We start from the raw sequence: 144,179 nt of genomic DNA, 5'->3' as shown, positions 1-144,179 counted from the left end.
CCAGCCGTGGCCTCTTTTCCTCTTTTTTCTCCACAAAAAGAGTGAAATTTTGTTTACCAGCTTGGGGGCCATAAGTGTCTACGTCGGGGGGGTGTCACTCCCAAGAAGAAGACACCACGGACACCACACCCCGCCCGGAGGGTGGGGGGGGCATTCCGAGTGGAAATATGGCACATGGTCTTACCGAGTCTTATCGGTAGTATGTCATGTGGAGAAGTCCCATGGTAGGTCCTACCCAAGGGGGAGGAGCTCTACAAACATGGTGACCAGGGGCAGAGGAACCTCTGCCCAAGGAAGACGCAGTTTACTGACAGGGAAATGATTTAGCAGAAGATATATCACATGGGGTCACCTATGGGGAACCAGCGCATGTGGAGCACCTACCCCAGTACAGGGCTTAGTTAGCACATGTAATGGGCTGGCAGCAAGATTCTCCACAAACTCATCTGCCACAGGGCTAAGGAGGAAAGTCATCCAGGGATCACAACTTGTGAACACGACTGGGAGTCAAAAGCACACGTCTTAACCCCAGGGGAGGGGAAAAGCGCTATGTGCAAGCGGTACACCCGGCCAGCTGTCCCAGAACTCACCTGCTCGTACCTGAGAGTATATGGGACGAGACCGGCTCAACCCAGAAATTGTAGAACCTCGCAAAAGTGTTGGGTGTTGCCCAGCCCGCTGCTCTGCAGATGTCTGCCAAAGAGGCGCCATTGGTCAGGGCCCAGGAGGCTGCCACACTCCTGGTAGAGTGGGCTCATAGCCCCACGGGGGGTGGCATGTCCTGAGCGTGATATGCCATCACGATGGCATCAATGACCCAGTGGGCGATCCCAAAGCAGACAAAGAGCTGCTCGAAACTTCTAAAGCTCTGCGTGCGATCCAGATAGATGCGTAAAGCCATAAAGTACACAGACAGGCTGGTTTGAATATTTCTGTAACTGCTGATCTCCTGGGATTTTCACATACAACAGTCTCTAGAATTTACTGCAAATGGTGCCAAAAACAAAAAACATCCAGTAAGCGGCAGTTATGTGGACAGAAATGCCTTGTTGATGAGAAAGGTCAACAGAGAATGTCCAGATTGGTTCGAACTGACAAAGTCTACGGTAACTCAGATAACCGCTCTGTACAATTGTGGTGAGAAGAATATCATGTCTGAATGCTATTCTGAGATGCGGGTTAGCGCTGTTTTGGCGGCACAAGGGGGACCTACACAATATTAGGCAGGTGGTTTTAATGTTGGGCTGATCAGTGTATGTTAGAAGAAAGCCAATACATACCTTCAAACATATCTGTTTAGTTGTTATTGTGAATCTATAATGGAATACCTGCCATCTTATGGATGTCACATGGTATGATGATTGCCCTTCATGCATGTATAATGGCCAATGAATATGGGGCTGTTTTACATCACCTGATGCACACTATACTGCAAACATGATGTGTGATTCTCTATTCTCCAGAGTGTTTTCAAGAACCAGGATTATGTCAAACACCTTCCACAATCTCCCCATTTACTAAACATCAGCAAAACTTTGAGAATATGTGATGCATACTGTAGGCTGAACAATACCTCCACCTCCTTCACTTCTCAAGAAACTGGTGGCTTTCCAGGGAAGCGTCATCTAATGGGCCGACATGTTTATGTTGGCCTCACATGGGTTACACTTGGGCTACAGGGGTACCGAGTGGGCATGGGCCCAAAATGGGCATCTTATCTGGGGCCCACTTGGGTCAACTAAGTAGGTCCCACATGGGCGAGCACAGGTGGGCTTCCTATGTGGTTCTTAGTTGGGTCAATAATGGGAAATGAGTGCATGGGATCAAAATGGGCAACACAATGGGGCCCATTTTGGTTTACCAAATGGATTAGACAGGTGCACACAATCAATCCCATATAGGCTGATTACATAGATCCAAGATAGTACACAAATTTGCACCATTGAAATCTTTTTTTTTATTGTTGTTGTTGTTTTGACACTTGGACTAATGTGCAATAGCTGGTATAACTACTTCAATCTAAACAAAATCTAAAAATGCCAACACTCATGCAATTGTATCCAATATGCTCTTTAAAAGGATCAAGAGCCCATGGACATGGATCAAAAAAGGTTGAAAAAAATATATATATATTGTGAGAACTTGCATAACTTTTGTGGAATCTCCCGAGATCTCACACAGCAATTGCCCATCCCCAACCCCTGACTCTTAACTGACTTTTTGCCCACCACTGCCATTCCTGTCAGTTGAATTTATTTTAACTAATATTTAAATTAAACTGAAAATATAAAGGAAATTAAATTATTAATTTACACACTTAGATTAGTTCAACCAAAAATGAAGGACACGTTCAGTGGGGTGTCAGGGTCCTTGTGTGGAAAGATGGAGGAACTGTGCATGTGTCCTGTACTTGGGTCTTTAGCAGAAACAAGTGAACATATGCACGATCTAAAACAACATATAGGAAAATATAATACGTGCTGTTGCTGATTTTCCTCATTTTATTCTCAATATTTAGTGATTTAGCCTCAGATTCAGGATATTTTCACTCGCTGTCACAAGCAGGTATTGTTGTACCTTACCACGGCAACAGCTTGCGCGTCCGCATTGAACGTGCTTCTATGTATAAAAAGTACCTGAACACAAGAGGCAGCAAGATCACAAGAAAAGCTTGCCGCATACTGTGTAAGACGCCCTTTAGGTGACTATACATTATTTAAGGCTATTCTATTCGTTATGATATTAATATAGGAACTGTTGTAAAATTTTATACCAGTATTGTCCCTCATAACCGGTATAACCAGTTTTATTGTATACCGTGGCAAGCCTAACATACAGCCTGTTTTTGCTTCAATTAGAACATTAACTGTTTTAAAGTAATAAGCTTTTTTTCTTACAGAGAACAAAGAGAAGGAAAATAGCTGCAAAAGTGGCTGAACATTTTCATCTCATTTCCCAACAGAATGAATTTGAAAAACCACTGGATTTTAATTCGGAATCTGCTTATAATGAACCATTGGAGGATTCTGTCTATCATGATTGTGTCGAGAATGTAGCACACAATGTAGTGAATGAATATCCCACAGACATTTTTTATGATGCTTTGGACAATGACATATTTTATGATGATTTTGAAAATGGGATGCCTGATGATACCAATGACTTTGACCTGGATCTTGGATGTTCAGATTCAGATGCAGCTTCAGAAACACTAGATGATACAAATGGGCTTACAGAGTGGGCTGCAGAATACAATATCTCACAAAATGCATTGTCTGCTCTTCTGAAAATTCTCAGACAAAAAGGCCTTAATGTGCCATTGGATGCTAGAACCCTAATGTCCCCAGACCGCAAATGTGATGTGAAAAATGTAGCAGGGGGGTCGTACTATCATTTTGGAATTAAGAATTCGGTCGTAGCAGAATTGGCATCTTTAGATTTAGATCTGAGAGATCTGACAGGCACTCTTACACTTAGAGTTAATATCGATGGTCTACCTTTATCCCGCAGCACCAATGTGAGTTTGTGGCCTATTTTAGGCAGGATTAAGGAGATTCCAAATCCAAATGTCTTTGTGATTGGCTTGTACTTGGGTGTGACCAAACCATCTAGAGTATTTGAATGAATTTATTCAGGATATTAAAGTTGTTGTACAGGAGGGTATTCAGTATAATGGAGTGGATTTCAGAGTTGCTGCTCCTGATGTATTCATTTGTGATGCTCCAGCACGCGCTTTCCTCAAATGTGTGAAGAGTCACACTGGCTATTATGCATGTGAGCGCTGCACTCAAAAGGGTGTATATGTAAACAGAAGAATGTGTTTTCCTGAGTTGTCTGCTGAGCAAAGGACTGATCAGACATTTAGGGATATGGGTTATGAAGAGCACCAAATAGGAGTTTCACCCCTAAGTGAGTTAGGTTTCAAGTTTTGTGCTTGAATATATGCACCTTGTGTGCTTAGGGGCGATGCGCAAGCTGATTTATCTTTGGTTTAAAGGGCCTCTAAAATGCAGGCAATCCATTCAAATTCTCACTGTGATTTCAGCATTTATGGCTTCTGTCAGGCAGTATTTACCCAGGAATTTTGCAAGGAAACCAAGGTCTCTCCTAGAAATTAGCATGTGGAAAGCAACTGAATTGAGGCAGTTTTTGCTTTACACTGGTCCCGTTGTCCTACTTAATAATATACCCAATAGAATGTATAGAAACTTTATATTTTTGTCTGTATCTGTAAGAATTCTTCTTAGCCCTGATTTGTGAACCGAAAATTGTGACTATGCTGAAGATATTTAGAAAATTTTTGTGAAAGATTTTGGTTTGATTTACGGCCTTGAATTTGTTGGATATAACATACATTCTTTGATACACATTGCCCAAGATGCACGGAACTTTGGTCCTTTGGATAGCATTTGCTGCTTCCCATTCGAAACATTTTTAGGTAAACATAAAAAGATTGTACAGAGGCCCCAAAATCCTGTGCAGCAAATTGTCAGGTGCATCCATGAGAAGCAGAGAGTGGCAAAATAGAAGAAAATATATATTTCCTCTCCCCTTAAACAGCTCCATCTCTCTGGACCAGTGATTGATGAACTTGGAACATGTCAGCAGTACAGGCAGTACAATGATGGAGAGACATTCATTTCTTGATCTAAAGGTGAAAACTGTTTCTCCATAGGGGGAAGAATTCTCATTGTGAGAAATATTTTGCTTTCTTCTTGTGAAGCTGTCAACATACTGTGTCATTTCTTTGAAAAATATGACTCTTTTTCAGCTATCCAATTGACTCAGCATGCCTTGGAATTCACTTTGTTTCAAACTTATCCAAAGACTTGTGTGTTGTGTCGGTTGAGGTATTAAGGAGAAAAATGGTCCTCTTGCCATTAAAGTCTGGATATGTGGCATTGCCACAACTGCACTAGCCTGCTTGTTTTGCATTTTTCCAGCATGCTACCATTTGCAGTTGTGGATTTTATGGATGGTGGAGGTGTAGCTATTGTACCCTGCAAGTGGTTTACAAGACCAGAGGAAGATGCTTGTTACTGGCCACCAGGACGAGTCAACATCAGCAAGGCAGTGAAGGATGGACTTGTTCCAAACACTGACTGGCCACAGTTTAAAGTGCGCATCTTGGGAAAAGCAGGTAATGTGACTGTTTTTGAGTGGTGGTGGTGATAATATTTATGTATCAATTAATTACACACAAACAAGGCATACTTCTGAAATAGTAGTTACTATTTTTTATTTGTAAATGTCTATCACCTACAGGAAACTATGCCCATGCCACAGTAAAGCTTTTGAAGTCTCATGTGAACTCTGACTTGCAGACAGAGTCAGATTCCAGAGAAAGGATGGGAAAAGGGAAGCGCAAAAGTAGGTAAGACTGTATTTCTCGGATACATCGATTTTAAAAGCAATGATTGTTCATAAAAAGAATTACTAATTAACTTGTTAATAATGATTGATGAATAGGCTAACAAACAAACAAAAACATAATAAACCTACCAGTTTTTTATGTTTTTATTTTTTTATTAAAACCTACAGTTTTCTCACCTGGCATCTGCTCTTGTTCAAAATAGCTAACACAGGGGTTAAAGACTGTAATTAATCTGTAAATCAAAGATGTTAACAGCTAGGAATATTACACATATACAGCCCTAATTTGAAACGTATATAGAAACTTATAAACTACATAATTATGCTTTACATTTTGTGCATTTCAAGGCCAGTGATTCTGTCAAGCCCAGATGAGGAATCAGATGGTTCTGGGCACGATCATCCACCATCCAATGTGCCTTCACCTCCCGCAGTTCCAGAGAACCTCCAACCAGAGGCTCCCCACTCGCTCAACACCCGTCCATTTATCCAGCCCACTCCACATTCAACACCTTCAGTTGTTACACCAGATAACCCCCATAGACTTCTGCAAGGTGCTAATTCTGCATTTAGAGATGGCATGTTTGTACGCCTCCTAACCCTCCTGGAGGAAATCAAGGAGACGCAGAGGGTTCATGGGAAGATGATACAATCACTCCTCACACAACGTGATGCAACCACTGTTGCAACACTACCCGAGGATGTCGTTTCCCCCCTAAAAACGGTCTTGGATATTGAAGCAATGGAGCGGAAATTGACAGACCCCAACTTCCACAAAGAAGTGGTATGTATGTTCTAATATTACCATTTAGCAGATTCACCAAATGATCATAGAGCACCATACACTTGACTGAGTTCAATAAAAAATGTCAGGCATATCTCTATAAAATACAGGAATCTGTGTGTGTGTGTGTGTGTGTGTGTATGTGTGTGTGTGTGTGTGTGTGTTCTTTGCATATCTCGACAACTGTTCATCCGATCGGCTTCAACTTGGCGGGTGTATTGCTGGGTACCAAAGGAACTGCAATTTCAAGTTTGAAGTCATTTGGGTGAGTGGTTCTCATTTTCTGGCTAAAAGCTGTTTTCTGTTACACTTTCACAACAACCAATTGCCTGCATTTAAGGCATTTATGGGACTGTGGGACATTTATAGCTAATAACCTATAGCAACTCGATGTGAATACAAAACTTGATGTGAACACAAGACAGACATCTCAATGGAAACATTTTCACACTCTAGTTTTTGTGTACATTGCCTTTCTGGATGTGACTCTCCCCGAACGGGCACTGCATTAGTGGATACCAATGTTGCAAGTGCCAGCTTCCTGCTGCTAGCATGCTGCTAGTCAAATTGCTAGCTAGCTTCCAGAATATAAACAACTTCAGCAAAATAGCAATGTCCAGAGTTCTTACTAAAATGTTCTAAAATTAAAATATCTCTAATACAGGACTTATCATGTCAAGTTGGGCTTTCTGAAACATGACACAAGTTAAGAATTTTCCAAAAAGCCTTAAAGTGTTTCTGTGTTGTCTCCCCCTATAATGATAACCTTTTCTTTCCCCTTAGGTTGCCGTGGTGGCAGATATTGGAGGGAGTACCGTGGATGAAACCACTTGGAGAATGATGGCCTTCCTTTTGGACCACCCCTTATCAAGAGAGTACAATTTTGTTGGGCGCCATGGAAAGCGAGAATTCCGGGGACTCAAACTGTTTGAGCTTTTATACAGTATGTTTACTTGCTGTAGGATTATTTGTAACATATTCATGTTCGAACAGAGGTTATTCAGTAGAGTTGAGTTGTTGTTCATAAATCAGCAGAATCAAAACAATTTGATCATATGCAAACAATAGAAAATTGTCCCTACTTGGGCAGAGATCACCCTGAATTGTGATAATATGGGCCAGGTTAATTGCCAATTTCAGTGATTTAATCTAGGCACATCACCTACAGCACTTAATATACATTGATCTCCAAAAAGATACCATAAGAATACCATACATGGAGGCTTATTGAACTTAACTATTGCTCTGTGCCCTTGTTTCTGTGCTTGTTCAGTTAATAAACCCTTGCAACAAAAATGTTGCTATATCCACTTTGGTAAAAAAAAAAAAAAAAAAAAAGACAATGCTTAGAATCGAAAGTTAAGAAAACTGTTTGTAATGACAGAATATTATATCTGATACCATTATTGTTTTCTGTTACTTTAAAATGTAAAATCACCTTGCACATTAAGCTACATATAGTCTGACAATGAAAAAATCTATTTCCTGAAAAAATGTCAAAATGGAGATAACTGCTTCTTTGTTGCAAAGACTCAAATATGGAATATAATCTCACTTTTATGCTCTTTATGTATTTCACAGGCAGCTTGAAAAAAAAATGTCCTTACAAACCATATAAATAGAAAAGATGCTGAAAAGGCAGTGTCGAAGTGGCTAACTGGTGCCAGGGACAGGGGAGGAAACCATACTGCAAGGGCACATGCTGGAGAGCAAGATGGGTGTAAGTCACTATGTTTTAAATGGAACTACAATGCACAAAATGTTGACATAAATATAAATCCAGGGCATCTTTATGTATTTGGTTAATATGCAAATTACTGTAGTTGAACTAGTAGGGCCCTATGAAACATGCAGACTACATATTTAAATTACTTTTTTGGCATTTATTAATCACAGACACTAGTCCATATCGCGATTATAATTTGATTAACAGCCCTACTATTGATTTTTTTTTTTAAATAAAAAGACAAATTCCGTGACATTCCACGTTATACAGTAAATTCCATTTTTATGAATTGATTCCGCGATTCCGTCCACGTTTTCCACATCGTGGAAATCATAGGGCCCTAAACTAGAAAACTTGACTGCCTGTCATAGTGTTTATGTATTTTCTGCTGAAACAGCATTTCCACACATCTGTTTTAACTGTGAAAAAGGGAATAAAAAGAGTGGCAAAATGGTTGATTAATTTATTTTCTCTTTTCAAAGGGCCGTTGGGAGGGTGAGGACGGAGGAGTGAGGAGCTGCACTGCGGTTTTGTTTTATTCAGATTATTTTTTTTTATATATGTTATTTTTCAGAGTTTTTAACAACTTTAGAACATAATTAACTTTTAAGTCATGTTAAGTTATTAAGTCTGTTATGCAAGTTATGTACCAATTATTCCCACAAAAGCCTTGCTTACTAAAGGAAAGCATTAACTACTGGACTCTCTTCATTGAAGCAATACATTTTACATTTTAGTGTACTTAAGTTGGTTAAATGTAATATTTGTATTTTGGGGTTTACTGTAAAATAAGGTAACCCAAGCAGACAAATATGGTAACCCATTTATATACCTGTTGTGGCCCATAAGAGCAATAGATAAGACCTAGCTGGGTCCCATCATCAACCCATGTAGGCAGACTCCTGTAGGCTCCAAATGGGAGAAACCTGGGTAACCCATATGGGCCCTATATGGAGCCCATTAAGGGCCCATCATCAACCCACTTGGGCTAACTCATGTGGGGCCTCCATGGAAACTGAGGACAAAATTGACTGGGCCCCAGTTTGGTAGCCAGGTGGGCCCCAAATATCAGCCCAAGTGCAACCCATTTGGGCCCCACATGGGAGTGCTGGCAAGGGATAAATGGTAAACCTTACTGCTTACTTTTTTTTTTTTTTTTTTTTCTTTTTTTTTTAATAATTAGGGGCGAATTCCAATTGAAAGTGATACTCCTTATGTCTTACTCATTCCGAAGGACAGAGCTATTGATCTGGGCACTCTGAAGGGATAATGGCATTACTGTATGAATGTGCCCTTCCCTAACAGTCTTGTGGAATATATATATATATATATATATATATATATATATATATATTAACTTTAGGTAGGAACGACCCTTCGAGTGGCGTCCCCTTCCCGCAGTGCCGTGCAAGGGTGCAAAAATGCAGTTTGGAAACGCCCTAAGTGTCATATTATTTATTTCACCTCCTGTATGTGCTCGTTACATCCGTTCATGTCAATCTGTAATGTCTATGCGCCCCCTGCTGCCAGCCATGATGAATAACAACACCTGTGTGCTTGTAAAATACTGTCACAACCGTTTTTAACTCATGTTTTACAACTAACCAAAAGTATCAAAAATCTGGAAAGGAAAAAAAAAATATTTTGGAGAACTATACAACGACACGACTATCCCTGTAGTCGTGTGGAAGAACTGTATGATATAAATAAAGTTTCTAATGTAAAACGGATAGCTCAGCTTAGAACAACTTACTATCAACCGACAACCTGAATGTCAATCCAGTACAATACAACCTACTGTACATTCTATATATACTACTATATATACTTTTTTATTTTTTATTTTTATTGAATAATGTGTATCTATATAGTGTGTATTGTATACTGTACAGTGTATGTTATTATTTGTATATTGTTGTGTGTAATTATGTGTATATTAGACTTTAAATTGTGCTGTGTTAATTTGATGTTATTGTAAATTGGTACTGTCTCGTCACTGTCACGACTGCTATGATGATCGGAACTGCACCCAAGAATTTCACACACCATTGCACTTGTTTTTATGGCAGTGTGACAATAAAAGTGATTTGATTTGATTTTGAATAGTGTTTAGACCAAGAGATACTTTTACATTTTATTTACACACACACACACATATATATATATATATATAATATTTTTTTTTTAAACCTCCCTAACCCCCAGCAACAGTGCGGTTTGTCCCTCCACAGCCGCCGTATAAAAAGAACAAAGATGGCAGCCTCCTTGGTGGTGAGTTCAAGTAAACTGTTTATATCATATATCCAGATTGTTAATGGGTCTGTGTCTGTCTTTTATATATATATATATATATATATATATATATATATATATATATATATATATATATATATATATATAACCCATTTATTATATATATATATATATATATATATATATATATATATATATATATATATATATATATAATAAATGGGTTAGACAACAGTTATAATGACTGGCATATTTCATAATCGGACTTAATTTTGTAGTCGCACGAAAGTCCAGTGTGGGGTTTAATCCCTCACTAACAATAGTACCACAAAATACCAAGGTAGTTCTGTTTTTTTGGACGTGTACCATGGTATTACCATGCTTTTGAAAAGGGGGAGGGGGAACGCACGCACATCCAACACTTCTGTAACAGGTGCTGGATTAAGGCAAAAATCATTGAAATAAAACTGAAGTGGATCCGCACACTGTTTAATTAGTACCTTTTATTAATTTAAATTGTATTAATTTTAAATTAATAAAAGAGAATCATTAAACAGTGTGCGGATCCACTTCAGTTTTATTTCATTACCATGTTTTTGGACATGAACTATGGAGTACCTTGAAGTATCGTGTAAAAACCTTGGTTTAACGCCATTCAGAATTGAAAATATGTACCCCATAGGGAACAGTGCTCATACTCGTCTCACACACACTTCTCCACAACAACACAATTTTAGGTTGCCACTGGCCCTGTAAAATTCCTGGACACCTTATCAATAACCGAAAAAATGCTGGCCATAATACAAGCAGTAAAACATATTTAGGACGTTTACTTCTTGTTTGATATGTAAATGACCACAGAAAGGCATATAATTCATTTAAACAATACATCAATCATTTTATTGTGTAAAAGTTTAACATTAGGTCTGTGAATCTTAGGCTAACTAATTAATCACACAGTTTTCTGTGATTGATCGCGATTAATCATGGTACATAAAAACAAATATTAAAATGCAATCTTAATTATATTTATTTTATACTTTGTTTAAAAAAAACTTGCAAAAAATTGGTTAGTCATCATTTATTTTACTTATTTAATTATGTTCATGTAAATGTTTTTTAAATAATATTATTATTATTTAATTTAATTTGATTTTATTTGCAAATAGAGTTAATTAGACATTTTTGCAGGTATAAATCTTGGTAGCATATAAGTGGCATATAAATGATAAGTTTACATGTCATAAAATCTTCTGCCGTTTTCCAGTGTACTTTTTAAATAATAGGATCAAATGGGCAGATCAAATTTATATCAAGCTTTTTTGGCAAGATAAACTGAAGTCTACATTGCCAATGCATTATTAGTAGAGATCGACATATATTGTTTTTTAATGACTGATATGATACTGATTATTATTGTGTTTAAGTGTCCGATAACTGATTTGCATAACCGATTTTTAATTATTGTTTTATTTCTGCTTTTAGGCACATTAACAACTTAACAATTTATCACTAACCTCTGATGAACTGCATTACAAAACTAATATTGCGCACAGTCCACAAAGAATAAATTTTACTAGTTTTAGTTGCATTATACACTTGCTCAAAGCCCCTCACTAAGCCTTATTCATATTTAAAATGTAAAGTCTTTTGTGTCCAACTTTATCACCCGATATTAAAGAACGGATAACGATTAAGTGGAAAACTGTAAATATCTGTTAAAAATATAGTCAATATCGGTCAAACCAATTATCGGTCTATCTCTAACTATTAGACTATACATACAGATATAAAACAAATTGAATGCTAAAGTTTAATTTGCTGAAGTTTAAAATCTAAAAACTATTATTTTCGCTGGCTGCCGTTCAGTCTATGTCGCGCACACATTGAGTCTGTCTTGTGCGGTTTTGCTTTTAACTCTGGTTCAGATTACAGTGAGAGAGCATTTTTAGGTGATGCGAAGAGATACGGCAGCTTGCCCGTATCGCTCCCACACCTGGCTCACCACTTGCGGGTGAAGTCTCCATTCTCATTCAGTACAGTAAATCCGCTCCTGTGTTTATTATGCCCGGGACATGTGTCGCACCTAATGAATAAGCATGCAGTGCTCCGAAACTAGTTTCTATGCTAGGATGTGCTGTTGAGTTGTCCGTGTACCTACTGGAAATGTATTTATGCCAATTTTAGCCACAGGAAGTGGGGAAAAACATTAGTGAAGTTTCAGGAAGAGAAAAAAAGGGATACTTAATTTAATGCATTAATGTTTTTTTTTTATACATTACGCAGTCAACCATTAATCACAGAAATTAACGCATGAAATTTCTCAGCCCTATTTAACATATTTACTTTTTCTGTCAATGAGCAATTTTGAATTTAAGTTACTTTTAAAAAAAGTAGTTGGCAACTCAACAAGATGACAGCAATATGGCCTTACTACATTAAAACATCATTTAAAAAATATACAACCATCAGCATTAAACAGCATTTGAACAAATCAACACCATTACATAGCCTAAATAAATAAATCGAAATCATAGTGGTGAAAAACAGCATTTAACTAAATATTAAGCAAAAAATATTAAGACGTGAAATGTTGTGGAAGAAATCCAGCTTGAAATTAATTGTCCTTTTATATGGTTCCTCTAAATGAATCATCCGAACAAACCAATTGACTCAAATGAATCGGACTTCCCAAAGTTTTAGAGAGGACTGGGTGGGAGAGGACTGTTTAGGAGAGCTTCATGAACATGAACCGTCCAAACGAACCGATTCACTAAAATGAATTAGGGACTTCCTAATAATTCATATGAGAGAGTGGTTTAGGAGAGCGTTTGATCAGTTTCTTCTCCTTGCTCATATGTGTGAACGCGTCGGGAAATTGTTCAAATTCTGGGACACTTTGTGAATGGACAGTCCCAGAAAATCCTGGACGTGGGGCATCTGGCAAGTTACAACACTCTAATCTATTTTCATTCCATCAAATGACTCACCCAATCAAACCAATATCAACTTAAGTGCAATTATATTTCTCAAACTGGTTCAGTTTGAGAGGAAGCTGTATGGTGATTCTTTTTGCCCTCACAGTATCGATTGTTTTTAGTTTATAAGTAAATCATTGTAATAATGGTTACTTTAATAAAATTAGTAAATACTAAATGATATCCAGTATAATATGATTTAAAAGGAGCACATCTGTGGTTTGGTGTTGATGGAGGGGTACTCTTTCCTAAATCCCAGGCCATCAGGAGGTGTTCAGAACGCACCTGTGCTGTTGCTGTCCGGAGGAGTTGGAGTTCAAGTGCTGCTGCTCCATCTGTCTTCAACAGGTTCCTCCTGAAACTCAGTCATTACTTTTATGATGTGGAGAACATTGTGGGCTGGAGCAGCTGGTTGAGGACACGAGTGGTCAGACGCAAGAATAAGTAAGTACCAGTGTTTCATGAAAGGTGTGCTATTACTTTTTTAAGCAATCAGATTTTTTGGCTTGGCAGAGGATAAAACGGGCAAAAAAATGTCATTATCCTGGGATAAACAGTATCTAGGGACCAGAATAATATAGAGAGTTGGGAGTGGGCTCTTTTGACACCTAGCAACCATCTAGAACAACCTAGCAACTGTATTGCAATGCCCTGGCAACCATGCATCCTAGCATCATCTAGTTTTTTACTACTTTGAGACTTGACTTAGATGGGAATAACCATTAACCCATTTGTTTTCGTAATGCAATGAATGCAATATATGAAATAAATACATGTACACTGGCTGGCCCAAAAAAAAAAATAACTCTAATATTTCGTTGGACCGCCTTTAGCTTTGATTACGGCGCACATTCGTCGTGGCATTGTTTCGACAAACTTATGCAATGTCACAACATTTATTTCCGTCCAGAGTTGCATTAATTTTTGGCCAAGATCTTGTATTGATGACAGGAGTGTCGAACCACTCCATAAAGTCTTCTCCAGCAAATCCCAAAGACTTTCAGTGGGGTTAAGGTCAGGACTCTGTGGTGGCCAGTTCATGTGTGAAAATGATTCCTCATGCTCCCTGAACCACTCTTTCACAATTTGAGCCCAATGAATCTTGGCATCGTCATCCTGAAATATGCCTGTACCATCAGGAAAGAAAAAATCCATTGATGGGATAACCAGGTCATTCAGTACATTCAGGTAGTCAGCTGACTTCATTTTATTGCCGCATAATGTTGCTGAGCCAAGACCTGACCAATTGAAGCAACCCCAGATAATAACACTCCCTCTAGAGGCTTGTACAGTGGGCACTATGCATGACGGGTGCATCACTTCATGCTCTTCCCTTTTTACCCTGATGCGCCCATCGCTTTGGAATAGTGTAAATCTGGACTCATCAGACCACATGACCTTTTTCCATTGCTCCACAGTCCAATCTTTATGCTCCCTAGCAAATTGAAGTTGGTTTTTCCTATTAGCCTCACTATCAAGTGGAATTCTTGTGGCCACACAGATGTTTAGTCCCAATTCTGTAAGTTCTCGTCTCATTGTGCATGTGGAAATGTTCTTACTTTCACTATTTAACATAGCCGTGAGTTCTACTGTCAATTTTTTACGATGTGACTTCAAGCGTTTTAGTGATCCCTCATCACGATCATTCAAGATTTTTTCCAACCACATTTCTTCCGCGAAGCTGACGGTTCACCACTATCCAGCAGGTCTTCATAATGCATTGGACAGTTCTTAACCCAATTCCAGTGATTTCAGCAATCTCCTTAGTTGTTTTCTTTGATTCAGGCCAATAATTTACCCTTCTGAAACACAGTAACATCTTTTCCACGACCACAGGATTCCTCTTCCAACATAGTTGTTTAAGAAATGAAAAGCTACACACTGCATCAGTTAGGGTTAAAAGAATTGTTGCCAGCTGAAACATATTAATCACTGCAATAATGATCCAATCATAGGCTCTTAAGTATCTGCTTATTTAAATCCAAACTGTGACTTTTATTTTGGTCAGGTAATGTACATTAATGTCTTTTATATCTCTCATACAGGTTTTTTGGTTACACACAGCAGAGGTTTGGTGATAATATTGCTGCAGCTTATTATATTTTGACTCTAAGAGGGAGCTTCAGGTAACTGTTGCCATTATAAACACATCCAGAATCCTACTAAGGACTATCTCTACTAGTTTAAATTACATAATTGAGTCTCCATCGCCTCTATAGATTTGCAGGGCAGTCTGAATGGTTTCGTCCAGACTCAAAAGGAGATTCAGCTATGAGTTTCTCAGCACACCTGGCATGCATATTGAGGAAGTGGATCTGAATGGTACCCTAATAAACCATGAAGGACTTGATAACCTTGGTAATCAACTGCTGTTTTATATACACACACAAACACACACAAACACACTTGTTGCAGGAAATATCACATTTCTCTCTGTCTTTTGCAATCAACGGAGCAACCTCTTTAGCTGTTATTATATTCACAATAGAGCGCAACAGTTGGGTTCCGAAAGTAAAAATCCCATTAATTTTTTCAATATGGGAATTGATTTTTAACAATAACTTCTAAATATTTATAGACAGATCTACCATGAACTCCGAGATTGTTAATCTATATGCTTCTATTGAAGCCATCAGTCTGCATTATTTAGTCTTTATTTAAAAAAAAAAATCATGTTTAATAACGTAATTCCTGGTGAAGAACTACACTATCCATGATCCTGAAGACAAACGCTCCACCAATCAGATAATTGCGGCAAAAAAATCATGCCAAAAGAGCTCTGCAGTGAACACTCACTCCCATGACGCACTGTGAATGATGCAATTGAATCGCCCTCGATACACTCTTAAACTGCTTATACAGTATATTTGTATATGGTAACACTTTACAGTAAGGTTCTATTCGTTAACATTATTTAATGCATTAGATGTAATGAAATAACAATGAACAATATCTTTTTTACAGCATTTATTCATCTTTGTTAATGCTAGTTAATAAAAAATACAATTGTTCATTGTTAGTTCATGTTAGTTCATAGAGCATTAACTAATGTTAGCATATACAACTTCTGATTTTAAAATGTATTATTATATGTTTAAATTAACATTAACCAAGATTAATAAATGGTGTAAAAGTATTGTTAATTTGTTAGTATATACATTCATATGTATATACAGTAAATACAGTATATATATATAATATAAATACACTGGCGGCCAAAAGTTTGGAATAATGTACAGATTTTGCTGTTTCGGAAGGAAATTGGTACTTTAATTCACTGGCAATCACAAAGTATAGTCAGGACATTACTGATGTAAAAATACAGCACCACCACTATTTGAAAAAAGTCATTTTTGATCAAATCTAGACAGGCCCCATTTCCAGCAGCCATCACTCCTTATCCTTGAGTAATCATGCTAAATTGCTAATTTGGTGCTAGAAAATCACTTGCCATTATATCAAACACAGCTGAAAGCAATTTGGTTTGTTAAATGAAGCTTAACATTGTCTTTGTGTTTGTTTTTGAGTTGCCACAGTATGCAATAGACTGGCAGGTCTTAAGGTCAGAAATAGGTCAAAATGGCAAAAAAAGAAACCGCTTTCTCTAGAAACTCATCAGACAATCATTGTCTTGAGAAATGAAGGCTATACAATGCTTGAAATTGAATTGAATTGGAAAAAAAACTGAAGATTTCAGACAAAGGTGTACATTACAGTCTTCAAAGACAAAGGACAACTGGCTCTAACAAGGACAGAAAGAGATGTGGAAGGCCAGATGTACAACTAAACAAGAGGATAAGTACATCAGAGTCTCTAGTTTGAGAAATAGATGCCTCACATGTCCTCAGCTGACAGCTTCAATTCTACCCGCTCAACACCAATTTCATGTACAACAGAAAAGAGAAGACTCAGGGGTGCAGGCCTTATGGGAAAAATTACAAAGTAAAAGCCACTTTTGAAACAGAAAAAAAAAGAAAAGGTTAGAGTGGGCAAGGAAACACAGACATTGGACAACAGATAATTGGAAAAGAGTGTTCTGGATCTTAACCCCATTGAGCTTTTGTGGGATCAGCTAGACTGTAAGGTGCGTGAGAAGTGCCCGACAAGACAGCCACATCTATGGCAAGTGCTACAGGAAGCGTGGGGTGAAATGTCACCTGAGTATCTGGACAAACTGACAGCTAGAATGGCAAGGATCTGCAAAGCTGTCATTGCTGCACATGGAGGATTTTTGGATGAGAACTCTTTGAAGTAGTTTAAGAAGTTCTGAAAAAAATTTCAAATTGTAATTGTAATTTTTTACATTATTAATGTCCTGACTATACATTGTGATCAGTTGAATGCTACTTTGGTGAATAAAAATACCAATTTGGCCACCAGTGTATGTATATATTACACTGATGACCCAAATCATCATGGCCACCTGCCTGATATGCTGTTGGCCTTCCGCGTGCCTCAGAGGCATGGACTCTACAAGACCCCTGAAGGTGTCCTGTGTTATCTGGCACCAAGACAGCAGATAACTTCTCGCAACTTACAGGACTTGGTGGAACTGCTGTGGATCGGACTTGTTGGTCCAGCACATCCCACAGATGCTCAATCGGATTGAGATCTGGGGAATTTGGAGGCCAGAGCAACACCTTGAACTCTTCATCATGTTCCTCAAACCATTCCAGAACAATGTGTGCAGTGTGGCAGGGCGCATAATCCTACTGAAAGAGGCCACTGCCATCAGGGAATACCATTGCCATGAAGGGGTGTACATGGTCTGCAACGATGTTTAGGTAGGTGGCACGTGTCAAATTAACATCCACATGAATGACCGGACCTAAGGTTTCCCAGCAGAACATTGCCCAGAGCATCACACTCCTTCCACCGGCTTGTCGTCTTCCCATAGTGCATCCTGGTGCCATCACATCCTCAGGCAAACGGCGCACAAGTACATGGCTGTTCATGTGATGTAAAAGAAAATGGGACTCATTGGACCAGGCAACCTTCTTCCACTGCTCCATGGTCCAGTTCCAGCGCTCGCGTGCCCATTGTAGGTGCTTTCGACACTAGACAGGGGTCATCATGGGCACTCTGACCGGTCTGCGGCAACGCAGCCCCATACGCAGCAGGGTGCAATCCACTGTGTGTTGTGACACATTCCTCCTGTAAACATCATTACAATTTTTTGTGACTTGTGCCACAGTAGACCTTCTGTTGGTTTGGACCAGATGGCATAGCCTTCGTTGCCCAACACCCTGTTGCCAGTTTGTCGTTTGTCCCTTCTCAGACCACTGTCGGTAGGTACTGACCACTGCTGAGATTTTCTGACCCAGTCATCTGGCCATAACAATTTGGCCCCTGTCAGATTTGCTCAGGTCTTTACTCCTGCCCATTTCTCCTGCATTCAACACGTTGACTACGAGAACTGATTGTTCGCTTACCATCTAATCTACCCAGACATGTGGCCTTGTTAGGAGATGATCAACATTATTCGCTTCACCTGTGAGTGGTCATAATGTTTTGGCTTATCTATGTATAAGAGGTCATTTTATTATATAAACATACTCTATGTTTCAGAACTCAAAACTTCCACTCCAGTCTGAAAAGAGCATTTATTGTTTCCACTCTGCAAAAATTACTCTTTTTGAAATTGGCAACATTGTGACATCACAGTGCAGTGTATTTGAATAGCCCTACACAACATACGTAATCGTTTTGACTCATCTGTGTATTTGCTTATATATTTGTATATCTGAATATTTGTAATATACTTTTAATATATTAATTCTATACTTAAAATCAACAACTTTGAATCAATTGTTTTATATTTTTCCATAGTCTTTAATTTGATTAGATCATTCGCAATGCTTCATGGGATTGTAGTTCATTCCCTCTTTAAAGACGTTAAGTACGCAGTCTTGTACCTTTTGTGGAATGTTCAGATATTTTTTGCTTCAATTCAAATTTTGGAATGTTGGGATTCACTTCGGAGCTAGTTGGTTTGGTTCATGCCTTAGAACTCTCTTTTTGAAGGATTTTATGAAATCTCTATGGAAAAAATGAATGTGAAAAATACTTAAGGAACCAAGACTGAAAACGTGGGCAGGCACTGCTGCACCGTATTGGTGCAGTGATATTCACAGTACGGTCAGTCCATCTCAAGTGGTCCAAAACAGCTTGCTTGACCATTTTAACCTTTAACTCTGGGTGCTGATTTTTAAACTCCACATATAGTTCATTAAGGTTACTTAAAACTAAACGCTTTTGTTTATGAACTTTTTGAAGAACGCTGTGATAGATTATGCTTCACCATTGCAAATATCAAGAGTAGTAACATATTAGACCTAACTGACAAGCATAAGCTATTGTATGTCAATCATAAACATAATTACTGTAAAATATTGTTCATTTTTGTTACTTGTTATGCTTATATTACTGTAGCAAAGCTCTTTGTTCGGGGCAAAGGAGGAGTCAGGAGACAACGAAGCAGGTTCAAGGTTAGTTCTTTAATTTTATGTTTTTCACACAACACACACACCCGACGGTAACCGTCTTTATAAACATAAAGAGATAATATTCCTCAGAAGCTCTGTCTGCGGTAGCTTTCTGGTCACTCTCTCTCCCTCTCTGATGCTCTGGCATGCCTTTTAAGTCTCCCTCCGCCATCACTTTAATGAGAGAGTGCTGTTGGAGATAATTATGAGCCAGGTGACGAGCCTTACCGCTCTCTCTCTCCCGCAGACCGACACATGACCACGACCCCCATGCCACAATTATATCTGTTCATTTCTCAAAATGCATGAATAAAGTAGGCTTTTCCCCAGAATTCTACTAGCCCTAGCTCTGTAACCAGTGGAATCTCAAAATTTTTACAGCAGAATGCTACTATAGAGGACTTATTCCTGTGACAATTTCAGGTTCCTATCTGGTCCCCCACCAGAGATATTCAACCCGAAATTGAGGGGAATTTAAAACAATTGCACTTTCTCGACCCCCATAAAAAATTAAAAAATAAATACGAGAAGCCTCAATCCTGAAATGTTCTGCATGTACACTATACTTACCTAGGTACCCCTAAAAAAATTAAGACTGAGACTTGAACCCTTTCCATTATAAATTGACCCTAATAGTGGAACTTTGAGCAAACTTGAGCATTACATTAGGACTTATGTTCTAAGTCTAAGGAACAAGAATGTGCAAAATATACATTTATATACATACATGTACCTTATAATGTGTTCTAGAGATCAGTTTTTGTTCCAGTGAGCTAGGACCATCCTGAGCCAAGATATTGAGGTTTCCGTAAACAGTTGTATAACAAAAATTTGTCGTGTGCCATGACACAAAGATGGCCGTCGTGGTTAAAATAAAAATAAAAAACTGGTGATTTTGCAATACCAATACATAGAGGTAATCACTCAAAAAAAGTTACGAAAATTAAAAATGGTCAAGCAACCAACTTTATAATTATTGGATCACATAAGATGGACTGACCCAGTAGCTAGGTGAACAGGTGTTTCACGTCATAGCTTTAACTATATTGTGTATTTTAGCATGGCTGGAACACTGTTTAGACTAATCAGTATCCAGAACTGAACTGTCTGTTTTAGAGCATGCATTATAGTATTGATGAACAATATACACAGAGCACACAGAAAAGAGGACAATCACACCCTAAAACTAACAAAATATGTGGTCCATATGATGAACAAGTTTTAGTCACTGAAACATATTGTCTCTCCTCAGTGAGGCAGAATAAACTTCACACTCTTTCTCTACGAGGATGCCCTGAAGTGGATGACTGGTTCCTTGTCCGTCTGCATGTGTTTGGGGAGTCTGGTGGAGTTAAACATCTCCAATGTCCTCGTATCACAATGGGAGGACTAGCTGCATTACAGAACCTCAGGTATCTCTAATAGACCCAGTCTTTTGTTGTGTCTTATGCTTAAATCAGATATACAATGGACCCAAGTAGTTTTTACACACTTTAAGGAATATCAATTAAGTCCATTACAATTAAGTTAAGCTCAATCGACAGCATTTGTTGGCATAATGTTGATTATTACAAAAATTAATTTTGACTTGGCCATCCTTTTCTTTAAAAAAATAAAAAAGCATGGTGCAGTGGTGGGGGCGTGGTTGTGCGCCGGTTTGTGAATGGAGAGCGAGATCAGGAGATGAGAATGGTATAGACCATCACCTGCCAATGATTTTCTCTAACAGCTGTTTGTCATTGCAGTGAGAGTGGAGACGGGCTTCATGAGCGAGCCAGATGCCTGCTGAAAAGCGTGTTTTGAAGTGTGTTCACTGAAAAGTGTGAATTCTGAGTGTAAAAATAAACAGACTGTTTGAGTTGGATTCGCTGTCTCCTGCTTCCTCCTGTTCCCTAACTGTAAACATTGTTACACATGGATATTGTGAGGCACTTACAATGGAAGTGAATGGGGCCAATTTGTAAACATTGAAATACTCACTGTTTCAAAATTATAGCCAGAAGACATAAACAATATGTGTGTTAACATGATTTTAGTATGATCAAATCACTTGCTAATCTTTTCTTTCTAAAGTTATATCCAGTTTTACAACTTTGTTGCAATGACATTGTAACGCCGTAAAGTTTAGCCTATGTAAAAACGTCGATTTAAACAACTTTACGGCTCAAATAATACACACGTTTTTACAGAAGAATAAATGTAAGTGCTTTTATAAACTAATAAGATACACATTTCTTCCTTTCAACCCTCCAATAATTGGTGTAGGGACGAGTTAATTATTATTATTTTTATTTATGTTTTGGTATTCAACATAATGCCATAAATGCTGTCAATTGAGTTTAACTTGTAATGAATATTCCTTTGAGCCACAATCTCATTACCTGTCAGAATTTAACAAAATCTAGAGCTATGAAACATACCTTTGTTTTTGACAACTTGGTTTGCTGCGTAATTTTAGTTCTTTCCTGTCTTTATCCCCACAAAGTTAGAGCGACTGGACATTTCCGGACTACCTCAGCTGCAGAGCCCAGGTCTGGTGTGGATTCTCGTGGAGGAAATGCTGCCGCATTGCCGAGTCACTGGAGCTGAATACAAGCAGGGCCTGATCCAGCCAGACAGCCAAGAGCCAACAGAGGACTATAGTGAAGCTTCCACACATGCAAACACTGGACGTATATAAACTACAGGACTGCTGATAATGGGGACTTCTTTCTATGCACAAACAGCTGCTGTACATTTCATTATACTTACAAATGACTGTTGTAAAATATATTGTACTGCATTATTGTCTTGACAGAGACACAATTATTTATGTTTAAAATATTTATTAAATATTATTGATTAAATAAGTTTTTCTTTCCATGACGTCAATGGTAAAGGGATGGTTTTAGATGGTATACTATGATCTTTTAATAGCTAAATACCAATGATTACCGTATTAAACATTGTACTCCGAAGTATGTCATAACACCACAATACCATGGTAATACATCCAAAGAAACGGGTGTGATATCTGATTAGTCAGGTGGAGTAATCCTGTAATCCTCACTGTGGAGTTGAGAAGATACTAGATCTGTTTAAATACTGAGACACAGGCGAAGGTGGATGAGGAAATCTGACTAGCAAAGGTAATGTTTTTTTTTATTTTTTATTTTATGTAAATCTTGAAACAATTTACTTAATATCAAACAAGATTAATATCTTTCGAAAGGTTACTCTTCAGGTCAAGGTTTTTCAAACTGGGATCTGGGGACCCCCAGGCATCCTGAGGAAATTTTCAGAGAGAGAGAAATATTTTTTGACTTCATTCTGCTCTCTAAAGACTGTTCGGACATCATGAGACTAATCATTCTTTTATTTAATTGACTAATCATTTTTAATTTTAAAATAAATCTGCACATGGTTTTGTAAAAAAAAATAATCAAATTTATTATAAATGTTTCTATCGCCTTTCAATATACAGGAATAGTTTGTACACTTACTCACTGGAGTATATTGCAAGCCAATATTCTCTGTAAAACTGCTTTGGAACAAAATTCTTGAATTGAAAATGTTTCTCTTCCAGTTTACAGATGAAAGAGTGCTCTAATATTGGTTAGAAGAAAGATCCATTGTCAATGCAAAATAACTATTTGCAGATAATATTTTAGTCTTTTCTTTTGGCTTTAGTACAATGGCACTATAAAAGCCAATACTTAATTTAGCAAACAACATTTTTATAATATCACACTCACGCATTGTATGTTTCTTTATACATGTAAATATATAGCTGCCTTTATATTTTAGGAAGGTGGGCCCTTGCAAGGGGATCATCATCATGTTTGGGAGTCTTTGGCATCAAACTAATTGCAGTCCCCTGCAACTGGTAACCAAAAATATATATGGCCAAAAGTATGTGGCATTAATAAGGAATCAGCCCTCCCTTTGCTGCTATAACAGCTTTCACTTTTTTGGATGGCTTTCCACTAGATGTTGGAACATGGCTGTTGAGATTTGTTCCCATTCAGACAAAAGAGCATCAGTATGGTCAGACACTGATGATGGACAATCGTGTCTGGCTCGCAGTCTGCGTTCCAATTCATCCCAAAGGTGTTCCATGAGGTTCGGGTCGCCAGCCAAGTTCTTCCACACCAGACTCAGTAAACCATTTCTTTATTGAGCTTGCTTTGTGCATAAGGGAATGGTCATGCTGGAACAGAAAAGGGCCCTTTCCAGAGTGTTGCCACAAAGTTGGAAACACACAATTCTCTAATATGTCAGTGTACGATGCAACGTTAAGATTGTTCTTTACTGGAATTAAGGAACCTAACCTAAACCATGAAAAATAGCCCCAGACCATTATTCCTCCACCACCAAACTCTACAGCTGGCAGGTAGCATTCTCCTGGCACCCAGTAAACCGATATTCATCCATCAGTTTGGGAGATGGTGAAGGGCGGTTTACCACTCCAGAAAACATGTTTCCACTGCTCCAGAGTCCAACTGTTGTGTGCTTTACAGCATTTCAACTGACGCTTGGCATTAGCAGTTTGGCCAAAGAAACCCAGTTCCTGAGGCTCGCGACGAACAGTTGTTGTGCTGACGTTGTTTCTAGAAGCAGCCTGAAACTCAGTAGTGAGTGTTGCAGTTGAGGGCAAACAATTTTTACACACAAGACTCTGCAGTGTTCCGCTGTCAGCTTATGTGGTCTGCCGCTTTGTGGTTAGGGTGTTGTTGCTCCTAGATGTTTCCACTTCACAATAACAGAACTTATGTTTGACCGGGAAAGGTCTAGCAGCGCAGAAATTTGACGAACCGATTTGTTGGAAAGGTGGCATCCTATGACAGTGCCACATTGAAAGTCGCTGAGCTCTTTTGCACGCCCAAATTTAGTGCAGATGTTTGTCTATGGCGATTGCATCATGGCTGTTTGCTTGATTTTATGCACCTGTTAGGGATGGGTGCAGCTGAAATAGACAAACTTTACTTAGAAGGGGGTGTCTGCATACTTTTGGCGATCTGGACTGCATCTGAAAGCTTTTGCTGGCTGTATTCAAGAAACCAGTGTCTAGATTCTAGAAGGTAACTGTCCGGCTGCCGAAAGTCTCGCGAATGTCGCATGTGTCGTTTACACACTGTGTTGATTATGTTTTTGTTTTTTTTAAGTCCCAATGAAACCCTCCAGGGCATGCAGGCCAAACCAGTTTATTTTGCTAATGAAAAGCTTCTATCAGATATTGTTATAGTAGGCCTGTAATATTTGTTAACTACATTAATAAAACATCAAGACAAAAAATTGGTCCATAACTGAGAAAGCAAATTGGCATAGTGGGCTAAAGCATTGAACTGGTAAGCAGAAGGTTGCCGGTTTGATTCCCACAGCCACCACCATTGTGTCCTTGAGCAAGGCACTTAACTCCAGGTTGCTCAGGGGGGATTGTCCCTGTAATAAGTGCACTGTAAATCAATTGGAATAAAAGCGTCTGCTAAATGTGAACAATAACAGTGATGTTTATTATGGATGCAATGATTCAAATTCAAATGTTTTCTTCACCAAATTAATGAATAGAACTTTTTTGTTTCTCCGAATTAATGCTTTTTCAGTATGATTTTAGTTATTTACTCTTTCTATTTTGTCAAAATTCCGGATAATTATTATTTGTAGCACAACCTCTGAAAGTATCTAAAAACGCGGCGCTCCTGCACGAGACACTGTAAAAATATTGAGACCTGCGACTACCGTCTAGCATAAGTTTACATAAGAGAACAATTGAAAAACAGCACCATCAGACACAAAACGCATTTGGTGTGAACAGCCCCTAAGACAACTGACAAACTCACAGATTTGGCCTGTGGGCCGCCAGTTGAATGGGCCTGCTCTACACATACCCCTTAAAGGGTTAGTTCACACAAAAATGAAAATTCTCTCATCTCTTACTCACCCTCATGCCATCCCAGTTGTGTATGATTTTCTTTCTTCATCAGAACACATCTGAAGAAAAATAGAAAAATATCTCAGCCCAGTAGGTCCTTAAAATTAAAGTCAATCAAATCAAATCAAATCCCTTTATTGTCACTCAACCATATACAAAGTCCTGGGTGCAGTTCCGAGCAACATAGTAGTCATGACAGTGATGAGACATACCAATATACAATAAACATCAGATTTACACAACACAATTTACATATCTAATATACACATAATTACACACAACAAAATATACAAATAATAATATACAATGTACAGTATGCAATACACACAATATAGAACACACACATACACAATAAAAAAATAGAATAGTATATATACAATAAAAATAGTAAAACTATACAGTAGGTTGTATTGTGCTGTATTGACATTCAGGCTGTCGGTTGATAGTCAGTTGCCAGTGTGTTGTTAAGAGAGAATATAATTTATGATAGTCCAGTGTAAGATTAATAAAGTGCAGTGCTGATGTATACTGATCGTGAGAGATCAAGAGTTCAAAAGTCTGATTGCTTGGGGGAAGAAGCTGTCATGGAGTCGGCTGGTGCGGGTCCTAATGCTGCGATACCGCCTGCCTGATGGTAGCAGTGAGAGCAGCCCATAGCTCGGGTGGCTGGAGTCTCTGATGATCCTCTGAGCTTTTTTCACACACCGCCTGGTATATATGTCCTGGAGGGAGGGAAGCTCACCTCCGATGATGTGTCTGGTAGTTCGCACCACCCTTTGCAGGGCTTTGTGGTTGAGGGCCGTGCTGTTGCCGTACCAGGCAGTAATGCAGCCAGTCAGGATGCTCTCTACAGTGCTGGTGTAGAACCATGTGAGGATGTGGTATTTCATTCCAAACTTCCTCAGCCATCTCAGGAAGAAGAGGCGCTGGTGATCCTTCTTCACAATGGCCTCAGTGTGGATGGACCACGTGAGTTCCTCAGTGATGTGACCGAGGAACTTGAAGTTGCTTACTCTCTCCACTGGTGCTCCATTGATGGTGATGGGGCTGTGTTCTCTGTCTTTTCTCCTGAAGTCCACCACAAGCTCCTTGGTCTTGCTGACGTTGAGGGAGAGGTTGTGCTCCTGACACCATCATGTCAGAGTGTGCACCTCCTCTCTGTAGGCTGTTTCATCATTGAGAGTGATCAGACCTACCACCATCGTATCAGCAAACTTAATGATGGCATTGGAGCTATGTGTTGCCACACAGTCATGTGTGTACAGGGAATACAGGAGTGGGCTGAGAACACTGCCCTGTGGGTCTCCAGTGTTGATGGTCAGTGATGAGGAGATGTTGCTGCCCATTCTAACCACCTGGTGTCTACTTGACAGGAAGTCCAGGATCCAGATGCACAGCGAGCTATTTAAGCCCAGAGCCCAGAGTTTCTCATCAAGCTTGGAGGGCACTATGGTGTTGAATGCTGAGCTGTAGTCTACAAACAGCATTCTCACATATGCGTTCCTTTTTTCCAGGTGGGAGAGAGCAGTGTGTAGTTTAGATGCAATGGCATCATCAGTGGAGCGGTTGTTGTGGTAAGCAAACTGCAGTGGGTCCAGTGAGGTAGGCAGCACAGAGCAGATGTAATCTCTGATTAGTCTCTCAAAGCATTTGCTGATGATAGGGGTCAACAGGACTCCAGTCATTTAAGCAAGTGATTTTGGATTGTTTTGGTACAGGCACAATGGTGGATGTTTTAAAGCATGTGGGGACTACATGCTGTTGGTCTGTAAAAACACCAGCCAGCTAGTTCGTGTACGCTCTGATGAAGTGGCCCGGAATGCCGTCTGGACCCGCGGCTTTACGGATATTCACCCGTCGGAAGGATTGGGTTACATCCGCTACAGAGACGGAGAGTGAACTAACCTCTGTAGTTTCGGCCGTGAGAGCTCTCTCCATGAGGGCGGTGTTATTTCCCTCGAAACGAGCATTAAAAGTATTTAGCTCATCCGGGAGAGAGGCAGCGGTGTTCATGGCAGAGTTTTTATTCCCTTTGAAGTCCGTAATGATATTAATTACCTGCCACATGCTTCTAGAGTCGGTGGTGTTGAACTGTCCTTCAATCTTGTCCCTGTACTAGCATTTGGCTGCTCTGATAGTTTTGCGGAGGGCATAACTGGCTTGTTTGTGCTCCTCCGCATTCCCAGAATTAAAAGCGGAGGTCCGCGCATTAAGTGCCGCACGAACATCGCTATTAATCCATGGTTTCTGTATTGTTTTGGTCGGTACAACATCCTCTATGCACTTCCTGATGAAACATATTACGCTATCAGCGTATACCTCAATGTCATCATCAGAGGCGGACCGGAACATCTCCCAGTCCGTGTGATCAAAACAGTCTTGTATTATAGAGTCTGATTGGTCCGACCAGCTCTGGATCGTTCTGAGGGTGGTGCTTCCTGTTTAAGTTTCTGCTTGTAAGCAGGCAGAAGCAGATTGGAAGAGTGGTCCGATTTGCCAAATGGTGTGTGGGGGAGGGATTTGTAGCCATCCCAGCAGGGAGAGAAGCAATTGTCCAAAACCCGGTCCCCTCGTGTGTTGAAATTGATGTGTTGGTAGTATTTTGGTGCTATTGACTTGAAGTTGGCTTTGTTAAAGTCCCTTGTTAAGGTGCGCGGTTTCCTGCTTGCTTATAGTCCCACACAGTTCCTTGAGTGCCCGGTCTGTGTCGGCTTGTGCGGGATGTACACAGCAGTGATAATGATTGCTGTGAATTCCCTCGGTAGCCAGAATGGTCGACACAGAAGCATGAGAAATTCCAGATCAGGAGAGCAGAAAGACTTGATAGAATGTATGTTCCTCTGATCACACCAGGATTTGTTGATCATAAAACATACACCACCACCTCTGTTTTTACCTGAGAGGTCTTTCGCTCTATCCGCTCAGTGCACGGAGAACCCCGCGGGTTCGATGGCTGTGTCTGGAATCTCCGCAGACATCCAAGTTTCTGATAATGCAGCAGTCCCTCGTCTTTCGTTGGAAAGAGATCCACACTCTCAGCTCGCAGAGCTTGTTGTCCAGAGACTGAACATTTGCCAGTAGAATATTGGGTAGCGGGGGTCGATTTGCGCGACGTCTTAGTCTGATGAGAACGCCTGCTCTCCTTCCCCTTTTCTGGCTGCATTTCCACGGCCGGGCTGCCCAGACAAAGAGCTCCGCTGTCATGTTTGTAAACAGTGGGTCGGCATTGAGGTATTTAAAGTCTGGTTTTCCTATTGCAGAACCAATGTCCAAAAGTGTTTGTCTATCGTAGACATTAAGGCAGACAACATCCAAGACAAAAAAACAATCATTTTTTGGATGGTGGATGGTGAGCCAACCTTTGAAGCTCCAAAGAGAACAGACAGAGAGCATAAACGTTATCTATACGACTCTACTGGATAAATGTATGTCTTCTAAAGCGAAACGATCGCTTTTGCTGTGATAAAGATCAATATTTAAGTACTTTTTAACTGTAAATCATCGCTTCTGGTCAGCAGCAGTATGTGCGTGTGACGTAACCACATTGGCATGTTCACACGAGAACAGACGCACATGTGACACACCAGGAAGAGCAGTGCTGTTTACAACTGAGTAGTAGGAATGCTGTACAGAAGCTTTGTTGATTTTATCTGCTTGTTCACTCACATTGTGGCATTTGTGTGCTCATCCTGGATGTCTCAATCAAGAGAAAAACGTGAGATTTCATCCATAACATGCCAATGCGAATACGTCACAAGAGACTGCGTGAACTCTGCCCTCTCATGGGCATGCGCATATGGCTGCTGACCACAATGATTTATAGTTTAAAAAGTACTTAAATATTTATCTTTTTCGCATCAAAAGTAGTCGTTTCGCTTTAGAAGACACTAATTTGACCAGTGGAGTCATATGGATGATGTTTATGCAGACTGTCTGTTCTTTTCAGAGCTTCAAATGTTGGATCACCATCCACTTGCATTTTAAGGACCTCAACTGAGCCAAGATATTTTTGTATTTTTTCTTCAAATGTGTTCTGATGAAGAAAGAAAATCATACACACCTGGGATGGCATGAGGGTGAGTAAATGATGAGAGAATTATCCTTTTTAGGTGAACTATCCCTTTAACCTAAACCTAACCCGAATACTATAACTAAATTTAACTCTAAACTTAACCTTAACAATAGTATACGAGACTCTCGCGAGACTTTGGCAGCCAGACGGTTACCGTATATTTTCACCAGGAATACTTTTTACTTTTTTTTTTCTTTTTTTCTTTTTTTTTTTTTTGCATTCAACCTTGGTAAAAAAAATATATATATAATAAAAATGCAAATATATATCACCTGATACCTGTTACTTTTCTCAGAGCTGCTCAAGATGATGCAATCACAGTAGTTAAGATTACTGGATACTGAAAATATCCTAATAGTTGAATGCAGCTCACTATTGGGGCTTTCTGAGCCACCAAGCGCCCCCTTGAGGAATAACACTCTTTGTCTAATAATATGCAGTTTCTAGCAACATTTTCCACCCAAGGAAATATTATCGACGCTCACAAGTAATTGTCTCTTTAATAAATACAGTGTTGCCATCTCAAGTTTATGTGTTTTGAGAATTTGAGTGCTTTTAGGAAAGGCGGATAGATGTCTGAAGGAAATGTTTGTAATTAATGTGTATTTGTGTACAGTGTGTTGCTTTCTGGCACAGTTAACCTTCAGCTAAAGAGCAGGCTTAGTGTATTAAGAGTTTTCATTGTTTATCCGCTCAATTTGATATATTATGACATTCATTTGATTGAAATTTATATAAATGTGATGAGCTTTTATTGTGTATTGTAGAAGTTTTTTGAAAGAATAGAAGAGGAGACTGACACACCAGTTCTCCAGGTAAATAAAGACACACCTGTAAGTTGATCTTTATAATGTATTAGAGACACATGTGTATGAAATATATGCATACTATATATGTACACGAGACATTCACTGGTGGCCAAAAGTTTGGAATAATGTACAGATTTAGCTGTTTCGGAAGGAAATTGGTACTTTAATTCACCAAAGTGGCATTCAACTGATTACAATGTATAGTCAGGACATTACTGATGTAAATACAGCACCATCATTACTTGAAAAAAGTCATTTTTGATCAAATCTAGACAGGCCTCATTTCCAGCAGCCATCACACCAACACCTTATCCTTGAGTAATCATGCTAAATTGCTAATTTGGTACTAGAAAATCACTTGCCATTATATCAAACACAGCTGAAAGCAATTTGGTTTGTTAAATGAAGCTTAACATTGTATTTGTTTTTGAGTTGCCACAGTATGCAATAGTGTCTTAAGGTCAATATTAGGTCAAAAATAGCAAAAAAAAAAAAGAAACCGCTTTCTCTAGAAACTCATCAGACAATCATGGTTTTGAGGAATGAAGGCTATACAATGCTTGAAATTGTCAAAAAACTTAAGATTTCATACAAAGGTGTACACTACAGTCTTCAAATACAAAGGACAACTGGCTCTAACAAGGACAGAAAGAGATGTGGAAGGCCAGATGTACAATTAAACAAGAGGATAAGTACATTAGAGTCTCTAGTTTGAGAAATAGATGCCTCACATGTCCTCGGCTGACAGCTTCATTGAATTCTACCCGCTCAACACCAGTTTCATGTACAACAGTAAAGAGAAGACTCAGGGGTGCAGGCCTTACGGGAAGAATTACAAAGAAAAAGCCACTATTGAAACAGAAAAACAAAAAGAAAAGGTTAGAGTGGGCAAAGAAACACAGACATTGGACAACAGATAATTGGAAAAGAGTGTTCTGGATCTTAACCCCATTGAGATTTTGTGGGATCAGCTAGACTGTAAGGTGCGTGAGAAGTGCCCGACAAGACAGCCACATCTATGGTAAGTGCTACAGGAAGTGTGGGGTGAAATGTCACCTGAGTATCTGGACAAACTGACAGCTAGAATGTCAAGGATCTGCAAAGCTGTCATTGCTGCACATGGAGGATTTTTTGATGAGAACTCTTTGAAGTAGTTTAAGAAGTTCTGAAATGTTTTTTTCAAATTGTAACAGTAATTTTTCATGTTATTAATGTCCTGACTATACATTGTGATCAGTTGAATGCCACTTTGCTGAATAAAAGTACCAATTTCTTTCCATAAGAGCAAAATCTGTACATTATTCCAAACTTTTGGCCGCCAGTGTATGTACATGGCATGTGCATGACATCACAAACGAAAAGGTACCACTGGACTTGTACCATCATGGTAAAACCATGATTTTAACTTGTACCGTGTTAATACCATGTTTTTTATAGTATGCTTTATTATATTTGTGCCTTGGTCATTTTTGGACGTATTTTTGCAATACTGTAGTTTTTGGACTTGCTCCTAAGCAATAGAAAGTCTTTTTGTACTTGTACCATGGCAGTACCTTTTTTTTTTTTCTTTGGCTTTTTGCTGGCATGCAAGGCTGTAACCATGTCTTTAAAAATTACAAATATGTGACACTGTCCTTGCCACAACCTAAAAACTCAATTGAAGCCACAAGTCACAGGTCTTACCATGTTCTAGATCTAATCTGAGGGTGAAAACACTGTACTTTGTGTTAAAGACAATATCAAGTGAATTTTCTAAGCTACTTCAGAAGCTTACCAGATAACCACGTTCATTCAATTCCTTTACAATATACACACATTCGCTCTTTGTCTTAAGCCTGATATGCTGAAAACAGCTCCGTTATTGTTTTCACATTCAAAATTATGAATGACATATGAATCAAGTACTGTACGTGACATTTTTTTAATTCAAAATGACAAATTTTGCCAAATGGTGAATAGTTTGCACCATTGGAAATAACTGTTGGTCTGTACAACATTTCATTCACAAAATAGTGGGCAAATATTGCATGTTTAGTTATATACTGAAATCTTGCATGACACTAACACCGATGCGTGCGTGCTGCGTGCCGCTGGAATAATCCACGAGGTTCCCGTTCAGCTTCTTAAATTTGAGTCCCGCCTTTATCGATTTGATTGGCTATCTCAAATGACATGGACGAGCAGTGTTAGACTACTGTGCACACTAAAAATGTAACTTTTTTTAAACCATTATGTTATTCCTGCAACAATTTAATGACAATTAAACAGCGGTGCATAATGAACTGCAGCAGAACAGCAGCAAGGATATCAGTTATTGGGGGGGACAATCTGGCCATATCTGATTATTGGGGGGGACTTGTCGCCCTCAGTGTATATTGTGGTTACGGCCCTGCTGGCATGGTTTCGGCCAAGACCTCAAAATGACCAGATGTTAGGCTTTTAGTCAGCCTTGCACTATACATATAGGTAAACTGTTCAGCTTTGTTATTTTTTACATTTATAGCAAGAAACCTTATTCACACTGTGTATTGAGGGTTTGCCATACTGTATAAATATTTATTGATCTCATCTCTCCAGGGTCAATCTGACGACAGCAGTGACGAGGACGAAGCTTCAGGAAACACTGAGAGTATGCGTCAATGCATCTATGACTCATTAACACTTACAGTAATCATAAAGCTTCACGCCTAAGATCAGATATGATCCTTTTTCAGTGGATTTCCCGCGCAGTCTCTTCTCACGGACTCTTGGCTTGAGTCCAGGGGAGAAAGTGCTGGATGAGTTGACCCTGGATGGGGTCGCCCGCTACATCCTGAGTGGCAAATATGAGTAGGCTTTTCAGACTTTAGATGGTGTACTTTGGATGTTTTTACTCCAGCTAATATTTTGCACAGTTTACAGAAGTGTGCCTTATGTATGTTAGATGAGTTTATCTCTGTCAACAGGCAAGAACATTATCTGTATGGTTGGAGTTGGAATATCAACAAGTATATGTTCTTTCATATTGACATCTGTAACATGAGAATCAAATACAGTTTTCTTCAAGGAGCACCTCAGAGTTACAAACAATTAAAATGTTTGGACATGGCCCATTTTCACTTATCGACCTGTATCTTCTAAAGGCAAAATCCAAGCTTAATTACATTTTGTAAACTTCGACATTAAAACATTTTGAGGACGTACACCATATTTCGTCCACTTCTGCCCACATGGGACACTGTAACTACAGAAAATGTCATAACTCTGCAACTGTCAAGGAAGTTGGAATTTGGCATGCATCTTCTTTGATTCAAGATGCCAGTTGCATTGTGAATGGGCGATCATTATGAAACTTTGCATCCACTAACAGGTTGGCAAAATTAGGTTTTATACCAAATTTTGTAAGAATCGCCACAAGGTGGCACTATACTAAGCTAATTTATTTTTTTTGCTTATAACTTCAGAAGTGTTAAGGCTAGAATGTCCCCATTTCCACAGGAAAATTTTTCTATCATTTCAATTTTTACTTTGAAACACCTACTTTTTCTAATTTTTCCCAGGCTGTTTGTCTGATATGCATGAAATGTGGTATGTGTCATGTAGAGACCCTCCTAACAAAAAGTTATCAAAATAAACTTGATTTATTTTGTCATTCAGATGATGTAAACCAATAGGTTTTTGGGTGTGTCCCATAATGACTAAATGGCCAGTATCTTGTGAGTGCAATATCCAAACATAACAAAATTTTATACACATGGACAACAAAATATTCTAAGTGATGCTATAACTTAAGAAAATCCTAATTTTGCAACTGTGATCAAAGCAGTTGAAATTTGGTACCAAAACAACTGTCCACAGAATCCACAGGACCTATTCTGTCAAATTTGGCTATTTTGATCTTGTTCTCTTTACATGTGCTTGGACCTCGAAAATTGCTTAAGGCTATATTTCTAAAACTTTTAATGATACTTGCCAGTCGTCTTTTAGGCCATACATGGTATTTAATAATTGTCTCAGCATTAACAGTGAATCTCTCCTTCATTTAGCGGCTGGAATCCCAGATTTCCGCTCGCCCGGCACCGGTCTTTATGCCAATTTACAGAAGTACAACCTGCCCTACCCAGAGGCCATCTTTCAGAACGACTATTTTAAAGTGTGCTTGTGCTTCTGGAGAAAAACTGCAGTATTATTGTTTATCAACAAGCCTGATTGTAAAGTATTTTTCATTCCTTCTTTCTCCAGAAACATCCTGAGCCCTTCTTTGCTCTGGCCAGAGAGCTCTACCCAGGACAGTTTAAGGTAGACGGTTATGAAACTTCTCTGATATGCAAGCTGTACTGTGATGCACATATGTTTGGCTGCTGTATATCCATTAAAGGGGTCATGTCATGCATTTGATTATTTTCCTTGAGGTTATAGTTAATAAAACACATAATGTGAGTAAAGGTAATGCAATGCATTATCAGAAAGTTCCATAGCAGAGGAAAGCAGAAAATCACAAATCAGATTTAAAAAAAAAAAAAAAAAAAAGAAGAAAAAACATTTTAGCATTTAATAAAACATTTAAGTTAAGAAAAGCTACAATGTATATAGTATAAATATGATATACAATTTAAATAATAATAGAAAAATAACTATGTGTGGATTGGTTAAGAAAGACTGGTTGTTTAGCAGTCTTATTACCTGCATATAAAGACTGTTTCTAAGTCTGTTTGATCGGAATGGAATACTTCTATACTGTTTGCCTGAAGGTAAGAGATGAAACAACTTGTAACATGGTTGACTGGGATCCGCTAAGATAGACCTGGCCTTCTGGAGGCATCTATCTGAATAAATGTCCTCTAGGTTTGGTAGCTCACAGCCTATGATGAGTTGAGCTGACTTCCACTTTCTGCTGTGTTTTGTGATCATGTGTGGAGCAACTCCCAAACCCGGCCGTGACACAGCCTGTCAAAATACTCTCAATAGTGCATCTGTAAAAGATGATTTGAATATGCTGTGGCATTCCGAAATTCTTTAGCCTTCTGAAAAATAAATGTCACTGACGTGCAGTTTTTGCCACAGTATTGCAGTGAAGACACCAACTTACAGTGGCAAGAAAAGTATGTGAACCCTTTGGAATTACCTGCATTTATGTACAAATTTATCCTAAAATCTGGTTTGATCTTAAAACACAATCTTTTTTAACTAATAACACACAAATTATACTATTGTTCTTGTACATAGTGAATACATCATTCAAACGTTCACAGTGTAGGTTGGAAAAAGTATGTGAACCCCTAGTCTAATGATGTCAACAAAAGCTAATTAGAAAACCTGCCATCCAATTAATGAAACGAGTGTAAGTTAGAGCTACTTTGACTTATAAAAAGCTCTCAATTTTTTTATTTGCTATTCACACAATATTATTATAATAATTCACATTCTACTCACAAAAAAAAAAAAAAAAAAAAAAAAGGGATCTCAAAAGACCAACGATCAAGGATTTTTGCTTTGCATCAAGCTGGAAAAAGTAACAAAGTTATCTCAAAGAGCATAGATATACATTTGTCCACAGTTAGACAAATTTTCTATAAATGGAGACGATTTAGTACTGTGGCTACTATCCCTAAAAGTGGCTGTCCAGCCAAGATGACTCAAAGGGCACACCACAGAATGCTCATTGAGGTAAAAAGTACCCTAGAGTGACAGCTAAAGACTTGAAGGAAACATTGGAGCTGGTTAACATCTCTGTTCATGAGTCTACTATACGGAAAACATTAAACAGGCATGGTGTCCATGGTAGGACACCACGAAGGATTTTGCTTTGCAGCAAAAATATTGCTGCACACCTGATGTTTGCCAAAGACCACCTTGACACTCTACAACGCTACTTTGGAAAAAAATTTGTGGACTGATAACTAAGGTTGAATTGTTTGGGAAGAACATGAAGCACTATGTATGGCGTAAAAAGGGTGCTGCATACCAACATAAAAACATCATCCCAACAATGGAGTACGGTGGAGGGAGCATCATGATTTGGGGCTGCTTTGGGGCGTGAACCACTTGCTGTCGTCAAGGGAAAAATGAATTCCCAAGTTTATCAAGATGTCCTACTGGATAATGTCAGGGTGGCTGTGCGCCAGCTGAAGCTCAGTAGAAGTTGGGTGATGCAGCAAGACAATGACCCTGAAGCCATCCTACAGAATGGCTTCAAAAAAAGAAAATCCACCTTTTGGAGTGGCCTAGTCAGAGCCTAGACCTTAACCCAATAAAGATGCTGTGGAATGACCTTAAGAGAGCCGTTTACACCAGACATCCTAAAAATATGGCTGAGCTGAAGCAGTTCTGTAAGTAAGAATAATCCAAAATTCCTTTTGAACATTGTGCAGGTCTAATCTGCAGCTATCGGAAATGGTTGGTTGAGGTTATTGCTGCGAAAGGAGGATCGACCAGTTATTAAATCAAATTTTTTACCTACTTTTTCCAGAGCATTTTCTGTGATTGTTTAATGGTATGTGTTCAATAAAGACATGAAAGATTATAATTGTTTGTGTGTTGTTAGCTTAAGCACATTGTGTTTGTCTATACTTGTGACTTTGATGAAGATAACATTTTATGACCAGTTAATGCAGAAAACCAGGTTCATATACTTTTTCCACTGTAAATCCTCAGTGATATTAATTCCTAAAATCTTATAAGAGCTGACCTTCTCAACTGCAGCCCCATTGATGTAGATTGTTGAATGGTCTCCTCCCTTATGTTTCCTGTAGTCCACAATCATCTCCTTGGTCTTAGTAATGTTAAGAGAGAGGTTGTTATCTTTGCACCAGACTGCCTGGTCAGCAACCTCCTCTCTCTATGCAGACTCCTCACCATCTGTTATGAGACCAATGACTGTATATGGTGATAGAATAATGCTATATACACTGGTGGCCAAAAGTTTGGAATAATGTACATATTTTGCTCTTATGGAAAAAAATTGGTACTTTTATTCAGCAAAGTGGCATTCAACTGATCACAATGTATAGTCAGGACATTAATAACATGAAAATTTACTATTAAAATTTGAAAAAAATATACTACTTAAACTACTTCAAAGAGTTCTCATAAAAAATCCTCCACGTGCAGTAATGACAGCTTTGCAGATCTTTGGCATATTAGCTGTCCGTTTGTCCAGATACTCAGGTGTCATTTCACCCCACGCTTCCTGTAGCACTTGCCAAAGATGTGGCCTGTGGTCTTGTTGGGTACTTCTCGCACACCTTCAGAATTCATTTGATCTCACAAAAGCTCAATGGGGTTAAGATCCGTAACACTCTTTTCCAATTATCTGTTGTCCAATGTCTGTGTTTCTTTGCCCACTCTAACCGTTTCTTTTTGTTTTCTGTTTCAAAAGTGGCCTTTTCTTTGCAGTTCTTCCCATAAGGCCTGCACCCCTGAGTCTTCTCTTTACTGTTGTACATGAAACTGGTGTTGAGCGGGTAGAATTCAATGAAGCTGTCAGCTGAGGACACGTGAGGTGTCTTTCTCAAACTAGAGACTCTGATGTACTTATCCTCTTGTTTAGTTGTAAATCTGGCTTCCACATCTCTTTCTGTCCTTGTTAGAGCCAGTTGTCCTTTGTCTTTGAAGACTGTAATGTACACCTTTGTATGAAAGTTTCAGTTTTTTGGCAATATCAAGCATTGTATAGCCTTCATTTCTCAAAACAATGATTGTCTGATGAGTTTCTAGAGAAAGCGGTTCCTTTTTTGCAATTTTTGACCTAATATTTACCTAAAGACATGCCAGTCTATTGCATACTGTGGCAACTCAAAAACAAACACAAAGAAAATGTTAAGCTTAATTTAACGAACCAAATAGCTTTCAGCTATTTGTGATATAATGGCAAGTGATTTTCTAGTACCAAATTAGCAATTTAGCATGATTACTCAAAAATAAGTTGTTGGAGTGATGGTTGCTGGAAATGGGGCCTGTCTAGATTTGATCAAAAATGACTTTTTTCTAATAGTGATGGTGCTGTTTTTTACATCAGTAATGTCCTGACTATACTTTGTGATCATTTGAATGCCACTTTGGTGAATAAAAGTACCAATTTCTTTCCATAAGAGCAAAATCTGTACAGTATTCCAAACTTTTGGCCGCCAGTATAAAACTGAAAACAGTGAAAATAGTAAATACTTACAAAAGCTGCGAATGTGAAGGGTTAATAAATCTGCATCCAGCTGTAATGGATGGTCGACCATGGTGTTTGCCTCTGTAGTTTGGCTGCTTCAATACACATAATGTGTAATGGGAAATACGGTATGTTCGCCGTTCGACCAGGGGAGGGGATTGTCCTCTACTGTTTCGCTGCTTAAATACAGGATAATGGGCATACCGAATGCGGGACGTCCTGGCAAAACAGATGAGATGGCAGCCACTAGCTTGTACTACACTCGTCTTCTGTTGCACTCAATGATACACATTCTTCTTACATAATAAAATAATTTAATCTCACATCAGTATTTCATAATTATGTATTTCTTTGGTATGTAGCCATGTAATAAACACAATCCACTCTGCATTGGAATCCTTATCATGGTTTATTTTTCAATAAAAATGACTGACTATACAATGCCTTGTATATCAAACAAACTCAGACAGAAACAGTAGTATTACATTTGTTACTCACCGGCATTACTGTCGAGTACAGTATAGTTGGCACTGCTCCATCTTTTAATATAAGTTTCTTTGCAAAGTCGGAATCATAATAGTTCCCAAAAGAATCCTTAGAGAAATGTGCTGAACACTACATAATCCCACATTGATGAGTCATGTTGAATGCATGAGAAATAGGCGTTGACGTTTAAATAAGCCACTCATTCCTAACGTTGGGATCCTTCAGAAGGCTATGCAGCAATGCAGTTTTTACACAACCAGGAACACAACAACGTCTGGGGACCTTACTTGACATCTAAATTGTTTCATTGGTTAAAAGCAAACTACAATAGTACCACCCTGTAACAAAGGTTTGGGTTGGGCAGATAAAGGAGGAAGTGGGAACTGGTTTCCACAGTTCACGTGAATCCGTTTTATTCACAAATAACCAGCAATCGCTGTACAGCTTCACTCAAAACACAAGACGGCTTTTCAGCGTCACTCAAAGAAACAGTCTGCTTTTCAGCTTCACACAACACAAGGCTCTCTCTCTCTCTCAGGGGACAGACACGAAGACTCTGGTCTGACTGTCTCTCTCCTCTCTCTGTGAACTGGCCATCTTTTTGTCTCCCCCGACTCTCACTGTGAACATAGAGATGGTAATTTGTCACAATTCATCTCGGGTGGATGTCCTTACCGCTTTTTCTCTCCCCAGATGGGCGCTCGACCACGCCCTCACCTCCACACACCTTCAGAGTTGAAGTATGTTCCTCAGCTGCTCCATCAGTTCACTGCAACGATTACGTATGTTGTGGAGGCGGGGCTATTCACATGACACTGCACTGTGACGTCACAATGTTGCCAGTTTCAAAAAGAGTAATTTTTGCAGAGTGGAAACAATAAATGTTCTTTTCACACTGGAGTGGAAGTTTTGAGTTCTGAAACATAGTATGTTTATAAAATAAAATGACCTCTTATACACAGATAAGCCAAAACATTATGGCCTCTCACAGGTGAAGCATATAACATTGATCATCATCTAACAAGGACAACAGTGGTCCGAGGAGGGACAAAGCACAAACCGGTGACGTGTTGGGCGCCCAAGGCTCATCAGTGTGCGAGGGCAACAAAGGCTATCCCGTCTGGTCCGAACTGACAGAAGGTCTACTGTAGCACAAGTCACAGAAAATTTTAATGATGGTTACGAGAGGAATGTGTCACAACACACAGTGTATCGCACCCTACTGCATATGGGGCTGCGTAGCCACAGACCAGTCAGAGTGCCCATGATGATCCCTGTCCACCATCAAAATCACCTACAATTGGGCACTCGAGCATTGGAACTGGACCTTGGAGCAGTGGAAGAAGGTCGCCTGGTCCAATGAGTCCCTTTTCTTTTACATCATGTGGACGACCGTGTACATGTGCACCATTTACCTGGGGAAATGATGGCACCAGGATGCACTGTGGAAAGACAACAAGCTAGTGGAGGGAGTGTGATGCTCTGAGCAATGTTCTGCTGGGGAAACTCTGGGTCCGGCCATTCATGTGGACGTCAGTATTACACCTGCCACCTACCTAAACATCATTGCAGACCAGGTACACCCCTTCATGGCAGTTGCATTCCCTGAAGGCAGTGGCCTCTTTCAGCAGGATAATGCGCCCTGCCACACTGCACATATTGTTTTCTGGAACGGTTTGAGGAACATGATGAAGAGTTCTGGGTGTTGCCCTGGCCTCCAGATTCCCCAGAACACAATCTGATTGAGCATCTGTGGGATGTTTTGGACCAACAAGTCCGATCTACAGCTGCTGCACCTCGCAGCTTATAGGACTTGAAGGATCTGCTGCTAATGTCTTGATGCCAGATACCACAGATCACCTCCAGGGGTCTTGTAGAGTCCATGCCTTGGTGTGTCGGCACTGTTTATCGTGGCACGCAGAGGACTAACAGCATATTAGACAGGTGATCATAATATTTTGGCTCATCAGTGTATGTCAGAATATCAAGGAAAATTTTATTTTGTTTTGAAAATTTGACATGACCCTTTAAACCCTTTGACTAATGTATGCTCTTTGATTTCTCCAGCCCACAGTTTGTCACTATTTCATGAGAATGCTGAAGGACAAAGGCTTACTGAGACGCTGTTACTCTCAGGTGAAAGCGTGTGTGTCTTTGTTTAGATGTTACTAAATATTAGTGTGTGTTGCACCACAAAACTTACGGCTAAAATAAAATGGAAGACTGATTTGATTAGATCCATATATTCATAATAAACTCAGTTGTGTATACAGAAAATTACTTCTCGGTGGGCAGCAATACAAATTGGTGGGAGAATTTTGTACAGCTCACAGGCATTTAATTGCAGTACGTTTGCTGAAATGCGCTAAACTACACAACTTAAAACACGTAACGCAAGGCATCATATACACAAAACCATGGCTTTGTTTTTATCAACAGTGAAATGCTATAAATGTTATTCCTGTAGCTCAACTGGTATAGTATGGCACCAGCAATGCCAAGATTATGGGTTCAGTGATTTTTTAAAATAATTAAAACTGCTTGAATTCTGAATTTTTAAAAGTTAAAAGTGTATTAACAAGTCAGAAAATGATCTCTAATATTCTGGGTATTGTGGATCCACTCTACCCATGGCTATGCCACTAAATGAACTCTTGTTTTGCTTAAACCATTAAACATATATAATAATGTGGACATTTACACTTATTTATGCTTTAAGAATTTGGTCATTATACAAATAACATACTATTAACTGACTTAGCCCTACGTTATCATAGTATCTAACTAATTACTTGAATTAATAAAGTACGTGTGCATGTGAGATCTCAATACAAAAAATAAATGCCATTTTAGATACATTTTCCAGTTTAGAATCAGAATGAGCTTTATTGCCAAGTAGGCTTACACACACAGGGAATTTGTCATGGTGACAGAAGCGTCCAGTGCAAAGACAATGCAACCATATATACATACATATAAACATATACATTTATACATATAGTGACATAAAAATAAAAAATAGATATAACAGATAAATAAATAGAGAAACATACAATAGAGTAATAATGTTGTTCGAATATTTTATGTACAGATATACAGTTATGTGCAGGTGATGCAATCTATTGAAGAAGTTGTATTGTTGTATTACAATACAGGTAGAAAATGTAACTAGACTCACATTGAAGCAGGGATCCAAGCCAAATCTAGAGACAAGAGTCCACCACGCAAAATCATAAGGCTGATCGCTTTGAAAAGTAATGGCACACCTCTCCCCAGTTATCCACATGATTTGAAGTATCACACATGTCCGTATGCACAAACAGTTCAGTACAAGTTTGTAACGGGTAAGGATGGGCAAGGGGGAGGCGGGAACCGGCTGAACAATCAACGTAAACTTTAATGACGGAAATGAATTTAAACAGACGTAAACAAAACAAAGACACACACACACACACACACACACACACACACACAAAAAACGTGCGCCTCACTCTCTCTCTCTAACTGGCATCCCCGGCTCCTCTTTATCCCTCTCTGATTGGGCTGATTCAGCACCGGGCATCCATCGTCACACTCCTCCGCCACCCGATTCAGGTTTGGGAAACCTCCAGCATGACATACTCCTCTTCGTGATCCTTCCTGGGTTTCGGCACCAATGTAACGGGTAAGGTTGGGCAAGGAGGAGGTGGGAACCGGCTGAACAATCAAAGTAAGCTTTAATGACAGAACTGAATTTAAACGAACATAAACAAAACAAAGGCGTGCACGCACACAACACGTGCGTCTCTCTCTCTCTCTCGAACTGGTTTCCCTGGCTCCTCTTTATCCCTCTCCCGCTGATTGGCATCCATCATTACGGCCGGCCATGCCCTCCTCCTCGTCACAAAGTTACATGCCAAAATTCAATACTCAAGGGTTCAAATCCCTAACCATTGGTATGAGCAATATTGAAAGTAAAACTTCCCTTAGGTAGATGCTTTTTGTTTTATTTGTTAAGAAATCCAAAACCTTACAACAACTACCTGTACCATAGCAAGCTGTGAATGATCAACAAATGCTTGGTGTTGTATCATTAGCTCTTGACGGAGTCTAATTTAGCTAGATTTACTTAAAAAAAATTGAATTAAATTCCCTGCCCATGACAATGAGCCCCCTATGGTCTTTTTAATTAAGGAGCAGAGAGCATGACATCCTGCCATCTCCCTCGGGCCAAGCTATAAACAGCTAGACTGCCATTGTGCTGACATTTGACTTTGCTTTAAATTAAATACCAAATGATGACATAATAATTGCATGCAATTATAATAAAATGATTATTTATTATTGTTTGCACTGTGACTGAGACAGGATTTTTAAATATGGAGACAATCTTTATGTTTTTGATATACAAAAAGGCCCAAAAAATATAAAGAAAATGTATTGTTAATATATATATATATATATATATATATATATATATTGATGTATTTCGAATATGTTTTAGTCATTTATTTTCCCAAAAATATTTGTCCATTTTAAAATCTAAATATAAAAAATTTAAAAACATATATTTAAAAAATAGAAAGTTATAGCCTTGCCACTAAATTGTGTTCACATTTCACATTACATTTATTAATTTGTCAGACATATATTTTGGCCAGGTAGGATATGATAAAAAATATAATTTAAATATAGATATAAGTAGGAATGGATGGATTGAATATTGCACAAGGTTGTATTGACAAAAAGGTAAGTCTTTGGGGGCAGTTGTAACTGTTCATGAGGTGGATGGCCTGAGAGAAAAAACTTTTCCTGTGCCTGGCTGTTCTGGTGCTCAGTGCTCTGTAGCGCCAGCCAGAGGGCAACAGTTTGAAAAAGAAGTGTGCTGGGTGAATGGGGCCAAGAATGACTTTACCAGCCCTTTTCATCACTCTGGATGTATACAGTTCTTGCAGGGTGGGTAGGGGAGCACCAATAATCCTCTCAGCAGTCCGAACTATCCTTTGAAGTCTTCTGATGTCTGACTTGGTAGCTGAACTAAACCAGACAGTTATTGAAGCACAGAGGACAGACTCTGAGTAGAACTGTATCAGCAGCGCCTGTGGCAGGTTGAACGTCCTCAGCTGGCGAAGGAAGTACAACCTCTGCTGGGCCTTTTTCAAAATTGAGACTATGTGGGTCTCCCACTTCAGGTCCTGCGACATGGTAGTGCCCAGGAACCTGAATGACTCTGTAAATCGGGGGTAAAAAGCCAAACTATTTGTTCCGATGTCAGATTCCAATAGAATGGCCCATTGAAGGTCTCTGCGTTGTTCTGTCTTTTCTGAGCGCTGAAGTAAAGCAATTATTGTTAATTTACACTTTACAAATTGATTCCGTTCTTCATTTTATCTGACTCCAGTTTTATATTAATCTGACTCCAATTTAAGTTGACCTCTAATTTAGATTACAGCTCTAATTAATTTCTGATCATTCTTTTAATTTGATCTCTTTAAGTTATTGATTACTGTGAATCATCTTAATTTTCATTATCCTTTCAATTCGGGTCCCGATTGTCGCTTAGAGTCATATGCCGGCCAATTAATTGCATAGATCTCACGGACATAAAATTGCCAGCCCGTTCATAGTCAGAGGTTGCAGGGTTTACTAATATCATCTGGTTCGGCCGCCTACTGCTTGCTCATAACCAGATGATTTTATTTAGTCACGTTTCATACAACTTGCTAAGACGGTGATAAGCAGTGACTGGTAGTCTTACGTGGTTTCCTCCTATTCATAAGCTCCAGTAATGATCATTATCCTGGACATAGGTTTGCGGTAATAAAAGGCATCCCTCGAATCTACCGGTGATAAATGATTTTGGAGGAATTCAGAATAAATCAAATAATTTATTTGCCAGGTAGGATTTAAAACGTAAGTTACAAAATCAATCAAAGCCAATTTCACATATGATCAGAATGAATAAACATTTCTAAAAAGGCAAGTCAAAGAAACATTCCTGACAAAACTACATGCAACGGCAAAGCATGGGTGATCTGGCTAACAGATTCCCCGACAAATATAAACTACATGCAGCGGTACAGCATGGGAGATCTGCTTACAGATTCCCCGAGCTTCCTGCCAACTTTCCTTAAATACCCAGACAGAATAAACATTGTGTACCAAATGGTATTATCCTTTGAACAATGAGAATTTGGGGGTGAATGGGTTCTTGACTTCCTGGGGTTTAACCTTGTTAACATACAGGAGATCATTTAAATTGTAGGTTAAGGAGGGGGATAGACCTCCAGAATTATGCAGTATTTGGCAAAGACCTTATAACTTTGTTACCATTAGTTTTATCAACATGAGAAAGAGACCACTATACCAGTCACACAGAGACCTCCTAAATGATATCAAACACATACAGTTGCATTCTTTGTTTTCATGGTATTTGTTATATTTTTATATATAAATCTTATGTCTTTGTATTGGTCCTGAGCTGTTGAAAGGGAGAAGGGGGAGAGAGAAGAGGGGGCAGCAAGGTGATTTGCAATTTATCACACTGTGGTGATATTCAGGTGTGCAAAGGCGATTTGCAATTTATCACACATGGTGATATTCAGGTGTAGATTTCAGCTTTTGTGAGAGAGTTCTTTGACTTTTACCAGAAATGGCACCTTTTGGGTGTAGACATCCTGGTGCCAGCCTTACAACTCCACTTCAGCCGCAGTGCTGTTCAGAATGGTGAGCGGGGTCAATGCTGGGGTGTCCTCCTAAAGTCCACTGTCATCTCCACTGTTTTAAGTTTGTTCAGCTCCAGGTTGTTTTGACCGCACCAGACCGCCAGCTTTTCATATGCACTGTGACATCACAATGTTGGCAATTTCACAAAAAGTCATTTAATAAATGCTCTTTACGGACTGGAGTGGAAGTTTTGAGTTCTGAAATGTAGAGTATGTTTTTATAATACAATGACCTCTTATACACTGATGAACCAAAACATTATGACCACTCACAGGTGAGGCATATAATGTTGATCATCTCCTAACAAGGCCACATGTCAAGGTCTGAGTAGATTAGATGGTAAACGAGCAATCAGTTCTCGTAGTCATGTTGAATGCATGAGAAATAGGCGTTGACGTTTAAATAAGCCACTCATTCCTAACGTTGGGATCCTTTAGAAGGCTATGCAGCGATGCAGTTTTTACACAACCAGGAACACAACAACATCTGGGGACCTTACTTGACATCTAAATTGGTTAAAAGCAAACTACAATAGTACCACCTTGTAACAAAGGTTCGGGTTGGGCAGATAAAGGAGGAAGCGGGAACCGGTTTCCACAGTTCACGTGAGTCAGTTTTATTCACAAATAACCAGCAATCGCTGTACAGCTTCACTCAAAACACAAGACGGCTTTTCAGCATCACTCAAAGAAACAGTCTGCTTTTCAGCTTCACACAACACAAGGCTCTCTCTCTCTCTCAGGGGACAGACACGAAGACTCTGGTCTGACTGTCTCTCTCCTCTCTCTGTGAACTGGCCATCTTTTTGTCTCCCCCGACTCTCACTGTGAACATAGAGATGGTAATTTGTCACAATTCATCTCAGGTGGATGTCCTTACCGCTTTTTCTCTCCCCAGATGGGCGCTCGACCACGCCCTCACCTCCACACACCTTCAGAGTTGAAGTATGTTCCTCAGCTGCTCCATCAGTTCACTGCAACGATTACGTATGTTGTGGAGGCGGGGCTATTCAAATGACACTGCACTGTGACGTCACAATGTTGCCAATTTCAAAAAGAGGAATTTTTGCAGAGTGGAAACAATAAATGTTCTTTTCAGACTGGAGTGGAAGTTTTGAGTTCTGAAACATAGTATGTTTATATAATAAAATGACCTCTTATACACAGATAAGCCAAAACATTATGACCTCTCACAGGTGAAGCATATAACATTGATCATCATCTAACAAGGACACATGTCAAGGTAGATTAGATGGTAAACGAGGAATCAGTTCTCGTAGTCATCATGTTGAATGCAGGAGAAATAGGCTGGAGTAAAGACCTGAGTGACTTTGACAAGAGCCAAATTGTTATGGCCAGACAACTGGGTCAGAGCATCTCTGAAATGGCAAGGCTTGTGGGGTGCTCCCGGTCAGCAGTGGTGAGTACCTACCAACAGTGGTCCGAGGAGCGACAAACCACATATGTCTGGTGCAGTCAAAACATATGTAAAACATATTCTGTATGCAGACTCATTGTCATCTTGGATGTAGTGTTGTCTGCGAACTTCAGGAGCTTAACAGAGGGGTACTTGGCAATACAATCATTTGTGTAGAGGGAGAAGAGTAGTAGGGAGAGTACACATCCCTGGGGGGCTCCAGTGCTGATTGTACATGTTCTGGAGGTGAATTTCCCCATTCTCACTAGCTGCTGCCTGTCTGTCAGAAAGCTGGTGATCCACTGACATAGAGGCAAGAACAGAGAGCTGGGTTGATTTAGTCCATAGGAGAGCGGAGTTGATTGTGTTTAAAGCCGAACTGAAGTCAACAAATAGTATCCTTGCATAAGTCCCAGGTCTGTCAAGGTGTTGCAGGATATAATGCAGTCCCATATTGATTGCATCATCCACAGACCTGTTATCTCGATAAGCAAACTGCAGGGGATCCAGAGAGGGTTCAGTGATGTCCTTCAGGTGGGCCAACACCAGTCTATAAAATGACTTTATGACCACAGATGTCAGAGCAAGGGTTCTGTAGTCATTGAGTCCTGTGATTTTGGGTTTCTTTGGGACGGGATGATGGTGGAGCATTTGAAGCAGCAGGTGCTCCAGTGATCTGTTGAAGATCTGTATGAAGATGGGGGCCAGCTTGTCAGCATAGGATTTTAGACAAGTGGGTGAAACACCATCTGGTTTCTGTGCTTTCCTTGTCTTCTGTTTCCGTAAGACCCGGTACACATCCTCTTCACAGATCCTAAGTGAATGTTTGTGCGATGTGAAGGTCGGAGCAGGTGTGGGGTGTGAGACTGGGCAAGACAGATTGTCAGCCAATTTTTTTATTCCCTACAGAGTTGGTGGATGGTGTCTTGTAGTTGGTAATGTCCTTCAGGCCTCTCCAAACTGATGCAGGGTCATTAGCTGAAAACTTCAGCTTAGCTTTCAGCTTTTCAGAATAGTTTATTTTAGCCACTCTAATCTTTGTCATTCTGTTTTTGGCCTGATTTTTCAAGATTTTATCCCCACTTCTGTAAGCATCCTCTTTTGCCTGACGAAGCTGCCTGAGTTTTGTTGTAAACCATGGTTTTTCATTGTTGTATGTTAAATAAGTCCTTGTAGGAATGCACACTCCTCACAGAAACTCACAGTATGATGTCACAGTATCTGTGAGCTCGTCCAGGTCGGTGGATGCAGCCTCAAAAACACTCCAATCAGTGCAGTCAAAACAGGCTTGTAGTTCCAGCTCTGCTTCATTGGTTTAGTGTATTATTATGTACTTACTGCCTCTGATTCATTTTAAATACAGTTTCTGACTATTTACTATAAAATGATTATTATGATTATGATGATTATTTTATTATCCTACTCCTGTTCCTGTGTACAGAGGCAAATATATGTTAGATGTCAACTGTATCAAGTTAAAACTGAAATGTGTAGTGGCTCAATGATCCTTCCTGTTTACAAATTTTAAAGGTGCTTATTGGATCAATAAATGCAGACGTCATATTAAAACTGAAGTGTGTAATTTCTGCACCACTACTGCCACCAAATGAAATTGCAAAAATAAATATTGCTTTCAAACAGCCGATGTTTTTCTTTGTCTTTATTTTAGAATATTGATACTTTAGAGAGAGTTGCAGGTTTGGAAGGAGAGGACCTGATTGAAGCCCATGGCACATTTCACACCTCTCACTGTGTGAGCTTCCTCTGTCAGAAGGAGTACTCCATGGACTGGATGAAAGGTACTAAACACTTCTGTTCTGAATGGGAAGTTGACTAGCTGGTGACTTCTATGTTCATATTCCATGTTTTCCACCCACAGATAAAATATTCTCTGAAGATATTCCCAAGTATGATTCCTGTGGAAACCTGGTCAAACCAGGTGAGATCAGAATAATTTCTTCGTATTCAGCTCATTCCTGTTTCTAAAATCATTAGGGTCGAGAAGTAAAAACCCCATTCATTTTCTCAATATAGAACTTAAAGGGATAATGCATAAACCTTTCAACACAGACCTGCCATGATCTCCAAGATTAAGCGATGAAATATGCTTCTGTAGACGCCACAATCAGTGTGCTTTCAAAATTCATGATAAAGTACTACATTACCCACAATCCTGAAACAAGATCAACAAATCGGAAAAGTTGCTGTTACTAATGAAATAGGAATAGAGGCAAAAAAGTTCAGCAGTGATCGCCCAAACCCATTAACCATTGGGAATGACGTAATACACCTTTATCACAGTCTGCTCGTCAGATCTGGCTCAAAATAGTAGCTTAATAAAAGCTCCGCTTATAATTCTATCAATGCAAAGCATTCAATACTAGTCACTTTGAGAGAAGCATTTTTTATTAATATTATTATAATGATTAATATTATCTATAGAATTTATGTGACTATTGGCTAAAGCATTTTTAAAAGAGGCTATTTAGACTAGTGTCAGAAATGAACTTTTCTATTAAGGGGCAAAATTTGCCCCCGGTGTTGTTTTTAAGTGCATTTTTTTTTTTTTTTTACCATGAGGGCATTGTTAGGGCATATTTTATAACCATACAAAATATGACAATATGACATCGTTGTGTTATTTCAAATACTTCAAATTAATCAATTCCTTAAAATACATGTTCAACTTGAATAATAAGATAAGCGTTTACCTATAAATTTAAATGAACATCAAATAATTTCATGTGATACATATACTGTATATTAGGTCTAGAATAGAAAAATAAATATACAGTATCCGATGTTGCAAATAAGAAATAGAAATCATAAGTGGCAAATTTTTTTTGCCCCCACATTTTTTCAGCATTAAGGCTCATCACAGCTGAGAGACACAACAGACTGATTAATTACACAACCCAAGGCGCTAACCTCTTACCGGAGTTTCCACATTGGAGAGGACAAAATGGTGGAGGAGATTGCGGTTTCTATAGTGAAAGAATTTTGTGCACCGGCTACCGTGAAATTGGGAGAATTACCTCACTGAGAAAGCTGATCTTCAGAAAGCTGACAGCATCTCTGCTTGGGAGTGGCAACACGTGATCGCACACACTCCGTCACTCTCTCTCTCTGAATGAACAAATCGGAACCTACACTTCTATCCACCTTATTATGCAATGCAGATGTAAGCAGGTGGCTGCATTTCCGACGAGAATGACAAAGTTCCGCTGTCACTAGAAGCATAGGTGAATTACGGACCGGGCCAATGGAGCTAGTGCCCAGGGGCCCTTGACTACCTTGCCCCTGGACTGCAAGGTCACGCATCCCATCAACCTTGAAAACAAATGCTTATATACTGTATGCTTAGATATGTGGGCCCCACAGCTTCCTGTTTCTAATTAAATTTTCTGAGCAACTCTTTAACCTTATAACGTGCAAATCATATTTGATACATGACTTTCTAAAGCCTCTACATCATCATCATGATGTGCATGAGATGTCTACTGTCTCCTGGTGAAAGTTTCCATGCTCTTCCGGAAGTAGAACACCTTGTAATAAAATTTCCAAAATAGCTACTTTCATGTTTTGATGCATTCTTTTTTATGTGGAATCTTTAGTAAAAAGTAAAATCAACAATAACGTTTATATTGTTACTGATTTTTCAAGTTACTGATATTTCATTAGTATTTATTGAATTCAAGCAACATGTGCTTAATTTCATTATTTTATAGAAAAAAGTTTTAAACAGGTTTTAAAATATATATAATTTTCGGACTATTATTTAATATGTTAGTCTTTATATGGTTAAGCTTTATTATTTGTATAAAAGGGCTGTCAAATAAAAACATGTATTATACTACTCATTGCTAAACTGCATAAACATGCATAAACATGTATTTTGTAAACCCTACATTACAAAAAATAACTTGGCTTAGGTGGTTGGGAAAAAGAAAATATTGATATTTTACTTTGTGTGGTTCAAAAGTACTAATTAAACTAGATACGTAAAGTTTGTCGGACAAACTATAATGTTGGTCAGACAAAACGTAGTCAGAAAGTTTAAAATTGTTTTAAATGCTTGCAGTTAGACATTTTTACAGGTTTTACAGAAAGAAAGAAAGAAGAGAGCATCTTAAAGCAGATTAAAGGGCTTGTGTATAAGTTTTGACAGCTGAAGTTTGAAATCACAAACATTCCAAAACAGACTCGTAGCTCATTTAAATATTCTGTCAATGTAATGTAGTCTAGGGGATTTTTGGACACTTTGAAAAGGCTTAAATGATGCCTTCGCAAGGCTTTTCGATGGAAGAATGATAATGGTTGCCAAGCTGTAGGGACATTCCAAACAGAATTTCCTACCAAAATGACCAAATGACCACTATTTTTGAGCCCCACACTTCTCAGTCCTTCAAAGCTGTCACAATGGAGGGTAAAGTCTTTGAAGGACATATGGCAGGGGTATTCAATTAAAGTTCCAAGAGGTCCGGTCTCTACATTTCCTTCTCAGCAATGGTCTGGATATTATGTAGCTTACATGGTGTCAGTAGTCACATGGCTATGAAATTATATATATAATATATATTTGAATAGTTTTTATAACTTGCCACGTTGGCAGCAATAGTAGCCTACAGAAAAGTAGCCTAAAAAATAAATCCTAAACAGTCAAAATAGTCTATTCAAAACTGGGCAGGGATGAGGACATTGGGGGCCCAGAGACAGCCAAAGTAGTGGGGTCTGAGGGATCTTCTACCAAAGGATTGAAATATTTAATCAAGGCTTCATCAGTCAAGGGCACTTGGATATGAATATTAAAAGATAAGATCAACAGTTTGTTTTGAAGCTGAATGACAGCAGTACAGTTTTTGTGTTTAAATATTTTTACGTTCAGAATATAGAGTATGTTTATGGGATATAGGAGGCCTTTTGATGGATAAAAAATACTGTATGGGAGTTCAGGAGTGTCCCCTCAGAGAAAATGTATACAAATGTAAAAGTATGAATTGACCATTTTTATATTTTCCTTAAAGTGAGAATTTCCTAACAAACAATTTACATAACAGTGAAGCATTAAAATACTGTTTGCTTAACGTATAAATAGTATTTTCTTGCCATCCATGCCATGATGACACCTCTGATTAATTTTAAAATTAAAGGTTAAAGAAAAAAAAGGTGATGATTAATGAAGCTAAATTTACACAGAAAAAACGTCCTGACACAGACTGGCATTTAGCTGAACCGTCTGATTAACATTTCAGAGAGATGAAGATAGTTTCATTTTGCTTAATTTTTGTTTTCTACAGTGTGTTTAAGCAAAAGATGGTAGTATATGTAGCAGGGTTTCCACTACTATTATTAAAATAACCGCACCTGCAACTACGTACTGTAAATCAGGCTTTATATGGCGCCTCGTCACGCTGAGAGCTGGAATAAGCACGTAGCGCTGGATGATGTTTATTCTCGCTCTAGAGAGGAATATTTCTCTCCAGCACGGAATGCTTTATTCCTGCTCTGCGGGAGTCTACATGTATGCTTATACAATCACTTAGCCAAGCCTGGTGTCAGATAACTAGCACAAAGTTTTAGATCTCGGTCCGGACTGGATTATGCCTATTGAGTACCACTGATATAGGGTGTAGGGATGATCACTTCTGAATGGAACGCACCCCATCATTCAGATGAGTTGAAAAGATATAGCAGCATGAGCCAGAACTGCCTGAACTCTTTGCCAAATTTCACCAAACCCTTGCATAGATACTGTAAGAGCCTAATGTGTTTGTTAAATTCATCAATATTTAAAGTGTTTGAATTTAAAATATGTAATAATTTATTGTGGCCCCTTTAAATATATGCATTTTTTAAGCATAATTGTAGTATTTACATTGAGTTTACATATGTAAACTTATATAACTTACATGTATAGCAAACGTTAAAATGGTACTGTCTCTTTAAGAACAGTGGCTGTTCAACTAATGTGTTTCGGTTGAGTGGTTTCTTTACCACATCCGTGCTGTGTGTTGAAATTAATCTGACTTTACTGTGCTGTGGAAAAGTATTTGCCCCCATTTCAGTTTCCTCTGTTTTTGTTTATTTTTCTTACTAAATTGTTTTAGACCTTCAAACGAGATATAACATTAAAAAGGCAACCTGAGGGGTCACGTGACGCCATGCAAGAAGCAGACGTGTGAGTGGCGAGCTCTGCACACTTTGCTGGGTTTTAATTATTTTTGCGTTATAATCCGGTGAGATTTGATACACCCTGCTACATATTTGCCTTTGTAGTCAATATGTCAAAAAATTCAAAATCTTCGGGCTGTGGAGATATTAAAAGACACTTACGTGTTCAAGCTGAAACCTCTGGGCCTGCAGACCGGGGACTCGATTTGAATGGCAGGGCGGAAGAAATTCAGCGTCAACTGTCCAACATGTTTGTGATGTTGACAAAAGTTGTTGCTGACTTAGAAGATCTCGCTGTAATACGTCAATCAATTATGGCGATGGAAACAAAATTCTCTGAGTTGGTCACAAGAGTGGTAGATGTTGGGTCGATTATCTCGAGTCATCGGAGAGGGAATTATTTGATAATCTGCTGGCGACCAAAGTTGATTTGGAACACATTCGTGAAAAACTTGAAAATCTTGAGAATAGGCTCGTAGGAATAACATCCGAATTGTTGGAATTCCTGAGCATGAAGAGGGCAGAGATATAGTGAAATTCCTAGATGAGCTCTTCCCGAGTCTGCTCGACATAACAGACCGCAAGCTGGAAATCGAGCGAGCTCACAGAGTCCCAGCTCGCAGATCTGCTGAGGGAGACAGGCCCCAAACAATTCTGTCCAAATTTCTGAGATCATCCAATAAAGATCTAGTGTTGCGTGAGGCGAGGAGCAAAGGAAAGCTTTCTTGGAAGAATCACAACATTTTCTTTTTCCCAGACTTTGCGAGTTCGACGAGAGAAACGTGATCGATTCAAGGAGTGTAAGAAACTCTTGCAACAACGGAAGATCGCTTTTGCTCTGATGTTTCCAGCCAAACTGAGAATGGAAATGAAGGATGGCCGCAAAGTATTCACGTGTCCTAATCAAGCACTGTCATTCATAAATACATTGGAGTGAGTAAGCCATTTTATATTTCCCATGTGAGTGAACTGATTCGCTGTTCTTACTCTGGCTGTATGAGGAAGCTGGGCACCATTTTTGTTTCTTTTTGTGTTGACTCTGCCTAGCGGCTTGAGTTTATTTGTGGATTGTCACTCTTTCAAAAAACATTTGCATTGACGGAAGATCGCTTTTACACTGAAGTTCCCGGCCAGTGATAAGGATGACAGGAAAATATCTACATGCCTATAACAAGCGATGTCTTTTATAGAGTTGATGGACTGATTAAATCATGGTGTTTCTTATGTGACCTCTGGGTCAACTCGTCTCGTTAAATATACACTTGACCATCCAAGAAACGGGGACGCCTGTTTGTTTCTTTTTTGTGCTGGTTCCGCCTAGCGGCTGGAGTTTGTTTTGAGGATGTACATATATTCGGGACAGCTGTGGATGAATCTGCTTGTTCTTTGTGCTTATGCCTTCTATTGGCTGGAGTTTGTTTCATAAAATTTCTTCTGTTATGTAATTTTGCCTCACAAAATTTGTGCAGAGGCACCAGACTTGAGCAATCCGATGGAAAAGTGATCACGGGGGCTCTCGTAGGCGTACATGGACTCTTTGAGTTTAGAGGGATGGACGCTGGTTGGCGCTGTCGTTCGCGGGGTTAATGTGCACATTTTTCTTTTTTTGTTTGTTTGGTTTGGGGTTATGTTCAGGGTTTTATTGTTGCACTGATGTTCAAATGTGCTTTTTATAATTTTGTTTTGACACAATTTATTCTTTATATCAAAATGTCAAATTTTAATATGAGTGGATTGTCTCTCTCCACGTGGAATGTGAATGGGTTGCAGCACCCCATAAAAAGAAGGAAGGTTATTTCTATTCTTAAACGTAAGAAATATAATATAGTGTTTCTTCAAGAAACTCATCTTTCCCCGCAGGAAGCTGAAAAATTTTGGCTAATATTTACGCGCCTAATGCTGATGATCAGGGCTTTTTTATAGATCTTGAAGGGATGTTGCAAACCGTTGGCACCCCTCATGATATAATATTGGGAGGAGACTTTAATCTTTTGATGGACTCAGTCCTTGATCATAGTGAGGCAAAAATGTGTAAGCCCCCTAGAGCAACATTGACGCTTCACAGGATGTGTAAAATTCTTGGTTTTACAGATTTTTGGAGACATTTGAACCCATCTGGGAGGGACTATAATTTTTTTTTTCATCAGTCCATAAGATTTATTCTAGAATAGATTCTAAATCCCTAATTTCATCTGTTGTTGATTGCTCAGTTGGAAACATTTTAGTCTTAGAATAGGATTATCTTTTTAAGATTTTGGAAATATATGGGTTCGGGAATACTTTTATTGGATGGATTAAATTACTTTATAGACCCCCTGTAGCAGCGGTACAAACAAATGGATTAATTTCAGAATATTTTACTCTGGATAGGGGCACTCGGCAGGGTTGTCCTCTTTCCCCGTTATTGTTCTGTCTTGCCCTGGAACCATTAGCAGCTGCGATAAGAAAGGAGGATGGCGATGCCAGTCAGAAGACAGGGACACAACCCATGTTTTTTGGGGTTGCATTAAGATTCAGGAATTTTGGATGAGGATCCAGCATTTTGTGTGTGACATACTGGACACTCAGTTTTAATTTTGCCCCAGACTGTATTTTGAGTGATGGAGGGGTCCTGAACATAGGAGATAAATACATGAAAAGCTGGGTCCTAACCAGCATTATGATTGGCAGACAGCTAATCCTTAGGGGATGGAAGTCAACTGATGGGGTTATAAAGGGTTATAAGTTGATTCCAAATGCGTAATTTTGTGGTTAAGCCATTTATTTTTGTCTGTCATGGAATCAATAAAAAATGTTAACAAAAAAAAAACAAAAAAAAAGCAACCTGAGGAAACACAAAATACAGTTTTCAAATATATATTTTTTTTTTTACTAAAGCAAAACATTTATCCAGCACCTACAGTTGAAGTCAGAAGTTAGCCAAATACATTTAAGCTCAGTTTTTCACAAGTCCTAACATTTAATCGTAGAAAACATTCCCTGTCTTAGGTCAGTTAGGATCACTATTTTATTTTAAGAATGTGAAATGTCAGGATTATATTAGCGAGAATGATTTATTTCAGCTTTTATTTCTTTCATCACATTCCTAGTTGGTAAGACGTTTACATACACTTTGTTAGTATTTGGTAGCATTGCCTTTAAATTGTTTAACTTAGGTCAGACATTTTGGGTAGCCTTCCACAATCTTCTCACAATAAGTTGCTGAAATTTTGGCCCATTACTCCAGACAGAACTGGTGTAACTGAGTCAGGTTTGTAAGCCTTCTTGCTTGCACACGATTTTTCAGTTCTGCCCACAAATTTTCTATTGGATTGAGGTCAGGGTTTTATGATGGCCACTCCAATACCTTGACTTTGTTGTCCTTAAGCCATTTTGCCACAACTTTGGAGGTATGCTTGGGGTCATTGTCCACTTGGAAGACCCATTTGCGACCGAGCTTTAACTGCCTGGCTGATGTCTTGAGATGTTGCTTCAATATATCCATAATTATCCTATAATTTTCCTTCCTCATGATGCTATCTATTTTGTGAAGTGCACCAGTCCTTCTTGCAGCAAAGCACCCCCACAACATGATGCTGGCACCCCTATGCTTCACGGTTGGGATAGTGTTCTTCGGCTTGCAAGCCTCACCCTTTTTCTTCCAAACATAACAATGGTCGTTATGGCCAAACTGTTCAATTTATGTTTCATCAGACCAGAGGACATTTCTCCAAAAAGTAAGATCTTATGTGCACTTGCAAACTGTAGTCTGGCTTTTTTATGGCAGTTTTGGAGCAGTGGCTTTTTCCTTGCTGAGCAGCCTTTTAGGTTATGTCAATATAGGACTCATTTTACTGTTGATATAGATATAGTTGTGCTCAAAATTTTCATACCCTGGCAGAAATTGTGAAATTTTGGTATTGATTTTGAAAATATGACTGATCATGCAAAAAAACTGTCTTTTATTTAAGGATAGTGATCATATGAAGCCATTTATTATCACATAGTTGTTTGTCTCCTTTTTAAATCATAATGATAACAGAAATCACCCAAATGGCCCTGATCAAAAGTTTACATACCCTTGAATGTTTGGCCTTGTTACAGACTCACAAGGTGACACACACAGGTTTAAATGGCAATTAAAGGTTAATTTCCCACACCTGTGGATTTTTAAATTGCAATTAGTGTCTGTGTAAAAATAGTCAATGAGTTTTTAGCTCTCACGCGGATGCACTGAGCAGGATAGATACTGAGCCATGGGGATCAGAAAAGAACTGTCAAAAGACCTGCGTAACAAGGTAATGGAACTTTATAAAGATGGAAAAGGATATAAAAAGATATCCAAAGCCTTGAAAATGCCAGTCAGTACTGTTCAATCACTTATTAAGAAGTGGAAAATTCAGGGATCTCTTGATAGCAAGCCAAGGTCAGGTAGACCAAGAAAGATTTCAGCCACAACTGCCAGAAGAATTGTTCGGGATACAAAGAAAAACCCACAGGTAACCTCAGGAGAAATACAGGCTGCTCTGGAAAAAGACGGTGTGGTTGTTTCAAGGAGCACAATACAACGATACTTGAACAAAAATTAGCTGCATGGTCGAGTTGCCAGAAAGAAGCCTTTACTGCGCCAATGCCACAAAAAAGCCAAGTTACAATATGCCCGACAACATCTTGACACGCCTCACAGCTTCTGGCACAGTGTAATTTGGAGTGATGGACCAAAATAGAGCTTTATGGTCACAACCATAAGCTCTATGTTTGGAGTGGGGTCAACAAGGCTTATAGTGAAAAGAATACCATCCCCACTGTGAAGCATGGTGGTGGCTCACTGATGTTTTGGGGGTGTGTGAGCTCTAAAGGCATGGGGAATCTCGTGAAAATTGATGGCAAAATTAATGCAGCATGTTATCAGAAAATACTGGCAGACAATTTGCATTCTTCTGCACGAAAGCTGCACATGGGACACTCTTGGACTTTCCAGCACAACAATGACCCTAAACACAAGGCCAAGTTGACCCTCCAGTGGTTACAGCAGAAAAAGGTGAAGGTTCTGGAGTGGCCATCACAGTCTCCTGACCTTAATACCATCGAGCCACTCTGGGGAGATCTCAAACGTGCGGCTCATGCAAGACGACCAAAGACTTTGCATGACCTTGAGGTATTTTGCCAAGACGAATGGGCAGCTATATCACCTGTAAGAATTTGGGGCCTTATAGACAACTATTACAAAAGACTGCACACTGTCATTGATGCTAAAGGGGGCAATACACAGTATTAAGAACTAAGGGTATGCAGACTTTGAACAGGGGTCATTTCATTAAAACATATGTTTTGTTTTATGATTGTGCTATTCTGTTATAACCTACAGTTGAATATGAATCCTATAAGAAATAAAAGAAATGTGTTTTGCCTGCTTACTCATGTTTTCTTTAAAAATGGTACATATATTACTAATTCTCCAAGGGTATGCAAACTTTAGAGCACAACTGTACTTGTCTACCTGTTTCCTCCAGCATCTTCACAAGGTCCTGTTATGTTGTTCTGGGATTGATTTACACTTTTCGCACCAAATTACGCTAATCTCTAGGAGACAGAATGCGTCTCCTTCCTGAGCGGTATAATGGCTGTGTGGTTCCATGGTGTTTATACTTGTGTATTATTGTTGGTACAGATGAATTTTCCCATGATATCAAGCAAAGAGGCACTGAGTTTGAAGGTAGGCCTTAAAATACATCCACAGTTACACCTCCAATTCAGTACACCACCCATCAGAAGCTAACTGGCTAATTGCCTAAATGTTTGACGTAATTTTCTGGAATTTTCCAAGCTGCTTAAAGGCACAATTAACTTAGTGTATGTAAAGTTCTGACCCACTAGAATTGTGATATAGTCAAATTAAAAGTGAAAAAAATCTGTCTGTAAACAATTGTTGGAAAAATTACTCTCATCATGCACAAAGTAGATGTCCTAAACGACATGCCAAAACTATAGTTTGCTAATATGAAATCTGTGGAATGGTTAAAAAATGAGTTTTAATAACTTCAACCTCAGTGTATGTAAACTTCTGACTTCAACTGTATATAACCATGTGAAAAACTAGCTGCCCCCTTAAGCTTAATAGCTGGTTGTGCCACCTTTAGCAGCAAAAACTGCAACCAAACGCTTCCAATAACTGGAGATCAGTCTTTCACAACGCTGTGGTGGAATTTTGGCCCACTCTTCTCTGCAGAACTGCTTTAGTTCAGCCACATTGGAGGATCTTCGAGCATGAACTGCCCATTTAAGATCCTGCCACAGCATCTTATTTGGGTTCAAGTCAAGACTTTGACTAGGACACTCCAAAACTTTAATTTAGCTTATTTTGAGCCATTCAGAGGTGGACTAGGAGTAAGTCCACCTCTGCATTGGATCATTGTCTTGCTGCATAATCCAACTCACGGACTAATGACCAGACTTTCTCATTTAGGATTTTCTGGTAGAGAGCAGAATTCATGTTTCCCTCAATTAATTGCAAGCCGCCCTGGCCCTGAAGCAGCAAAGCATCGCCACACCATCACTCTACAACTACCATGCTTGACTGTAGGTATGATGTTCTTTTTGTGGAGTTCTGTGTTTGATTTACCCCAGATGTAATGGGACCCCTGTCTTCCAAACAGTTCCACTTTCGACTCATCAGTCCACAGAACATTCTCCCAAAAGGTTTGAGGATCATCAAGATGTGTTTTGGCAAAATTCAGACAAGCTTTAATGTTCTTCTGGGTTAGCAGTGGTTTTCGCCTCGCCACTCTTCTATGGATGACATTTTTGGCCAGTGTCTTTCTGATAGTGGAGTCATGAACAGTGACCTGTATTGATATTGAGGCTTTTTTTTTTTTTTTTTTTTTTTTGTGATTTCCTGGATGAATTGTCGCTGTGCTCTTGAAGGAATTTTGGAAGGTCGGCTACTTCTGGGAAGGTCCATTACTGTGCAAAGTTTTCTCCATTTGGAGATAATGGCTTTCACTGTGGTTCTTTGGAGTCCCAGAGCCTTTGAAATAGCTTTGTAACCCTTCCTCATCATTTTTGGAATTTCTTTCAACCTTGGCATAGTGTGCTACTGGGTGAGACCTTTTAGCCAACTTCATGCTGCTGAAAAGTTCTATTTAGGTGTTGATTTGATTGAACAGGACTGGCAGTAATCAGGCCTGGGTGTGTCTATTCCAGCTGAACCCCATTATAATTGCAGTTTTATAGATTTGGGGATTTAGTAACTAAGGGCAAATACTTATGCTTCAATAAATAACATTATCATTTTAAAACTGTATTTTGTGTTTACTCAGATTGCCTTTGAAGAAAATTGGCCCCGGGGCCCTTGCTAGTCATAATCCACCCCTGACTAGAAGGATAATAATACCAGAATTTAGTGATATGGCCTTATAAACTATCGCACAACCACAGGATGTACAGTAGCATAATAGCCGAATGTCAGATACTTTTCTAACAACTGCATTTATAGTAAAAGAGTAAATAAATCATTCACTTATTACTGTGTGTTGTACTGAAGAGACGATAATAAAATCTGCTTCTTACTTTACCGAGATCGTTGCGATGAAGTGTTTCTTGTCTTCATGTAAACCTCCATTAATATGTACCTGCATAACCTACGATGATGCCTTTATTTATTTATTTCCAAAGGCGATGTTTCATAAGCCTTTCTGAATGAATGATCTGCGTGTCTGTTTACTAAGCACCGCTAAGAAAGAGAGAATGCTCTCTGACAAAGAACGGAGAGAATAATGTGTTATTTTGTCAAGATGAAACAAAATACAGTTTTGGTGCAAAGAGGGTTGAAGCAGCATTTTACCAGCACCTTTCTGCTCTCTGGAGGTTGTGTAAAATTTGTGGAGGCATGTCAGACGGCGCGGAGGACTGTCCGTGTCGGCGCCTGATCTCTCATTTATTCTGTCTGTGCAACAGTGTGTGATGAAACAATGACAAAATACGATAAACGGTAAAACTACACGCACACCGAACCAATGTGTTTATGAAAATAGTAATAAATGCTAATAATAACATATAATACAACATATATTGCCACCCTGTAATATAAAGCAGCATAATGTAGTATTTTTGTATCGCTAAAATAGCCGGAAGTGGCTTATACCGTAAGTGGTCCACATTCTAGGTTGTAATGGCGGTGCCCTAGTTACGCTGAAAAATAATGTGGATAAGTTGAAACATTAAGTAAATATGAGAATGCGACATAAATTGGAGGAAGATTGCTGCCATATGGTGAACAAAATATAAATAACATGACTTGAAAACCATGTCATTCCAGTAACAGCCTATAGCCACCTACTGTGTAGTCTGATGGCTTGTTGTAACCTAATTTTATATTTTAGCACAAGATATGCATTTGGATATATATATATATATATATATATATATATATATATATATATATATACACTATATTGCCAAAAGTATTCGCTCACCCATCCAAATAATTGAATTCAGGTGTTCCAATCACTTCCATGGGCACAGGTGTATAAAATGAAGCACCTAGGCATGCAGACTGCTTCTACAAACATTTGTGAAAGAATGGGCTGCTCTCAGGAGCTCAGTGAATTCCAGCGTGGTACTGTGATAGGATGCCACCTGTGCAACAAGTCCAGTCGTGAAATTTCCTCGCTACTAAATATTCCACAGTCAACTGTCAGTGGTATTATAACAAAGTGGAAGCGATTGGGAATGACATCAACTCAGCCACGAAATGGTAGGCCACGTAAAATGACAGAGCGGGGTCAGCGGATGCTGAGGCGCATAGTGCGCAGAGGTCGCCAACTTTCTGCAGAGTCAGTCGCTACAGACCTCCAAAGTTCATGTGGCCTTCAGATTAGCTCAAGAACAGTGCGTAGAGAGCTTCATGGAATGGGTTTCCATGGCCGAGCAGCTGCATCCAAGTCATACATCACCAAGTGCAATGCAAAGCGTCGGATGCAGTGGTGTAAAGCACGTTGCCACTGGACTCTAGAGCAGTGGAGACGCGTTCTCTGGAGTGACGAATCACGCTTCTCCATCTGGCAATCTGATGGACGAGTCTGGGTTTGGCGGTTGCCAGGAGAACCGTACTTGTCTGACCGCATTGTGCCAACTGTGAAGTTTGGTGGAGGGGGGATTATGGTGTGGGGTTGTTTTTCAGGAGCTGGGCTTGGCCCCTTAGTTCCAGTGAAAGGAACTCTGAATGCTTCAGCATACCAAGAGATTTTGGACAATTCCATGCTCCCAACGTTGTGGGAACAGTTTGGGGATGGCCCCTTCCTGTTCCAACATGACAGCGCACCAGTGCACAAAGCAAGGTCCATAAAGACATGGATGAGCGAGTTTGGTGTGGAAGAACTTGACTGGCCTGCACAGAGTCCTGACCTCAACCCGACAGAGCACCTTTGGGATGTATTAGAGCGAAGACTGCGAGCCAGGCCTTCTCGTCCAACATCAGTGTCTGACCTCACAAATGTGCTTCTGGAAGAATGGTCAAAAATTCCCATAAACACACTCCTAAACCTTGTGGAAAGCCTTCCCAGAAGATTTGAAGCTGTTATAGCTGCAAAGGGTGGGCCGACGTCATATTAAACCCTATGGATTAAGAATGGGATGTCACTTAAATTCATATGCGTCTAAAGGCAGATGAGCGAATACTTTTGGCAATATAGTGTATATATATATATATATATATATATATATATATATATTTAGACATTATCAAACTATTATTTGTCAAAGTTTATCATTTTAAAATTAATCTGAAGTGTCAGTTTTTGCAGTTAATGTCATTATGCTTGTCATCAAACCTGACCATGGTGTTACAAAGAGAAGACGCAGAATAAGCATTTTTCTACCAATAATTTATTTCATACATAAAAAAGTAAAAACTCAAAGTAAATGCATAAAAATGTCAAGAAACCTGATTCCAAAATGGGTTCGCAATTCACTCTGTATCATTCGGATGGCTCCCATCTTATCATTTACCAGCCAATAAAAGGGTCTTCAGTAAATGTAATACCTGCGTGTGCATCTTGTGTCCGACTCTGTACTGGCTGCAGGAAAAAACATTTTAGAATCAAAACACTAAAGTCACGAATGCATAAAGTACCAAAAAGTACCACTGCGTTAACATGATTTTTTTGAACATGTACCTTATAGTATCATGTAAATACCATAGTAGGCCTATGTACATATCAAACTGACATTACCAATAGTCCCTTATGTCTAGCAAAAATGGCAGCAATTGCTCAGTAAATTCACTTTCTTGTGATTAAAGAAAACTCATCTTTAACATTTTTTTATGCAGTATATTAAAACATATATGATGGGGAAAATGTACTGCATAACAGGAATGAATCATCTCAGTCATGGTCAACTGTTTATTGTACAATGAAATTCATAGAGGAACAATTCATACCCATCATCCCTAAAGCTTAAATAATAGCTTAATTACAGTCTCATTAAAATATTACATAAATACCTCATATTCTAAGCTACAACCGAAATTATTTCATTTTTTGACACTCAAACTACTGGCTTGACTAAAATGGAATTGATCTGAACTGAGATATGGTTATGAAAGTTACACTCATTCAGCTGTAATCTTTCTGCTGTAAGTGGCAGCCTACTTCCATTACTGTTCACTTGAGAGTGTTTCAGTGTGAGGTTTACCACAATCATGAAGTGGGTGGAGCTCACAGTGTGTTACAGATACAAAGAACATCATCAAGAGTTTGTCACCTAAAGCGGATACTCTAAACATTAGTGTGGCAGAAATTGCTTAAACATTTAATACATCACAAGAGTAAAACTGACTCTGACTGTAGGTGACGTGTCTGAATGCAAGAAAGATTCATAATGAGGATTGAGTTTGAAATGTCCAACACAGAGAGTTGTAGTGGGCGGTAGGTGTTTGGAGCAACTTTCTGAGATGTTTCAGAGTCTTTCCTTCATGTAAGAAGCCATGTTGAAGATTCACCACATGTGAGTTTACCTATAGCCTTTATTTCCCTCATTTCAAGTGTGTACTCTGGTCCAAAAGTGTGGGACCACATTAATAATAAGGGATTCAAAATTGAATTTAAACCTCAAAATTAAACTGAAAGTTTTAGGATCAAAGAAAAGTAATGATGAAAATAAAGAAGACATATTTAAGATTCTGCATGATTTTCTAGGTAAGCAAAATTATAAGCAAATTTGTGAAATTGACAATGTTAACTACTTTGTACTTTCCCTGCCACTGAAGCACACAAGATGCTCATTCTGAAATCATGCTGGAATAACATGGATCATCAGATTAATCATCTACTTAAAGGGATAGTTCACATTAAATGAAAATTCAATCATTGTTTACTCACCCCTGTGTTGTTATAAACCTATATGACTTTCTTTCTTTTTCTTAAAACATAGGGAGAAATTGTGAAAAAAAAATGTATGCAAAGTGATGTCATACAATTGCAGTTTATGGTGACCACCTCTTCAAGCTTCAAAAGAATGCAAACATGTCTGAAGAGTTTGTAGTTGAAGTATTGATGCATTTCTATGCCCAGCCTTATTTTATTTTTTAACGGAGTACTCAGAAATCAAACAGAAACATAGAGGAGGCTACAGGCAGCCACAGTCACATCGTGTCCTAATCTGATGGCAAACGACGTGCAATAAAAGGTATATTTTCAATGGTAATCAGAGTTTTTGTCTTAACCAGCAGTGGCGAGTGACAGTACATTCTATCGATCGCTTGTTTTCTATTTTCGGCATTGTGTGGGTAACTCTGTCTGCTGTGAACTGGCACTGATCCAAAAACTTAAAAAAATAAGGCTGGGTAAATTCTTCGACTAAAAACTTTTCAGACATGTTTAGTAAGTTCTGTTCTCTGTTTTGTGTGCAGCTGTGTTGTGTTTTTTTGTCACTATCGCTGTGGAGGCCTGTTTTTAGATAAACAAGTTTTCTCTTGAATGCCCCAATGTCACGAGGGCGCTGCGTGAACTGTTCCTCTCATGCGCTATCATGAACGCGCACGGGAGATCAATGGTCAGTGAACATTTTCACTAAATAATACATTAGATTTTTCACCAAACCTTATTGTATGCTTTCATAATAATCATGAGTCTCATGGAATAATTTATTAGACTTCTGAATTATACTTTTGTGTCCTTTTGAAGCTTGAAGAGGTAGCCACCATAACCTGCCTTTTTTTTCACAATCTCTCCCTTTGTGTTAAGCCCCCCTTACCCCCTTACCATGGTAAAATGACTGTAATGCATGGACACAAGTGGCTTATTGCTTTTATAAAACAGTGGCAACAGAAAAATGACAAAAGACACCAATGTTTACGGCATGATCTCATTAAAATGATGTGACTGTGGCAACATTTAAATTAAATTACCTCAAATGTGAGGTGAAAAACGCAATTGCTAAAGCAACCAACTAATTTTCTTGTGCTTCTATGACACTTTTGGCTGACTGACTTGCCGATTTGCATGCACTGCTGGACTCGTATGCCAGTCCTTATATTGCGTTCTGTCAGTTGAGCCATTGCACATCATGTTTGAAGAAGCTTGTAAATGTAGTTGGTATGTAATGCAAATGTTAAAATGTCTCGCTTTACAAGTCATGTGCTTAAGTAAAAGTGTTTTTATGTCATTGTGTGAGGAACAGGGCAAAAAGTAAATGTTTATGAACTGATATTCTGCCATTTGCTCGTGATTTGTTTGAAAGTGAATAAAAGTTATTGTTGTTTTAGCCCCTTTGGTGTTTATTTCACCTGGAAACTAATACATACAAATACATATGCCTTAATACATACAAAGAGCCACATAAAACACATTTAGCAAAAATGTAGTTATAGTAACGTGATTCTATGAGACCAGATTGAATGTTTAATAAATAGTTGCATTTACTATTAATAATTGTCAGAATAACAATTCTTCCGTCAAGTATTATTGATAATTATCCGAACATTATCCTAAGTCTCTTTGTGTCATATAAACACATGGCCTTTAAAGCTGCATATCATGGCTGATACTCCTTTCCTAATTTTGAGGGGGAAAAAAAAAACGTTTCAAAACTAGAACAAAAAGAAATACAAACAAAAGGATGTGGGCTTTGTGAGAACATTTCTTCATTTCCTTTCTTTCTTCATTTCCAGACATCAATAAGATTGCAACAGCATAGCTTGAATGGAGGATATTATGCCTGCGTGGCTGTCCAATCAGATTTCCTGAACTGGCCCAGGGGCCCTTCTGTTGGACCAATCATGATGAGAGAATCACAAGATGAGTCCCAAACCAGTGGCATCAGGTGAGACAGAACGTGGATACAAACTAATGTAGATATTGCTTACATCTTTTGATTCAGTATTTTGTAATTGTAACTCGAATAACTCCAATGAGTGCAGTAACCATTTATCTTTAGAGACCTTAATAACAGACACATAAGTCACACTGTATGAATGTCATTGGATTATGTGACAATAAGAAATATAGCACAAGCACACTTTTCAAGCTAACATTTCACAAAAATAAGTTTGTTGGGTTTTAAATGATATAACAGTTCTATTGTTCAATATCAAGACAAAAAGTATATGTACACTATCTGGTTGTCAACCAGTTTAGTTCTGAGAAAAGGTCTAACATCATTTGTTTGCAGATGCCACTTAGTTTAATATTTTGTTATCTTTTGCAAGGATGTTCATACATTTTAAGTGTGATTTAAGTGTCTTAACACTTTACTAAGCCCTCACTGATATAAAAAACAGCCAGTTTAAACACCCTTTGTGTTTCTTATAGAGAAAGTTCTGCTAGCACGGTACCCAATGGTGTCTCCGGAGGCAAGCTAAAAACTCTGAATCTGCTGCATGGCTTACGCTTGTGTCAGGATGCCTGGGCACCCACGAGCCCCTGGGATAGACATGGGGCGCACACCGCTCTATGGGGCAGACCTGCAGGGGTGGGTATCTTACATTTTTCTGTCTGTTACTGAATGAGGCACAGTCTATATTATACACAACTGTATTTGGCCAGTGCTTGTAGTTACAAAGCATCCAAGAGTAGGTTACTCCTCTCTGATCTTCATTTGTACTGAGAGGCACAGAATTCAAAGTACATAGTGAGGTCCAAAAGTCTGAGACCATATTGAAATCTGGGACTCAAAATATAAACTAATCCTGGAAATAACCAGAAAGTTTTAGGATTTGAAAAGTTTAAAACAAATAAATATTACGATGTAAATTAAATAAGAAATATTAGTAACACTTAACATTGATGTTTCCTTTCTAAAGGCTTTATAAAGGGGTTCTTTAATGACTAATAATTCATGTACAAATGCATTATAAATCATTAATATGCAGTTAGAACAAAATTAATAAAAAGGGCAACTTTCATGCAATACTTGCCAAATAGTGAGCATTTTAACCCCTTAAACTCAGGTGGATTTTTGGGATGCTTCCTGCAATTTTTCACACTCAGATTTAAAAGCTCACCATTCACACATTTTGCGGAGTAATTGCAAAAAATTGGTCTCTTTTCAGAGAACCGCCCAAATAAAATAAAAAAAGACTTCAGTTATTCATGAATAATATTGTATGTGTTTATAATCTTATGATAAACAGAAATTTTTTGTTGTCCTGAATTTGTAAACATATAATTCTGGTTCTGTTCACTCAACCTCACTTTGAAAAGTCTCATTTTATTCCACTAGGTGGCAGAAAGCACTAGAAAAAAGATTTTTTTTCTCTATCACATTCCATCACAATACACAGATCTGAAATGTAGGTGGCACTCTAACACGTTTTAGACCACAAATTTGTGCTCGTCCATAGACATTCAGTATAATTTTCAGTACAAGCACCACCCTTGTTGTTTAATTGAAAATCTCGGCCTCTGAGTGGACTAGAAGCTCAATCTAGGTGCCATTAGAAAGCTGAGATCCTCCCCTTTGTGATTATATAAAACTATCATAAATAGTCAAACATCTTTTCTGATTATTTGTTTTGCATGCTTTTCCTTCTGGATGGCATATATTGTTCTGGAAATCTAAGATATAACATTGGATTATTCAACCAAACAAGCTCACAGACAAGTAAACAATGGCTAATTCTTTCTAAGGTAAAAGCACATCTAATGTTTTTAGCTATTTGGGGCTTATAGCAGAAGCTATCGAAGCATAAAAGGGACATTTGTGTTTGATGACTTGCAGAAATCATATTTCAGTTTGTGATTCTTTTGAAAATATTTCAAACTGTGGTATTATGGCAACAAAATAAATTTCACAAAATCGCATTCCTGAGAGTGAGAGCTTTCATTTGATATATCACTTGTCCATTTATGTGCTATGTGAAGGAGTGGGGGTGGCGCTCATTTTCAATGTGAATGTTTTAAGGCCTTATTTTGTTATTTTAAGTAACAAATGCAGAAATGATGGTTATCTCTAAAAATTTCAGATTCTAAGCTTTCAAATAATACCTCAAATGCCTGACTTATATGTATGGAGACTTTAACATTTTAAGCGTAAACTGTTTTTGCGATATAGCGCCTCCCTTTGGCCCATGGAGTTTCATGATTAATGTTACAATGCAGCAAAAATAGATTATTATAATGAGATTAAAAGAAGGGATTGTCATTTTACTACAGTCGACTGTGTTTATATTAATTACTGTAATGTCTTGACTCACTTGTTGTATTTTCCTTTTCATATTAATGTCAAAAGAATGCTGCTACTCCGAATGGTGTCCCAACTTACCTAGTCCTTGTTACCTAAAGTCCTCTGCAAAAACCCTATTTGTTCATTCACAGCATATGTCATATAAAAAGCCTGATGGTCATTAAACCATACTGAACTTTATTTACAAAGGTTTTCTAACTCATATGTGTCCACTTTACATCAGGATAACATTTTTAAAGGTTACTAATTTTGAAAAAGTGTTATTAAGCATTTATAGCATGTGCAGTAAAATGGCTCAACCATTTGGCAGGTATTGCATGAAAGTCACCCTTTTTATGTGTATTGTTATAATCACATATAAATTATTTATAAAGCATTTGTAGATTTGTATTAGTCATTAATGAACTCCTATGTAAACCTTTAACAAAGAGAACATTAATGTTACTGTAATGTGTTACCAAAATACTAGTGATGTCTTGATACGGGTATCTGAATCGGGTCCGATACTGAGTTCACGTACTCGTAAAAATGCTCTGATATCAAAAAACAATACCGTCTAATGTACAAATGTCATTGGGTAAACGTTCAGTGCAAATTGAAAATTTACATTTTAGATATATCCTAGTGTGATTATTAAACCACAAGGGCTGCAATTTAATAAAATAATTATATCGTCTGCATGTGCTGTGCACTTCAAAGTGAAAGTGTGAAGCTGGATGCTCATACACTGAAAACACCACATCATGGTCATCACGCGTATGTGTAGTAGATGACGGAGAGCAGAGCACACATTCACCTTGAAGTGTGCAGCACATACAGACTATATATTTATTGAATTAAATCACCTTTTGCAGATCGATAATCACATTGGGTCATGCACCTGCTTTTCTGGAGGTGTGAAGCTGTCTTCAAAAACATTCAAACTGAAAGGGCTTCACCTGGTTTTCCACCAAAATAAAAGCTCCATTTAAATGCCTAAAAAGATGACAGAAATATATCACTACTGTGTAGTTATGTAATATTCACTGTAATAATAACTAATAAATCTACTTCTAATTATAAATGTATAATAATTGTATTATATTAAAGCAATATCTCACATTTGTGATGCTCTGTTGTGCAGCACTTTATTTGACAAAAATAACACCTATGTTGTATTTTGGATTGTGCTGTGGATCTGAGGATCTGTATAAAAGTACTTCATATGATAAAAATAATGTTGAAAATGTATTTTTCTATTTTCATTTGATCAAAGTTTTAATTCATTCATTTATTTAGATACCCTTTTGTTGATAAAATTTAATTAAACTGTTGAATACGGAATTCAGAATTAATTAAACGGAAAACAGAATTAGATTTCATAGGGCTTCACATGTTAACATGCAGAGATGCTTCTGTTCTTGAAAATAAACACTGCCCTCAAACCATCAGTCTCACAGTATTATATTTGAACTACAAAAATAGAAATAAATTAAACTAAAAATAGGTGGGTACCTAAAAGGAAGAACTGATACTTGTCTCTTGTACTCTCGTGTCTACAAAAAATGGTATCGGGATACCCCTACAAAATCTTTAAGATTCTGCAGTATTTTTTAGGTCACTAATCAAATAAGCCCATTTGTGACATTGACCATGTTAGCTCCTTTGTACAAAAGGTCAGATTTTCTTGTTTCTATTGAAGCACACAAAATGCTCTTTAGAACATTCTCAAATCATGCTGGAATAGCATCAGTTTTTGCAAAAACTTGTGGAGTCCATGCCAGCTCGAGTGCATTCTTTCATTAAAGCAAAAAAAAAAAAAAAAAATATATATATATACTGTATATACAGGTGCATCTCAATAAATTAGAATGTCGTGGAAAAGTTCATTTATTTCAGTAATTCAACTCAAATTGTGAAACTTGTGTATTAAATAAATTCAGTGCACACAGACTGAAGTAGTTTAAGTCTTTGATTCTTTTAATTGTGATGATTTTGGCTCACATTTAACAAAAACCCACCAATTCACTATCTCAAAAAATTAGAATATGGTGACATGCCAATCAGCTAATCAACTCAAAACACCTGCAAAGGCTACACAATCATGGGGAAGACTGCTGATCTGACAGTTGTCCAGAAGACAATCATTGACACCCTTCACAAGGAGGGTAAGCCACAAACATTCATTGCCAAAGAAGCTGGCTGTTCACAGAGTGCTGTATCCAAGCATGTTAACAGAAAGTTGAGTGGAAGGAAAAAGTGTGGAACAAAAAGATGCACAACCAACCAACCGAGAGAACCGCAGCCTTATGAGGATTGTCAAGCAAAATCGATTCAAGAATTTGGGTGAACTTCACAAGGAATGGACTGAGGCTGGGGTCAAGGCATCAAGAGCCACCACACACAGACATGTCAAGGAATTTGGCTACAGTTGTCATATTCCTCTTGTTAAGCCACTCCTGAACCACAGACAACGTCTGAGGCATCTTACCTGGGCTAAGGAGAAGAAGAACTGGACTGTTGCCCAGTGGTCCAAAGTCCTCTTTTCAGATGAGAGCAAGTTTTGTATTTCATTTGGAAACCAAGGTCCTAGAGTCTGGAGGAAGGGTGGAGAAGCTCATAGCCCAAGTTGCTTGAAGTCCAGTGTTAAGTTTCCATAGTCTGTGATGATTTGGGGTGCAATGTCATCTGCTGGTGTTGGTCCATTGTGTTTTTTTGAAAAGCAAAGTCACTGCACCCGTTTACCAAGAAATTTTGGAGCACTTCATGCTTCCTTCTGCTGACCAGCTTTTTAAAGATGCTGATTTCATTTTCCAGCAGGATTTGACACCTGCCCACACTGCCAAAAGCACCAAAAGTTGGTTAAATGACCATGGTGTTGGTGTGCTTGACTGGCCAGCAAACTCACCAGACCTGAACCCCATCTCACAGAGAATCTATGGGGTATTGTCAAGAGGAAAATGAGAAACAAGAGACCAAAAAATGCAGATGAGCTGAAGGCCACTGTCAAAGAAACCTGGGCTTCCATACCACCTCAGCAGTGCCACAAACTGATCACCTCCATGCCACGCCGAATTGAGGCAGTAATTAAAGCAAAAGGAGCCCCTACCAAGTATTGAGTACATATACAGTAAATGAACATACTTTCCAGAAGGCCAACAATTCACTAAAAATGTTTTTTTTATTGGTCTTATGATGTATTCTAATTTTTGGAGATAGTGAATTGGTGGGTTTTTGTTAAATGTGAGCCAAAATCATCACAATTAAAAGAACCAAAGACTTAAACTACTTCAGTCTGTGTGCACTGAATTTATTTAATACACAAGTTTCACAATTTGAGTTGAATTACTGAAGTAAATGAACTTTTCCACGACATTCTAATTTATTGAGATGCACCTGTATATACACTATATTGCCAAAAGTATTCGCTCACCCATCCAAATAATTTAATTCAGGTGTTCCAATCACTTCCATGGCCACAGGTGTATAAAATGAAGCACCTAGGCATGCAGACTGCTTCTACAAACATTTGTGAAAGAATGGGCCGCTCTCAGGAGCTCAGTGAATTCCAGCGTGGTACTGTGATAGGATGCCACCTGTGCAACAAGTCCAGTCGTGAAATTTCCTCGCTACTAAATATTCCACAGTCAACTGTCAGTGGTATTATAACAAAGTGGAAGCGATTGGGAATGACAGCAACTCAGCCACGAAGTGGTAGGCCACGTAAAATGACAGAGCGGGGTCAGCGGATGCTGTGGCGCATAGTGCGCAGAGGTCGCCAACTTTCTGCCGAGTCAATCGCTACAGACCTCCAAAGTTCATGTGGCCTTCAGATTAGCTCAAGAACAGTGCATAGAGAGCTTCATGGAATGGGTTTCCATGGCCGAGCAGCTGCATCCAAGCCATACATCACCAAGTGCAATGCAAAGCGTCGGATGCAGTGGTGTAAAGCACGCCGCCACTGGACTCTAGCGCAGTGGAGACGCGTTCTCTGGAGTGACGAATCACGCTTCTCCATCTGGCAATCTGATGGACGAGTCTGGGTTTGGTGGTTGCCAGGAGAACGGTACTTGTCTGACTGCATTGTGCCAACTGTGAAGTTTGGTGGAGGGGGGATTATGGTGTGGGGTTGTTTTTCAGGAGCTGGGCTTGGCCCCTTAGTTCCAGTGAAAGGAACTCTGAATGCTTCAGCATACCAAGAGATTTTGGACAATTCCACGCTCCCAACTTTGTGGGAACAGTTTGGGGATGGCCCCTTCCTGTTCCAACATGACTGCGCACCAGTGCACAAAGCAAGGTCCATAAACACATGGATGAGCGAGTTTGGTGTGGAAGAACTTGACTGGCCTGCACAGAGTCCTGACCTCAACCCGATAGAGCACCTTTGGGATGAATTAGAGCGAAGACTGCGAGCCAGGCCTTCTCGTCCAACATCAGTGTCTGACCTCACAAATGCGCTTCTAGAAGAATGGTCAAATACCATTCCCATAAACACACTCCTAAACCTTGTGGAAAGCTTTCCCAGAAGAGTTGAAGCTGTTATAGCTGCAAAGGGTGGGCCGACGTCATATTAAACCCTATGGATTAAGAATGGGATGTCACTTAAGTTCATATGCGTCTAAAGGCAGATGAGCGAATACCTTTGGCAACATAGTGTGTGTGTGTGTGTATATATATATATATATATATATATATATATATAATATTATTATTATTATTATTATTATTATTCATACTTCTAAATAATCTAAAATTCATGTAAATTTTTCAGTTCAGCTTTTCACTCAGTTTATTATGGAGCCCCTTAGAGGACAGGGCTATAGCATTAGTTTTGCGTGCCACTGCAATAGATTTGTGTTCCTTCACAATAGTTTTGCGTGCTATCGCAATAGTTCACTCACAATACATTTACCATGGTTTTACTACAGTAACCATATTTTAAACTTGATATCCGTAGTGAAACCATAGTGAAATTAAAACTGTGGTATTAAAAATCATAATGTTTTGGGTATCATGGTTTTACTATTCAAATATCATAGTTTAACTATGGTTTTACTATAGTAATATTATAGTAACACTTTAAAATAAGGTTCCATTTGTTAATATTAGTAAACAACATTAGTTAACATGAATGAATAATACTTTTACAGCATATTAATCTTGGTTAATGTTAATTTCAACATATGATTTTTAAAATAAAAAAAATAAAAAGTTGTATATGTTAACATTCGTTATTGTACTATGAACTAAGATTAATATTGAAAAAAAATTTAACAAAGATTAATAAATACAGTAAAAAAAAATAATTGTTTGTTAATGATACCTAATGCATTTACTAAAGTTAACAAGTGTAACCTTATAATAATGTGCTTCCAATACTGTATACTGTAGTAACCATAATTTGTTTTCTCTATAGTAGGCCTAATTTTGTTGTAACCATGATTGTTTTAGGCTAACCGTTTTTTATTATTATTATTTTATATTTATTTTATTTTATTTTTTGACAAACCATGATTTTACTATAGTAATATTGTTGTAACTATGAAAAGTATGATAAGTAACCAAGTTTTTGGAGGAAAACATGGTTTTTATACAGTATATTGTATCCATTTAATTACCATGGTTTTACTATAGATTAACCATGCATTTTGTGGTTACTATACTTTTACTACAAATACCATGTAGTAAAATAAAAATAAAAAAACCCACAAAATTATGATTTTTATTGCCATAGTTTTTGTTTTCCTGTATTAGAACTATATATTTATATTAAAATATATAAGTACCATAGTAAAGTTATTGCGAGGTAATGCAAAACTATTGTGAGGGAACTAAAAAATATTTCAGAGAAACAATTCCTGCCCTGTCCTCTTAGGGGCTCTGTAGTTTATTATATTGATAATATAATTTGTAATGAAAAAAATATATGTTGAAAAAATGCAAGAGCCATTTTCACATGGAGTAACATTAACTGTTTTTACAGTAAATAAAAACTTAACCAAACTGTATTTCAGCAGTTTTAAGACCCTAGCCTAAACTATATATGTAACTTCTCAACTGTGTTGCACAAAATAACAATTGCTGTTATGACACATTACAGAAGTAGAGTTAGATGGGGGAAGAGTGTAGAAAAGATGACGATGATAGTGACTGTCAGTGTTAAAGAGAGACAGAGAGAGTGGTGTTTTAAAGGGTCATGATAATCTAAGGTAAGAATGATTCTACAGTTTGTGAATGTGTAGATTATGCTGCCCTGGGGGAATGCAAACTTAATTGTTTTTGTTGATTCAAAATTATGGTTATTCAGCATTATGGCATTTTCTTTGTTCAGTGCTTTTGCTGGTATAGATGCTGTAGTGTTCAATGTTTCTTTAAAATGATTCTTATAAAAAGTATTCTAAATAATAATGATGAAAAAAAAAAAACTTTTTACAATTTGTCTGATCTTAATCTTGATCATTATGTCCAATGTTGTACATTGGATCTCACAATGTTGTACAGAAGTTTCAGCAACGATAGAAAGTCAGAGCAAAAATTTAAAAATAGTTTCTTTTTTTGGCTTTTACAAGCAATGAAAGAGATAGGGTGAGATGCCATATATATTGTTTTAACATGAAAATTACTATAACTAGTGAGATCAGTTATCAAATGTCTCAGTACTATCTCTACTTCCTCTGTTCTCATTGTGAGCAAATAAATTCCTCAAACAAGGTCCTCCCCATTTTGGGGAATGCATTTGCACGAAGGTAACTTCTGTGAATATGTCATTGGATATTCATGTTTTTAAAATGCTACAGTTAACTGCTATCATTGTCACTACCTATTTTTGGCTTTTCATTGGTACACAGCTATCATGCACACTGACTTCCTCTGGTGTGTGTGTTTACCCACAGAGTGAGCATTTCCTTCAAGTCAATGCTGGTGGTATAACTCACTCAAATAAATGCTGACGTAATGCATTTAAAAAAATATGACAACGGCCCATCATCTCTTCATGTTATTTTAATCCGCAATGCCCTTAACCCTTTCATTTTTACACACATCACAGCAAACTAATCAAAATGTGCCTTTACATAGAGTTTCTTGGTGGTCCAGGGTTCTTCCTCCGAAGACCAGCTGCTGTGCGTGTCTGTTGAGGATGATGGTGAGCCAGTCAAAGACTTCACAATCTTTGCCACTGGAGCAGGTACTGAAAAGCCATTTCATCATAATATTAGCCCGTAGGGAAATAAAAATAAAAAAAATTTGATCTCTTTAACATCCCACTTGTTTCTCCTAGACACCAAGATTAATCCTTTTTCAGTGGCATACCCAAAATTAAAGGCTTATAAATCGACAAAAGAAACGAGGAGGGTCAAGTCAAGTGTTTAGTATCATTGTAAAGAAAACTTTTCAAATGTTTTAATGATATAGATACATTCTGAGACTCTCAGCCTAAGAAACTGCTGAAAAATCACAAAAACTTTAAGCCACAAATTTACTTTTTTCCACTTTTTCTTATTTGACTTTATATATTTCTGGGTGTAAATAAGGTGGCTCCGAAAAACTGCTTTTGTTTTGTTTCCAATCATGTAAACTGTATCTGACAAACATTTTGTATTGATACGTCAAAGCAATCAAAAGTAATAGCATTACAAATATAATTTATCATAGTTTCCAAAAACGCCTCCATGTGTCCAACTTATTGCCTCTCCAAACAAATAAAACATTATTATTGTACATAAAAACTGATTACACATGCAAACACAACAATGGCTAAAGGTTTGCATAGCATGAAGACATGTTTTTAGTAATGAGATTTCACAGAATGAGTTTCATTCTGTGCCATATGAGTCATCCTAGTTTGTGTCATTTACATGGCGCATCTCCTGGTGGCTATATGTAACATTGTGTTTTGTGTGGATTATCTAATGATCATGCATCCGATTACCTTATGTGTGGGCTTGTTTGAAAGATAATCTCCTCCTCTAAGTTATGGTATGTGATATTTTATGTTCCGTTGTGTAATTGTACAGTGCAATTTAAAAAAAAAAAAATGTATCAAAACAGAACTGTAACAGGGTAAAAGGGAAAGGAGGAAAGGAGGTCCGTCCCCTGGTGGATGGCCGTGGCCGCTCCCCTGGGGTGGATGGTAGTGGCGAGGACTTTACGACAGCGCATCCCTTCCCCTTCCCGGGCTTCGGCACCAATGTAACGGGGTAAAAGGGAAAGGAGGAAGTGAGAGCCGGCTTGACAATATAAATAATAATTTAATTATCAACTTAAAGACACAAACATAAACACAAACGCATACAGGGCAGCTGCCTGTAGCTATCTCTCTCATGAACTGCCACCTCAGGCTGCCTTTATCCCTCTCATCGGCTTGATTAGCCTGATTAGGGGCCAGGCGTGCATCATCACGGCCCAACCCCGCCATCCTCCTTGCCACAGGAACACTTCTGATTTGTTTGCAAATTTCAAAGCACTTGTTCAGTTTTGGTTATAATTCCTACATTTGAAGGTAGAGCTTCTAAGCTTTCAAACGATACCTATTTTGTGTTTGTCAAGACTGTAGTTATCAATATTTTGACGGTTAGTATGTTTTCTCACTGCCCCGAGCTTAAAGGTTTAAATGGAGAGCTGTTCTTATTATAAAATGGAGACTTTTGTTTCAATATCTTGCTTCTCCAATGTTCTTAGGAGAAAAAAGACCCCAGTAAACTCACATGTGTGATAGGTAGCTAAAAAAATGGCAGAACTGAATGATGTTTATGACTTTCAGTTCCATTAAAGGTTCTTTATCGTGGCGTTTTCCGCCGATGCGAACAGAAAACTGTTCTAAAATCCATTGTTTCCAGCACTACCATTCTGCGACACTGTAATATCACTACTAAATCAGCAGTATGTAACAAAGCGCGGCCAGAGTAGTCCAATTCCTGAAAAAATGAGTGTGTTTGCACGCACACCAATACGCAGATTACTCCCAAAAAGCAGCTTATTTGAAAAAGCATACAATGCAAGAAATCTGCATTTACATGACATTTGAAATAATAGCGTTATTCTCTGCTTTTGACATCAAACCATAAGGAGGCATGCATACAACATGTGTGCACATTGCACGGAAAGAACGGCAGTAGAGTTGTTTAAATGCAAAAATCATCCCGTATTGATCAGTTTATTTTTATGCCGTTTATGATCTTACACTGATAAAGGAACTGATTTTTACACAAACCTATCGATTTGCTTCAGAATAAATTAATTGATCGACTGGAGTCGTGTGGATTATTTTTATGCTGCCTAAATATGCCTTTTGGACTGTCAAACAGCCAGCAGCCTGATGGCACACATTCACTTGCATTGCATGGACATACAGAGCTGAAATATGCTTAAAATCTTCATTTCAGTTCTTCTGAAGAAGGAAAGACATACACCTCTGGGATGGCTTAAAGGTGAACTAATCCTTTAACTGGTTCTTTTTTAATCTACAGCGTAAAAAAAATCCAACATGGCCGGAGATTCCCAAACAAATGGCTCTAATGAGTCGGTTCTTTTTTGATCTACAGCTTGAAACACACAGTGTGACCAGTGATTTCTGATTCCAGAATGAACAACTCCTATGAGTCAGTTCTTTTGATTCTACACCGCAAAACACAGCACGACCAGTGTAGCCCGATTCCCACACGTATGACTCTTTTGATTTTATGTCGCAAAACAAAAAGCAATACCTCCTGAATGACTCCTATCAGCCGGTACTTTTTAGTGAATATCTTACTGAACCACATGTCATTCATTTCATCATGTCTGACTAGAAATTAACCAAGAATTGTTACTGTTATGTGTAATAAAAAACCCTTTTAGCTCGAATGGGCTTGCAGGCGGGCCCGGGCCCACGAGAAAAAATATAATTATCAAAATGTTATCAAACTAGTCTTTACTAACATACTGTAAAATAGGTATAATTTTAAAGCTTAGACCAAAACTGAAAGTGCTTTAAAATTTGCAGACAAATCAGAAGTGTTCCATTTGATTAATAATTTTGCACTGTACATATTGTTGTAATCAGTAAAATCATTAAACTCATCAAATAGCAATGTGTCTTCTGTTTTTGGAAAGCTCTCAAAGAGTAGAACACAACCTGCCTATTATTTTACTCACAGACAAAAATAAAGCGAGTAATAGCGAAGTATATTTCTTTGACATTTATGTTTCATGTGAACAGGTGTTGCTCATATGCTGCGTTTTCCCTTGTAATGTTTATGAAAAATAAAATGCATAAAATATCACCCATATATACACATATACAAATAATACACATATACCATTACTTAGAGGAGGTGATTATCTTTCAAACAAGCACACACACAATGTAATCGGATGCATAGATCATTAGATAAATGACACAAAGCACAATGTGCACAGTGCATACAGCATCTGGCATCTTGCTGAAAACACGTTAGCTTTCCTGGATCAGATGACATCATCGGAAATGATGTAGCATCATGGAAAGCTAAACCAATTGGATTGGGATCAGATCGGTGCAAAAAGTCATCAATATTTGGGCAGAGAGACATGAGATTGGTGACTGTTACATATGGCCATAAGGAGATGGCGCCAATGACTCAATGAGGACTCAAATGGCACAGAATGAAACTCATTCTGTGAAATCTCATTACTAAAATCATCTCTGCATGCTATGCAAACCTTTAGTCATTGTTGTGCTTGCATGTGTAATTAGATTTTAAGTACAATTATTATTTCTTTTTTTTTTTTTTTTTTTTGGAGAGGCTTTTGGAAACATTACAAATAGCGAAGCTATTAGCTTAACTACATTTCTCAGTAGTGAGGTGGTAGCTTCGCTAGTTTTTAAATCAAGTAGCTTTTCAGTAGGGAAGCTATATTTTTTATTATGTATCGCTTGCTTTGACAAAAGCTACACCGCTACATAACACCGTACCAGGTGTTTACTATCACAAGTTTTGAATCAGAACTAAAGATGTCTGACTCACAGATAAATCACTCATCTGAGTTGGTTCTTTACAATTAATTGACCACACGTTATAGCAAAGCATTCTGAATCGGTTCGCGATTCAATCTGAATGACTCAGAAAGCTCATGCCCATGCTGCTGAATCAGTTGGTGCATGCTCTCACATGCCAACATGCTTATACGGAATATTTTAAAATATGGAAAATAATGGTTGTAGTGGATCTACAATCAATGGAAACCAAACCTGCAAATGCGTCTTTTCGTTTGCTCAAAGAAAATGGAGAAACTAGTGTTTGCTGAAACAAAGCTCTCCCACTCCATTGCTGCGAGCCCCCAGATATCAGTCAAAAAACGGCAGGCCCCTCTACCATCAAAGTCTGTAGGCCCAGCTCACCCTCCCCCTCCCTCTGAGAGAGCTCTCCAGCCACTGCCACAACGCCAGGGCCCTTGCCATTGTTGGGGCTTCATTCAGGAGCAGATTTGGTTATTAGCAATAATTAATAATTATCAAAGATAATTATTAATTATTGAAACCAACAGAACATTGATTAGAATCAACAACAGCTTATTAATCCTTCAAATCAACAATTATCAAAGATAATTATTAATTATTAAAATCAGTAGAACATTGATTAGAATCAACATTAGCTTATTAATCCTTCAAATGCCCCTTGCCGGGGCACCACGCTGGAATTAGGGGCTAATAACCAGACAGTATAGCAGTCTCAATATAGGATTGTTCTCTTAGGAAAGTCGACATCTGGAGAACATCGACATTCAAAAGGTAAACAATGAAGGCTTGAATCTGAGCACAGACATCCCCTGACAGCACTTGGCACAGGTGCATGCAGAACAATATCAAAACACTTCTCTTTAAAGTATAAAACAGTTTATTGATGCAGAAATATAAATTAATATTCAGTACAATGCAGTCGATAAACTTCTGACTTCCAACTACAACTTTTTTTGTAGAACTGTTTTCCAACATAAAACAGTAACATGATTAGATATGGTAACAGATAAGCCTATAATACATGAGAGGAGGGTAGAGATGTGTGTGAATGGGTGTATGTGTGTGTGTGTGTGTGTGTGTGTAAGGTGAGGTTTCCGGCCAGAGAATGTGACCGCAAATGTGGGCGGAGAGACTGGTTAATGGCGTCTGCACGCTTAACACGTATCTCCGCTGGTACGAGAACTTAGGGACAAAGCTGAGCTCTATCGCCAAGTTATCTGTTCACCAAATGTGTGTGCGGGTATGTTTGTGAGGGGTCGTGTGTTTGTGTGGTTAGTAGGAGAGAGAGAGAACAGGGTAACGGCACTGAAGCCGGTTTAGCGATCGTGGGAGAGATGGCAACCGTTAATTTTATCACTCAGAGACGCGGTGAACGGCTCGTAATACGTCCGCCGTGGTCGTTGGTTCTTTAATGGATAAACTCAGTGTGCTGGTCTCACCCGTGATGGCAGAAATGCACAAACAGCCCTTGGTTGTACAACAACACAGCAAATCTCATTTGTGGTAACAGTAAGTTACAGTAAATTGCACAATTTCTGCCAGGGTATGCAAACTTTTGAGCACAACTGTATGTGCCAGGTCCCCGCTATGGTAGCAGTAATATTCACCAATGTTCACAGAACAAGCAGGAACCCAATCTGCCTGTAGCTTTATCTATATCTGTTGTGTCAAGTGATAGAAAGACTAAGGCCTTCTCAAGACGTACAGCAAATCATTCTGTTGCCTTTTAGATATCAGTCTGAGATTGTTAAATCTGCGCTTTTAAACATCCGCTTACTTAAAAACAAGTCATATTTAGTCAATGATCTCATAACCACAAATAGCCTGGATTTTATATTTCTAAATGAAACTTGGTTAGATAGCAGCTGCAGTGCAACAGTCCTAAATGAATCAGCCCCTCCAAACTTTACATTTATGAGTATCAGCAGAGTTGTTAGGAGAGGTGGAGGAATAGCTGCTCTGTTTAAAGTTGTCTTTCAATGCAAACAAGTGCCACTAGGTTATTACTTGTCATTTGATTAAGTATTGTACTAAAAGGTGCTCCACACATTCTGTTTATAATTATTTATAGGCCTCCAAAATACTCTTCCACATTTATTGATGATTTTACATAACTTTTATAAGCAATTTCATCTGAATTTGACTGTTTTATTATTGTAGGGGATTTTAATATCCATATTGATAATCCTGAAAACAACACTGCATGTAATTGGACCCAAACACACTTGCAGCCATGCTATAGATCTGCTTATTAGCAAGGGTCTGAACATTTCATCCACTGTTATTAAGGATGTAGCGCTATCTGACCATTTCTGTATTTTCTTTGATCTACTGATTTCTCCACCCGCTGATGTTAAATCTGTCTCCATCAAGAAGAGGTTCATAAAAGAGAAGACTACACTGTAAAAAATGTCCTTAATTTTAATGGTAAAAGACTAAAAATGCTACAGTAAAAAAAAAATGTTAATTGGTTAACAGGTAGTTACCTTAAAATGTTTAGATGTAAAAAGTAGGATTTTACCGTATAATTAACTGTAAAAAATTATATTATGTTTAACAAGAGAGTAAATGTACTATTTATGGTAAATTATTGTTAAAATTACAATTAAAAAACAATAATTGAACATTCTCATAATTCCCTGTATGACCCATTTACATTTATTCATTTCGCAGACGCTTTTTTTATCCAAAGTGACTTACAAAAGAGGAATACATAAGCTAATCATCTTAGGAGACAGTGGTATGAAAAGTGCTGTATTACAAAGTATCACTAGCATCATAATAGTATTCAAAACAGAATAAAGTGCAACAGGAATTTTTTTTTTTCTTTTTTTTTTTAATGACTGGTTAAGTGCTCATGGAAAAGATGTTTTTTTAGTCGTTTTATGAAGACAGAGAGTCAGCTTCACGGATGGAGTTGGGAAGGTCGTCCCACCAACGTGGTATGATGAAGCTGAAAGTCCGGGAAAGTGTTTTGGTGCCTCTTTGTGTTGGTACAACAAGGCGATGTTCCTTAGCCGACCGCAGGCTTCTAGTGGGCACGTAGCTCTGCATAAATGATTTTAGGTATGCTGGAGCAGACCCAGTGACTGTTCTGTATACCAGCATCAGAGCCTTGAATTTGATATGTGCATCAACCGGCAGCCAGTGGAGAGAGACAAGGAGTGGTGTAACATGTGCTCTCTTTGGTTCATTAAAGACCAGACGTGCTGCTGCATTCTGGATCATTGAAGGGGTCTAATTGCACATGTAGGGAGGCCTGCAATGAGAGCATTACAGTAGTCCAGTCTAGTTATGACAAGTGACTGGACAAGCAGTTGTGTGACATGTTCAGAGAGGAAGGGTCTTATCTTCCTGATATTGTAGAGTGTAAATCTACATGATCTTGCGGTCTTTGAGATGTGGTCTGTGAAATTTAGTCTGTTGTCTGTTGGTTACCCCTAGATTTCTGACCGATTTGGAAGGCGTTATTGTAGTTGCACTCAGCTGCACGGTGATGTTGTGTTCAGCTGCAGGGTTGGCTGGAAAGACAAGGAGTTCAGTCTTGGCTGGGTTGAGTTGCAGGTGGTGCTCCTTCATCCAGGCCGAGATGTCCGTCAGGCAGGCAGAAATTCGAGCAGTCACTGTGATGTCGTTGGGCTGGAAAGACAAGTAGAGTTGCGTGTCATCAGCCTAGCAGTGGTAGGAGAAACCATGTGCCTGAATGATGGGTCCCAGTGATGTTGTGTGTATAGAGAAGAGAAGTGGCCCAAGCACTAATCCTTGAGGTACCCCAGTAAGTAGCTGATGTGGCTTGGATACCTCACCTCTCTAGGCTACCTTGAAGGACCTGCCTGAGAGATAGGAATTAAACCAGTCAAGCACAGTTCCTGTGATGCCCAGTAAGGAGAGGGTAGAGAGTAAGATCTGATGGTTGACTGTGTCAAAGGCTGCAGAAAGGTCCAGCAGAATCAGGACTGATGATCTGGATTCAGCTTTCGCCCATCTCAGCGACTCAGTGACAGACAGCAAGGCAGTCTCGGTGGAGTGTCCACTTTTGAAGCCTGACTGATTGTCATCCGGCAGCTTGTTCTGTGAGAGAGAGGCAGAGATTTGATTGAAAACTGCCCTTTCAAGCGTTTTGCCATGAATGGGATGAGAGAGACTGGTCTATAGTGTTCAATTTGTGTGGGATTTAGTGCGGGTTTCTTCAGCAGAGGGGTTACTCGAGCCTGCTTAAATGTAGTGGGAAAAGTGCCTGTAAGTAGAGATGTGTTAATTATGTGTGTGAGTGCAGGTAGGATGGATGAAGAAATGGCCTGGAGAAGGTGAGAAGGAATGGGGTCAAGGGAACAGGTGGTGGGGTGGTTGGAGAGGAGGAGTTTAGAGACCTCAGTGTCAGTCAGAGGAGAGAACATAGAGACAGAAGAGTTGCATACAGGAGACAGGTGTTTGACAGGGTGTGGTGCTGAGAATGTATTGCTGATGGTTGTAACCTTATTAGTAAAAAATGTGGCAAAGACATCTGCTGTCAGTGATGTGTCAGGCGGTGGAGGGGGAGGGCAGATAAGTGTGTTGAATGTTCTAAACAAGCTGCGAGTGTCTGTGGTGCTGTTGATCTTGTTCTGGTAATAGGAGGTTTTTGCAGATTTAACGTTATCTGAAATAGTTGCAAGCAGGGACTGATATTTACCTAAATCTGCTGGATCTTTAGATTTCCGCCATCTCCTCTCAGCTGCCCTGAGGTCAGTCCGATGTTCACGAAGGACGTCAGACAGCCAGGGGCTGGGTGGTGTAGCACGTGCTGGCCTAGAGGAGATAGGACAGATGTTGTCTAGACAGGTTGTAAAAGTAGAGCTTAGTGTGTCTGTGGCAGTGTTTACATTAAGCGTGGTAAATACATTTTGTTTAGGAAGAGAGGTAGAGACAGCAGTGGAAAGGCGAGAGGGTGAGAGGGAACGGAGGTTACGGCGAAAGGAAACAAAAGGTGGACTCTGTTTTAATGTAGATGGGAGGGTCATGTTGAATTGAACAAAGTAGTGATCAGAGACATGTAAAGGAGTAACAAGAATATTTGAGTTGGTACAGTTATGTGTAAAGATGAGGTCCAGTTCATTGCCCGATCTGTGAGTTGCTGTGGTGTGTAGTTTTTCCAAGTCAAATGAGGCCAGGAGAGTATTCAATTCAGTGGCCTGGGGCTTGTCTTGGTGTATGTTGAAATCACCAAGAACCACAAGTGGCCTACCATCCTCCGGCAAGGAGGACAACAGGACATCCAACTCCTCAAGAAAGTTTGTCGGCTGACCTGGAGTGCGATAGATGACAACAACATGTATTTTTGTGGGTTGCATTGTAGTAATAGCATGGAATTCAAAACTAGTATTGTTACATAGTGAAGAGTGTGGTGAAAAAATCCAGTTGTTATGAATGAGCAAACCTGTTCCCCTTCCCCTACCGGTGTGTCGAGGGGTGTGAGAGAAGGAGAAGTTGTTGGAGAGAGCAGCAGGTGTTGCTGTATCCTCTGGACGTATCCATGTTTCTGTCAGTGCCAGGATGCTGAGGGTGGACTGCGTGGCAAAGGCTGGAATGAAGTCAGCTTTGTTCACAGCTGACTGGCAGTTCCAGAGTCCCACTGAGAAAGAGAGTGTAGCAGGTGCTGAAGTGCAAAGTGGCCGTAGGTTGTGTGGGTTGCGTTTGGTCTTGCATTGATATCGTGTAAACGGTCTGTAACAGATAACAGGGATGTGCTTGAAGGCATGTGTTATTCGTGAAGTAGACATGTTAGTATATAGAAGGAAAATAAGACGAGATACAATAACAAGATACTTAAGTGCTATGTTGAGTGGCGCCTTGTCGGTGTCCTTGCTCGGTGGACCCGCATAGGTAGACTCGTTGGTCTTTACACAAGTAGGTCTTCACACGAGGAGGGCTTTACATGAGGGCTACCACTTCCGCTTCCACGTCAGCATTCAAATCAAATATATACGCGATGATAATGAGCTGTTCAGTGAAAAAGCTGGACACGCCTTAATGCTACTTAGCACAACAAAGTTAGTCACGTGGTCAACAGAAACTAAGGGTCGACTTCCGTGCACCGCAAATAAATTATGCTGCACTATAGCAATAAATAATACCCTAAACAAGTGAAGCACTGTTTATAAACACTAAAAACCATGATAGTTTTACACAAACTGGACAACCAACGCTAAATCTAGCAGTGAATAACCTGGGTCAAAACAATGTAGCACACACAAACCAACCTACGTTTAAGCGACGCGAGTTCAAGACAGTAAACAAACAGCACAAGTTTAAGACAGTAAACAAACAGCACAAGTCTAGCAATGAATACCACTCTTCAACAAAGTAAAACAATGAAATAAACACACTTACACGCAACTGCAGACTCCTGTAGATAGATTGCGTACCCATCACATTTCATTATATTTTATGGGAATAGTTATGTTTATTCTTATTTTTAAAATCACTTATCTGCATTAGGGTGTTCTGTGTTATATTTGATTTAGTTTAGTTAATGTGTATTGCATTATTTTAATTTCACATGTGTTACCCTGATGGAGTTAAATGTTTGTGTGAGTGACACTGAGCACTGTCTCTACATGTTTATTGATAATTGCTCTTGAAAAGGCCACTATTGATGAATTTCATGTCAGCATGTGCCTTTTTGTAATTACTACAGTGAGTAAAACACAGATTTTTACAGTTTCAGAAGGCTAAAGTATTACATTTATATCATTTAATAATATAAATGGTAATGCACCATAAAATATATAGGAATCAAAATTACATCCTGTAAAGCCTGAAGCCTATATTTTTTACTGTGAATTTCTGGCAACCACAGCTGCCAATTTTTTACCATAAATTTAACAGGATTTTTTTTTACAGTGTAGGGTGCAGTTTATGAAGGCTTTATCTATGACACCAAGTATATCTGCAGAATCTGTTGATGTTCTCCTTTATAACTTTAAAGTAAATAATTACTATTGGCATTGCTCCTGTAAAGGCCAGGAAGATTACTGACAAGCGTAAAGCACCTTGGAGAAACACAACAGCAGTGCAAAGCATGAAAAGGAAATGCAGAAAAGCAGAACAAATGTGGCGGAAAGCAAAACTTGAAGTCCATTACAATATCTAGAGACAGCCTTCATGCTTTTAATTTTGAACAAGCCAAAGCTAGACAGACTTTCTTCTCCAACATTATAAACAGCAACATAAACAACACCCGGACTCTATTTGCTACTGTAGGGTGACCATATTCTGGTTTTCCAAGAAGAGGACACCTTTTTTTTTTCACCGGGGTGGGGGTTACTATGAATGCAAACTTAATACAGTGAAAAAGACACTCTATTAGCATAACATAAATATATATAAATAAATAAAAATGTCCAACATTCTTTTGAATGTCCATGTACTAAAATAAAATATTTGATGCCATGAGTGTACCTTCATTTTCTATTACTATTATTTTGAATGGCCATGGAAAATGAAGCAATGTGATAACAGTTTTGCCTGGTCGCAAAAAGTAGTCCATTAATTTACCTGATGAACTTTCACCTTTTGCTGATCCTTTATGCTTCGCAGAGCTAATGTGTGCTTCTAAATCACTTGCACCTTTATTAGCAACTGACACATAAGTGCCAGCTTTACATGTCATACATTCTGCTTCCCATGGATCTCGACATGGACGAAAGCATGGGAATTTTTTGTGCAAATCTTCTGTAAATTTGCACTTTCGTTTGGGCATTGTTTCCGCTCAGCTGTCATTCGCTGCTACTGTCAAACAACTGTTTGATGTCAAACACAACAGCGCTTTGCGCATTCGCGGAGAGATTGACATGCAGGAATTTGGCCAATAGTTGCTGCAAGCCTCTTATAATCGACCAATTGTTGTGTGAGAAGGCGGGACTTACAAAGAGGGGTTAAAGCAATGCAAATGTGCATGCACACACAATGAAGTATTAGACCAGATGCACATCATAAGGCAACTAAAGCCGAATCCCGGACATTTTCGCAAATATAGAAATCCTGGCCGGATGCTTTTTTAAGCGAAAAAGAGGATATGTGGGGAAAAAGAGGATGTATGGTCACCCTAGCTACTGTAGATAGACTAACTAACCCACTACCACAGGTTCCCTGTGAACCCACACCATAACTTCAGAAATTAGACAGGATGTGTGATTTTGAGGCAATTGATAGCAAAACCCTGGATGAAACAGTACAGCAGCTTAAAACATTGACCTCCCGTCTTGACACACTCCCCACATCTTTTCTCAAAAATGTGTTTAACTGTCTAGAAACCAATCTCTTAGAGATAGTCAATGCCTCACTCCTTTCAGGCACTTTTCCGAAGTCTCTCTGAAAACTGCAGTTGTTAAGCCCCTTCTAAAAAAGATAAATCTGGATAATGGCATATTAAACAACTACAGGCCAATTTCAAATCTTCCTTTCATACAGTAGGCAAGATCATTGAAAACGTTGTTTTCAGTAAGCTGAACAATTTCTTAAACTCAAATGGCTACTTGGAAAATTTCCTGTCTGGTTTCCAAACGCATCATAGCACAGAGACGGCACTCATAGAGATAATGATATCCGGCTAAATACTGATGCAGGCAAAATATCAGTGCTGGTTTTATTGGAACTCAGTGCTACCTTTGACACTGTCGACCACAAAACACTCCTAGACAGAAACTGGGTAGGGCTCTTTGGAACGGGCCTTAGCTGGTTCAGGTCATATCTAGATGGGAGGGGTTTCTATGTGAACATAGGAAACTATGAATCTGAGTGGACATCCATGATATGTGGAGTCCTGCAAGGCTCAATTCTTGCACCACTTTCTGTTTAACCTATATATGCTCCCACTAGGCCAAATTATGAAAAAGAACCAAATTGCATAGCACAGCTATGCAGACGACACCCAGATCTACCTAACCCTATCGCCGAGTGACTACAGCCCCATAACAGAAATTTGCTGCCTGTGCCAGTGCCTTTATGAAATGAACAGTTGGATGTGCCGAAACTTCCTTCAGTTAAACACAGACAAGACAGAGGTCATTGTATTTGGCAACAAAGGTGAAATTACCAAGGTGAACACATACCTTGTCTCCAAAGATCTAAAGAATAAAAATCAAGTAAGGAATCTTGATGTCATTTTGGAGGCAGACCTTAGTCACATCAAAGCAATAACCAAATCAGTCTACTATCATCTAAAAAATATAGCAAGAATTAGATGTTTTGTATCCAGTCAAGACTTAGAGAAACTTGTTCATGCATTCATCATCAGTAGGGTGGACTACTGCAATGGACTCCTCACCGGCCTTCCCAAAAAGACCATTAGACACCTGCAGCTCATTCAGATTGCTGCTGCCAGGATTCTCACTAGAACAAAAAAGACTGAGCATATCACTCTAGTACTTTCACATTTAGAATTGATATTGTAGCTCAGGGCGAGCTAAAAAATGTACAGCCCAAGGGAACAAGATCAGCAAATGGGCTTAAATCGCCAGTCTCAGTCACAAATAAGAAATCCAAGTCTCTTGAGGTAAAAAAAAACTCCTTCAAGATAAATGTCTTATTTGATAGCGATCTCACATTAACCAATGCCAATTTGATCAAAATTGAGCCACTTACCACCTGTGATACACGACACAGCGGGCGAGGGTTGCAGTGATTCACACCACCGTTATGGAGATGCGGCGTCTGGTATTGAGTGTGTTCGACAAAATACTCCTTAAAAAAAAAAACACAATTGGCCGAATCCATAAATGTGCTGGTTCAAGAGTGCGCCCAGTAAACCCAACGATGGTACTCCCACTCGTATTCGGGGAGAAGAGGCCAGGAATGAGTCACAGAAACTGATGTCAGGTAGGACCTGAGTTTGACGGATATCCCGCCTCATTTTCCCTGTCTTCTTCGACATTTCCTTCGTGGTAGAGCGCAAGGAAGCCGGCGCAGACACAATGGCACACTGGACAGGACTGGAGGAAGGCAGGTGAACGGTCCTCTAAGGTCTTGCTTAAGCAACACATCAACAATGTCTGAGACTGAAATGAGCATAGGGTGGTCATAAACCAACACAGCAGAGATTTCCTGGACCAGAAAAGACACAAACAGGATGAGGACGAGAGCAAACAGATGGCTAGCCACACACACCAGCGCCATCTTGTTTACTTGTTGAAGAAGCACCCAAGTCAAGTTAATTCATTAGGATCAAGTCAGTTAGAAATACCAAGAGTGATGTATAGCTTGTAGTGTGACTTGCTACTTTCTCTGAAGTGTAGCTTTTAGCTTAGCATAACACATTTATCTGTTGAGTTGTTGGTAGCTTAGCTTGCTAAATGTTTTGAGTAGCTTGCCCAGCACTGTTGACTGCTGTGTTGTATCAACACAAAATATTACTCAGTTACAGATTTTTGTGATTCTTCAGCAGTTTCTTAGGCTGTCACAGAATTTATCGTAATCTACTGTTTATCATTAACAAATATGAAAAGTTTTCTTTTCCAAACACTTTTTTTTTCTTTTTCTTTTTTTTCTCGAGTTAAAAGCCTTTTATTTTGGGTATGCCACTGAAACAGGAAATCTTTAATAATAAGGCTCATGAGACTTAAATCTGAGTAATTACTGGATGGTTGTTTATATGAAAATGTGTTATTAATGATAAACATTATGAGTTTTGCTGTAATTAGTGGTATTTTATTAAAAAAAATTAGGGAATAATAAAAAATCTTATTTAGTCTGTGTGAACACCTTTTGCAAGTTCTGTGAAAATATGAAATTATTTTATCATTTGGTATCAGGCTGCTAAGGGCAATAAATCCTATATTTATTGCATTTATTATTTTCAAATGTTTGTTTCCTCAAAAGTACTAAAAGAATTGTTAATGGAAGAGTTAAGGAACTGGAATTGTTAAGAGGAATCAGAACCGACATTCCTTACGATTCCCATCCCTACACATGTCTCCTCTAGAGTTTCAGAAGAAATCTCAACAATGTCTCACACTGTGCTCAGATTTTTTGCTATTATGCTAAAGTTTACAGCTCTTGCCATTCCACGACAATTAATAGTGACTACATCTGTCAAACTCCAAAAAACACCCTAATAAAAGTGGCCTGAATGACTCATGGGCTTTATTCCATGTCATCTAAAGACATAAGATAGCTTTTTGTGAGGAATAGATTGAAATTTATGCCATTACTGAACGATAAGCTTGCATCTAGCCAGTGTTCGCATCTAGAATAAAAAAAAAAAATGACGTGCCACATTCAGTTATTGCACATGCAAGAACCAATGCCTTTTTGCCATTTTTTAATTGAAGACACAAGCTTTGGTGCACGAGACGAATGTCAGTCAATAACAAAAGTGTGTGTCTGTTTATCAGAAAAACCAATCGTATGACTTCAGAAAACATAGCACACATGTCATATGGACTTAAATGATAATTCTACAGTGCTTTTTGTCCTTTCTGGAGCTTGATAGATGTGGTCACTATGAACTATCATTGCATGGCAATAGTTGCCTAATGATTCAGCAAAAATTCCTCTCCATGATGTTAATAATCGCTGCATAAATGTTTGTTCTCTATTTGTGCATGCACTAAAGTGCACTGGTCTAATTCACACCATGAACCCTGCAGCCTTCCTGTTTCCTCATTACATGTGTGGGTTTTTTTTAAGTTAATGACTAGTTTCTCCAGTTTCTCTGTATTATTCACAGGGTTGGTCTGACTCACTAGTTGACTTGTCTTCTTTATTTCACAGCTGTTCGGCTGACATCATCTCACCTGGTGTTCCCAGATCTCTTTCAACTGCTGAGTTTCTACACTCTGAGCAGGTGAGCATGAGTTATTTTTATTCACCTGCTGCTGATAAATTACCACATCTGTTTTAACAGATAACAGAAACATACTTTTATATTGAATTGTTTTGCTTACAAAACAGCTACAGTACAGTACATTGATGGCATTAGATACTTCGTTTTATTACACAGCTCTCTAGAATCTCTCTAGATTCTGTCTGTAGAACATTTAGCTTCAAGTATTTTTGTATGATGACTGTATAATTGTCCCAGGCAAATGATTTCCTACATAAATGTACTACTTTCATGTCTCTCGTCTTATATTAATCCATGGTCTCAAATCTTAATAAACATTTTGTGTCTATTTATTTATTTGATAAGTAGCCTGTAATAAGCTGGATAATGTACAGACAGCCAGTCATTATCACAAAATGAACCCTTTCAGGGTGATACAAGACTGTCCTGATCACTCTAAAGGGGTTTATTTTGCAATAATTACGATTGATAGTACGTTAACCCTTTACATACAGTATACTGTTGTTCTGAATGATTACCATATTCATTTACCATACAATTTACATAGTAAACCTATTCAATTAAATTTATTTGTAAAGTGCTTTTCACAATACATGTTTTCCAAAAGCAGCTTTATACAGAATAGTGCCTTTCAAACCCCCCAATGAGTTAGCCAAAGGCAACAGTGGAAAAACTTAGATGGCTCATTCTATAATTGGGGGTACATTTCATGTCAACAAAAAAGTACAAAAACAAAGTGTTTCTCAATAAAACAGCTATTGGTTTTAGTTAAAATACTTCTTCAGTGTAACATATCTACTAGTTGCAAAGCTTATGCATTAAACACCTTTTTGATATTATAAGCGAAACAATGTTTTCACTATTGAGTTTGTTAACTGTGTTACGACAAACTGCATGCCATTACAGACACTGATTAAATGCTACACTTCAAGTAACACACATAATTAAGGTTTCTTTTGTCTATTCTGCGATATGTGCAGTAATTCATTTAAAATCATTTTAAGAATTGTATGGTTTTGCAGATATTCATGTGATATTTTCAGCATGGTCACTAGTGACAGAAACATTTTTAATCATAAATCTGCCTTAAATATAATGTTGGTTGTTTGATATGCAAAACTCTACCCTTTATGGATGTAAAATATACCTTGAAGGATATCAGAAGCAGCATTCTTGTTATTTGAAATGTAAAAAAGGTCTACTGTAACACAGTTTACAGTGAAAGTAACAGTTGAAAAAGCAATATCCTGTTTTTTTTTTTGTTTTGTTTTGTTTTTTTTTCACAAAATACAATGACACCAATTACATAAGAAGATCTGTTTTAACTTGCAAAGGAACAATATCTAGTTAATTTTGTAAAATTAATTCAATGTCCCTTAATCCCTTATCATCATGATTCACACGCATGCATAAACACACATGCACGAGGGCACACACACCCTCAGTGTCCTATGACACATACAGGCTTAAATTATGACAAAAAACAGATCTATGGAAAATAATTCATTATCATCAGTGGACACAGTAGGGTCACATCAACTATGTTACCCAAGAGTTGACCCTATAGGGTAACTTAGTTGTGTAACATTGTTGACATACCTCCATTTTGACTCATAATTTAAGTGGTACTCCTTGCCTGGCCAACCACATGTAATTTTCTTGATCAGGTTAACCTAAAATTTGAATATATATTTTAGTTAAAATCATAAAAATATTGCAAACCATAACAATGTACCCAACATAGTTGACGGTCAATTAATATACTCCTTGACAATATGCTATTGTAGTTAAAATATTGAAGAAAATTAAAGGACACTTGCCATTATGTGTTCAAAATGTCCCCACAGAGGAAAATGACATCACATGATGCTGTTCACATGGTTTTGGGATATACAATTTTTTTGTTGCATGTGGGTGTTTTTGTTAGTAACATAGCTGACAGAACTTTTGTGAACATGAGTAAAATAAGATATTTTTAACTCGGTCTAAAAAAAAAATACTATTTTTCTGAAGTGTTTAGAATTTAAAAATAAATAAAATATATATAATGTAGACTTCGTTCAACTTCAAATGTTATTCATTATTTTGAACTTAAGACCCACTCACTTCAAAAACGGACAATGCAAAAACTGTCATTTAAGAAAACATCATGGCAATTTCAAGCAAAATGAAATATGGGTTGCACAAAATATTTGTGTGATATTATAACATGATTTCCCTTAATGGATAAAATGGAATATTTCTGAAGATAATGGTTAGAAAATATATAATTACCATCAATGGACATTTAATGTACCCTAAATTACAGAATGAGCCAGATGTTTAAGTAGAAGAGGAAGAGGTACTTTTGTGGTACTCCAATGTACTAGGTGTTAAGTTGCATTTTAGTATTTCTTTTTTTTCTTCACTGTGTTATGCAATATGTTGGGTTTCAGATGAATTTGTTGTCATTAGTTTATTATCTGACTCTACCCAACTTTCTCTCAGGGATGTGTTACCTGTCTGTTTACTGGTTCCATCATGGGTTTACACCCTTAACAGTTTACCAGACAATCTCGTCCTTCCACCTGGTCCAAGTCAGTACTTGCCCTGTCATTCACCATTCTCTGTTCCATGCTGTTAATACAACTGTCATTCTCAAAGGTTTATGTGTGTGTCTTTCAGAAGCTTGGCTGTGTTCGTCCTCAGATCCACAGGTCAGCAGTATGACTCCAGGAACACCAGGCGCAGAGAAAATGTCAGAAACTGTCATGTGCACTATACAGGTGATACAGACCTTCTGATGTATGTTGTCTTTGCTTTACTTGTCCCATATTAAAAGAATTTCAATATTCGTTCAACAGCATTACATAATTGGTTCATTTACAGGTTTGCGCTCCATTCACAATTAATTAAGAATGCCTTTATATTCCAACTCAGTTCCTAAATTTCAATTGAATTTGAATTGAGGTAGCAAACAGGATGCAGAATTGTAATTTGAATCTGCGAAGGTAAATTAAAATGGAATGAAATTCAAATAAATTAATATAACTGCTGTAAATGTGGTTTTTAATATTTAATTATACATTTTAATAATGCATTTCATTTTTAGTATGAATTACCCATAAACATGCTATCATACACACAGCATATGAGGATTTCCAGACTATATTATTAATAATTATTAGGGCTGTCGATTTAACGTGTTACTTCAGTGTGATTTATTATATAAAACATATAGAATTAAAAAAATTAACTCAATCATGTCCCTGGACCGTAATAAGGAATATTCCTTACATATTCACCTTATATGCCAGAGAAGCTAGCATGCAGCCATCTTGAAAATTTTGTCTTGGGAACTTCCGTTCTAGCGGTATATATAGATATCTATGGTGTTGATGTCAAAGTGTAATTAGTTAGCGAAGTGGATTTACAGGTTATTGAGTTTTCAGATGCTATCATGAGCATTTTAAAATGTTCAGGGGATGTCATAACAACTGGAAGCAGAGCGGGTAGATTTTAAAACAAGAGTACTTCATACATAAATACACAAGATCCTACCTTCAAGCTGTGAACGTACTGATGTGCCTCTGTGCTCATAAAACTCCAAGAGACAACACAAAGTCATTACAAATATTTCTGTACGACAATATTTCTGGCTATCTTTTCATGTCATTCACCAATTACATGATAGTTAAGGTAAGCTGATTTTTTGAGCTGGACAGGGGAAGGGGTGCAACTACATTAACACACACACACACGTTTTATTTCATATTCCGTTTTCACCCATTTTAATCACATTTAAGCCTCTAAAAAAATGTAGGGTGACAAATTCGTTTTAAAAAGTACAATTGTAATTTTTTTTAATGTTGAACTTGCATGTGTAATAATACGAGCTGTCACTGTTGGAAATTTCATACCAACTACACATTTTAACACAATTTATTAACAAGCTGAAACTTTAAGCCGAATATATGTATAAGAATTAAATGCTTGTATCATGAAAAAGTGCAGTGTATCATAGCTGTCCGAATGTGATCTGCCAGGTCCAATTTACCTCTGCTGGTGTGATAAAAACTAACATTTACAGTGACAGAAAAACACATCACTAGCATTTTCACATAGTAAAGGGGTGCTGTAGACTCACACCATCAACTCTTGGTGAAAAATACTTTATGTGCTCACACACGTAATCCATTTTGATCGACTCTTCTCAGTAGCTTCAACGCAAACAGGAAGTTAGATGACAAAATTTTGAAGAGCGGAGCTCGGAAAAGGGGCGAGGCTGAAAAAGGTGAATACTGTAAGCAGTTAAAGCATGGAGTATCACCTGTTTTCTCCAGGGGGCAGTAAGCGAAACTCGCCGTATAGGCAATGCGCATCTTATACAGACAAAGAACAAACCGCACATACCGAGAGCAGACAACACAAGATGAAAACACATTCTTGCGTTCAAACACAGCTTGATGGAGTGCCAATCTGAAGGCAGGGGTCTCAAGACGTGTTTTTCTTAGTTTCAAACTTCATTTAACTTGACACAGCGAATTAACACAAAACAATATGTTTATGACACAACACAACCGAGATGCTCCAAAAGCATCCGTCTGATGCAGGTGTACATTGACACATCTTCAAACAAGCCCTTATAATAATTCTCAGACTGATTGATGAATTCAATTGCAAAATGGATTGCTGTGAACTGTAGGCCAATGATGGGCTTTCTCAGCAAATATTTATGTATGCGATTAATTCGATTAATTAATCGGCATACCATGTAATAAATTTGATTAAAAATTGTAATCGATTGACAGCCCTAATAATTATATTATTTTATGTGGCTGTCATTTATCAGTCACACAAACAGCTACTCGAACAGTCTTTTCAAGCACATGCAGAGGTGGATTATGACTAGCAAGGGCCAATTATCTTTTAAAGTTGAGGTCTACACAATCTATTTTCATTGATTTAAGTCTCTTTTAATACCTGTTCTGTTATTTACAGTCAGATTAATTTAAACACACAGCATGGATGTGGTAAAGAAACCGCTCAACCGAAACACGTTCTCTGAGCAGCCACTGTAAAGAGACAGTACCATTTTAACATTTGTTAAACATAATGTAAACTCAGTGTAAATAATACCATTATGCATAAAACATTCATATAATTACAGGGGCCATAATAAATTATGAAATATTTTAACTTCATCAAACACTTTAAATATTGATGAATTTAACAAACACATTAGGCTCCTACAGTATCTATGCAAGTGTTTGGTGAAATTCGGCAAAGAGTTCAGGCAGTTCTGGCTCGTGCTGCTATATCTTTTCAACTCATTCAGAAGTGATCATTCCTACACCCTATGTCCTTCAAAGACTTTACTCTCTATTGTGACAGCTTTGAAGGACTGAAGAGTGTAGGGCTCAAAAATAGTGGTCATTTGGTCATTTTGGGGGAAATTCGGTTCAGAATGTCCCTACAGCTTGGCTAGCATTATCATTCTTCCATCGAAAAGCCCTGCGAAGGCATCATTTAAGCCTTTTCAAAGTGTCCAAAAATCCCCTAGACTACATTACATTGACAGAATATTTAAATGAGCTTGAAAACCTATACACAAGCACTTTAATCTGCTTTAAGATGCTCTCTTCTTTCTTTCTTTCTTTCTGTAAAACCCGTCAAAATTTCTAACTTCAAGCATTTCAATTTTTTGTAAACTTTCTGACAACGTTTTGTCAACCAACATTATAGTTTGTCCGACAAACTTTACGTATCTAGTTTAATCAGTACTTTTGAACCACACAAAGTAAAATATCAATATTTTCTTTTCCCCAACCACCTAAGCCAAGTTATTTTTTGTAATGTAGGGTTTACAAAATACATGTTTATGCATGTTTATGCAGTTTAGCAATGAATAGTATAATACATGTTTTTATTTGACAGCCCTTTTATACAAATAATAAAGCTTAACCATATAAAGACTAACATATTAAATAATAGTCCGAAAATTATATATATTTTAAAACCTGTTTAAAACTTTTTTCTATAAAATAATGAAATTAAGCACATGTTGCTTGAATTCAATAAATACTTATGAAATATCAGTAACTTGAAAAATCAGTAACAATATAAACGTTATTGTTAATTTTACTTGATCAAAATCAGCAAAGATTCCACATAAAAAAAGAGTGCATCAAAACATGAAGGTAGTTATATAACAAGGTGTTCTACTTCCGGAAGAGCATGGAAACTTTCACCAGGAGACAGTAGACATCTCATGCACATCATGATGATGATGTAGAGGCTTTAGAAAGTCATGTATCAAATATGATTTGCATGTTATAAGGTTAAAGAGTTGCTCAAAATTTTTTATTAGAAACCGGAAGGCAAAAGGGTCCTATAAGAGGGCTGGGGGCCCTCAGAGTCACAGGGACCTGTTGAGCTGTGGGGCCCATATATTTACAACCTGGTCTCCTAAATGGACTCTATATACATTTTTGCAAAACTTGTTATACGTGTCTCCAGGTACAATTCCCTGCAGTTTTCAGAAGAAATTAACTCTGCTGTCTTTATTAAAGTCAATCTTTTCATAAAGTCTTTTGACTTTGGCCATTTTACCGTATAGGGGAATTTTTTATAAAAGGTTTTACAGGAAAAAGTTTCTTACATATTTTGTCCAGCTGAAATTAGACATCAATTAATAATATAAAATAAACATCAATTGTAAAACAAAAGCGGAGTTGACAGTAAACATTGACAATTGTTGTTCTTTTTGGAGCAGTCTAAAAAACCAAAAGGCAATTGTAGTAGGCATATCCCCATCTAGTGGTAAACTCTGTATTAGCATCAATTACGTTGGCAACATGGCAATTCAGTATTTAAACATGTTAAAACACTTAATAACATTACCTGCACAATGAAAAATAAATGGTGGAAATGGGTATTGTGGTGCAGAGAATTAATCAGTCTACACAAATACATCACAAATAAAGCCTTGTAAGAACAGAGCTAAATTAATCAGATATAAAACCATGCAATGACTTAAGTGTTTTAAACAATTTATACCAACAAATCTCCGACCACTCAAAGTGTGCAACAAACACAACTTGAACAGTTTTTTCAAGCACACAATACATTTGTTTTATAAAACAGACAACCAAATTATCACAAAAGCATTACGATAACAGTTTACAACTCATATACTTCCAGTCAAGGCATCTATATAAATGTGGTCACTATTATCCGATGCACGCAGCCATGCCTGTTTACATTAGGTGATACACACACACACACACAATGTCTGAGGTGTCAAACAGTGCACTGAGATGTCACCATACTGCTGATATTATTTGTCCATTTCTTTTTATTGTCATAGCCTCCTCTATGTTTCTGTTTGATTTCCGAGTACTTCGTTCAAAAGAATATGGCTGGTCATAGAAATGCATCAATTCTTCAACTACAAACTCTTCAGACACGTTTAGTAATTTCTGTTCTCTGTTTTGTGTGCAGCTGTGTTGTGTTGTGTTCTGTTCTCCCTGTCGCTGTGGTGGACCTGTTTTTAGATAAACAAAATGAGTTTTTGCTTGAATGCCCCAATGTTGTAAGGAGGCTATGTGAACTGTTGCTCACGTGCCCTATCATGAACGCGCACAAGAGATCAATGGTCAGTGAATATTTTCACTAAATAATACATTTCGGTTTGTTTCTTACCAGACCTCTTCATATGCTTTCAAATAGGGGTTATAACAACACAGTGGTGACTGAATGTTCATTTTTGGATGAACTAATCCTTTAAAAGCATCTACTTAATTATTAGGGGTTCAAGCAGTGAAGCTGCAAAGTCTGATGGACCTATATCTTCTGAATGCAAAGTCCAAACTTAATGAAGTTGGTAAACATCAGACATGGTGAGGAAGCTTGCCAATAAGGGGTGCTAAAAATAAAAAAAAATTAACACTTGATATAGGAAGTTAAAATTTGGCATGCATTATCTTTGTTGCGAGTGCTAACATATTCTAAAATTACTGCCAACAGCCACTCAAAATTCAGTAGCCAATAATTTATCTTGTTTACTTTTTTGGTATATACAGTATGTGTTGGGTGTCAACAAGAAGGTCTTCACCACAAGTATAATGGCAAACTACATTGTCGCTTGGTGTTGCTAAACTCTAAGATATGTGTCGCTGGTGGGCGTTCCCACTGCTGTCACTTTAATGTTATGGGTGGACTGAACGTCTGGCCATAGAAGCTTTGGAAATTCTGATTACAGATTATACTGCCAGTAATAATAAGATATCTTTTTAATTTGACTATGAATCAGTTGCTTCTAAAAATAAACATTTAACAGGGGAGAGTGTTTTTATATAACTTGCAGCAGTGCTCAATGAATCATACAGTTGTGCTCAAAAGTTTGCATACCCTTGGAGAATTGGTAATATATGTACCATTTATAATGAAAACATGAGTAAGCGGGCAAAACACATTTCTTTTATTTCTTATGGGATTCATATTCAACTGTAGGTTATAACAGAATGGCACAATCATAAAACAAAACATGACTCCTGTTCAAAAGTCTGCATACCCTTAGTTCTTAATACTGTGTATTGCCCCCTTTAGCATCAATGAAAGCGTGCAGTCTTTTGTAATAGTTGTCTATGAGGCCCCAAATTCTTGCAGGTGGTATAGCTGCCCATTCGTCTTGGCAAAATGTCTCCAGGTCATGCAAAGTCTTTGGTCATCTTGCATGAACCGCACGTTTGAGATCTCCCCAGAGTGGCTCGATGATATTAAGGTCAGGAGACTGTGATGGCCACTCCAGAACCTTCACCTTTTTCTGCTGTAACCACTGGAGGGTCAACTTGGCCTTGTGCTTAGGGTCATTGTCATGCTGGAAAGTCCAAGAGTATCCCATGTGCGGCTCTCGTGCAGAAGAATGCAAATTGTCTGCCAGTAATTTCTGATAACATGCTGCATTCATCTTGCCATCAATTTTCACAAGATCCCCCGTGCCTTTAGAGGTCACACACCCCCAAAACATCAGTGAGCCACCACCATGCTTCACAGTGGGGATGGTATTCTTTTCACTATAAGCCTTGTTGACTCCTCTCCAAACATAGCACTTATGGTTGTGACCATAAAGCTCTATTTTGGTCTCGTCACTCCAAATTACAGTGTGCCAGAAGCTGTGAGGCGTGTCAAGGTGTTGTCGGGCATATTGTAACCGGGCTTTTTTGTGGCATTGGCGCAGTAAAGGCTTCTTTCTGGCAACTCGACCGTGCAGCTCATTTTTGTTCAAGTATCGTCGCATCGTGCTCCTTGAAACAACCACATCGTCTTTTTCCAGAGCAGCCTGTATTTCTCCTGAGGTTACCTGTGGGTTTGTCTTTGTATCCCGAACAATTCTTCTGGCAGTTGTGGCTGAAATCCTTCTTGGTCTACCTGACCTTGGCTTGGTATCAAGAGATCCATGAATTTTCCACTTCTTAATAAGTGATTGAACAGTACTGACTGGCATTTTCAAGGCTTTGGATATCTTTTTATATCCTTTTCCATCTTTATAAAGTTCCATTACCTTGTTACACAGGTCTTTTGACAGTTCTTTTCTGCTCCCCATGGCTCAGTATCTAGCCTGCTCAGTGCATCCACGTGAGAGCTAACAAACTCATTGACTATTTATACACAGGCACTAATTGCAATTTAAAAAGCCACAGGTGTGGGAAATTAACCTTTAATTGCCATTTAAACCTGTGTGTGTCAACTTGTGTGTCTGTAACAAGGCCAAACATTCAAGAATATGTAAACTTTTGATTTCTGTTATCATTATGATTTAATAAGGAGCCAAACAACTATGTGATAATAAATGGCTTCATGTGATCACTATCCTTAAATAAAACACAGTTTTTTTGCATGATCAGTCATATTTTCAAAATCAATTTCTAAATTTCACAATTTCTGCCAGGGTATGCAAAATTTTGAGCACAACTGTATCATGAAAAAGATAAACGATCTATTAATGTATAAATCAAACTCACTCAGAATGCAGACACTGTTTTCCATGCATCATTTTTATTAGGCTATATCCATGTATGTGGTTACAGACAGTTGATATAGAACAGTGAAATCACTCACAGAAACTTTTAACTTCTCTGTCTTGCCTGCTCTCGACTCCAGTATCTCGCACACTTACTGCTTGGAGACGGATGACGCGAGCTCCACTGTCTTTACTCTCATTGGTAGTCGCTTGCAAATGTTGCTCATCATTTGTATAAAGTTGACATTTTCTCAACTTTGCCTTGTCGCTCGCCACGACGATCTCTGTCGCCAACGGTCACTGCAACTCATGTCGCCAGAAGTTGCACTTCTTCCTTTGAAAATTAATGGGATTGTGTCACTTTGTTGCATGATGTCGCTGGCGGTGTGAACAGGCCTTGAGAGTGCCAATAAAGGGTAGAAATGTGCAAATCCTATGTTATTTAAACTAATCGTAGTTTGTCCAATTCACATACAGTTTGGGGTATATCATCTGGAAACACACCTGACAATCAAAGGACTTAATAAGGAGTTTGGGTGTGGCCCATAATGATGTATTGACCTGTATATTGTGAGTTCAATGTCCAACCATCAGTTTATAGTGCTAGGGGGCAGTATAACTTAAGTCATCAAACAGTCTATATCCATAGGATGTATTCTTTCAAATTAGGTAATTGTGGTCATTTTCTGCACTTTTCAAATTTGCTTGGACCCCAGTAATTGCCTCTAGTGGTTATATTCTGTATTGTTTGAGTCATCCATGGGAGATATAATATTCGTATTATTTCTGTTTTTCGGTAGCTTACAGCCACCAGTGGTGCACTGTGCTTCATCAATCCTTTGTACCTGCATGAGCATGGCGATGATTGGCTGACTCATTCTTCAACCAGCCCACATCTTGCCAGTCGTCCCGTCAGCTTGAGGCGGGAGAGGCGATTAAGCACCACAAGAGCATGGGATGGGAGGGGACTAAAACAGAGGCCAACCTCCCTAGGCGAGGAGAACTCCAGCAGTTTTGACCGTGACAGAGGTAGTGGTTATGAGTTTTTTGTTCGTTTTGGTTATGTGTAATTTCAAGGATCTAACATGTATGTATACTTTGAAAGGCCTACAAATAAAGATGAGGCCATTGTAATTATAAAATATATTTGGAAACCCTCTTCTAATTAATGGATTTGGCTATTTCACCTACACCCATTATTAACAGATGTATAAGATAAAGCATAAAGCTATGCAGTCTCCTTTGACAAACGTTCTCAGTAGAATGGGGTGTACAAAAAACTCACTGACTTTCAATGTGGCACTGTCATAGGATACCAGAAATAAAATGGTTTACAAATCCCCATTGAAAACCTTGGGGATGAATTGGATCACCAACTGCAAGCTATGCCCTATTACCCAACAACATCAGTGCCCGACCTCACTGATGCTCTTGAATCTGAAAGGGAGAAAATCCCTGTAGCCATTTTCCAACATCTAGTGGAAAGCCTTTCCAGAAGAGTGGAAGCTGTTATAGTAGCAATGGGAGGACCACTTCCCTATTAATGCCTATAGTTTAGAAATTAAATGGTTGTAGAGTTTGGGTGTCCATATACTAATGGCCATGTAATGTTATGTAATCTCTTTGTTTCTTCTCAAAGGATCATTTGAGGAGAGTCCCGGGTCTCCAGCTTCCCCAGGTGGAGTTGTGCTTCGCAGAGGAAGTTGTTCCAGCCAACAAGACCCCCTCAGAAGGGCAAGTGCAGACTCCATCCACAGCCCTCTTCTTCAGTCACCACATCGTGTGTCATGGATAGAGGACAAGATATGGCTGAACGCACCAGCTCCTACCTCTCTGCTTCACCCACCCTGCTTAGAGCTGGACTCTCTGTCAGTTAGTAGTATGGAGGAGGAGCCTGAACCAGCCATGAGCCCTTCCCCATCCCAACACCTGTCACGCCTCCCTTTGGCAGATAAGGTGAAGAACCGGCTCTCGGCAGTGGGTCATGCTCTGGGTGGTCTTGTGTCGCCACAGCGACGACTGGATAAACGTGTTCATGAGATGGCGGAACGTAAGGGTGGGGCTTTTGCAGAGGCTGTCAGGGGATTTGTAGAGCAAACTCTTGCAGGTGGGACCACTCCTGGGGTGACCTGCACTGAGATGCTACAAGAAGTGCGTTCATCTCTTACTGCTCTAAGGGAAACCCTGTTTGATTACCCAGAGATCCAAAGCATCACAGACAGCCTCGGAGATACACCTGATTTTGAACTTGGTATGACCTGGTGATACGCAATGTTGGGGGTAGATGTAACACACATTATGTATTCACATTACTTTTTTGGAAGTAACAAGTAAAGGAACATGTTGCTTACCTTTCTCCAGTGCTATGTCAGAAATCGCATACTGTCAGAGTATGCACTGCATTTCATGAAGTACGTACATCTCGGTCAGTAAAAAGGTACATTCTTCAGGTATGCCGTTGAGTAGTATGAATACATTCCTGGACATACTTTATTCGGGAATGTGGTCATTGTCTAGTGACCCAATACATGACATAATCACAACTGTGAACATATTTTACACTGGTTTTGTTAAACAAGCTCAATTTAACCACAAGGAACACTTTCTTAGTATATATATAGCACTTACAGTTGAAATAAACCCCACTCAGATATCCGTTTTTTTTTTTTTTTTTTTTTAATTCAGCATTTTGATTATGATGTTTTCTCAGCTCTGGTGGCATTAATGGACAGTAAAGTGTCCAGTGGATCCACACTTCAGAATCTCGGTGGATGTATGAGGTCATCAAGAAATTTTCACCTACTCTTTTATGAATACGGAGTATTCGGACACCCTACTCCAGAGATACTTTTTTACACCATATTTACACAGTTTCACCAGAATGCCTTCTTTCAGAGTTCTTTTTCAAATAAGTGTGTTATTTTCTAATAAATTTATTAATAAGTAAAAGGCAATTACTGTATTAAATACAGTTTTTGAATTACGATTGTCACACTTAAAAAACTCTCCTTCCCCATAACAAAGTCATGGTGAACCTGAGCTTTGTCATGTCAAACGAGGCAAAAATCGCATGAAACAATTGTTTCACAATTGTAAGTGTAAACATTACTTTTTAATGCGCTTAAGAAAAGAACTCGGTAGGCAAAAAACATTTGTCCACAAATAAAAAACAATAAAAAAATAAATGAAAAAGCTTTCAGGTCAACTACTGTCATGGCAGGGCAACAATTTGAAGAGAATCTTGCTAATCAAGTTGGGCTGTGTTCTACTTCACTTTAAACATTCACTCGCTTCCCTAAGCACTTCCCCTCGGGGGAATCCCTGCCGCCATTTTGGAAGTCTGTTCCACTTCGTTAAGTGGGTGAGGGAAGTTTCTGTTGACAGAATCTCAAACCCTCGATTTTGGCCGATTGAGCGATCCTACACAGCTTTACGCATTAGGCAGCTCCATATCCCATAATGCAACTTGATTGTGACATCAAAGCACAGATCGTGCTTAAACCTCTCAACCCCACACAATTCTAATGTATGATTGAAGTGAAGTTAGCAGTTAGAATTAAGCAGTTTAGAAAAGCTATACTGGGATTTAACATAATACTTATAGCTGCCTTAAACAGACTGTTACACAGCCATAGCCTATATGTTCATTGTAATGTTACCATTTTCATTATTTGAAACTTGATTAATCCTTTCTAACAATTAATTCCAATTTAAAACTACTAAACTTGACCTGAATCTCCAAAAACGTTGTCTTCTCAGGTGCAAAATCACTAAATAATTCCACAAAATGACATTAGTCCTCAACATGCTGCAGGTGATAAAGGGCTTAGGGTGTTCCAGTTTAACCCATTGCATGAGTTCCGCCAGTAGTGGGCACTCGCGCAGCGTAAGCAATGACGTACATCTGAGTCCATGAGATGGAGGGAATTTAGCGGAGTATGGGGATAAAAATTTTAAGTGGAAAGCAGCCTTGGTTAAAGTTAGTTAAACTGTCGACATGGTTATAACTAGCGGTCCGCATCTAGTTTAATGGCACAGGCATTTAAAAATAACTATCACCCCCTTGAGGACTAAGGATTGTTACTGCCACATAGGGTTGCCACCTGTCCTTTATAAAATGTGATCATCCCATATTGGAAAATCAAGTGCTGCAACCCCTGTGGAATAAATACTGGACGTGACTTGTCCTGTATTTTTGTACAAATCATTTAACACGTACACTAGATCTTAAACGTAGGCAAAATAACATAAGTTCAATCAATATCCTTTCGTTTTAAACATTGACTTACAAAAAATCTACTCAGTTCATTCAATTAATACATGGCTTGTATTACAACATGGTTTTCTGTAAAGCTGCTTTGTAATGATAAAAAGTGAACATTTAAAAAAAGGAAATAAAAATTAACAATGTAACACAGTTAGTTACTTTTTTAGGAGTAGTGCAATAACCCATTACTTAAAAAAATACTACTAAAAAACAAGGAAACACAACAAGCCACAACCAATATTTTGCATTTATTTAAAAACTTTTCTGAAAGTATCTTATACAGTAACAGTTCTCTATGAAATCTCTTTCATAGATTCTGTCCTCTAACAAAACCAGACTTATTCACAAATCTTTTTATCTCCCTGCCCTCAGATGCTATGTTGGAGCTTGCCCTACATAAAGTAGCTCTGAAGCCAGTTTACGCTCATCTGTACGTGTGTCTAAAGACAGCGCGCAGGGATGATGGCACTCTGCAGCGTTTAGAGGCCAACAAAAGCATGCTGGAGAAGCGCAGCCTGGAGGAACTGGAGGGTGCAGCAGGTGCCGGGGTACCTGATGCTATCATGATGGAGAAGATCCAGCAGCGCTGGACCGTGATTCATGAGACCTACTCACCCAGTAAAAAAGTTTACACCCTGCTCAAAGTCTGCAAGAATATCTACCATAGCATTAATGCTAATGCTAAACCTGGTGAGTGAAGTACAGACACGGTCTCAACATTCCCTCACTGCCGATGTGTGTACAGCACTCTTTTTAACATAAAAACAAACACAGTGTAACAGTTTCACTTTCACATGAGTCCCAGTGGCCTCTTTATATGCCTGTCATATTTTACCTCAACGCCAGGGGGGCGCTCCAGAGTTAATGAGCCGCCAGTCAGCTTATAAAAGGGGAAGAGAAGCATTAGTTAGGATGTCAGACTCTATGCACATGGAGAAACTTTGGCTGTGTCTCGTTTCGAAGACTGCGTCTTCCAGAGTTCGCAGTTATCGGCCGCATACGTCATCAAGGCTGTCTCGTTTCAGAAAAGCGAGTAGGACACTCCGAATGCAGCCTTCGAATGTGACCTTCTTTCACGTGAATTCAGAGGATGCATGAGGTATATCCTTCGTGGGCACTCACAACCCCCAATTCTTTGCTTCAACGGAAATTAACATCATTTGTCCAAAAAATTTACTTTGTTCCATTCTCACTCAAAGAACTCTTTGCTTGTTAAAGAGCAAAGTTAAAGAGTGGCTTGCTGTCATAGCAACCATGATAATTTCTGTTTCCGTTTGTCCCACAAAGGCCATCTCATTTAAACGAGGCTTGTTTAAAGGAGGACGCTTCGTATACTGCAGCCTTCAAAGGACGCATCCTACCACGCGCAGCCTTCGAAACGAGACACAGATTGTCTCACCGTTGCCGTCTCATGCTAATGCCCTGTTTTGAGGAACTTATTTGTTCTTATGCTCAAATAGGGTTTTTTATATTTATGTGAGAAAGTTTCTCTGTGTGCATAGAGTCTGACTTCCTACCTAATGCTTCTTCTCTTCCCCTTTTATAGGCTGACTGGCAGCTCATTAACTCTGGAGCACCCCCTGGCATTCAGGTTAAATATGACAGAATATATACAGAAAGACGCCACTGGGATTCATGTTACAGTGAAACTGTTACAACAGAAGCTTCAAATCATATTAATGGTACTGATTTTTGTTTCCAAAGTGTGCGGGACTGGAGAGCGTTTTTGAAACGTTTCATTTTCGGTGGAGGAAAATGTCGTTTTAGTGTAGATGAGAGGCGTCAACAGCAAAACCAAGGCAATTTAAAAGAAATCGTATTATTGAGGATGTGGCCCTAGTGTGGATGAGGCATAAACGTAGCAAGATTAATGCCTTTCCAAACAAAATTTATTTGTGAGGATGTGACCACTGTATGTATACTGTATTTGATTGATATTAAATTATTGACAGCTTTGTTTTTAACAGTTAGAAATAAACAATCTGTTTTGTGATTTAAAAAAAAAATATTTCTAAGTGTTCATCTCTCCTTCTTTGTAATGCATACTTTCCTGAATATTTTTTACTTTTGTATCTTTGTTAATTATTTAACAAATACAACAAATACACTACCCACACGGCATCAAGCCTCTCTGAGCCAGCAATGCCAATGACAAAACTATGATGTCCCCACTAATGGTCAGTTTTCCAACAGCACCAGACAACAATTTATATGTCCTGAAAGATTTGCAACGATACTGGATGAGCCCCCATTAAAGGGCTAGTTCACCCAAAAATTAAAATCCTCTCTTTACTTACCTTTAAGCAATCCTAGATGTGTATGGCTTTTCTTCTTCAGCAGAACCAATGTGAAGATTTTTATAAGCACATTTCAGCTCTGTATGTCCATACAATGCAAGTAAACAGGTGCCATTAGACTGCTGGCTATTTGATGGTCCAAAAGCATATTTAGGCAGCATAAAAGTAATCCACACGACTCCAGTTGATCAATTAATGTCTTCTGAAGCAAATCGATAGGTTTGTGTAAAAAAATAAATCAATAATTAAAACTTAATTAACTTTAAATTGCTTCCTGCCAGCAGTCGACCCCTCAATGCACAATGGCACGTTCACGCGAGAAGTTGGAAGTGCACGCTTTGTATACAACAGAGGAACGAACGTCACACGAGAGTTAAGTCATTTCAAACAGCAATAAAGTGCTGGCAGGAAGAAACTATTTAAAGTTATTGATTTGTTTCTTACACCAACATATCGGTTTGCTTCAGATGACATTAATTGATCGACTGGAGTCATGTGGATTACTTTTATGCTGCCTAAATATGCCGTTTGGACCATTAAATATCCAGCAGGCACCTGTTAATGATGCGCTTCCTGCCTCCTCCTCCACGTGACGCGTGACCTTACCAACAAGCTTACGTCATCCCTCTCATGAGCGCACATCACAGAGATGTACAGAAGCGAACATTTGTAGTTAAAAAGTATATAAGTATTGTTTTGTTTCTCAAAATAATCAATCGTTTGCATTCAGAAGAACTTTATTTGTTGACTGGAGTCATGTGGATTATTTTGATGCACCCTAAATATGCATTTTGGACCATCAAAAAATGGAGTACATTCAATTGCATTGTTTAGAGGAGGAGGCCTGAAATGAAATCCTAAAAGTCTTAAATTCTGTTTTGATGAAGAAAGGAACTCAGATACATCTTAGATGGCCTGAGGGTGAGTAAATTATCCAAAAAAAAAAAAAAACATTTTTGGGTGAACTATTCCTTTAACCTCCAGTGTGCTGTCTGTCTTCACTGGTCTCAGAACAGTATGAAATGCAACTTATTTTCATCCTAACTCCATATAAAGCCTCTGAAAGCAACATTTTTCAGCTTTTGGATAAGCCCATTTATTCTCAATGTGAAAATGCATAGTAAATATATAGGAATGCATTTACTAAGGTTAATGAATAGAATCGTATTGAACAGAGATAACAGATCAAAATAAAATATAACAAAATGTATGTTAAAATGAAGCGAAATGACCCACAGATGTTAGAGTTGAAAGTTATTCAAAATAACTTGCATGTTTTTTCTACTTTGAGGAAATGTGGTGCATATCAAATGAAACTAGAGACTCTCCTCTTTACCACCAAACAAGTTTCAATGAAAAAACTTAACCAGGAGCACTTTTGTTGGCGCTGTGACCATAGGGCCGCTTCAAGGAAATCGACGGTATACTGTTGTGTCACGTGACACGGTGCGGCAGAAGTTAAACCTTTAAATGACAGTCTAGAGTCTTGTGAACAGTATTCAGTCGGTTTTTACTCATTTAAATTTTACATTGCATATAGCGAAGTCAAAATACAATGTCCATGCATGTGGACATTGGGTCGCATGAGGTTTAAATAAAATGCTAGATTTTTATCCTTATATTTTGTTTCCATCCAAATTTCCATTTTTGCTAATACAGCAAGGTGTAATTGGAAACAAGTGGGTGGGGACAGGCCAAATGCTGTAAAGTAGTATGCCACATTATTGTTACATGACCTACCCTAGAGGAGTAGATATCATTTTGGAAATAAATATGCTTATTTTGTATTTGTCATCCAATTTTGTATGAAAATGTCCTAACATTTAGCAGTCTAATCAAGTCATGTGTTATAAAGTAGGTGTAGTGGTTAATATTATTTCCGGTCATTTGTCATAAGCATTCAAGGCATTTAAAAAAGGTTTAGCCTTAACCACATTTTAATTTGCACCTGTGTCATCGTTTATGTGTGTACCAGAAAGCAGACTTGACTCGGTTGATTGCTTTATGCTAGGTGTGGTTTTCGGGGCAGATGACTTCCTGCCGTGCCTGACGTGGGTATTGCTGCGTAGTGATGTAGCTACACTGCAGATTGACACTGACTACATGATGGAGCTGCTGGACCCCACACAACTACAAGGAGAGGGTAGGGAGTACAGACACACAATCCATATGACAAATAATTTTGATTCTAGCCCATATGGTTGTAGAGTTGGGACCATACTACCAGGTTTGGGATCTGTACAATTTACGGTCTCTGACACCCAGACACTTTTAGGGGATAATACAATAGGGTTTCAGCCCCTTTGGTGCTTGGATCCCTAATGATGCATTCCAGAGCTTTTTAGATATACATTTCTGAAATCCAAAAGCCAAATATTTTGCAGTAACAGTATTGCACTTGCTGAAGTGTCACATGGGTCACTTATTCTTAATACTGGTGTATTTTGGACTCTTCGGCATTATTGTTTTTTTTATGTAAACCAAATGTAGTTTCAGTATTATTTGTTCTTCAGACCTTTGTTTTGTTGGACAAGAAAACTAGATTCATACCATGTGACCAACATTTGATTTTCAACCACTGAAAATGGGTGAATCATATTGAGAGCACTTATCTCTGGTATTTAACCATATCGGGCCTTAGAAATGAAGGCACAAAAAGCAAAGTTTATTCTGAACTAGAATCTAAAAGGATATTAATATATATTTAATGATTCTGCCGATATAGGCACTCTAACTTTGGAAAAACAACATAAAAAGTGTTTTTTCCCATTTTTGAACTCACGCCATCGGCATATAATTCAACAAGGGCTGCTGAAGTCAACTGATTTTAGTAATAAAGCTACCTATCTCTGTGTAAAACTAAAATAATTTTGCTGTCACCTTTCTAAGGTTATTTGTTTGACCTTTCATTTTGCTCCAAAATCATAGCGAAAATTGTCATTTCAACCTCTGTGACAAAATAATGGATTATTTAGTTAATGTTGATCCATTGCATTAAATAGTTTGGCTTTCATAAATCATTTATATTTATCTTTCTTCAGAAAACATATTAACAAAATCAAACATTTCAACAGAGGAAAATTATGAAATTTAGTTGATTTGACATGGAATAACCCTTATGCTTAATCGGACCATATTGAAAGGCTCGTCCTTTTTTATTGTTTTTTTTGTTTTGTTTAAGTACTCTTTAGTAATTGCACAGCTATGAACCATAATTTGGTTAGTGACATTCTCATTCTATGGCATTTGGTTGGACAAAATCTAATAGTGCAAGCTGAGTCATCAATATTTTTGGTTTGCCTTCCAGGAGGAGAGAGACTAATTTTAAATGCTCAGGTCTGCTAAAAGTGAATTTTAGGAGTACACTAGCATATGCAGTATATCATCTCAAAGCTAACACACATGGCCACATAACTCTCACATTGATTTCATGGCAACTTTAAAATGGATTCCTCTCTCTCTCTCTCTCTCTCTCTCTCTCAGGTGGGTACTACCTTACATCTCTCTATGCTGCCCTTTTTTACATCAGCAGTTTCAGGCCTCGTCTAGCAAAGCGGCAACTCAGTGCAGAAGCACAAAAGTCTCTCAGTCAATGGCATCGCAGACGCACTCTCCACTGTAACCAATCACGTGGCAGCAAAAATCGCAGGACCATACGGAGGCATGGGCCAGCAAAGTCAGACTGTGCCGAATCACAGGAAGAGAAATCTTTGAATGAGAGCACAAATTCCGGCACGCCAGTCACCTCTAGTATGCAGGAAACACTGCAGTGTTTAGATGAAGAGTTAGAGGTTGTAAAGGAGGAAGAAGAGGGCAGCTCAGATGAGGAACAAATACAATTACTTGAGGCATTGTACCTCACCAATCCTAAAACAGATGATGATGGGAGAGGTGCTGGGGTGAGCTGGAAAGAAGACGACTGAAAATAACTGCATTCTGAGAGAATTAGCAAACATTATCAAAGAACTTACCTCTCTCTGGTCTGGACTTAATTATAAGTGAAGCTGGCTAAGGAGTTTTGCGTTCCTTAAACATTTAAAAACCGTGTCTTGCATACTAACATTAATGTTTAAAAACTGATTTAACATAATGCACACAAAAGCACAGAGTACTCTGTCATAATTAATGTGTACTATACAGCCTCTGTCATTTTCATTGTAGCCACTAGGAAGAACTATTGTACATGTTTGTCTATACATTTATTACCAAGAACATCAAAGGTTTTGTTTAACATAACAGAAGGGTTCTTATACCATTGTTGTAGTTTGTTTTAGAAAAGGTTGATTTTTATTATTATTATTATTATTATTATTATTTATATCCACAGTGTATTGTAATTTAAATGCTGGAGTTTTTTTTTGTTTTTGTTTTTTTAAGACAGCAGTAGACAGGTGCATCTCAAAAAATTTGAATATCGTGGAAAAGTTCATTATACATAAAGTGAAATATTTCAAGCCTTTTTTTTTGTAATCTTGATGATTACGGCTTACAGCTCATGGAAATCAAAAATTCAGTATCTCAGAATAAAGAATTTATAATATAGAAATGTCGACCTTCTGAAAAGTATGTTAATTTATGCCCTCAATACTTGGTCGGGGCTCTTTATTCTTTATTCCAATATTTTGAGATACTGGATTTTTGATTTCCATGAGCTGTAAGCCATAATCATCAAGAATACAACAAAAAAAGGCTTTAAATATTTCACTTTATGTGTAATGAATCTAGAATATATGAAAGTTCCACTTTTTGAATTAAATTATGGAAAAAATTAACTTCCACGATATTCACATTTTTTTGTCATGCAGCACAAATCATTTGTGATGTCTCATCTTTTTATTGAACAGATAGCTCTGGCTCGCACTTTCTGTACATATTAGTCAGCTTAGACTTAATATATCATGTGAAAGATTAAAATTAGAGGATTGCATGTAATAATTCACTTGCTTTTTTACACTGCCTCACAGCACAAACAAACTGTTTAAATTAACTTGTAGTTTATTGTAAATGGTGTGCATAACCACATAAAAACATTGTTAATACATGCTTAAAGTGCTTGTTTATTCAGAGTAATGCATCTTTATACAGCCTACAAGCCTAAATTACTCAGCTGAAAAAAGTAATCATATTACTATTTAATTTAATTTACTAATTACTTTTAATTATTAAAAAAAAATAATAATGTGTATATTTCCTCCTTCATTGTCACACACCCTTCAGATGTCACAGAAAACATATGAATCTCTTTTTTTATGTATTATAAATTTTAAAAATATTTTAGGTATACACCGATGTGCCAAAACATTATGATGAGTGACTTTGACAAGGGCCAAATTGTTATGGTCAGACGACTGGGTCAGAGCATCTCTGAAACGGCAAGGCTTGTGGGGTGCTCCCAGGTCAGCAGTGGTGAGTACCTACCAACAGTGGTCCGAGGAGGGACAAACCCTCAAGGGCCCAAGGCTCATCCATGTGCAAGGGCAATGAAGTCTATCCCGTCTGGTCCGAACCGACAGAAGGTCTAATGTGGCACATAAAATTTTAATGATGTGTGGAGGTGGAGGCATGGTCGAGTGATCATCTGAGGGAGAGAGGAAGCAGCAAGGATCTCCATCTGGGGCAAATTATTGCTAATTACATATTCTGTGTTCGCAGTGAGAGACGGGGAAGATAAGGCAACCGAGTCCACAGACGAGAGAGAAGAGTGACACGTGCCGGAGTTCTGGCTGTGTCTAGTTAATATTTGAGTTGGTGCTTGTAAGCTGAAAAGCAATCTTTTCTGTTAATTAAAGTCTTACATTGGAGTATTCAACCAGATCCCGCCGCCTCTTTTACATGACTGAACGAACCTGTTACACTGGTGCCGAAACCCAGGAAGAGGAGGGATACACTACCATGACCTCCTCACCACTGGAAGAAGTCTTCAGGTCCCTCGCCGGCATCCATCAGGCCCAACACCAGGCCATCAAGGAACTGCGGAAGGAGCAGGAGAAGCATTTTGAGGTCCTCCTCGAGGCCAAAGCAGAGGACCGGCAGGTGTTGCAGAGCTTGCTGCCCCAGGAGGGGGCTTCATCTGCGACCCCGGCAGCAGTAGGACCCCATGTGACGCTCACTAAGATGGCACCTCAGGACAACCCAGAGGCCTTCCTGGAGCTCTTGGAGCACATGGCCAGAGGCCTGAAGTGGCCGCGCTCGCAGTGGGTGGTCCATCTGCTACCGCTGCTGTCCAGGGAAGCCCAACACAACAACTCCCAGTTGCCAACCTCCTGGATTATACTGATTTGAAGAAAGCCATCCTGCAACGGGTTGGCCGCAGCCTGGAACAGCACCACCAGCATTTATGCACACTGATGCTGAGCGAGGTCGGCCACCCGTTTGCTTTCACACAACAATTCTGCGATGCCTGCTGGTGGTGGTTGCTGGCTGAGGAGGAGGGCAACGCCAATGATGTCATCAACATCATGGTGCTGGAGCAGTTCGTCACCCGGCTGCTGAAGGGGATGGCAGAGGGTCCAGTGGCACAGTCTGGCATCGCTGGAGGATGCGGTCCAGTTTGCTGAGAACCATATGGCAGTGCATCCGGGCCTCGCCTTTCTTCTTCCTCGCTCTCTCTCTCTCTCCCCTACTCCTTCCTTTCGCCCTGTTCCGTTCCCCCGGAAACCGGCTCCCCAGCCTCGGGGGTTTCTTAAACCCCAACTAAGCCTTGTCTCTCCGCACTTCTTCCCAGGATGGGGAATCCACTGCCACCGGTGTGGGCGTAAAACTTGGGCCGGTCTGTTGGAGCTGCGAGGAACCGGGACATTATCAGGACTAATGCCCGGTGATGGAGGAAGAGCCACCCCCGGTCAAGCGGGGACATACCAGGTACCTGTGAGTATAAAGGGGGGTACATATCAAGCCTTGGTGGATTTAGGTTGTAGTCAATCCTCCATTCACCAAGGCTTGGTTCAATCCGAGGCTTTGGATTCAAGCCAGTGGGTGAAGGTAAGGTGTGTGCATGGGGATATTCAAGATTACCTGTTAGTGACGGTCATTATTCAATTTCGGGGACAAAAGCATAGTGTCGAGGTTGTGGTTAGTCCCCGCCTCACCCATGCGACAAAGTCTCTCGGTGTGTGGTTTGTGATTCACTGGCTGGGGAGGCAGAGCCTGGGCTGTTTACATCAGCTCCGCATCAGGATGACGTAAGGGAGGGGGAAGTCTCAGCTTTAGAGGATTCCCTGCAGGGGATTTCCCTCTGGAGCAGATGCGAGAGGAGACCCTTAGGCACGCCTTTGACCAAGTGAAAGTGATTGATGGTCAATGCCTCCAGCCAGACATTGCACTTGAATGTCTGTATTTTTCAATTATCAAGGATCGGTTGTATCGAGTGATGCAGGACACTCAGACAAAGGAGGATACAACCCAATTGTTAATAACGAAGAGCCGTCAGGAAATGTTATTCCAGACAGCTCATTATAATCCGGTCACTTAGGGCAGGAAAAAACACTGAGTCGTCTAATGGCCCATTTCTATTGGCCGGGCATCGCGGGGATGTCCGCAGGTGGTGTGCAGCATGCCATGAATGTCAGCTGGTGAATCTGCCTGCCAACCCAAGAGCACCATTGCACCCACTTCCATTTATTGATGTCCCCTTCAAAAGAATTGCCATGGACCTCATCAGATCATTAGAGCAGACAGCACGCAGCATCACTTTGTGTTGGTTCTGGTGGACTATGCAATGCGACATCCAGAAGCAGTGCCTCTGTGCAACATTTCAGCACGTAGTGTTGCCTAGGCACTCTTCAGAATAATCTCCCGAGTGGGGATTCCAAAAGAAATGCTCACTGATCAGGGGACGATGTTTATGTTACATACACTACGCGAACTATATGAATTATTGGGGATTAAATCTATTCGGACCAGCGTTTACCACCCCCAAATGGATGGCTTGGTCGAACAATGTAATCAGACACTAAAGAATATGATTCATAAGTTCGTACACGAAGATGCTCAAAATTGGGACAAATGGCTATTATTTGCAGTTCGAGAGGTCCTGCAAGCCTCCACGGGGTTTTCCCCCATTCAAATTATTGTACGGGCGTTGACCGCAGGGTGTGCTTAATGTCCTATGGGAAAATTGGGACTAGGGATCTTCAAACAGCAAAAACGAAATTCAATACTTTCTTGACCTAAGAGCAAAACTTCACACTCTGGGGCAATTAACATAGGAGAGTTTGCTCCAGACTCAAGAATGTCAAAGCCGGCTGTATAATAGGGGTTTGCACTGAGAGGTAAAGTCCATGTATTACTTCCCACATGGAGCTCTAAATTACTCACCAAGTGGCAAGGACCCTTTGAGGTCACATGGCAAGTCGGGGAAGTTGATTATGAGGTTAAGCGAACAGATAGAGGCGGAGCACATCAGATTTACCACCTCAATCTAATAAAACCATGGAGAAAGGGGGTCCCCATGACTTTGGGGATGGTGGTTCCGGAGAGGGAGGAGCTCGGACCGGAGGTGAACTTAAAAGCCACCGATCGAATCACCCCGGTCACTTGCAGAGACCATCTCTCAGCTTCACAAGTCACGGAGGTTGCCAGGTTGCAAGGAGAATTCTCTGACGTGTTCTCAACTCTTCCCGGTCATATGAATCTCATAGAGCACCATATCGAAATGACCCCAGGGGTAGCGGTACGCAGTCATCCCTACCAGTTACCCGAACATAAAAAAACATGGTTCGGGAAGAATTATAATAAAAAATGGATTATAGAAAAGTCAATGCGGTATCTAAATTTGATGCATGCTCGATGCCTTGGATTGACGAACTGCTCGATTGGTTGGGTGCGGCTCGCTTCTATTCGACACTGGATTTAACAAAGGGATATTGGCAGATCCCCTTAACTCCCATGTCCCATGAAAAAACTGCATTTTCCACACCATGGAAACCATTTGCCCAAGACCTAAGACCAAAAAGGAGGTGAGACAGTTCCTGGGCCTGGCTGGCTATTATTGTAGGCCGTCACCAGCCGCTGTCTGATCTTACTAAGAAGGGGGCGCCAGATTCGGTCCAGTGGACAGAGCTGTGCCAGCAGGCTTTTACGCAGGTGAAAGCTGCACTATGTGGCGGGCCGCTTCTACATTTACCTGACTTCTCTCTCCCTTTTGTTTTGCAGATGGACGTATTGGACAGGGGGCTGTACTGTCGTGACGGGCATTCACCCTCTGTTCGGACCTTGCCATGCTCCAATAGCTCCACCGCATGAAGGATGCCAACGCCCGGATCACCTGTTGGTATCTGGCACTCCAGCCATTTAAGTTCCAGGTGGTCCACAGGCCGGGGGCGCAGATGGCTGTCACAGATTTCCTCTTTAGAAGGGGGGTTACACTTTTTTATTTACTTTAAAAGAAATTAGATTACAGTAATTTATTACTTGTAATCAGATTACACCCAACACTGGTATTAAGACATATGGCGTTTAGCCTGTGTTTGAATATGATATCTTTAAGTTAGAATCTATTTTCCCTTCACTCCTCTGTGGAAAAATCCAAACGCTAAGTCATATTTTAGAAGCAAATATACAGTTACATACATAAGTCTGAGACCACATTGAAAATCTGGCATTAAAAATCTAATTAAAACCTGAAAATATTTTTGGGGGATTTTGAAACATTTTAATGTGATTCTGCACTATTTCTGGGTCACTTATCAAATAAACTAATTTGTTACATTGACCATCTGACCTCTTTTGTACAAAAGGTCAGATTTCCTTGCACAGAAGATGCTCTTTGGAACATTCACAAATCATGCAAATCATTACATTTCAGTAACCTTAATCATCAGGTTTCGCACAAACTTATGGAGTGTATGCAACAATAGTATGCACTTTGTGATTGAACATGCATGATTATGCACTTTTTCCACGTGCAGTGCATCATGCATATTGGAAGTGACATAAACCAACACAGAGCATAAATTAGATATCTGGCATTTGCTTTTGTCTAATACACCGATGGTTTAAAGCCTGAGGCGTTTAAATGCTCGGGACAGTCTCTTTCTTACACATAGACACACACTGGATCATGTCTCATTTGCAATGCTTTGATTGGCAGCTCTGTAAGGATTGTAAGCTCTAATGAAGTTGCTGCTGATGGAGATAAATAGAAGCACCAGTAGCAAAATGCTCCCCAAAACTTTTAAACCAATTATTCTCTACATAAATCCAACAGATGGATCATTAACAATCTGCCTGGATTTCTCCCTCTCTTCACACATACAGGGCCATTTCTAGCTATAAGCCAAGTGGCCGCTTAGTGCCCACTAGCCACCAGGGGGCCCCGCAAAGTAAAGTCTTCTTTCAAAATTTTGAATTTTTATTGTATTTTTAAATATACGCAAACTGTGAGTAAGATTTAGGCAGCTACTAAGTCTCCAAGTAGGATTTCTCTTAGGGCCCCCATATACTCAGAAACGGTCCTGCACACATACACTTACACACTTTTCTTCAGTCACAGATCCAGATGTACATCAGAATTTTCTTGCTCTGTTTTGGATTTGTATAATTTCAGCAGCTCATTCATGAAAATGTTTCATGACAGTTGTAAATTGTAAGTTATAATGGTGACAGTGTTTATCTAAAAGTAGCAATGTTACTATATTTATTAGTAGCATGACAGTGGTTTTGCTATTTTCAAAATAAGGGCTTTTCACACTGCACTTAACCCCGGGTTAACATCTTTTAAAACCCCACTTAAGCAACGTTTCATACTTGTAATTTTGAAAGGGGTTGCCCGGAGCAGGGTTAGCACCGCATTTGCAGAATTAGTAGGGGCTTGTGTTGGCTGCAGCCAATCACTTTCATGCTTGAGGTGAATTAGTTTCTTTCTCCTTTATAATAAAATCACCAAATATAGCTGAAACCGCTTGCAAAAAGGTAAAACTGAACACGTTGAATGCAGCCAGCTAATTCCGCCCCTTCCGCTATGTGCAGCAAGCTGCGAGCGCTGAGTACATGAAGTGTCCAACATTCCACACTCCGTTTTGAAGGTTGAATATGTGCATCATCCAGGTACTCGTAGTACACTTCTTTTTGTTGCATTTTCAGTGTAAACATACTACTCACACTACTTACACTACAATATGGCGTAGAATATTGCAGAAATGTGTGGTTTGGGATTCACCTCTACTCTTCCGATAAACATTGACAGGCATTTCCTGCTGCCGGCTGCTGTTTTTCGCTAAACCCCCTCTTAAGGTTCTTACCAACCAGAGTTTCTGCATTGGGAGGAGATGTAAACATTCAATGGCGGAGGAGAGAACCGCAAAATACTCAGAGAGGACCCCTCTCGGACAGCTATTTTTACACAGAGAAAATAGGATGTATTTGACCAAAATTCCATTATCTTCAGCAAGCTGACTATACTACAGCTGAGGAATAGAGTTAAACAGCTATAGCATTACTGTTCATCTCTGCTTGGGAGTCGCGACAGATGCAGGTAATCGCACACACTCAATCGCTCACTCTCTCTCTCTCACACACACACACTTGTAAGAAATAGCCCAAGTCATCATTACTGGGTTTAAAGTGACGTTTTCAAATTAGTAACAGAGACTTGGGCGCATTTATTGAACTAGCAACGTGGCTTAAGAAAGTAGTTCCATGCACAAGTGTTTTTTTGTTCCCTATCTGTCACTCACTCGACATTGTGTCGATGTAGTGACACTAGGGGTCACTCTTGGGAGCCCCAAACACCTCTGCTTTTTTGAAAAAAGGCCAATGAGAATTGGCGAGTGGAATTTGCATGCCACTCCCTCGGACATACGGGTATAAAAGGAGCTGGTATGCAACCACTCATTCAGATTTTCTCTTCGGAGCCAAGCGGTTGTATTTAGTGCACTGAATTCAATTCCCTCCAAAGACACACCTCAAAACTGCTGGATTTACGGCGCATTTCAGCAGCTTCTTCCCCTCTACACCCGTGGAGTGCAGAGAACGCCCCTGGGTGCTTCGGCAGAGCGAAAATATTCTATATTTCTAAAATAGCGAGTATATTCTAAAATTGTATATTTTCATTCACAAAAAGAGTGGCACATACATGGAACGTCATTTCGTAAGAAAGCAAGCCACCCCAGTGGCTCCCCGCACCGGTCCTTCTACCTACGGGTTTGAGGCCACGTCGGTTAGCACTGGGGGCGATTTGGGGACATCAATGGGACCACCTCCACTGGGTATCCCCACACGGACCTCCCATTCCCCAGCAGGCTCATTTGCCCTGATCGGGCTCTCGCACGAGACCGCCGGCTCATCTCAGCGCGAGTTCGACTTCTCGTTTGGAGCTCGGGAAGACGATGAGTTATCGAGCACAGCATCAGAGAGCGGGCTCGTCTAGTCTGATGCAGGGGCTTTGGCTGCGCTTCCTCCTTCGGGAACGGTCGCCCAGTCTCATGCTGACGCGATGGCTGACCCAGACCATCTGACTTGGCTACGCGATTCAGTTCATCAGGCACCCACCCAGGTTCAGCGCCGTCCGCTTCACCTCGGTGAAGGGCAAGAATGCCGCAACCTTGCATGCGGAAATCGCTACCCTTCTGCGCAAGGTCCTCCCCTTCGGCCTGTCCTTATTCCCTTGCGTCTTCAAGGGAATAAGGGGAGTGGGCTTCCGCATCCTCAACTATCTCGATGACAGGTTAATCCTAGCTCACTCTCAAGAGTTGCTGTGCGCACACAGGGACCTCGTGCTCCAGCACCTCAGCCGACTGGGGCTTCGGGTCAACTGGGAAAAGAGCAAGCTCGCCCCGATTCAGAGCGTCTCTTTTCTCGGATTGGAGTTGGACTCAGTCTCGATGACAGCGCGCCTCACGAACGAGAGCGCGCAGTCAGTGCTGAACTGTCTGAAGGCGTTCAGATGGAGTACAGTGTTTCCACTGAAAGTTTTTCAGAGGCTACCGGGGCATATGGCATCCTCAGCGGTGGCCACACCGCTCGGGTTGATGCATGTGAGACCGCTTCAGCACTGGCTTCAGACTCGAGTCCCGAGATGGGACTGGCGCCGCAGGACACATCGCGTGACCATCACACTGATCTGTTGCCGCCTCTTCAGCCCTTGGACCGACCTTTCATTTCTATGGGCAGGGGTTCCCCTAGAGCAGGTCTCCAAGCACATGGTGGTTACAACAGACGCCTCCAAGATGGGCAGGGGCACCGGATGCAATGGGCACACAGCCGCCGGCTCCTGGACTGGCCCACATCTGCGTTGGCACATCAACTGCCCAGAGTTGTTGGCAGTACTGCTCGCCCTGCGGAGGTTCTGGCCATTGATCCAGGGCAAGCACGTGTTGGTTCGGACGGACAACACAGCGATGGTAGCGTACATCAACCGTCAAGGTGGTCTACGCTCCTGTTGCATTTCACAACTCGCCTGCCGTCTCTTCCTCTGGAGTCAGCATTGCCTCAAGTCGCTATGAGCCACTCACATCCCAGGGGACCTCAACACCACAGCGGATGTGCTGTCACATCAGGTTAACCTCAGGGGAGAGTGGAGACTCCACCCTCAGGTGGTCCAGCTGATTTGGAGTCGATTCGGTGTAGCCCAGGTAGACCTGTTTGCTTCCCGGGAATCCTCCCACTGCCCGTTTTGGTACGCCCTGACCGAGGCACTCCTCGGTATAGATGCACTGGCACACAGCTGGCCCCCTGGACTACGCAAATATGCGTTTCCCCCATTGAGCCTACTTGCACAGACCCTGTGCAAGCTCAGGGAGGACGAGGAGAAGGTCATCCTAGTAGCAACTTACTGGCCCACCCAGACGTGGTTCTTGGATCTCAAGCTCCTCGCGACAGCCCCCCCATCTGGCACCCACGACCAGACCTCTGGAATCTCCACGTCCGGCCCCTGGATGGGATGCGGAAGACCTAAGTGGCCATCCACCTGCGGTGGTAGACAAGATCACTCAGGCTAGGGCTCCCTCTACGGAGTGCCTGTATGTCTTGAAGTGGCATCTGTTCACTAAGTGGTGTTCTTCCCGACACGAAGACCCCCAGAGATGCGCAGTCGGATTGGTGCTTTTCTTCCTGCAGAAGAGGCTGGAGGGGCGGCTGTCCCCCTCCACCTTGAAGGTGTATGTAGCTGCTATTTTGGCTCATCATGATGCAGTAGATGGTAAGTACTTGGGGAAGCACGACTTGATCATCAAGTTCCTGAGAGGCGCTAGGAGGTTGAATCCCTCTAGACCGCGCCTCATCCCCTCGTAGTCTTTCGGGGTCTACAGGGATCTCCCTTTGACCCCTTAGAGTCAGCTGAGCTTAAGGCACTCTCTTTAAAGACTGCCCTCCTGACTGCGTTCACTTCCATCAAAAGGATAGGGGAACTGCAGGCATTCTCTGTCAGCGAATCATGCCTGGAGTTCGGTCTGGGTTACTCTCACGTGATCCTGAGACCCCGACCGGGCTATGTGCCCAAGGTTCCCACAACCTCTTTTAGGGATCAGGTGGTGAACCTGCAAGCGCTGCCCCAGGAGGAGGCAGACCCAGCCTTGGCATTGCTGTGTCGGGTGTGAGTTTTACACATCTATTTGGATCGCACGCAAAGCCTTAGAAGCTCCGAGCAGCTCTTTGTCTGCTTTGGTGGACAGCGGAAAGGAAACGCTGTCTCCAAACAGAGGATCACCCACTTGGTCATTGACGCCATCGCGATGGCATATCAGGCTCAGGACGTGTCAACCCCTGCGGGGTTACGAGCCCACTCTACCAGGAGTGTGGCGGCCTCCTGGGCCCTGGCCAGTGGCGCCTCTTTGGCAGACATCTACAGAGCAGTGGGCTGGGCAACACCCAACACCTTTGCGAGGTTCTACAATCTCCGGGTTGAGCCGGTCTCGTCCTGTGTATTGGCAGGCACGAGCAGGTAAGTTCCGGGACAGCTGTCCGGGTGTACTGCTTGCGCATAGCACCTTTCCCCTCCCTTGAGGTGAAGACGTGTGCTCTTGACTCCCAGTCGTGTTCACAGACTGTGATCCCTGGATGACTTTCCTCCTTAGCCCTCTGGCAGTTGAGTTTGCGGAGAAACTTGCTGACTGGCCCAGTACGTGCTCTAATGAGCCCCTGTACTGAGGTAGGTGCTCCACATGTGCTGGTTCCCTGAAGGCGACCTCATGTGATATTTTTCGCAAAATCGTTTCCCTGTCGGCAAACTGCGTCTTCCATGGGCAGAGGCCCCTCTGCCTCTGGTCGCCATGCTCTGTAGAAACTCCTCCCCCTTTGGGTAGGACCTACCATGGGACCTCTCCACATGACTTCCAACAAGACTCGGTAAGACCATGTGATGTATTCTACTCAAAATACCCCCCCCCCTTTTTTTGGCAGGGTGTGGCCTCCGCGGAGACACCCCCAGACGCAGACACTTATGGCTCCCAGTCAGTTAACAAATTCCACTCTTTTTGGGGAGAAAAGAGAGGGAAAGAGGCCTCAGCTGGGCTAGCCTGTCCCTATAGTTGGGGAGTCGACTTGTTCCTGATGGACCGTTTGACGCACATAAGAGCGTGAGGGGAGGTTATGTGACGGCCTGGTGTGCTGGCTACGAGGCACACAGCCCGTCACACACCACCAGTTCACGTAACACAGTTCAGATAGTTGTAGCGTTTTGTACACAACGTCGAGTGAGTGACAGATAGGGAATGTCCTGGTTACTTTCATAACCTCCGTTCCCTGATGGAGGGAACGAGATGTTGTGTCCCTCTTGCCACAATGCTGAACTACCCGCTGAAATTGCCAGGACCTGGTCTCGGCTCCTCAGCACAAAACCTGAATGAGTGGTTGCATACCAGCTCCTTTTATACCCGTATGTCCGGGGGAGTGGCATGCAAATTCCACTCGCCAGTTCTCATTGGCCTTTTTTCAAAAAAGCAGAGATGTTTGGGGCTCCCAAGTGTGACTCCTAGAGTCACTACATTGACACAACCTCTCGTTCCCTCCATCAGGGAACGGAGGTTACGAAAGTAACCAGGACGTTTTTTTGTGACAGTCATTAGTTGTTCCTCATTTATTTATTTACTTGTTCATTGAACTGTTGTATAAATCGCAGTCGTGCTGTATGGCCTAAAATTTGCATGGCTAGGATTACCTGGTGCACGAGGCCATGGCAAAATCACAGCCATGCTGATATAGGGCCATACAGCACTCTTGCCTTTTTGATAATGCTTTAATATTAAATAATCAAATATATTTTTCAGGTATTTCCCATTAGGTGCAACTTGTGAATGAAAGAAAAAAAACTGCAAAATTTGAATACATTTTGCAGAATAAATAAATAAATAAATAAATAATGGAAAGATGTCATCTTATTCAACCCCCCCCCCCCCCCCCCCATTATAACATTAAAACTACTTTTTTCCTTCTGTTTTGTGCTTAAATTTATATACTATTTGCGAACTTTCACACAATATACTGTATACATTTACATTCAATACATTTTGATAATGACAGAATTTCTATAATTTTCAGGACACACTGTTTGTCTCATACAAGTACACTAATGCTAAATGCAATTACATCAAAGACAAAAAAAAAGCATCAGAGAAAGCATCAGAGACACATTTTTGTTCACTGTTTACAGAGCCTAGTGGTGTCATCGAGACAGGTGAGATATCTCATGACACTTCATTAATATTTTTTCAGGAAGTAAGAATTTTTTTTGCATACCTTTCCATGAAAACAATCGCTGACGGCACCTTTAAGTGCACATGTGTATGGGGTGCATTACTGTTTACATTTTGAGGTCAAATTAAGAGAATAATCTTATGATTTCAAATCTCAGGGTGGTCTGGGTAGCTCAGTGGGTATTGACGCTGACTAACACCCCTGGAGCCGTGAGTTCGAATCCAGGGTGTGCTGAGTGACTCCAACCAGGTCTCCTGAGCAACCAAATTGGCCCGGTTGCTAGGGAGGGTAGAGTCACATGGGGTAACCTCCTCGTGGTAGCAATTAGTGGTTCTCGCTCTCATTGGGGTGCATGGTAAGTTGTGCGTGGATCACGGAGAGTAGCATGAGCCTCCACATGCAGAGTCTCCACAGTGTCATGCACAACAAGCAATGTGATAAGATGTGCAGATTGATGGTCTCAGAAGCAGAGGCAACTGAGACTTGTCCTCCACCGGGATTGAGGTGAGTAACCGCACCACTATGAGGACCTACTAAGTAGTGGGAATTGAGCATTCCAAACTGGGAGAAAAGGGGATAAAAAAAATAATAAAATGATTTCAAATCTCATGTAAACATGATTTTCTTACATTGTCGGTTTTTATGAATAAGCTGAAATTTAATAGTTATCATAATTTCAGTGTGCTGTGCATGTACAGTAAACACATTCGAAATATCATGGTGATACCAACAGATACCATCAGTGTTCTGCCACAATACTTTTTTGTAAGGCTTAGTTTTTCTGGTTTTGTGTGTAGACCTTATTTGGAAGTTTCTGTTTCTCATTAAGATACAATAATTTTAGGCATATTTTCAGAGACTGTTTCTTTATTGTGTCTCTCTGTGCCCCTCCTTTTCTTCCTTTTCTGCATTCTGACAGGTGTGTAATTGGATGATTAATGTTCGCTAGCAGCCCGCCCACTACCCCCACACACAAAGCTACAAACACACACATTTATATGCATATAGACACATGTTAAAGCTCCAAACTAAATATAATTTTCTCACTAATGCACAAACATACACCAGAATTTGTTATAAACCGCACTTAGCTGAAACGAACACATGCACACGATAGCCAAAGACTTGTGTTGCTTATCTTTTGTTATGTTATGTTTGGCAATGGAATTTCTACTTACTGAATACTGCACTGTGTACATTATTGCCTACTATAAAAAAATTTGTATATGAAGTAGTATACACAAGGAAACGATCAACGTTCCAAACACTAGTATACTTCACTGATGTCATAATCGTTATATCATAATGTTGCATGTGAGGTGTGTCCGGTTATCATCTTGAAAATAATTTGAAAATAAATGTTTTAAATATACAGGTATTTAAAAAATAATACATGTATGTATGTATGTATGTATGTATGTATATATATATATATATATATATATATATATATATATATATATATATATATATATATATATATATATATATATATATATATATATATACAGTATATATATATTTTTTTTAAGTAATTAGCAGTCTGATCACAATTAAATAAAAAAAATAATTTTAAGCAGTAAAATATTAGTTAAAAAGCAAAAAGAAGTAAAACAAAAACTTGTATATAATTATTTTATCATACTATGGGATACAGAATTCCAACCCTTGCGCTCTGTTGTGTACTGCACATTTAAAAAATTGCAATAGGTAATTTGGGTATTCAATGCATATAGAAATGTGCATACTGTGCACAGTATACTTACTAACTAGAGCTACAATAATAAGAATAGTATGTGATTATGCTATTACGAACATACCCTTTGTCCTCCTTTACTGTAATATCCCTCCACCACTATGGTAATTTCTTCAGCAATAACCCCCATTCGTAATATTGCAAGTACAAATGACTGTTCTCCACATTTGATTAGAATGTTAAATAGATATTAGCCCTTTCTACACAAATTCCACACTCAATATCAGTTATGGAGAAAGATTTAATCAAGCTTAAATTATCCAAACTTTAGAGATGAAATAAAGTATAAAATACAATAAAAAAAGAGGATAAAAGCTAATGGATGGCGAACAAATACAGGAATAGAAATGAAAACTTTAAAACCAAGGGATCTGGGTGACCTTAAGGGATCAGAGAGAATGGACTCTCCTGTTAACCATTCAATGAACTCTGACCCCTGCTGCCGGCTGCATTTATCACATGTGCTCTGTTGGCATGAGGGGGTTGCAAATGGGTCCACAAAACCAGTGATGCATGTAAGACACTTTGTCAGAGATCTGTGATGATGGCAAGAAAAGTTAAAGTCCCACAGGTACAAAGTAGCTTTTACATGTTTTGTAAATGTTAGGATTCAAGATACAGTTGTCTCATGACAGTTTTGATTTAGTTGAAATGGTTTAAATGCTGCTTGCTGTTGTCAAATGCAAGCACTCTTGCCATGCCAACAGATTTTTACAACGAACGTGAGCAAATTATTTTTGTTTCTAAACACATTTATACAGAGTGTGGGTGCAACCCGTCCAGAGACTGTTTTTAAACATTCATGTGTGGTGGATAAAAATCACATAATATCTCAGTAAAATGTGTTTTAGATTGAAATAAAATAAAATATTATTTTAAAACAAAAAATGTCAAAGCTCCGCCCTCACTCCTGTTCGAAGACTGCCGCCCTGACACTTCTGCCATAAAACGGCTGGTGCTGTGGGGCTGCCGATGGATACTGTTAAGGCCCAGATATACTCCATACAGAATCGAAGAATGAACGGGTATGACGTCATTTTGAACAAAATTTGGGCAAAAAGAAGGCGTTTTTGCATTCGTTTCGGTGGTTTGGAACAGCTCGCCTGGGCGAACTTTTAAGAAAACTTCTAACCGGCTGCTAAACACCTTCTTGCTGCCATTGGTCCATGTCATCGGTAGGTGTGGCCTGAAGCTCCACTTACTACTTTGTTTACATTTTTCAGTCAGTAATCAATGTGAACACATCAGCGTGCAAGACCATGTCATGCGATATTTTTGTTTTGTTTTATTAGTGTACAAAAGGAATCAAATCTACTCAAATACTCTCTGTTGCAACAGTTCTAGTTGGTTTTCATGCACATTATCTCAGTGTTTAATCTTTTCACTTGTGAGAAAATCTGCCATATTTTGTGCTCTGTTTGAGACCTATAATCAATATATTGATAAATGTTTTCTTATTACTTTGCTGCCATTCCATGCATTGACCTTTTCATGACATTCTCTGTGTGTTTGCCTGAGATAAGTGAGGTGTGGAAACTTGTTTCTGCAAGAGGGGATGAAGTGTGACAAATTGTCGATTTTTGAGTGTGTGTGTGGGTGTGTGTGTGTGCGCAAACAGACATATCTCATGACTTGTGTGGAAACACCCGTGACTCATTTAGATGGTATAAAATACAAGTACAGCTGTTGTTTTGCATTTCTCCCTTCATTTGTATATCAACCGGTGCTTGCTTGAGCTCTAAAAAAAGCCACTCTTTGGAGCCCTTCATCCTCGGCCTCTTGTGTCTTCTTCTGGTTTAAGAGAAACATCACTCTGCTCCAACATCTGTATTGTCCTAAAGAAGGCTGTGACAGCAGCTGTTTTGTTGTTGATGTTGTGAGAGTAAAACAACAACCGCTGTTCTGACAGTGGTGATCGATATGATATGATATCGATATGATCGATGTTGCTGGCAGTGGGTCAGACATCCTCGTTCACCAAATGTTATGTTTGTAATAATACACAAAGAGCAGGCTCTGTGTATTATTACAAACATAACATTTGGTGAACGAGGATGTCTGACCCACTCCCAACGACATCGATCATATCATTGCTCCCTCCTGAGCCATTTCTATCGCATGCTGGGGATCCAGTTGTTCCATGGAACCAATGGATTCTCTCCTTCCAGACCTGTTTCATGGCTACCAGCAAGGACACGGTGGGAGACAGCAGGAAACATGCAATTCTCTTGCACTGCCTTGGTGCCGTAGGACTGAGAATATTTAAATAACTGGGTAATATAGACTCATATACTGATGCGGTTACAGCATTGACGAGGCACTTTTCACGCAAACAAATTGTACTTCTGAAACGGCTCATATTCAGACAGAGAAACTAGCAATTCTGATTCTGATATTGTGATATTATAGTGCATGGTGAGGACAGAACATCACACCATGAGTGACTGGAAAAGGTATTCACAGCCCTTAGCCATGACAATCTGACTTTGAACACTGAGAAATGTGTGTTTGGAGTTACTTGCATTGAGTTTGTGGGTTTCAGGATGACAGCCTCTGTAATTACTCCTCTGCAGTCCAAAGTAGAAGCCATCCTAAATGGCCCATTTTCTGTAACAGAGCTTGCGTCTTTCCTGGACATTACTGCGTATTATATGAGGTTCTTACACCATTATTCTACCACTACAGCCCCCATTCGGAAGTTGCTTTAAAAAAGACATGCAATGGAGCTAGACGGAGGAATGCCAAGAAGCCATCCACCAATTGAAACAGCAGCTCACTTCAGCACCATTCCTAGATCACTTCAATCTAGCAAGCCCCACAGTGGTGTCCTGTAAGTCCTCTGTCACATCTCTAGGTGCAGTCCTCTCACAACTGCATAGTGGAATGGAAAAACCAGTAGAATTCGCATCCCTGGCTCTTAGCACCACAGAGCAAAAGTATTCAGTTGGAGAGAGAGAGGCCTTGGCATGCTTGTGGGCTTGTGAACGCTGGCACATGTTCCTGTACGGCCATACCTTTACACTCAGGATGGACCATCAAGCCCTCACTTCATTGATGTGCACCACAGGCACAGATCATAAGTCTCTACAGACTACATCGGTATAATTTCCAATTGCAGTTTACACCTGAAAAAGTCAATGTGGTGGTAGACCTGTTGTCATGCTCCAAATCCACACCAGTTCCCACAAACAACCCCTTGCTCATTGAGGAGGACCTGATACAACTTGTCCACACTCCATGCGACTGTCCCTCTGGAAGATCTACAATGTGTGTCAGCCTCTGGCACGTGTCTGAATACTCTGAAGGACCACATCCAGAAAGGATGGCCAACTCAGGTGCCTTAAGGGTTTGAAAAAATTTCAGAGTGCGGCATGAATTATCTTGCTGGGGGTACTCTTGCATTGCCAGAGGAAGCTGTGCAGTAATTCCATCATCTCTTCATGGACATGTCTTGTCTATGGTTCATGAGGGCCACTTGCGAGTTGTCAAACTGAAACAGCGGTGTCGTGACATGATGTGGTTGCCAGGAATTGAAAAGGAGATCGAGATCTTGGTGTGGGAATGCACACCATGCCTGGTCAGTGGGAAAACTGGGCCTTCGGCTCCTCCTCCATTGCAGCCAATTCAGTGACCTTCAAAACCATGGTATTACATTCAGCTGGTTATCTGTGGTGAACTCCACAATGTGCCCCACCACCAGCACTTTTGGTAGTTGTGTATGACCTGCATTCAATATGGACTTAAGTTGCCCCCATTAGCATGGTAACAGCTGGTGCCATAGTGAACTTTCTTGAGCTGCTCTTTGCCCTTTGGAGTGTGCCACGGGAAGTGACCACTAACAATGGGCCACAGTTTTTGTCAGCAGAATTTGAGACCTTCTTAACTGCCAAAGGGGTTCAACACATACGCACTAGAGGTCGACCGATAGTGGACAGTAAGTTGGACAGTACCTGCCGATAAACGATTAATCAACCGATAGTTTTTAAAACTGATACTGAATGAACAAAATAACACTCAAAGTAAAATAATGCTAAACTTTATTACAAAAATAAACATTACTGACTGAACCAGGAAACTGTATTGTACTTTTTTAATGAAATAAATATATAAATATTAATATATATGAACTAATATTCAAATTTTAAAGTCAGCTGATTTTATAATTGACGTTGTTTCCTTTGTCCACAAGAGGACTAAATACATAAACAATTCAGCACCGTTATATTATTGCATAGAACATTCCTATCCTGGCTGTTAAAAAAGAGCATTTCATTTTCAACTAATGTGCATAAAATAAATAAAAAGTTTTAGTCCGTCCATATTCTCAAATGTTAAGTCAAAAGTAAAATGAGGGGGGAAAACGCTTTAATAGACATTTCACATGGTGTTATACTTGCACTGATTCCTACTACTCCAGACTCAAGCTTCATAATAACAGCGAAATACCACATTGTTTTTTATTCAGTACACTTGTATGTAGAGTAGCATTATTCAAAGATAGCAGTGGTATTCGGCTGAACTCGTGGTGAAGCGGCTCAGACTATCAGACCAGCCCAGGAGCTGTTGAAACAGAAGGAACACAACAGACTGGAACTGAACGCGAGAATCTTGAGACACACATTTCCAAGTTGAACATCTTTCTTGACAAATAATTTAAACAACTTGCTTAGTCTGAGAAACGCTTATAAGAGAACAAGACGCAATGGCCAAAGACCTCCACCAACAGTAAGGGGCTGTTCACACCGAACGCTTTTGCAATCATCCATTTGTTTTTCTATGTAAACACACGCAAGATGAAACTCTTTGTTTCCCTTTGTTTTTGTTTATTCAGCATTTCATGCAGGAGCGCTGTTTTTTAGATGTGTCTAATTAAAAGAACTTTAAAAGTATATTGAGACACCTGGTTTCTGTTAAACTGTATTTGTTGCACTGTGTCTAACCTTTTTTAGTGCAAGAATGTGATCGATCTGAAGTCATCGTATTACAGTGAGGATAATTTTTTTTTTATTGAAATCAGATGCATTTCTGATTTGTTTATACGTTTCTCTTGGCTGCATGAAGATATTAATTAGCTTTTTCACATCACTAGCTTTAAATATGCAACTTAGCTGGCTAACGAATGCATAAACGTGACCAGCTGGATATAAACTAATGCAAATAGATGGTAATAGATGGTAACAATCGTGACATTTAAACATTTGGGTAGGACTTGCGTGTATTTTTGTCACATTGTTCTAACCGCTTGAGGTTAGCTTTAATGTTAGTGTCCTCTCAGCCTTGTAAGCAAACATACTGCTGTTCTCTACTAATGCAACATCTAGTCAACAAATTAATTACTTTATAATGAAATGACAACGTGTACTGTAGTGTACTGTATAACATACCTTTTTGTTGTTGATGATAATTAAATCCGCATCTGAAGTGTTCCCCTCCATGCAGAGTGCAGTCTCACTTTTCAAAACAAACACCACAAGGCATCAGTGAAGTGCCGGTCTCATACTATATAACGACCTTGGACCCTTCCCAGCTGCTCCAGCACTGGATGCAATGGGGAAAACTATTGGTGTGGATTTTTGCCGATAATTAATCGGCAAAACCGATATATCGGTCGACCTCTGATACGCACTGCATTCTATCATCCTCAGGCCAATGGGGACAATGAGTGATGCAACCAATCCCTAAAAAACGGACTATGTACACACCTGGCACACGGCTTTCCTTTCATTTATGCCCTCTCCTAGACACTTCTGCAGTATCGTGCCACCCAATATGCCACTACAGGCGCGTCACCAGCTTCGCTCATGCTAGGGCGGGAGCTTGACATACCCCTTACCAAATTCTGACCCAGTCCCACATGTCGTTGCACTTCCCTAATTAGGGCATCTGTGCAGAGACACCAACAGGTCATGAAAAACAGATATGAGAAGCAACATCATGCAAAAAACACTACCATCAGAATTTCAGACTGAGTCTGGACTCGCCGCCCACATCGAGGTAACAAGCTTAGTTTCTTTTGGTCCTCTCCTTTCCGGGTCACTCAGCAGTTGGGACCGGGGTCTTTCCAGTTGGCTGATGGTTCACGTTGGAATGACTGTTGTCCCCGTAAGGTGCCATCCTCTGCAGAATCACAGCAGGACACTGATCCTGCCATAGCTCAGGACAGTATGCCACCCCAGCCTGTCACTGAACCAATACCCGAGCCCATGTCAAGGGGTGGGGGGGGGACAGTTAACTGTCATAGTGTATCTAAAAGACTATGAGGTTTCTTTCCACACCTAGCTCAGAACTTTCAGTGGGAAGGGGGTGGGGGGATGTTGCAACTGTTCTAGTTGGTTTTTATGCACATTATCTCAATGTTTAATCTTTTCACTTGTGAGAAAGCCTGCCGTATTTTGTGCTCTGCACTGTCGTTAAGAAAGTTGTGAGAGCAGTTGCCATGTTCTGTTTTGTTGTTGATGTTGTGAGAGTAAAAATGCAACCGCTGTTCTGACCCCGCTCTCTGTGTATTATTACAAACATAACATTCTCAAGTGCCCATTCACTTACAGTATGTGCCATCTGCAGCGAAAGCCATTCACACATCTGCCCAAAGTAAGAAATGCCTCTCTTATCATCATTCTTTTATCTGTATTTTGCCTATTTTTTTCTTTTATACACCCATCTTTGCAGTTGCATCAGTGTCATCATAACTCACAATAACAGAGTGTAATAGGTGCATATCATGGCCACTAGAAATTCAGAATCTAAACAAGGCAAATTAAACATTTTCTACTGCATACATATTACTTTTAATCATCATCAGGTGGTTAAAGCAGCTTCTTTTAATGACCTCGTGAATTCTACTCATAGAATGAGGCATAATGTCATTGATAACACATTTTAATGTGACATTAGTTAAGGTTTTCTAAACATCTTCATATTTAAATGCTCCTCTAAACGTCTCCCACAGCAGCGTGACCGGTGTCTGAATGTTTGGGAACAGTATACCATTGCTCGGCTCTTTAAAACTTCTTTTTACCCCTCAACGAAGAACACAGAAATGGCTGCTTTGCCTTTATGCCGCCCAGCCTTCGTATAACTGTTCTGGCGGATAGTGAGGATCCACTTTAATATGCAGCTGTGGGTTAAACACTTCTGAACTTAGGTTAAACTGAACTTTTGACTAGATGTTAGAAGTGAATGCTCTTGGCTGCATAGGAAAGCGATAGGATGCTCCCTTGCCCCCCAATTAGGGAATGACTTAACCTCCAGTGTGCTGTCTGTCTGCGCTGGTCTCAGAACAGTTTGAAATGTACATTATTTTCCTCCTACCTCTGTATACAACCTATGAAAGCAACATTTTCCAGTTTTTGGATGCATCCATTGATTCTCAATTTGATAATGCACAGTGAATATAGGATATTTTAAGGAAAATTAGCCTATAGTCCACATATGTGGTTGTTGTGTTTAACAGTGTGCTGTTTCGCAATAAATCAATACAATTTTTAAAATGGCACATCGGATGAAACTAGAGACTCAGCTGAGATCGGTGCCAGGTTGTTTTGCCATATGACCAGTGCGTTGAAAGTTTAACCCTTCAATGACAGCATAGAGTCTTCTGAACTGAGATCAGTCGGTTTAAATGAAATTAAATTATGCATAGCCTGTAGTGAAGCCAAAACGGTATGTCCACACATGTGGACGCAGGGTCACAGGTGGTTAAGCGAATTTTTAAGAGTTTATGCACATATCAAACTTTTCCATTAGGTTTTCATAAGCACAAATTTTAAATTCACATTAAAATAGTCTATCACTCACAGCCTCCTTGTCATTCCTTTAATAAAATTAAAGAACCATTGCTAAAGTCTGCTCGAGCTCACAGCTGATTGGTCCATGCTTTCTGCATGTCATTTAAAATGTTCACTTTGACACGTCCAGTGTAGACAGCCTCAAGCCATTGCATCAATGGACGCATCCGGTGTATCCAGGGTGTTAGACAATGTCTATGGTTGTAGAATTATAAAAAATAAAAAAAAATGTTAAGTGAATTTTATATGCCTTGACTTTTTTATGGGCTTTATATAGAACATGCCTGGCTTTAAAACAAACCAAATTTAATATGCATGTTGTCTGTTGTTTATTTAGGTTCATCGTTAAATATTTAAATGTCCAGATAAAATGTTCTAACACTTTAAAGCTGTCATTTTTTCGATGTTAAAATATTTTCTTCTGTCCCAGCTTTACATGCAGAGTCTACTATAAATCAACCATTCGTAGATTGACTGTGGCACTTTCAAAACATTCATCTGTATGTTTGAGCATCCCAACCAGCAGGACACAGCAACACTGGCTCAACTAATGGCATGAGTTTGGTGATAGGACTATCTACATGTTGGTCAATGTAAGATGGGGTGTGTTAGGGGAAACTTGTTTGAAAACAGACATTATATTTGCAATTCTGTTTGGAAGCACTGGTAGCGCAAAAATTACACACTTCAGCTTCAATCTAAATTAATTATTGATATATGTGGCACCTTCAGTAAAAGCACCCAAGAGACAAAATATCAATACATGTGCAAAAAAGTGATTTAGTATTATTAACGTAACTGTAACATCATCATATCATTATCATACACACATCATCAACAAACCTGTAGTACATTGTAAAATCAGAAAGGAGAATGAGAGAAAAGAGCTGAAGGTATCAAGTCCATCGCTTTCCAACAAATCTCTAAAAAGCATAGAAAAAAATGTCATAAGATATTCAAGCAGGCATTCTTTTATACAGTGGTACTGTGTAAGTCTTGACGGTAATGTGAGTCAGGTCCTTTAGAGCAAAGCAAAAACGTGCCTGTCGGGACCGCAGCAGATAAACATTCTCATAAACTTCAAAGAACTGAAGAACATATTCATTTCTTTATCAAATTGAGAGATTCACAAAATGTGGCACTCAGATTATTGTAACTTTAGTGTTTTGAAGTAGTCGAGTCTCTGACACAGATAAATACAAAAATATATTTAACATAAATTTTAAATTAAATAATGCATAATGCTAAAAGTGAGACTGACTTATGAACAGAAGAACTGAATTAAAACTTGCATTACCCTCAGCTAGGAAGACATAGACATCTGGTAAAGACACTCTACAGTATGCCACAAATCAGCTCTCTACATTTTATTGACCATGTTCAAAAGTTCTGCAGTGAATCTCATGAAAACATGTCTGGGTCACATTTCGCCTCAAAATCATTGTGCAAAATCAAAAGAAATAAAGTTACATTTGTATAAAGAAAACTGAGCCTATCTTTCAGACCATTAAAGGTGCACTCAGTAACTTGTCTTTGTGTTATCTTGGACTTGCCCTGACACCTAGCAGCCTCATTTAAAATCAATAGTTTTCAGTTTCAGATGCCATAGTAGAAATGTAGTATTCACAGTCAGCCATGATTACTTTAATCAATGAGTGAAAGTGTCAAATAACAGGATGGTTACTGAGATTCAGCAAGTAGTATTCAGCTGGTCATGTGATTCTAACACCTGTGTGTAGATTTTCAACATGGTGACATTATTTTAATGACAACCACCCACCCCTAAATTCTCATTACTGTAATGCTTCTGAACATGTTATTTTTTATTTTTAGATTTTTTGTAATTTCTCATTGATTATTCTCATTAGATTATAATAATACATAATATTTTTTTAATTAGTTAAAGCAGTACATATCAAAGGCATTATAAAAAATACCACCACCATGGTGTATTAATACTAAACCATTTAAATAATGTATATTGTTTTCGCATTAGAGTAAAATGAGAATTTTTGCATTACAGTAAAGAGAATTAGGAGGGAAAATGTGCTTAATTTTTGTGAAAATAAAGTCACAGTGCAAGAAATCTTAACTGTCCTGAAACAGGCTTAATTTTCTTTAAGCCAAATATAATTTCTTATTTATTGCTTTTGATTTTGGGGAGAAATATGATGAGGTTTCCTAATATTCACCCAGTTAAGTTATGAGGATTTGGTGCAATCAGTCATCTCAGAAGACTATTTCAGTCAAGGCAAGAAAGGCTATGATGAAGGCCTTAATGTTAGATTCAAGGAGATGTCAGCACGCCCCTTAAGGCCATAGGAAGACTTGTGTATATACAGTTGAGCGCAGCAATGTTGCAGCTAAAACTAGTAGATCAATGTATTCAGTACAGTGCATCCAGGTGAATCTCACTAAAATTGCCAAGAAAATGAAGCCTACTTTAAGACCACTTTCGCATTATTTTCATGAAAATTAAGCCCATTTAAAACCCCCTCTAATGCAAAAAGAACTCATTCTCATTACTGCAATGCAAAACAAATTATTTAAATTGTGAAGTACATTTAAAAAGTACAAATTTTCATGCATTGATAATCGGAAGATTTTCCAGATGATTATCGATATATATAGAGATGTTTTTTTCAGATCCTGTATAAATAGGGCTGCTCGTTGCACAACAATCTTTGTCTCTTCAGACATATTTCTCAACACAACTTGATAAACAACTGGTAAACTGTGAGTGGCAGGATTAATTAAAGGGGGTCACACACCGGACGCGTCTGGAAGACAACATGGTGCATTCTAAAATAACAAATATTTATTTTCTACAAAGGTACACCCACACCGCCAACACTCAGCGCCAACATTCTGAAGTTCCACAGAGTGCGTCACATAGTTTTCCATTAAATTTGACCCAAATCATTATCAAACTACAAAGATTGTTTACTCTAGTATAACTGGATGATATATTGTGTATATGTATCTTTCATAGGGCCTACACAATATATTTTCAATAACAAGTATGTCATTTTGTGCTTTGACAGCTTGAATGAAAGACCTATTCATGGCTACATACTGAGAAATTGCATAATGCAAACTCATCAATGTCACTTTGTTCATTCTTGAAGGAGTGCAAAAACCTCTGTAACTTTGGACTGCCATCTGCACCGCTTCAGCTCGTCCTGTGTGTGTGTGTTTGTGTGTGATCGTGACCGTGACTGTGACCGGCTTCAGTAAATGGTATATCGCCCTCTTGTGGTCTCCCAACACTATTACGCCAGACTGTTAAACAGAGTCCAACTGAATGAATTGGAAAGCATGCCCATTGGGCTTTTAATTTAAATGTCGGCTAATTATAATATATCGATGCCTCAAAAATATATCGATAAAATAATGTGCTGACAATAATCAATAAATTGATATTTTATGACATCCCTACATTACAGTATTACATGAATTATTATTATTATTATTTATTTTTTTGCATTACAGTAATGAAAATGTTGGGGTGAAAATATCCCTAATTGTCATAAAACTAATGTTACAATGCCAAACCATCGTAATGGTCCTAAAAATAGCCTTATTTTTCTTGCAACATATCATTTCTAATTTTTTCTTTTGATTTTGGGCTGAAAAATGACCTGGACATGTTCTTTGTGAGATTCACCCATTCAGAGCATAATGAGGAAGAGATAAGATAGCAATAAAGATTGATAAATGGCTAAGGAATGTAACAGTTCTTTCAGGCTTTGCATACAGTCACGTTGCACAGAATTGAGTGCATAAAATGGACATTTTCATGCATGTCATTGCATTTAAGACATTCTCAGAGTCATTGTGTCGACCACGCTAGCGTCCTGAAGGTTTGCTGAGGGTGACGGGTTATGTCAAATGTCAATGCAAATTCAATTCATAATATACCGGTCTGGCCCACTTTCAGTGCCCCCTCTGCCCTGCTCTGGTCTCAGTGGGCATGTATGTCAAGGCCTTGTCCTATAAGGGGTTCAGCAGGGTGGGCGTGGGGCGGCGGGTGGAGCAGCACGGCAGTGTGGGGGCCGGGGTAAGGGTGCAGGGACGGCCCCGGGTGGGAGTACCCTGGCTGGGGCAGGAGGGCTCCGGGGTAATCTGTGGGCAGAGATGACATTCCCTGAAGACCTGACAACAGAGAACGAGAGAAAAAGAGTGAATGAGAGTCATCAAAGAGAGAACTGGTGTACTAGAAAAAAGGTAATGTCCACACACCACCAAACGTTCCTCTGGTAACGTTTTAAAGAGCAAAAAAAACTAAAAAAAAAAAAAAAAAAGGACTTGAGAGGTCGGCTATACACATACATACATACATGCATTGCATCTCACCACGAACATTGCATTTTTAGGATGCCAATTTAAAAATATCCAGTTTAAAAATAATTCAACATTTTAAGAACATTTAAAGTAACTTATGTAACTAGTCATTCAAGGTAACATCTGTGACATCTAGTCCTTAATGTAACCATATGATAATTTACAATTAACTGAAATACTTAGAATCTCCCATGAGAAATGATGGTACCCAAGGGGTGCACAATACAACCAAATTGTCATAGGAAATAAAAGCTGAAAACACTATGGAAATAAGCCACAATACAACGGAAAAGCCAAAGCAAAACAGAAATAAGCTACAACACAATGGATTTAAGCCGAAACACAATGAAACACATTTTTCTTAATTGCGATTAATGCATTTATCATTAATACAGCATAAACCAGCATAAAAACTTGTTGGATGGGCGGAACTTTTGCGATGTGTCCACCTGGAGTCATTACACTGATGAACACACCACAAACACACACAGCAGTAATTCTGTGTCAGTGATAAAATGATGGAGGAAGGAGCTATTGACGCTATTTGTTGTACAAAACAAGCCCAGATGGGACTTGTGACAAAGTGTTTTTCAGCCTAAGTAAGGTGCATTTTACTTACAGTACCACAGAAGCACATCAAGTCTTAAATATCAACAAAACGCAGAATGAGACGTTTTTGTCTGCAAGCACTTTTCATGTGGAGTTCAAAGCGGTGCTTGACACTGGCACTGACACCCTGATGCAATACATGAACGCGGCTTCACGATTGCTGTAACAAAGCGGATAGCCAAGGTCTACCAGGTGATTAATATTGTGGAGGAAGAGAGTTTAAGAGATTTAATGCACATTGCAATGAATATGCAAACTAAGGGGAGACTAGCTCTTTCAAGTAGTCAAACTCCCACTTTGGGAAATGTTTATTGTTATTTAAATTGGTGCTATTTTGATGCATTTCTATCTTTATACTGTGGAAGGCTTTATATGGAAAAAGTTAATAAAATTATATTGTTACATACTGTTTTGTTTTCTTATAATATTTCTTATAATTTCTTATAATAAATGCATTTTGACAGAAAAAGAAATATATTTAGAGTAAAATTTCAGCACTTTCACAATCTGTTATTAATCGCTATTAACTACAGAAAATGATGCAATTAATCGCGATTAACTACAGAAAATGATGCGATTAATCACAATTAAACATTTTAATCGACTAACAGCACTAGTTAAAACACAATAGAATTAAGCCAAAACACAACAAAACTAAGCCACAAAACAACGGACAAGTCACAGCACAACAGAAATAAGCTACAACACAATGGAACTGAGCCAAAACACAACAAAATTTTGCCATAACACAATGAAATTACAGCAAAAAAAAAAAAGGAAAAGCCACAGCTCAATGGAAATAAGCTATAACACAACTGAATTAAGCCACAACACAATTAATTTAGGCCAAAATACAATGGAAAAGCCACAACACAATGAAATTAAGCCAAAACACATATTAAATATTCATAAAAATGTTGTACTAATTTGTCTTGTGTCTTCTGGACAGTGCTTATCTGGCTGGATTTGTACCAGGACTCTTATTGCACATAACTTTATCAACATTTCCAAAGGTATCAAATCAATTAACATTCAAAAGGACATAGCATACATGGAATCTCTTCTGTTTAGATTTCCACAATGGAAACCCATTACACATTGACAGTGGAACTTCTCTTGTGAGTAACATGCAGTGGGACGAGCAGCTCTCTGTTTCTTCTGAGCAGCCTCAGACTGCCACACGACTTAAAATACAGTGTATAAAAAAATATTATTTTCAGTTCATTTCCTTGTGTTGTAGCTTAATTTAATTGTGCTGTGGCTTAATTTAGTTGTCTTGTGACTTAATTCCATTGTGTTGTGGCTTGTTTCCGTAGTGTTTTCAGCTTTTATTTGCTTTGTTTATTTGGTTGTGTTGTGCATCTCTGGGCCACCGTAAGTAATAAAACAAAGTCACATGAAAAGTCACAGCCAAAAGAGTGCAACAATTAGGCTTCTGAAGTAAAAATCCCATTAATTTCCTCCATAGGCAAATTTATTTTTAACAGTGATTTATAACCTTATACCTTTAAAGACAGATGTACCATGAGCTCTGAGGTTGTTAATCAATCATATACACTGTCAGTCCGCATTATTGCAACTTCGATTTTTTTAAATCTTATTTAATAGCAGAATAATTGGTGAAGAACTGCACTACCAATGATTCTAAAGGAAACGATACACCAATCAGAAAATCGTGGTGAACAAAGCGTACTAAAAGAGCTCTGCAGCGACCACCCGCTCCAATGATGCACTGCGAATGACGCAAACAACACTCCCTACACTCTCAAAATACTGATATATGTGCATATACAGTCGTGCTCAGAAGTTTGCATACCCTTGGAGAATTGGTAATATATGTACCATTTTTAAAGAAAACATGAGTGAGCAAGCAAAACACATATCTTACATTTCTTATGGGATTCATATTCAGCTGTAGGTTATAACAGAATGGCACAATCATAAAACAAAACATGGCAACAAAGAAAAAAATGAAATGACCCCTGTTCAAAAGTCTGCATACCCTTAGTTCTTAATACTGTGTATTGCCCCCTTTAGCATCAATGACAGCGTGCAGTCTTTTGTAATAGTTGTCTATGAGGCCCCAAATTCTTGCAGGTGATATAGCTGCCCATTCGTCTTGGCAAAATGCCTCCAGGTTGTGCAAAGTCTTTGGTCGTTTTGCATGAACCACACGTTTGAGATCTCCCCAGAGTGGCTCGATGATATTAAGGTCAGGAGACTGTGATGGCCACTCCAGAACCTTCACCTTTTTCTGCTGTAACCACTGGAGGGTCAACTTGGCCTTGTGCTTGGGGTCATTGTCATGCTGGAAAGTCCAAGAGCGTCCCATGCGCAGCTTTCATGCAGAAGAATGCAAATTGTCTGCCAGTATTTTCTGATAACATGCTGCGTTCAACTTGCCATCAATTTTCACAAGATTCCCGGTGCCTTTAGAGCTCACACACCCTCAAAACATCAGTGAGCCACCACCATGCTTCACAGTGGGGATGGTATTCTTTTCACTATAGGCCTTGTTGACCCCTCTCCAAACAATAGCACTTATGGTTGTCACCATAAAGCTCTATTTTGGTCTCGTCACTCCAAATTACAGTGTGCCAGAAGCTGTGAGGCATGTCAAGGTGTTGTCGGGCATATTGAAACTGGGCTTTTTTGTGGCATTGGCGCAGTAAAGGCTTCTTTCTGGCAACTTGACCATGCAGCTCATTTTTGTTCAAGTATCATCGTATTGTGCTCCTTGAAACAACCACACTGTCTTTTTCCAGAGCAGCCTGTATTTCCTGTGGGTTTTTCTTTGTATCCCAAACAATTCTTCTGGCAGTTGTGACTTAAATCTTTCTTGGTCTACCTGACCTTGGCTTGGTATCAAGAGATCCCCGAATTTTCCACTTCTTAATAAGTGATTGAACAGTACTGACTGGCATTTTCAAGGCTTTGGATATCTTTTTATATCCTTTTCCATCTTTATAAAGTTCCATTACCTTGTTACGCAGGTCTTTTGACAGTTCTTTTCTGCTCCCCATGGCTCAATATCTAGCCTGCTCAGTGCATCCATGTGAGAGCTAACAAACTCATTGACTATTTATACACAGACACTAATTGCAATTTTAAAAGCCACCGGTGTGGTAAATTAACCTTTAAATGCCATTTAAACCTGTGTGTGTCACCTTGTGTGTCTGTAACAAGGCCAAACATTCAAGGGTATGTAAACTTTTGATCAGGGCCATTTGGGTGATTTCTGTTATCATTATGATTTAAAAAGGAACCAAACAACTATGTGATAATAAATGGCTTCATATGATCACTATCCTTAAATAAAACACCGTTTTTTTGCATGATCAGTCATATTTTCAAAATCAGTGCCAAAATGTCACAATTTCTGCCAGGGTATGCAAACATTTGAGCACAACTGTATCTAAATATTTGGCAATACATTTTAAGTATATTGTTTCTATTATTACAATCAACAACTTTAAATCAATAGTTTTATATCTTTCCATAGTTTTTAATATGATTACATCAATCGAAATGATTTATGGGATTGTAGTTCATTTCCTTGTACCTTTGACATTTTGTCAGATTTTCAAATACTTTTTCCTTCAAATCAAAGTTTGTAATGTTGTGATAACCTGGGAGCTGGTTGTTTTGGATCATGTCTTGGAACTCTTTTTTATGAAGAACTTTTAAAAAATCCTTATGAAGAAAATGAATGAGAAAAATACTTCCGGAACCAGGCACTGTTGCACTTTATAAAGTCATTTGAAAATGACAAACCTCCAAACAAGGTATGAATTTTCCAGAGCAACATTTTGCTAGTGCGCGGATAAACATAGCTAAAAAAATTGGGTATATTAAGTAGTGTATAGAAGCAGTTCTCACCTGCTGTTCTGAGGCCTAAATGGGACTGAACGTCTAAGCCATAACCTCCTACAGCCGCCCCCTCTGGACTGTACGGAGCACCCTGGCCTGAGAAAAAAAAGCACACACACTTTATTCACTACAGAGAGTTCTGGATTTTGATATAATACAAAATCAAAATGCAAAACAAGCCATAGCTTAACAAACACACATATTTCACCTGAGCGATTTGTCTGGTCGATCATTGGCTGGACTATTCTGCGTCTGGCATTTATGAACCTGAGTGAAGAAACCAGGAGCAAGCGTAAGATGAGAAAAACAGGGACAAATAAGTTTTACAGTCAATAAATGCAACAGTAGCTGACCACAGACCCACAAATTAAATTTATTCTAGCATTTAATAACATTAAAATTAGAATGATACTCAATACCTCAACCCTCTTCGATATATTATTTAATAAAAGAAATTAGTGCATTAGTAAATGAAAACTCATTGTTATAAACAATACAACTATTCAATTTATGTTGTACTATTCCCACACAACATAAATCCTTATTTTTATCTAATAATTAATTGCTGATCATTGATTAGGTAAGTATAGGTCATTATGATCACTGGTAAAGGTTTATTATAGATTAAAGACAGTCATTACTAACCAGTTGTTGACCTGCAGTATGGTGAGACCCGTGTCTAGGGAGAGTTGTTTTTTCTGTTCCTCAGAGGGGTATGGATGCTGAGAGAGGTCAGATAAGGATATTAATGCAAAGTTTTGTTTGTAATCTGATTCTATAATGAATAGAACAAAGGGATGCAATTACATGATTTAAATTAACATTTTAATACTTTCTGTAAATTCTGTACATTTCTGTATATTACTG

At 39.1% G+C, this 144,179-nt stretch overlaps 4 protein-coding genes, 1 long non-coding RNA gene and 1 pseudogene across 9 annotated transcripts in view; 4 read left to right on the top strand and 2 right to left on the bottom strand.

The window, feature by feature from the left end:
* Positions 1 to 5,958: 5,958 nt before the first annotated feature.
* LOC127422312 (uncharacterized) lies at positions 5,959 to 9,127 on the top strand. The gene is made up of 5 exons (XR_007894149.1): positions 5,959 to 6,157; positions 6,392 to 6,422; positions 6,941 to 7,100; positions 7,739 to 7,877; positions 8,366 to 9,127. It is a non-coding gene; the product is annotated as an uncharacterized LOC127422312 (long non-coding RNA).
* A 992-nt stretch (positions 9,128 to 10,119) lies between these two features.
* On the top strand, positions 10,120 to 22,567 carry LOC127422306 (distal membrane-arm assembly complex protein 2-like; annotated as a pseudogene).
* A 7,587-nt stretch (positions 22,568 to 30,154) lies between these two features.
* LOC127421796 (NAD-dependent protein deacetylase sirtuin-2-like) lies at positions 30,155 to 50,369 on the top strand. The gene is made up of 12 exons (XM_051664923.1): positions 30,155 to 30,169; positions 30,350 to 30,397; positions 32,969 to 33,020; positions 33,106 to 33,216; positions 33,337 to 33,378; positions 34,417 to 34,523; positions 34,613 to 34,669; positions 41,082 to 41,150; positions 48,805 to 48,934; positions 49,015 to 49,074; positions 49,999 to 50,182; positions 50,315 to 50,369. The coding sequence occupies exons 1-12, from the start codon at positions 30,155 to 30,157 to the stop codon at positions 50,367 to 50,369; spliced, it is 930 nt and encodes a 309-aa protein (XP_051520883.1).
* Positions 50,370 to 64,024: 13,655 nt separating this feature from the next.
* Positions 64,025 to 113,360, top strand: LOC127422258 (ras and Rab interactor 2-like). Of its 3 annotated transcripts, XM_051665650.1 has the most exons (13): positions 64,029 to 64,292; positions 64,719 to 64,973; positions 66,457 to 66,608; positions 67,097 to 67,256; positions 76,026 to 76,134; positions 91,678 to 91,750; positions 94,238 to 94,326; positions 94,415 to 94,515; positions 102,554 to 102,782; positions 103,393 to 104,004; positions 106,393 to 106,710; positions 110,329 to 110,460; positions 111,801 to 113,360. In XM_051665650.1, exons 3-13 carry the CDS (start codon positions 66,565 to 66,567, stop codon positions 112,238 to 112,240), a joined length of 2,307 nt encoding a protein of 768 aa, XP_051521610.1. In that variant the 5' UTR covers positions 64,029 to 64,292; positions 64,719 to 64,973; positions 66,457 to 66,564; the 3' UTR covers positions 112,241 to 113,360. The 3 variants fall into 3 exon arrangements, 2 of the variants coding, with proteins under 2 accessions (XP_051521610.1, XP_051521609.1); XR_007894147.1 differs by lacking the exons at positions 64,719 to 64,973; positions 111,801 to 113,360 and adding an exon at positions 107,567 to 107,702 and having other exon boundaries at positions 64,025 to 64,292; positions 110,329 to 110,465; XM_051665649.1 differs by lacking the exon at positions 64,719 to 64,973.
* Positions 82,571 to 86,941, bottom strand: LOC127422296 (uncharacterized). Of its 2 annotated transcripts, none has more exons than XM_051665719.1 (4): positions 85,343 to 86,941; positions 84,992 to 85,210; positions 84,599 to 84,714; positions 82,571 to 83,997 (listed from the first exon to the last, which is right to left on the bottom strand). In XM_051665719.1, exons 1-3 carry the CDS (start codon positions 85,683 to 85,685, stop codon positions 84,599 to 84,601), a joined length of 678 nt encoding a protein of 225 aa, XP_051521679.1. In that variant the 5' UTR covers positions 85,686 to 86,941; the 3' UTR covers positions 82,571 to 83,997. The 2 variants fall into 2 exon arrangements, with proteins under 2 accessions (XP_051521679.1, XP_051521680.1); XM_051665720.1 differs by having other exon boundaries at positions 85,361 to 86,941.
* A 21,899-nt stretch (positions 113,361 to 135,259) lies between the features above and the next one.
* LOC127422278 (homeobox protein meis3-like) overlaps positions 135,260 to 144,179 on the bottom strand; it is an 18,341-nt gene continuing 9,421 nt past the window's right edge. The window contains exons 10-13 of one of the 2 annotated variants that reach the window (XM_051665682.1): positions 143,958 to 144,034; positions 143,512 to 143,579; positions 143,322 to 143,408; positions 135,260 to 138,644 (exon numbers count right to left, since the gene is read on the bottom strand). In XM_051665682.1, coding sequence (XP_051521642.1) covers positions 138,454 to 138,644; positions 143,322 to 143,408; positions 143,512 to 143,579; positions 143,958 to 144,034 — 423 coding nt within the window. In that variant the 3' untranslated portion in view covers positions 135,260 to 138,453. The remainder of the gene's footprint in view (positions 138,645 to 143,321; positions 143,409 to 143,511; positions 143,580 to 143,957; positions 144,035 to 144,179) is intronic. The other variant, XM_051665683.1, reaches the window with a different exon arrangement.

The sequence above is a fragment of the Myxocyprinus asiaticus genome, chromosome 31 (genome assembly GCF_019703515.2).
Source record: "Myxocyprinus asiaticus isolate MX2 ecotype Aquarium Trade chromosome 31, UBuf_Myxa_2, whole genome shotgun sequence".
NCBI lineage: Eukaryota > Metazoa > Chordata > Actinopteri > Cypriniformes > Catostomidae > Myxocyprinus > Myxocyprinus asiaticus.
The sequence above is the reverse complement of the archived record's forward strand: the minus strand, read 5'-3'. Positions and strand labels throughout refer to the sequence as shown.

Coding starts and splice junctions, on each gene's coding strand:
- LOC127422296 (XM_051665719.1), bottom strand. CDS start 85,685: ATGTCTACTTCACGAATAACACATGCCTTCAAGCACATCCCTGTTATC. Junction 85,211..85,342: donor CGGTAGGGGAAGGGGAACAG/GTTTGCTCATTC, acceptor ATCGCACTCCAG/GTCAGCCGACAAACTTTCTT. Junction 84,715..84,991: donor CCTCATCTTTACACATAACT/GTACCAACTCAA, acceptor TATCTCCTCTAG/GCCAGCACGTGCTACACCAC.
- LOC127422258 (XM_051665649.1), top strand. CDS start 66,565: ATGATGAGAGAATCACAAGATGAGTCCCAAACCAGTGGCATCAG. Junction 94,327..94,414: donor CGTCCTTCCACCTGGTCCAA/GTCAGTACTTGC, acceptor TGTGTCTTTCAG/AAGCTTGGCTGTGTTCGTCC. Junction 106,711..110,328: donor TAATGCTAATGCTAAACCTG/GTGAGTGAAGTA, acceptor GCTTTATGCTAG/GTGTGGTTTTCGGGGCAGAT.
- LOC127421796 (XM_051664923.1), top strand. Junction 33,021..33,105: donor AGCTTCAGGAAACACTGAGA/GTATGCGTCAAT, acceptor ATCCTTTTTCAG/TGGATTTCCCGCGCAGTCTC. Junction 34,524..34,612: donor TTCAGAACGACTATTTTAAA/GTGTGCTTGTGC, acceptor TTCTTTCTCCAG/AAACATCCTGAGCCCTTCTT.